The 122,878-nt window shown below is 41.4% G+C and overlaps 2 protein-coding genes across 2 annotated transcripts; one reads left to right on the forward strand and one right to left on the reverse strand.

The window, feature by feature from the left end:
- Positions 1 to 6,249: 6,249 nt before the first annotated feature.
- On the forward strand, positions 6,250 to 53,571 carry LOC139405994 (ly6/PLAUR domain-containing protein 1-like). Its single transcript, XM_071148450.1, has 3 exons — positions 6,250 to 6,320; positions 16,260 to 16,394; positions 53,315 to 53,571. The coding sequence occupies exons 1-3, from the start codon at positions 6,272 to 6,274 to the stop codon at positions 53,569 to 53,571; spliced, it is 441 nt and encodes a 146-aa protein (XP_071004551.1). The 5' UTR covers positions 6,250 to 6,271.
- A 4,062-nt stretch (positions 53,572 to 57,633) lies between these two features.
- LOC139396494 (G-protein coupled receptor 39-like) lies at positions 57,634 to 112,404 on the reverse strand. The gene is made up of 3 exons (XM_071143519.1): positions 112,240 to 112,404; positions 111,199 to 112,053; positions 57,634 to 58,844 (listed from the first exon to the last, which is right to left on the reverse strand). The coding sequence occupies exons 2-3, from the start codon at positions 111,986 to 111,988 to the stop codon at positions 58,342 to 58,344; spliced, it is 1,293 nt and encodes a 430-aa protein (XP_070999620.1). The 5' UTR covers positions 111,989 to 112,053; positions 112,240 to 112,404; the 3' UTR covers positions 57,634 to 58,341.
- Positions 112,405 to 122,878: the final 10,474 nt, after the last annotated feature.

Raw genomic sequence — 122,878 nt, forward strand, 5'->3', positions numbered from 1 at the left:
TTCATGACAGGTATAATAAGACAAGAAAACTTCACAATTCACAAACATTTCACAAAATCTGCAATGTTCTAACCCTAAAGAGAGAGATCAAGCTTACTTGATAACAAACTGGTGAATTACAGTCAATGTGAGCCTTATGGCTATAATCAATTGGCATCGCCAGAGTTCAGTGGTATGTATAGCATGCTTGAAATATTAAGGTCATTTCCGATTGAGCCGACATATGCAGAGTTTGCCGGGAACGCAGTCTCTGCTAACATGGGAACATTGTCTTTAAATGCCAATCGAGTACAATGTGGAACTTTGGCAATAGAGATAGAATCCAGCCCTTAGTAACAATGAGTTAGATGTTATTTTCAACTAAATACAAAGATCTTGTTTCAGTTAACCCCCAAGGGGGTTTATTTTTAAAAAGTCATAATTAAAGTATTCGTAATCCCCCACTTACTGGGCTTACTGGGGCCAATTAACAGATTTTGAGCTCTAATGAAGCAGGGTATTCTTAACAATTAACAGTCTCTTGATGGGCAATTATGGAGGAATAAATAAAGCTAATTAACTTAACTCAGTAGCCTAGGTCAAAAGCAACTCCTCAATAGCCCTCTGATCCTGTCAAGAGGGTATGATGGAGGGAGAAAAAAAGTCTGTCTATTTCTTGAAAGGTCATCATTAATAATAAAAATATGTTCTTAATTGACTTACGTGTGTAAATAAAGGTTTGATAAATAAACTACAAACCATTTTGAAAAGAAAGGAACAGGGCAATAAACAATGTTGGACTGGTCAGCAATGGTTATAGGCTTGACAAATAGGCTACTATACGGTATATACCTCTTCTTGATTAAAGTCTTAGTCATTCTGGTGGAACATTTGAAGGTTGACATAGAGTATACATTCACAGTGTCGCTAACCTTCACACAGGAACATGTGGGCAGGTGTAGACAGCCATCTAGTGAAAATTAGTTTGGAGCCTGGAAAAAGTAAATCGACGTGGAGCGCAATTCAGCAGCACGAGACAGGGTGTTAGATGGTTTTCTAGAGGAAATTGCAGCTCAGTTTGAAACTCTTCTTTGGAAAGAGCACCATGCTGTACTATTTCTGATTTCTCTTAGCAGAAAAAGGTACTGTATCTTATCTACTATGACCCTTTCTACATACACAGTACATTTTGCAGTGATAAATCAACACTTAATATTTCATTTTAGCACTACCTCAGATAACATATGGTCTCACTATATAGAGTGTAAAAAGTACACAGTGTTACATTTTGAGTGTTAATGTAGTGTAAAAAAATCAACACTGCTTTCATTACACTTGACGGTGTTAGTTAAATCTAACACTATAGGGTAATTAACTATCACAGTGTTATTTCAATTCAACACTAGTGTTAATCTAAACGTAACTCCTATTAGTGTTCAACAAAAGCACTGTTACAGTAAATCATTTTGGGTGTTGTTTTAACACTGTGTGGTGTAAAGCCTCATTTACATATTTCCCGTGGGCCTTTTCTTTTTCGAGGGACGTATAGAGTCACCACACATGACATTATTTGTTGGTGACAGAGACATGATTGTTGAATTCTTTGCTTTCAAAGGCCTGTGGCTTTTACCAAATGAGCACATAGGTGAAAGTTATCCTAAAAACTTTTTGAAAATACATTACATACAGTATATCATAAGGCCTTACTTTGATGGCCTAGTTTAACCTAAGACAGTGATGTTAGGAAATTCCAAGTTCTTTCCTGTGAAACAAGCAAGAAATAAGACAAAAAAACTGAAAACTTGAACGTGCATAACTATTCACCTCCCTAAAGTTAATACATTGTAGACCCACCTTTTTCATCAATTACAGCTGCAAGTATCTTGGGGTATGTCTCTATAAGCTTGGCACATCTAACCACTGGGATTTTTGCCCATTCTTCAAGGCAAAACTGCTCCAGCTCCTTCAAGTTTGGCTGGTGTACAGCAATCTTTAAATCATGCCACAGATTCTCAATTGGATTGAGGTTTGGGCTTTGACTAGGCCATTATAAGACATTTAAATGTTTCCCGTTAAACTACTTGATTGTTGCTTTAGCAGTATGATTAGGGTCATTGTCCTGATGGAAGGTCTTAAATCTCTGGAAGACAGGTCTCCCTCAAGAATTTCCCTGAATTTAGCACCATCCATCATTCCTTCAATTCTGACCAGTTTCCCAGTCTCTGACGATGAAAAACATCCCCACAGCATGATGCTGCCACCACCATGCTTCACTGGTGATGTAATTCTCGGGGTGATGAGAGATGTTAGGTTTGCGCCAGATATAGCATTGTCGTTGATGGCCAAAATACTCAATTTTAGTCTCATCTGACCAGAGTACCTTCTTCCATATGTTTGGGGAGTCTCCCACATGTCTTTTGGCGAACACCAAACGTGTCTGCTTATTTTTTTCTTTAAGCAATGGCTTTTTTTTCTGGCCACTCTTATGTAATGCCCAGCTCTGTGGAGTGTAGGTCTTAAAGTGGTCCTATGGACAGATACTCCAATCTCCGCTGTGGAGCTTTGCAACTCCTTCAGGGTTATCTTTGGTCTCTTTGTTGCCTCTCTGATTAATGCCCTCCTTGCTTGGTCCATGAGTTTTGGTGGGCAATTGTCACTTGGCAGGTTTGTTGTGGTGCCATATTCTTTCCATGTTTTAATAATGGATTTAATGGTGCTCTGTGGGATGTTCAGAGTTTTGGATGTGATTTTTTTTTAACCCAACCCTGATCTGCACTTCTCCACAACTTTGGTGTCCCTTGCTTATTGGTGTTGCAGACTCTGGGGGCCTTTCAGAACAGGTGTATATATACTGAAAATATGTGACAGATCATGTGACACTTAGATTGCTCACAGGTGAACTTTACTTAACTAATTATGTGACTTCTGAAGGTAATTGGTTGCATCAGATCTTATTTAGGCGCTTCATAGCAAATGGGGGTGAATCCTTATGCACACACCACTTTCTTGTTTAAAATGTATTTTTGAATTTATTGAAAGAAGTTATTTTTTCATTTCACTTCACCAATTTGGACTATTTTGTGTATGTCTATTCCAAATAAAGATCCATTCAAATTACAGGTTGAAATGCAACAAAATAGGAAAAACACCATGGGGGATGAATACTTTTGCAAGGCACTGTATGATAATGAAGGGTGTGGTTTTGGCTGGGACTGTTTACTCTCCATAGTGTAAAACAATAACTCTGGTTATCAACACCAACACTGGGGTGTTTTTTACACCACTCTTACAGAGTGAATTTAACTCCTGAATCAACATTAGAAATGTTACACAAAAAAATCAACACAACCATGCAATCATAACGGAAAAACATATCTCATTGTGTTCATATGCATGAATACTGATAAGGCATACAAAATAGCTATAGACATGGGCAGACTGGCTATTTGGCAAATCTAGATAATACCAGAAGTGCCGGACCATCTTCTATTGGGGTGGGCTCGTTAAAAAAAAGAATCTGGAAAATAAATCAAAATTAAAGATATGTCCGGCGGCCCATGGGCGGCCCATTACTTTTGCGCAATTACTCTGTTGTCATAATAATCTATATTGAGAATTTTGCTGACCTGAGGTCAACAACCGGCCCCCCTACCAAGATTAGCAGGTCCGGTTTTCTGATTGGCTGAGCTGAGGAGGCGCAAATTCACATTCAAAGTCAAATTCATGTTTTAATCAAAATGCCTTCTCTAACGTGACCTTTCATGTGCCTTAATAACAAACTTGTGCACCATCTGTAAATATAAATAACATTGTTACATTACGAGCCTTCTTGGTTAATAACCTCGCTGGGATAGGGGGACGCAAATGTCCCACTTGGCCAATTGCAAGGGAAAATGCAGAGCGCCAGATTCAAATAAAATACTATAAAATTCAAACTTTCATTAAATCACACATGCAAGAAAACAAATTAAAGCTACACTCTTTGTGAATCCAGCCAACATGTCAGATTTCAAAAAGGCTTTTGGGCGAAAGCATAAGAAGCTATTATCTGATGATAGCACAGCAGTAAACAAAGAGAGAAATAATATTTCAACCTTGCAGGCGCTACACAAAATGCAGAAATAAAATAAAATAGAAATAAATAAATATAAATCATGCCTTACCTTTGACGAGCTTCTTTTGTTCTTTCGTTGGCACTCCAATATTATTTTACGTGTTTGATCCAGAAAAAAACAGCTTCCAGTTTGCGCAAAGTCACTACAAAATATCTCAAAAGTTACCTGTAAACTTTGCCAAAACATTTCAAAATACTTTTGTAATACAACTTTAGGTATTTTTAAACGTTAATAATCGATCAAATTGAAGACGGGTCTATTTGTTTTCAAAAGAGGACGAGAGGAAACTAACGCTACTTTTCAAGTCTTGCCCAACTCTCAACAGCGTTACCCTTTTCCAAGATGGCCGTACTTCTTCATTGCACAAAGGAATAAAATCAACCAAAGACTGGTGACATCCAGTCCAAAACAAATTCCAAAGACTGGTGACATCCAGTGGAAGCGGTAGGAACTGAAAACAAGTGCCTAAGAAATATCATTGCCTCATGAGAATTTATTGAACAGACAGGGACCTCAAAAATAAATAATTCTGAATGGTTAGTCCTCTGGGTTTTGCCTGCTACATAAGTTCTGTTATACTCACAGACATGATTGAAACAGTTTTAGAAACTTTAGAGTGTTTTCTACCCAAATCTACTAATAATATGCATATCTTATATTCTTGGCATGAGTAGCAGGAAGTTGAATTTGGGCACGCTATTTATCCAAAAGTGAAAATGCTGCCCCCCTATCCCAAAGCCACAGAAAAAGTGACTGTGTCACTAACCATGATTGGCTGAGATAATGAGTGGGCTGTACATGCTGAGAGAGGAGTTCGACTTGGTCTGCCATATTGAAGAAGTCTGTCTATTTGAGCTCTTCAGTCTGTGTTGGTAATCCTGTTGAACGTTTTTTTTTAATGTATTGTGTAGTGGAGCTGCATAAGTGTTGCTCTCCATTTTCTGGAGGATCAAGTTTTGAAATCAGTGGAATTAGAGTATGATAGCTAAAGAGATGGAGAAAACACCTGTCTCCGGATTACATCTTCAAACTAAGGACAACCGTGGTATGGCATTCCTGACAGGGACACGCGTCCATGATGCATGTTGATGTACAGTATACAGGTAAGATAGTCTAGCGTTAGCTACGCTAGCTATATTTTAAGATATGTTGTGTTTCTAATTTTGACAGAAAGTGGTTTCGTTTCAAGCTAGTATTGTATTCAAGTGTATTGTTAGCTAGCGAGCTAACGTTATGATTTGTTTCCAAGAGCCATTTTATTTTTTAGTTAGCGCCTTATGTTAGGCAGTGTTGGAACTTTGTTCATTGTTGTTTAACTAGCTAACTTTAGCTGGCTGGCTCGTTAGCTAACATTACTTGACGTGCGTACTGCAAAAATGCAAAAATGCGTAATGAAATTCTTGCCAGCTGAGCTGGTTAGGCTGTTTTCATGTTATCCAGAGGTAAACAAATCATCGGCCAGAGCATCAAGTGTACGCTCCGAGAGCAAAACGAGATGGGTGGGGCTAAAGCTTAAGGTGCTGAATGGGTGTAGACAAAGAAGAGCTTTTCACTAGATACCAAAACATTAAAAGGCGATTTTCTCAATAGTGAGTTTACAAGTTGATCAACTTTCAAAGCGGAATTATTTTCCATTGTTTCTCAAATGCAGTGTATGATATACCATTTTGTAGCTCTGGGTCTCTACTTTAATCCAATGTAAAAAAATATAAAAAAACACAATTTCACATTTTGCTACATAAGACCAAATCCAGGTTGTGAGTCACAAATGCAATCATCAAAGAGAGTGATACCTGTTCTGACTTTCTGTCAGTCACTCAGTCAGAATAGATCAATTGAAATGTGTCACGCTGATGTGACTAAAATGCCAGGGCTGAATTTTTGTCCCTGTCCGCCCCTGGTTATAGATTACTTTTTTAGCACTGGAAATCTGATTAAAATCATAACATTTTGGGATTAAACACATAATCATATCACACTGTACACTTGCGACCGCCACTCCCCTCCCAGTTATCTCTGGCAAGTGCCGTGGCTGGTCTCACTGTCGAATCAGAGGTACGCAGCACTGAACGTTTGGGAGGCTACCATGGACGTTCGTCGGATCCATAAATGGACTGTGCACTGCTCGCAACATCACCAGGTCTAATGTGTCCTTCCCAAGCGACACCATCGAAAGAATGCGGCTGCTTACTTATACAACTTTGTTCTGGTTTATCCTCAAAGCAGGTATGTTACCCACGGGATTTGTTAACTGTAACGCTGCAAGCCGTTTTGGAATGCAATGGATAGTCTACCTAAATTATGTGTAATACCAGACGATATGCGTCTAAATGGAGTAGGCATAGTAATAATAACGTGTTTTGTTTTACTAATTGTTTTAACGCTCTAACAATATCTGGAGAGGAAGATAAGCTCAAGGTGGGTCATTGATTGCCAGTAGGTTACCCTGGTGCGCAAGCAATTTGGTTCATTTGAAAGGGGGGGAAGTTGATAACATTTTCGGTAGTTTTTACTTCTCTGTGATATCTCCTACTGCGTCTTTACGCACGGTTTGGCACTGTTGACGTGGGAATGCAAAATTATTATCTTTACACCAGTGTGTGGATGTCAAGAGAATGAGACAAGCCTGCTTACAGATGGAAACACTGTTCGAAATAATTTTGACAAAGGAGTGTATGCAACCGGTATCCGTTAGTGCGTATTGATGCTTATATTATATCACCCATTCCTTGTAGCCTACTACACTTACCCGTTTGAGAATACTTAATTTGTGCCAGATGCTGCTGTAACAGGATCCGGCGTCTCTCCTTTTTGGACCGTTTCGTTCCAGGACCTATTTGGCCGGATCCAGTACCTCTCATGGCATGAAAAATAATCATAAAAAATATATACATGTGAATATATAATAAAAGCGAACAAAGTTCATTTGAATTGCCTCTTAATTAGGTATCCTAAAGACCCCGAGTTGATTCGGGTTGAGTCGAATGCTCTTAAGGTTTGCGCAACAATATAACCTACAGTGCATTCGGAAAGTACAGAACTTGAATCTCGTTTTAGTTCTGAGAGACACACGCGCTTCTCACACAGCCACGGCCATGCGTTGGTATCAAACATACTGTGCATTCGGAAAGTATTCAGACCCCTTTACTTTTTCCACATTTTGTTATGTTACAGCCTTATTCTAAAATGTATTAAATATTTTTTCCCCTCATCAGTTTACACACAATACTCCATGACAAAGCAAAAACAGATTTTTCGAAATTCTTGAAGCACCTTTGGCAGCAATTACAGCATTGAGTCTTCTTGGGTATGACGCTACAAGCTTGGCACACCAGTATTTGGGGAGTTTCCTCCCATTCTTCTCTGCAGATCCTCTCAAGCTCTGTGAGGTTGGATGGGGAGCGTCAACGCACAGCTATTTTCAGTTATCTTCAGAGAAGTTCTTATCGGGTTCAAGTATGGGCTTTGGTGGGGCCACTCAAGGATATTCAGAGACTTGTCCCGAAGCCACCCTTGCGTTGTCTTGGCTGTGTACTTAGGGTTGTTGGAAGGTGAACCTTCACCCCAGTCTGAGGTCCTGAATGCTTTTCATCAAGGATCTCTCTGTACTTTGCTCCGTTCATCTTTGCCTCAATCCTGAGTAGTCTCCCAGTGCCTGCCTCTGAAAAACATCCCCACAGCATGATGCTGCCACCACCATGCTTCACCATAGGGATGGTGCCAGCTTTCCTCCAGATGTGACGCTTGGCATTCAGGCCAAAGAGTTCAATCTTGATTTCATCAGACCAGAGAATCTTGTTTCTCATGGTCTGAGAGTCTTTAGATGCCTTTTGGCAAACTCCAAGTGGCTGTCATGTGCCTTTTACTGAGGAGTGGCTTCCGTCTGGCCACTCTACCATAAAGGCCTGATTGGTGGAGTACTGCAGAGATGGTTGTCCTTCTAGAAGGTTCTCCCATCTCCACATAAGTACTCTGGGGGAGCTCTGTCCGAGTGACCATCGGGTTCCTGGTCACCTCCATGACCAAGGCCCTTCTCCCACAATTTCTCAGTTTGACTGGGCGGCCAGCTCTAGGAAGAGTCTTGGTGGTTCTAAAATTCCTCCATTTAAGAATGATGGAGGCCACTGTTTTCTTTTGGGCACTTCAAAGCTGCAGAATTTTTTTGGTACTCTTCCTCAGATCTGTGCCTCGACACAATCCTGTCTCGGAGCTCTGTGGATAATTCCTTCGACCTCATTGCTTGGTTTTTGCTCTGACATGCACTGTCAACTGTGGGACCTTATATAGTCAGGTATGTGCCGTTCCAAATCATGTCCAATTAATTGAATTTACCACAGGTGGACTCCAATCAAGTTGGAGAAACATCTCAAGGATGATCAATTTGAACAGGATGCACCTGAGCTCAATTTCAAGTCTCATTGCAAAGGTCTGAATACTTATGTAAATAAGGTATTTCGGTTATTTATTTGAAATGAATTTGCAAAAATGTATAAAAATCTGTTTTCACTTTGTCATTATGGGGTATTGTGTGTAGATTGAGGAAATACAAAAATTTAATCAATTTTAAAACAAGGCTGTAACGTTACAAAATCTGGAAAAGTCAAGGTGTCTGAATACTTTCCGAATGCACTATATGTTTGAGACCAACGCATGGCCGTGGCCGTATGAGAAGTGCGTCTGTGTCTCTTAGAACTGAAACGAGATTCACGCTCTATGATCTCTCTCCCTCGCTCTGCTCTGATAGACATGAATGAGCCGGCAACTCTCATCTCTCCAGCTTTGCACGTCATTATTTATTTCCTTATAGAACAACACAATCTCACACTCAATTCATTCAAATATGCACAGAAAGTATTTCAGCAGATGTTGTGCCTTTTTATGTGGTTTTGTGTCGCTTAATTCATGTGAAAATACACACATTTTTGTTCAACTTAATTTGTTGGAAAATACACACATTTTTGTGCGACTTCATTCATAGAAAAATGCGTTTTTGGGGGGCAAACTTTGGAAAAAATCTTTTGAAAGTTATTGGAGCAATGCGTTTTGGGCAATGGTGTTCTGCAATGGGTTTTTTGTGTCCCACATTTATTTATATAAAAAAACGTGTTAACAACCCAATATTGTTAACAACCAGGTTGTCATCGAAATACTTAGAATAAAATAGTAGTCTTACATTTTTTTTTATTATTATTCATGCCAATGCTGTTTTCTGTGCTTGTTTTTTCTTAATACTTTTGGAAACTGGTGCTATGTCGGATTTATGAGGGTTGCCAAATTGGGGTTATAGCTGTATTTGTCTTTTTTTTTTTTGTGGTATTGAGGAAGTTATTTGATTGGGGAAATGGGATACATTTCCATTATGGGAAATTAATTAATCATTAAATGTGGGGAAACAGAAGACCTGCAAAAATCTGTTTGGTTTAAATTCCCCTGGTGCAACTGCATGGTATTTGCAATTATCAATTAAGCCATATCAATGCAGTTAAACAGGTTAATGTAAAATAATGAATTATGTTTGCTTACACTAATGGCACTTCCAAGGCTGTTTCATGATGATTTTTACGGTCATGTCAATCATGTTATAGACTTAGGCTATTGTAACAAGGCATATGCCAACATTGTAGGCCTACTGCCTCTGCCCAGAGGCCTACTAGGCTTTCACGTCAATGGCTGTTAGAGCTCACTTTGCTATGTATGAGCCCTGGTTAGAGTCCCTGTTGCAATTTCTTCTGCTATATTGTTGGCAGCGTTGGGCTCACGTCCAGCTCACGTCTAGTTAAATGATCTAGTGGTGGGAAGCATTCTGTTTTTCAACATTGTGTTGGGTGTAATTACATTGATATATCTAGTGAACAATGGATAAGCAACAATGGGAATGACAGAAGTAGTCACTACAGGTAGGATCAAGCCTTACATCAAAGTTGCCTGAAGCGGAATGGAAAGTGCTATGCCATTTATTCAGAAGAAAATCCTCTGTGACTAGACATTTACTATATTTAAAACCAAATACTTTTGAGTTTTACTCAAGTAGTATTTAACTGGGTGACTTTCACGTGTCATTTTCTATTAAAAAGGTATCTTTACTTTTACTCAAGTATCAAAATTGGGTACTTCTTTCACCACTGCACCTGGCACATTTTCTGTCTGGCACCCGCATGACCTTTTATTTATTTTTTAAGGAAAACAAACTCTGCGAATGCACATGTGTGCGTTCCTATCAAAGTAAGTGCCTTATTTTCTGTATATTGTTTTGTTGTTTCTACTGTAGCATACCATATGCATGTATGGAGCGTAACGTATTTGTTTTATTCACATTTTCAAGTATTGGTGAAGAATCTTGCAAAGATTGTAATAGACACGTGTTTAGAATACTTTTTTGAAGGTTGTACTGATTATGATGAGCTAATGCTAAGCCATGTGTGGCGCCATGTTTGTCACGAAAGCATCTGTCAGACCAAAATTTTTATAACGAAACGAGATGAAGTGATAATTTACTCGACTGACTTGTGCTTTCACGACAACTGGGGACTCTGAAAATACGAGGTCAAATCATGATGTCAGTGAGCTTCAGATCGGAAAAGTCAGAGCTCTAACAAGAAGCCAGAGTTCCCCGGATGGAGTTACGAGTTGGATAACCGTTAAACGATTTTTCCCAGTCAATGCTCATTTTTGTACAAGTTCCCAGTTGTCTTGAACACACTAAAGTCAGAAATTGGAGATTTCCCAGTTGCCGTGTTCAAGACATCAGGTTGTTACTATGGTACCTCAGGGTTGCCAGCGCAGAGCCCCCTTTCCAGGGGTTTTATTTAGCATAAACTCCTGGGTTTGCCCCCCTTTTATTGATAAATCCCCTATAGTAATATTTCCTGCATCATATCCCCCCACGACACCTTCCCTCCCATGGACTTGAAAACCCCTACAAATTAAATGAACACCCCCACAAACGGTTCCATCCCTGTTTAGTTTTTGCTCTACTGTTAGGCTAGTATTTAGGGTGATGATCTGTGAGGTGATAACATTTCATTTGCAATGCGATTTGTCTAATACTGTAAATGACTTGTCAAGTCATGTCCTCCGGTTCTTGTATATACAGTAACAAGTACATCGAAGATGTGCATTATGCTGAAAAGTGACCAAAGCTAAATTTTTCAGGCAACGGACACAGCCATCTTTGACCGTAACTTTGTTTATTTGCGTGTTATAGTGAATAGCATTCTGGGATTGAGTTTTTGCTTGTCAAAAATAAACAACCATGGCTGCCATCAAATAATTTAGCTGCTGTTAGCTTAGCTGACAGGCATCTCTTTCTAAACAATATTACATTTCTCCCATCTGCTCACCAGAGATGTTAGGTCGCTAACTTATGTTTTGTTTGTTGTCAGCGCAACCTGTTATTTAGACTGGTTAATGGAATGAATTTGGCTGTGGATGTGTTCCATGTGATGCTTGGATGATGAAATGTGCATTTATCTTTTACAATAAAAAGGTGAAATTTAGGAATTTATGTTGTGAAGACCTTTATTTCCCATCAGTACAAAACATTGTTTAGATGCTTTTCAGACAACTCTTCCAAACACATATTTGCAATGGTATGCTGCAGGGACCACTCAACAATGATCACAAATATGTGATCGTACACAAAAAGGGTTAAAAACATTTAAAACCAATAATGAAAGAAATATACAATGTTGACACTGGTATGTTGAGAATATTGGGCTGAGTAAAAGCTTGTTGAGGGGGTGGTATGTCCCTAGGGGAGCAGCAGGTAGCTGACTAGTGGTGGCTATTTAGCGGTCTGAGGGTAGAAACTATTGGCCAGTCTCCCAGTTTTTGCCATGATGCTCCTGTACTGCCCGTGTCTGAGTGATTGAATCATGGAAAACAGGGCATGGTTTGGGTGGCTGGGGTCCCTGATGATCTTCTTGGCCTTCCTGCGACACCTGGTGTTGTAGGTGCAGAATATATCTGATATGCATCTTGGGGCGGCAGGGTAGCCTAGTGGGAATCCCCGAGCTGACAAGGTACAAATCTGTCGTTCTGACCCTGAACAGGCAGTTAACCCACTGTTCCTAGGCTGTCATTGAAAATAAGAATTTGTTCTTAACTGACTTGCCTCGTTAAATAAAGGTAAAAAAAATAAACAAATATCGTTATCATACCAGTCATCCATTAATCATTATTTCTTCATATCAGTCTCATTCTGAACGTCGCAAAATTCTTGGATATCTGCACGAACCCTGGTCTAAATGATAATTCAGCCAAACACAAATTGGCTTAATTATTTATTTACTAACTAACTAAATAATCACACAGAAATACATAAACACAAACATACATAAGTTGAATTGATTACTAACATAATGCAATGAAAAGTCCCTAGTGGGCTAACCCGATATGACGGCTTGTTACACAATGAAAGGGATGGGAAAAGAAAGAGCGGGAGAGACAGAGAGTGGGCTGCTTGTACATACATGTGGAAAAATCGGCTCATCATAAATATGGATATTTAGCACCCTAACAACCGCTCATTCGGATTTAGAAATGCAACACATATTTACGCTTGTAGGTCTTTGTCGTCTCTCTGTTGAAATCTCCCGTCCGTCTATGGCGAGTAGTTTGATTTAAGTCTCTGGTTGTGTAAGTCTCTGGTTGTCCTCCAGAGGTCACATGTCCCCAGTTGTCGTAGGCTTTTTGTCTTTGAGTGTTCGTTAGACTGGATACATCAGAGAACACATGTGGGGTTCTTTGGGTTGAGTTTACTAGACTAAACTACTTAAACAGCTGCAGACTGAATGTTGCGATGTAGTCTTTATCTTCTTCACTCGAGAGTTTGAGTCTTACCATTTTTTGGTCTTGTGGTTCTAAACCATTTCAATGTGTAGCCACCACTCCATGCTTTCTGGTCTAATGTAAATGTTGATACCATTCATTTATGCACTCGCCTTGGAGGGCGGTTCCATCAGGTTGCAACAATGTCTGTGTTCACTTGAGTGTGGTTACTGACTTGGCAAAAGTTTATATAAAAACAATTATCTAATTTAGAAGGCTAAAATCACATTTCATCTTCTCACAAATAGTTTAATATTTAATCATATAAGTTTTACAACATTCAAATCTGATAAATGGGACGTATACATTTGTAGAGTTACAAAACAATAAACTTTTGAAAGGATGTATTGTTTGGGTCCTCACCAAACATTCCAGACATTTGGATTTGAAAACTAATGTTCCAATGCCCAATCTTTTGATGTTTTGGCAAGATTCTCTCTCTACACACATCAGATGCAATACTGCAGGTCCAGAAGGAGAGTTTATGACCAGTCATTAAAGTCATAAGGCCAGCCCACCGTGCAACCTTGGTTAGCCCACACTGTGCCCGGCCTGCCACAAGAGTCACTGGTGAAACAAGGACTTCCCTACCAGCCAAGCCCTAGTGTAACCCGGACGACGCTAGGCTAATTGTGCGTCGCCCCATGGACCTCCCGGTTGTGGCCGGTTACGATAGAGCCTGGGCGCAAACCCAGAGTCTCTGGTGGCACAGCTGGTGCTGCAGTACAGCACCCTTAACCACTGCGCCACCCAGGAGCCCCCCTAGACTGAGCATTTATTTACGGAGAGCAATTTCCATTTTATAACAGGTAGTGTCCATTTATTTACAGTAATGTGTTGAAAAATGTCGCTCAAAAATGTGTTTCTTTTCACACTAATTAAGCTACACAAAAATGCACAAAAATGCACAAAATCTGCAAAAATACTTTTTGTACATATTTGCACGAATTGAGTGTGAAACTGTTGTGCGTGCGAAGGGTTCTGGAGGAGCTGCAGCACCCCTGATAAATTGAAATACATTTGCCAAATGTATAGAGTTACTGCTGTCTGTTCAGAAATAAATGAAATGATTTATAATAGATTACTACACCACGAGAAAGCATATAATTTAGCCACAGACCATCAGCTTCTTAAAAAAATGTTGGCCTAGCTGTAGAGTGTACCCCAATAACAAGGCATAGTCTACAGTCGAGAACGCGCGGCAAATCTGTTAGTGAACAAACAGCATGCATACAAAACAGGCCTTTAGCAATATTTCAAATACAATTGCTGGAAAACACAGGTTGGAAAGCAAATGGCTCCTGCTGAAAAGAGATGTCTCTAATCTGTCTGCTGTAGGCTACCAAAATATTTGATCAACTTTCAAATAGGCCTATTATTTTTAAAGTAAAAGGAGATAGAGCGAGAGAGAGGCTTTTAGCACGAGCACATCGGCCATCACCAGCGAGTGAGCTGCGCATCATTGAGTGAGTCAGTAAAGATGGAAAGCATTTTCCTCCTGATATTGTAGGCTACATTGTGTGTCTGCACACACCTAGGCCTAGGCTATTGATGGATACAACACAAGGCCAATTTTATTGATGTCAGTGTCAAGTAGCCTGTCATTTCCATCATTTGTGTGGTATTATGGTGCTTTCATGACAACTGGGAACTCTGGAAAAAACGAGGTTGAATCATGACGTCAGTGATCTTCATGTTAGAAAGTCGGAGCTCTAGAAAGAGGCCTGAGCTCCCGACTTGGAATTCCGTGTTGGATGACAGTTCAAAACAACTTTTTTCCCCAGAGTTTTCAGTTGTCTTGAATGCACTAAAGTCAGAAGTCAGAGATTTCCCAGTTAAGAGTTCCCATGTTTTGAACAAGTCATTAAAAAAGATTATGCCAACGTCTCCAGTCATGTAAAATTATGTAGAATTGCATGAAATGCATTTATAAAAAGCCACATTTTCCCCAAACCGTTGACCACTAAAAATGTTCTCCATGTGTGCAACTTTTGCAAGTGCCTCTACTCTACTGCTCTATGCCACTACGCAAATGCAATGATATGCATGCAATGTTTTACTATAAAGGTGATTTTTTTTCTCATGCGTTCCGGTACCTCAGAGCTCCCTATTTCACAACACTACCGTGCTTACATTTTGCTCAGGCACCTCCCGATTTACAAATTATGCACTGGGAATATATTATGTTTGGTAGCCTCATTCTATTGCTTAACATTGAATGACATCAACATAATTTGTTTTGCTCACGTAATAGAGGGAGTTTAATGCTAATAGAGCTCTCCTGTGCTGCATATCAAATGTTTCTCTCTGCCTGCCAAGAATGTCGTTTTTGATGTATCCCTGAAACCTGGTTTGACTGAATTAGTGTAACTTTCCCCTGGGTACCTGGAAAAAAACGCCCATGTACCCTGACATGGCAATTTCCCAACTGTCTGCCCTTATTAACAGTTTAAGATGTATGTTTACCAAAGCAGAACTCCAGAAAATGAGTGACATTTGGATGGGGCATACTGTTGCACACTGGATGATGGAGCAGTGCTCATTGTGCAGTCAACTTGTTCCCTTTACATTTTTATTTTAAACCCAGTCACTACTCAACTGTAGCTGGATGAAGTTGCTTGCTGTGGTCATAGTTGGTAAATAAGGTGAATAAGCTACATTTAGGTGAATAAGCTACATTTAGATTTTTTTTTCAGGTCCATTTTCAAGTTGAATAAGGTCTGACAAGGCTTTCTGATGCTCGTGTGATTTGTTGGGCGACACAATGGCCTGTTAAGAAAAAATGTCCGATATCTGATGTTCTGTCAGGGGAGCACACTCTCCAACATGCACAATGCATCAGGTGAATGTTTCACTTCTGCTGATGTCAAGTTATAGGATTTTGTTGAATTACAATACATCTTTTATGATTATACTGTATGACTTAGCCACATTAATTGCAGCTGAAGTTGTAACAGGAATCTTGTCATATTAGCCGATATCAAAATATTTTCAGAGGAAAAAAACGTCAAATGTGCCAAAGTGCAGGATTGGACTATAGTTGGAGAAGTAGTGAAAAAATAAGGCTGAGATCCACATGAGTTATATAGTTTGGACATGTCTGCACATGTCTGATATTTGTGAACTGTTTCATAGTTTGACCATACCATGCCATACTGTATGTGTTCTTTGCACAGTATATTTTGTTGTCTATGGGTATACTAATGTCTCACTTTATACCTTTGTATTGAATTGTAATGGATTTTGAGTTCTTTCCAAAAAAACTTGATTCATACAGGTATGTCAATTAGGAACAGATTTGCAATGGAAAACCTGTGTTTCTCACGTATGTTGCAGGGCTGGCACTGCAGATCCAGTGTTATCAGTGTGAAGAGGTCACTCACAATGACTGCTCCACACCCGAGTTCATCGTCAACTGCACTGTCAACGTGCAGGACATGTGTCAGAAGGAGGTACTGGTGAAGGAAGACGGTAAGCCACATATGATATGAACTTACTTGACTTCAACCCTTCTACTCTGCGAGAAGCATACAGTAGGCCAATCGAGCCAAGAAGGTGTGTTTTGGGTTGTTTGGTCTTGACGATTGCGTCAAAATCTTTCCGCAAGGTGCCTTCTATCTGTAACGTGTACAAACATAATACATAAATGGTTGGAGATCCGCTCTGTGAGTTTGAAAAAGACCTGAATGCATTCAAATAAACATGAAGGACTTTACCCCACTTGGCAAAGACATCAGTTAAACGTCTAGTTTTGAGTTACATTGGTTGAGATGTCAACTAACATGAATTCAACCAAAAATGTCACCCTGTCAATGAATATAGGTAAACAATTGGGTGAAAAATGACTAAATTCCCTTCTGTTGATTACTTATAGAAAATCCAGTCAGTTTTCCACATTCATTGAACTTAATCACATTGAATTCTTTGGAAATTATGTGGAAACAACAATGATTCAACAAATTTGGACTCTGTGGGTCTGGCATCAATCTATCCACCTGAGCTCCTAGATAGCCTGCTAAACTTCTATAGTTTGCTGACTTCACAGATCTTGGATCAGCACAGCTTGAATTAGCCCATGTTTAGTCAATGGTTCTGATGACAGGCAAAATTCCTGCAGTGCACCCCCCTTCGTTAGAGGACAAAAGTAACTTCGTTTTTACATTTTTGTTGTTACTGTTTTATTGTTACACATACAGCACCAGTGAAAAGTTTGGTCACCCCTATTCACTCAATGGTTTTTCTTTATTTTGACTATTTTCTACATTGTTAGAATAATAGTGAAGACATAAAAACAATTAAATTACACATACCGAATCATGTAGTAACCTAAACAAATCAAAATATATGTTACATTTTAGATTCTTCAAAGTAGCAACCCTTTGCTTTGATGACACCTTTGGACACTCTTGGCATTCAATCAACCAGCTTCACCTGGAATGTTTTTTCAACAGTCTTGAAGGAGTTCCCACATATGCTGAGCACTTGTTGGCTGCTTTTCCTTCACTCTGCGGTCCAACTCATCCCAAACCATCTCAATGGGGTTGAGGTCGGGTGATTTTGGAGGCCAGGTCATCTGATGCAGCACTCCATCACTCTCCTTCTTGGTCAAGTACCCCTTACACAGCCTGGAGGTGTGTTGGGTCATTGTCCTGTTGAAAAACATATTATAGTTCCACTAAGCGCAAACCAGATGGGATGGCGTATCACTGCAGAATACTGTAGTAGGCATGCTGGTTAACTGTAACTTGAATTCTAAATAAATCACAGACAGTGTCACACGCAAAGCATCCCCACACCATCACACCTCCTCCATGCTTCATGTTGGGAACCACACATGCGGCGATCATCCATTCACCTACTCTGCATTTCACCAATTTTGGTTGGAACCAAAATCTCAAATTTGGACTCATCAGACCAAAGGACAGATTTCCAGCAGTCTAATGTCGATTGCTGATGTTTCTTGGACCAAGCAAGTCTATTCTTCTTATTGGTGTCCTTTAGTAGTGGTTTCTTTGCAGCAATTCGACCATGAAGGCCTGATTCACGCAGTCTCTTCTAAACAGTTGATGTTGAGTTGTGTCTGTTACTTGAACTCTGTGAGAAGCATTTCTTTGGGCTGCAATTTCCGAGGCTGGGAACTCTAATGAACTTATCCTCTGCAGCAGAGGTAACTCTGGGTCTTCCTTTCCTGTGGCAGTCCTCATGAGAGCCAGCTGTATCATAGCGCTTGATGGTTATTGCGACTGCACTTGAAGAAACTTTCAAAGTTCTCGAAATGTTCCATATTGACTGACCTTCTTGTCTTAAGGTAATGATGGACTGTAATTTTTCTTTTTCTTTGCTAATTTGAGCTGTTCTTGCCATAATATGGACTTGGTCTTTTACCAAATAGGGCTATTTTCTGTATACCACCCCTAACTTGTCACAACACAACTGATTGGCTCAAACGCATCAAAAAGGAAATAAATTCAAAAAATTAACTTTTATCTAGGCACACCTGTTATTTGAAATGCATTCCAGGTGACTACCTCATGAGGATGGTTGAGAGAATGCCAAGACTGTGCAAAGCTGTCATCAAGGCAAAAGGTGGCTACTTTGAAGATATAAAATACATTTAGATTTGTTTAACACTTTTTTGGTTACTACTTGTCCTCTCGCTCAGTTGTGCACCGGGGCCGCTCCACAAATTTTTTTCTTCTGGTTTGAGCCACTCCTCTTTCTATTTTGGTTAGAGCCAGTTGTGCGTATGGAACATTTCTGGGATGCTTTATTTCAGCTCATGAAACATGGGACCAACACTTTACTTGTTGTGTTTATATTTTTGATAAGTACAGTGCCTTGCGAAAGTATTCGGCCCCCTTGAACTTTGCAACCTTTTGCCACATTTCAGGCTTCAAACATAAAGATATAAAACTGTATTTTTTTGTGAAGAATCAACAACAAGTGGGACACAATCATGAAGTGGAACGACATTTATTGGATATTTCAAACTTTTTTAACAAATCAAAAACTGAAAAATTGGGCGTGCAAAATTATTCAGCCCCCTTAAGTTAATACTTTGTAGCGCCACCTTTTGCTGCGATTACAGCTGTAAGTCGCTTGGGGTATGTCTCTATCAGTTTTGCACATCGAGAGACTGACATTTTTTCCCATTCCTCCTTGCAAAACAGCTCGAGCTCAGTGAGGTTGGATGGAGAGCATTTGTGAACAGCAGTTTTCAGTTCTTTCCACAGATTCTCGATTGGATTCAGGTCTGGACTTTGACTTGGCCATTCTAATACCTGGATATGTTTATTTTTTAACCATTCCATTGTAGATTTTGCTTTATGTTTTGGATCATTGTCTTGTTGGAAGACAAATCTCCGTCCCAGTCTCAGGTCTTTTGCAGACTCCATCAGGTTTTCTTCCAGAATGGTCCTGTATTTGGCTCCATCCATCTTCCCATCAATTTTAACCATCTTCCCTGTCCCTGCTGAAGAAAAGCAGGCCCAAACCATGATGCTGCCACCACCATGTTTGACAGTGGGGATGGGGTGTTCAGGGTGTTGCTTTCACGCCAAACATAACATTTTGCATTGTTGCCAAAAAGTTACATTTTGGTTTCATCTGACCAGAGCACCTTCTTCCACATGTTTGGTGTGTCTCCCAGGTGGCTTGTGGCAAACTTTAAACAACACTTTTTATGGATATCTTTAAGAAATGGCTTTCTTGCCACTCTTCCATAAAGGCCAGATTTGTGCAAAATACGACTGATTGTTGTCCTATGGACAGAGTCTCCCACCTCAGCTGTAGATCTCTGCAGTTCATCCAGAGTGGTCATGGGCCTCTTGGCTGCATCTCTGATCAGTCTTCTCCTTGTATGAGCTGAAAGTTTAGAGGGACGGCCAGGTCTTGGTAGATTTGCAGTGGTCTGATACTCCTTCCATTTCAATATTATCGCTTGCACAGTGCTCCTTGGGATGTTTAAAGCTTGGGAAATATTTTTGTATCCAAATCCGGCTTTAAACTTCTTCACAACAGTATCTCGGACCTGCCTGGTGTGTTCCTTGTTCTTCATGATGCTCTCTGCACTTTTAACGGACCTCTGAGACTATCACAGTGCAGGTGCATTTATACGGAGACTTGATTACACACAGGTGGATTTTATTTATCATCATTAGTCATTTAGGTCAACATTGGATCATTCAGAGATACTCACTGAACTTCTGGAGAGAGTTTGCTGCATTGAAAGTAAAGGGGCTGAATAATTTTGCACGCCCAATTTTTCAGTTTTTGATTTGTTAAAAAAGTTTGAAATATCCAATAAATGTCGTTCCACTTCATGATTGTGTCCCACTTGTTGTTGATTCTTCACAAAAAAATACAGTTTTATATCTTTATGTTTGAAGCCTGAAATGTGGCAAAAGGTCGCAAAGTTCAAGGGGGCCGAATACTTTCGCAAGGCACTGTATATATTACATGTACTAACAATAGTCTAGTCTAAACAATCAACCATCATATTGGCTGCCTCATACCATAACTGGTTTACAGGAGTAGCTTGTATTTCAAAGAATTTCCCCTAAGCTGTCGGCCGAGTGCGGTGCGACTGAATACCATAGTGACAATTACTGCCAGTAATTCATTTTATCACATGGCTGCAGCTGTAATGGGCTATATTTTCAACTCATTATGCACAATGTATAAGCCTGATTGTCCATAATCAATGAACCATAACTTTGAAATCCTACATTGGGCTTTACACATAACCACCTAAATGGAAGAGAAGAATTCACAGACAAAGAAGAGAAGATGGGCCCAAGGCTGATGTGCATCAAAAACAGTAGGCCTGCGTATTTCTGTTGTTGTTCATATAGGTCCTAGCCTGTCATTTCTTCATGAAGGCCTACTGAAAACGTGGGTGAGCTGAAGTGCACTTATATTTGCCCTTACATAAGGACTCTACTTCCAATCCATCAGTGTCCCATTTGCCTATTCATTCGATGAACATCTGTTGTGAGTTGCAGACATAAGCAATCACTTATAGTAGTAGCCTAATCAATAACTTCTAACACAATATCACAACTAAAGATACAATTCTCTTTCATTACACAACATATGCCAAATAGCTGACTGGCCCCATACAGTTGAAGTCGGAAGTTTACATACACCTTAGCCAAATACATTTAAACTCGGCGTGTATGTAAACTTCCGACTTCAACTGTATATCAATAGACTATACAGACAATGACTATATTTGCTGTATTGTCATCCGCATCAATAGCCAGCCTACTGATTTGCCCCTTCTGATAGCGCCCATAATGAAGTGTTATTCAGTCCTATATCATTTAAGTGCATTTTCATCCAGACAAAAACATTTTGTAATAATTATAATAATAATTGTCACTCGTGGACGATTATGGTTTCACATATCCACAATTACTGGCTCGGCATGGTTACTCACATCCAGGTCGTGATATTGGAATCCCTGAAGAGTTGGTTGTTAATGTACCGCTTGTCCAACACCAGGCGCACTTTCTGGCCCTGTGCCCTGTGGTGTTTAAGTTTAGGCTATAGTAAGCGCATCCTATCCATGATCTCGCCAGAATATTGCTCATTGATAAAGAATGTTGTTCCTTCAGTTCCCTTCCTCTTTTCAGAATTCATTTTGTAATGGGTCAACCTGGCCACAATAGGTCTCGGTTGTTGGGAACTTTCCTTCCAAAGCGGTGTGCCAATTTTTTTATCCACCTTAGCAACCTGTTCCTCCATCATCCTGAGTTGTTCCACCTACCACGTCATATCCCTTGTGTATTCACCAGTGCAGTATTAATCAGCATTCAAAATCATAGTCAGTTAGCCAGAATAACTGTGATGAAGGTGAAAATATAACATTAAATCATTCAGCGGAGCTATTGTGTCCAAGTCAGAATTGGAAACCCAACTAATTTACATAAAACCCTTTCAATATTTAATAACAACAAGTAGTGGGGAGAAGGTAAAGCATGTTAAACAGTGATAATAAATAATTTGCCTAACTGTTGCAAGTAGAACATCTCATTTGTGTATCACGTGGCTCCAATACTCTGACTGAGCATTATAAACCTCGGGTAAAAATAGTTGTTGAAAATCCTTGCATGTAAAAATATCTGAAGTTGTAGACTTACGTAACATGAGCCATTTTAACATGGATTCTCTTCAGAAATTAAACCACAGAGACAAATGAACTGGTTATAGTGCATTCAATGTGTTTTGTGAACATTATCTTCTTCAGGCAAGGCAAACCAGATAGTGTTTTAAATATTTATTATTTGACCCCTTCAAATCCAAATCATATCAAATTGTTGTGGTCACATACATGTGATTAGCAGATGTTATTGCGGGTGTAGCGAAATGCTTGTGCTTCTAGCTCCGACAGTGCAATAATATTGGTTATTATACTAGTTATTATATAATATATATATATATATATATAATTATATAATACTGTGGCGGGCATGGGCGCAGTGCGTGCTAACCAAGATTGCCGGGTGCACGGTGTTTCCTCCGACACATTGGTGCGGCTGGCTTCCGGGTTGGATGCGCTTGGTTGGGTTGTGTATCGGAGGACGCATGACTTTCAACCTTCGTCTCTCCTGAGCCCATACGGGAGTTGTAGCGATGAGACAAGATAGTAGCTTCTAAAAACAATTGGATACCACAACTTTGGGGAGAAAAAGGGGTAAAATAAAATAAAAAATAAAAATTTAGAACCAGGAGCCCTTGGTTCTCTCCAGACCTGAATGCCCTTTACCAATACAAAAACATCCTGTGGGGTTCTGCATTAGCGTCGACCAGCCCCCGTGAAATGCAACTTTTTTAGGGAAGTTAGAAACCAATATACACAGTCAGTTAGAAAAGCCAAGGCTTGCTTTTTCAAGCAGAAATTTGCTTCCTGCAACACAAACTCAAAAAAGTTCTGGGACATTGTAAAGTCCATGGAGAATAAGAACACCTCCTCCCAGCTGCCCACTGCATTGAAGATAGGAAACACTGTCACCACCGATAAATCCACTATAATTGAGAATTTCAATAAGCATTTTTCTATGGCTGGCCATGCTTTCCACCTGGCTACCCCTACCCTGGTCAACAGCACTACACCCCCCACAGCAACTCGCCCAAGCCTTCCCCATTTCTCCTTCTCCCAAATCCAGTCAGCTGATGTTCTGAAAGAGCTGCAAAATCTGGACCCCTACAAATCAGCCGGGCTAGCCGGACCCTTTCTTTCTAAAATTATCTGCCGAAATTGTTGCCACCCCTATTACTAGTTTGTTCAAACTCTCTTTCGTGTCGTCTGATATTCCCAAAGATTGGAGAGCAGCTGCGGTCAACCCCCTCTACAAAGGGTGGAACACTCTTGACCCTAACTGCTACAGACCTATATCTATCCTACCCTTTTTAAGGTCTTCAAAAGCCAAGTCAACCAACAGATTACCGACCATTTTGAATCCCACCATACCTTCTCCGCTATGCAATCTGGTTTCCGAGCTGGTCATGGGTGCACCTCAGGCACGCTCAAAGTCCTAAATTATATCTTAACTGCCATCGATAAGAAACAATACTGTGCAGCCGTATTCATTGACCTGGCCAAGGCTTTCGACTCTGTCAATCACCACATCCTCATCGGCAGACTCAACAGCCTTGGTTTCTCAAATGATTGCCTCGCCTGGTCCACCAACTACTTCTCTGATACAGTTCAGTGTGTCATATTGGAGGGCCTGTTGTCCGGGACTCTGGCAGTTTCTATGGGGGTGCCACAGGGTTCAATTCTTGGACCATCTCTCTTCCCTGTATACATCAAAGATGTCGCTCTTGCTGCTGGTGAGTCTCTGATCCACCTCTACGCAGACGACACCATTCTGTATACTTCTGGCCCTTCTTTGGACACTGTGTTAAAACCTGTTTAAGATGCTGCGAATTTTCACAGTTTTTTGTTAAAAATCGTGCAAAATTTCAACGTCCTGCTACTCATGGCAGGAATATAGTATATGCATATGATTAGTATGTGTGGATAGAAAACACTCTGAAGTCTCTGAAACTGGTTAAATCATGTCTGTGGCTTTAACAGAACGTGTTTAGGAGTAAAAACCAGAGGAAAAGTGTTCACAAAAAACACAAAAAAAATATCTGTCCGCCAGTCTATGTATTGTCTATGGCAAGGGAAAATAGATAGATACCCGTTTACAATGCCTACAGCTTCCACACGATGTCGCCAGTACTGGCATTTTAGTAGTTTATCCTTGGTGTGATGACGAATAGGCACTTCCTGTCTTGGGGTCCACTGAAGGAAGTTATGAAAGGGAAAATATGGACGATGATTTCAAGACTTGCTGCTATCGAATACAGATAGCCCCATGATCAATTTTATAGATTATTAACGTTTATTAATACCTAAAGTTGGTTTACAAAAGTAGTTTGAAGTGATTTGTAAAAGTTTATAGGCAACTTTTAGTAATTTTAAACAATGACGTTGCGTTTTGGAAAGGAGCTTTTTCCTGGATCAGACGGGCTTCATAAATCGTCATTTTGGGTATACTTTGACGGATTTAATCGGGAAAAAGACCCAATTGTGATGTTTATATTGTTGTTTACATATAGGAGTGCCAACAAAGAAGCTCGTCAAAGATAATGAATGTTTTATATTTTATTTCTGTGTTTTGTGTAGCGCCGGCTGCGCTAATTCTTTTGTTTGCGTCTCGTTCAGGTATTTCGGGGGGTGCATGCAATCAGATAATAGCTTCTCATGCTTTCGCCGAAAAGCATTTTACAAATCTGAGATGTTGGCTAGATTCACAACGAGTGTAGCTTTAATTGAGTACCCTGCATGTGTGTTTTAATGAAAGTTTGAGTTTTATCGAGTACTACAGTTGGCACTATGAAATTTCTGCTGATTTTGGTCCCTGCACCTGCCTGCCCGTCCAACTTCACTACTCTGGACGGTTCTGACTTAGAATATGTGGACAACTACAAATACCTAGTTGTCTGGTTAGACTGTAAACTCCCCTTCCAGACTCACATCAAACATCTCCAATCCAAAGTTATATCTAGAATTGGCTTCCTATTTTGCAACAAAGCATCCTTCACTCATGCTGCCAAACATACCCTTGTAAAACATATTATTATTTATCCGTTATTTTACCAGGTAAATTGACTGAGAACACGTTCTCATTTGCAGCAACGACCTGGGGAATAGTTACAGGGGAGAGGGATGAATGAGCCAATTGTAAACTGGGAATTATTAGGTGACTGTGATGGTTTGAGGGCCAGATTAGGAATTTATTAAGGACACCGGGGTTAACACCCATACTCTTACAATCACAATCACTGCCCTGGGGCATTGGGATATTATTTTTAGACCAGAGGAAAGAGTGCTTCCTACTGGCCCTCCAACACCACTTCCAGAAGCATCTGGTCTCCCATCCAGGAACTGACCAGGACCAACCCTGCTTAGCTTCAGAAGCAAGCCAGCAGTGGTATGCAGGGTGGTATGCTGCTGGCTAAACCATCCTACCGATCCTCGACTTCGGCGATGTAATTTACAAAATAGCCTCCAATACCCTACTCAATAAATTGGATGCAGTCTATCACAGTGCCATCCGTTTTGTCACCAAAGCCCCATATACAGTACTACCCACCACTGTGACCTGTACGCTCTCGTTGGCTGGCCCTCGCTTCATACTCGTCGCCAAACACACTGGCACCAGGTCATCTACAAGACCCTGCTAGGTAAAGTCCCCCCTTATCTCAGCTTGCTGGTCACCATAGCAGCACCCACCTGTAGCACGCGCCCCAGCAGGTATTTGATTTGATTTGATTTGATTTACTGTATTATTGACTGTATGTTTTTCTTTTTTTTATATATATGTGTCGAACTGCTTTGCTTTATCTTGGCCAGGTCGCAGTTGTAAATGAGAACTTGTTCTCAACTTGCCTACCTGGTTAAATAAAGGTGAAATAAAACAATTTAATAAATACAAATATCTAACAAGTAATATCTAACAAATTACACAACAAATATCCAATACACACAAATCTAAGTAGGAATGAATTAAGACTATATACATATTGATGAGCGATGTCAGAGCAGAACGGACTAAGATACAGTATATACATATGAGATTAGTAATGAGTAATGCAAGATATGTTAACATTATTAAGTGACTAAGATACCGTAGAATAGTATAGAATACAGTACATACATATGATATGAGTATTGCCAGTATTGCCAACCTTATTAGTGTATCATTCCTTAAAGTGGCCTGTGATTTCTAGTCTATGCCTATAGGCAGCAGCCTCTAATGTGCTAGTGATGGCTGTTTAACAGTCTGATGGCCTTTAGATAGAAGCTGTTTTTCAGTTTCTTTGGCCTTCCTGTGACATCGGCGGCAGGTAGCGTTGGACTAGTAACCGGAAGTTTGCAAGATCGCATGCATGAGCTGACAAGGTCAAATCGGTCGTTCTGCCTCTGAACAAGGCAGTTAACCCACTGTTCCTAAGCTGTCATTGAAAATATGAATTTGTTCTTAACTGACTTGCCTAGTTAAATATAGGAAAAAAATAAAAATAATTGGGTGCTGTAGGTGTCCTGGAGGGCTGGTAGTTTGCCCCTGGTAATGCGTTGGGCAGATCGCATCGTGCGGTGCAGTTGCTGTACCAGGTGGTGATACAGGATGCTTTCAATTGTGCATCTGTAAAAGTTGGTGAGGGTTTTAGGTGATAAGCCAAATTTCTTTAGCCCTCTGAGATTGAAGAGATTGAATGTTGCGTCATTCTTCACCACACTGTCTGTGTGGGTGGTCCATTTCAGTTTGTAAGTGATGTGTACGCCATGGAACTTGAAGCTTTCCATAATCTCCACTGCAGTCCTGCCGATGTAGATAGGGGGGGGGTGCACCTTCTGCTGTTTCTTGAAGTCCACAAACCCATTTAGCCACTTCACCTATCTGTATACAAAGTAATTTACTGTACAACATAAATATCTGGTCATGGTCTCAGTCTTATGATCCACCTTTGATAGTGTTGGAGTCATCTTTCCTATGGGTCTATTGTCCTTGTAGGTTGTTTGTTTATTCCTGGTGTTTGGATTATCTTCATAACGGGTCCAGTTTCTTAGCACTGGGTCTGCTTCGTTATCACACTTCTTGAAATTGGGGATTTCTGTTTGGGGGCCATTTTTCCTTCCAGATGAACAAACACAATAAGCCCCGGTCTTTCAAAGCATTACATGTGATTCAAGATCCAAAGGGCATGGACATTGTACTGTGGAGTCGAAAGCACATTATGAAAATGTCCACATGAATGCACATGTACATTTATGCTTTTATCTCACTGCTTTGTCATTATCGACTCCGCTGTGCCAACGAGGCTCGGGGAATTCCTTTGACCTGCTTAAGTCTTATCAGTGTTTGAAATGTAACTGATACTTTTCCATTTTGTTTGACTCTGTGTGGCCACATTCATTAAAAACCACAATGAGAGTCTATTTGATTGAGGTAAGTACACTGCTCTGCTTCCTAGAAAGATAGAGGTGTCTGACGTGCGCGTTCTAACTGAGAGATTAAGGCCTAGATCCCAAGCCATGTACACCATGTCTGCTTCCATCAAACTATACAACTTATTTCCAGCCAAGTGGCTGGTGGCAGAACAATTGAGTTTCTGTGAACATCACCCAAAAGAGCCATCTACGAAGAAAATCCATCTGAGAAAAAAAATCTACACTTCACATTTAAATGATGGCCATTATTCAGCCATGCTCTGAGGGACAGAATCGCCTACTCCCTCCCTCCCTCCCTCATCATCATCCCCCTCAGATTATTTCTTGAGAAATGACAGGGTGTGTTGCGGTTTCACTTGGCTAGAGTGCTCTGCTTTCCCACACTCCCCTGGCTGGGATGATGATGATTGCTTGTCTCTGCTTGGTTGCAGTTCATTTCAATGGCTGCTTGTTCTTTTGTGGAGTGCTTCAGCCAAACCAGCGTGGCCTACTTGAGGACTCCAGTTGCTGAGAAATTGCCTCTCCCTTGTGTAGAGGCTGTCATTAAGAATATATAATCGCTACCAGTCATTATGTTGGCAGCCATCTTACAATAGATGGTAAATAATTCAGTGTAATAATACAAACAAAAATACAGTGGCTTAGAATTGGAAATCATGCAATGAACATAATATTGATGGATGCTGCTCTGTCAGAATGGGCATATTGTTAGTTGTGGTTCCACACAGAATGCTCATCTAGTGGGACATTTATAGATTTTTTGGACAGGCACCAGGTACCCTAGCAGTTAAGAGCGTTGGGCCAGTAACCGAAAGGTCGCTGGTTCAAATCCAAGAGCAGACTAGGTGAAAAATATGTTGATGTGCCCTTGAGCAAAGCACTTAACCCTAATTGCTCATCTAAGTTGCTTTGGGTAAGAGCATCTGCCAAATGGCATAAAAATGTACATGTTAATGAAGTGTACAACAATACTAAATATAGTTACATGACAACCATTCAGAGCTGCAGGCTCCTGTTTTATTTATGTGGTCCATGAATGAATTTGATATGGTCAATTTAACCATGGCCTCATCCACATACAGTTAAAGTAACATGACATGACACATGAGCATGTCAACACCTTCATAATTATTCAATCTACATGGTAAACAGCACTAACATAAATTACGACTGTTTCATATAAATGTTTTATGGTGTGCCTTACCTGGTGTGTGTCTGTGTCTGTCACTTATCTATTTTAAGGGATCTGTGCATTTTTCAGGGGTGCGTAACTGGTGTCATGGAAGTCAAACGCAGGAGAGCAGAACTTGGTAAATAGCCGGAGCCGTTTAATGTACACAACTACCGGCATACAAAAATAACAAAACACATGGGCACAAAAACCCGTATCGCACAAGTCACATAAAGCACACATACTTACAATAAACAATTCCCGACAAGGAATTGAACCGACTCTGGCAGTAGTCGTGACAGTACCCCCCTCCCTTGACACTCGGCTCCAGCAGCGTGCTGACACCGGCCTCGGGGACGACCCGGAGGATGAGGCGCATGGCGATCCGGACGGAGACGGTGGAAATCCCGCAGCATAGAAGGGTCCAACACGTCCTCCTCCGGAACCCAGCATCTCTCCTCCAGACCATACCCCTCCCAGTCCACGGGGTATTGCAGGCCCCTCGCCCGACGTCTCGAATCCAGGATGGATTGAACGGAGACATCGAGGGGGCGGAGGAACCTCCCACACCTCAGCTTCCTGGAGCGGACCAGCCACCACCAGCCAGAGAAGAGACACATGGAACGAGGGGTTAATGCGGTAATCAGGAGGAAGCTGTAACCTATAACATACCTCGTTCACTCTCCTCAGGACTTTCAATGGCCCCACAAACCGCAGACCCAGCTTCCGACAGGGCAGGCGGAGGGGCAGGTTCCGGGTCGAGAGCCAGACCCGGTGCAAACACCGGAGCCTCACTGTGGTGACGGTCTGCGCCCAGTTTCTGGAACAGCACGGCGTGCTGAAGATGGACACGGGCGATGACCCATGTCTCCTCCGCGCGCCGGAACCAGTCATCCACCGCAGGAGCTTCGGTCTGACTCTGATGCCACGGAGCCAGAACCGGCTGATACCCTAACACACACTGAAAGGGAGAGAGGTTAGTGGAGGAGTGGCGGAGCGAGTTCTGGGCCATCTCTGCCTAAGGCACGAACGCTGCCCACTCCCCCGGCCGGGCCTGGCAATAAGACCTCAGAAACATACCCACATCCTGTTTAACTCTCCACCTGCCCGTTACTCTCGGGGTGAAAACCTGAGGTAAGGCTGACCGAGACCCCCAGACGTTCCATGAACGCCCTCCAGACCCTCGAAGTGAACTGGGGACCCAGATCAGACACTATATCCTCAGGCACCCCAATGTTGCCGGAAGATGTGCGTAAACAGGGCCTCCGCCGTCTGTAGGGCTGTAGGGTGGCCGGGCAAAGGGAGGTGACAGGACTTAGAAAAACAATCCACAATGGCCAGGATCGTGGTGTTACCCTGTGAAGGTGGAAGATCAGTTAGGAAATCAACCGTCAGGTGCGACCACGGACGTTGTGGAACGGGTAAGGGTTGTAACTTACCTCTGGGCCTAGGAGCCTTACACTGGGTGCACACCGTACAGGAGGAAACATAAACCCTCACATCCTTAGCCAAGGTGGGCCACCAGTACTTCCCGCTAAGACAGCGCACTCTCCGATCAATCCCAGGATGACCAGAGGAGGGTGACGTGTGGGGCCAATAGCTCAACCGGTCACGGACAGCAGATGTAACGTACAGACGCCCAGCTGGACACAGAGGGGGAGTGAGCTCTGCATGTCCGCGTCCAGCTCTCACACTTCTGGCGCCACCAAATAAGAGGCGGGGAGTATGGGAGTGGGATCCATGGACCGCTCCTCTGTGTCATACTGCCAGGAAAGTGCGTCTGCCTTAACGTTCTGGGAACCTGGTCTGTACGAAAGGGTGAAAACAAAACGGGTGAAAAACATGACCCACCTTGCCTGGCGAGGGTTCAGTCTCCTCGCTGACCGGATGTACTCCAGATTGCGGTGGTCTGTCCAGATGAGAAAAGGGTGTTTAGCCCCCACAAGCCAAGGTCTCCATGCCTTCAAGGCCTTGACTACAACTCCTGGTCCCCCACGTCATAGTTTGCTCCGCTGGGCTGAGCTTCTTCGAGAAGAAAGCACAGGGGCGGAGCTTCGGTGGCGTACCCGAGCGCTGAGAGAGCACGGCTCCTATCCCAGCCTCGGACGCGTCCACCTCCACTATGAACGCCAAAGAGGGATCCGGATGGGCCGACACGGACGCCGAGGTAAACAGAACCCTTAGTTGCCCAAAAGCCCTGTCCGCCTAAACTGAAGGCCCTAAAAATTGTCAAAGACTCCAGCCACCTTAGTCATAGACTGTTCTCTCTGCTACCGCACGACAAGCAGTACCGGAGCGCCAAGTCTAGGTCTAAGAGGCTTCTAAACAGCTTCTACCCCCAAGCCATAAGACTCCTGAACATCTAATCAATTGGCTACCCAAACTATTTGCATTGCCCCTCCCCCTCTTTTACACCGCTGCTGCTCTCTGTTGTTATCATCTATGCATAGTCACTTTAATAACTATACTTACATGTACATTAACCGGTGCCCCTGCACATTGACTCTGTACCGGTACCCCCCTGTATATAGTCTCGCTATTATTTTACTGCTGCTCTTTAATTGCTTGATACTTTTATTTCTTATTCTTATCCATATTTTTTTAAACTGCGTTGTTGGTTAGGTGCTCGTAAGTAAGCATTTCACTGTAAGGTTGTATTCGGCGCATGTGACTAATGAAATTTGATTTGAAGTGTAATTACCTATTTTGCAGCTTATCTAAATTTGGCGTTACTATTCATACGAGTTAATTTACTGTATGTCAGAAAGGAATTCAAATGCAGTCAGTCACGGGGCGTTATGTCCACACTTCCTTTATATCGTAAAGATTTTAAATGATTTTTGAAGTTATCCCTGTGGTAATGTAAGCACAGTGCATGTGTCATTTGGTCAGGTTGAGATTTGGAATAACGTGCCCTTGTGAAGGTTGTCGATAGAGTTATTTGATCATTCCATTGAATCACTGGGATACTAGCCAATGGAGAGTCCTTATATTGCCAAGCCTTTTTAAATTGTTATTGAAGTTATCCCTGTGGTAATGTGATCACAGTACATTTGTAATTTGGTTAGGTTGAGATTTGTAATCGTGTGATTGACAGTTACGGGGTACCACTGTTGGAATGTTTTTGTCGGTTTTGGATTTGATCAACTACTACTTTCATTTGATGTGAAGTTGGCTTTTATGTTATTGTACTGTTTACAGCCTCGAAATATATTTTATATTCAACTGCATACATATTTATGACTTGCGTGTTGGATGATTGAAGTAAACATACTGTTTAGTAAGTGAAATATTAGATTTTCAGCACATGAATATGTTCCCAAAATGGCTTTTAAGACTTCCATATTAGTTACATTGTAACAGGTAGGCTCAGTCATATTCAGCTAAAATATTATTATTTGAACCCAGCTCTGGGATCATGAAGGACATGAGAATAACAAAGGAAGATTATCAGGACACCAATAACGTAGTCCACCAATTTGTTTCCACCATTCCACCAAGTTATGATATTGTCATGCCTACTCCCGCTCCCATTCTCAACGGCGCCAGGCGGCCAATCATTATGCACACCTGTCACCATTTTTACGCACATCCTCGCTTCATTGGACTCACCTGGACTCCATTACTTATTGAGGGCGCCAGGAGGCCCAATATTACGCACACCTGCGCTTCATTGGACTCACCTGGACTCCATCACTTATTGATTGCCTCCCCTATGTCTGTCTATTCCTCAGTTTCATCCCCGTGTCAGCATCAATGTAGTTTCGTTCCCCCTGTCCAGACGTTGTCCTTGTTTGTTTCATGTCAGTTATTTATAAAAATGTTGAGGCAGTTTGGAAAAGTCTGTATAGCTTAAGCGGAGGGCGCATCGATGGTACTGTACACCCAGGGATAAAGTCAGTCTGTCAGACAGGCCAGGAGCTCTTCATCAAGGCCCATCGCTTAGTCAGACATTCCAAATTCCTCCATAGTAGCCTCTCCTTCGTAGTTAGCTGATCTTCCATTGCCTACAGCATAGCACCCACCTTGGTGATGCTTCGGCTGCAGTAAAGCGCAAGAAATCAACCACCCATCAGCAGTGGTCAGGAAGAGTCCCTCAGCCTCTCTGACACCTTAGACACCATAGTCTCCACCTTCCAATCGGCAGGTGAACCAAAATGCCGGAGCAGCTGCTGGATTATTTAAATGCTAATATTAACCATCCAGCTAGACAAATCCTCTAACTTTGAGATTGAAGACCACCATGTTTATGTGATCAAAACTGATTTTTTTTTAAATGTTACAAAACATTCTTAAAAAGTGTTAAAATATTTACAAAATGTACAGGAGCTCTCTGGCTAGGCGACCTCACGTTGTCATGGCAAACATGGAAAGCACCATAAAATGTATCATGTTGATGAAATGTACTAAATTATGTATTTTCAGTCTATCCTTACCACCCCCTCAAGCCAGGCTTCTAGGTGAGAATATGTCTATGTCTGGCTACATAAGACTAAGCCAACTCAAAGTGACTTGTATACACCTTCCACTGTCCAACAATGGACACTGTACTTACAGGATGTGAACCTGCAAAACTCAGCAGTGCACTCTGAAGATGGTTGTTCTCCCCTCAAGGCTTAAAGCTGGAATCCTTAATGGTGAAACTGCCATGTCCATTTGGGATATTATATCAGCATAGAAATTACTTCAAAAATAACACATAGTTTTTTTTTCCCTCGGACATCATTTCACCTGCGATAGAACAGCAGAATATGTACTGCATTTTTTTTTACCACATTTCTTGACGCACCACCTGTAATGGCATTCCTCCTCCTCTTCTGAGGAGGAGAAGCGAGAAGGATAGGAGGACCAATGCGCTGCGAGGTAAGTGTCTTTAACATTTATTTAAAGACATAAACTGAACACTACAAAACAATAAACGTGAAACGAACGAAACAGTACCGTGTGGCAACAAACACATACACGGAAAACAAACACCCACAACTCAAAAGTGAAACCCAGGCTACCTAAGTATGATTCTCAATCAGAGACAACTAATGACACCTGCCTCTGACTGAGAACCATACTAGGTTGAACTCAAACCCCAACATAGAAAAACACATAGACTGCCCACCCCAACTCACGCCCCAACCATACTAAATAAAGACAAATCAAAGGAAATAAAGGTCAGAACGTGACACCACCTCCGTTTCGTCCACACAACAACAACAATAACAAAGGTGCAGGGACAGACAGCGTCGCTGTTTCCCGTAATGCGGATTAAATATTTAATAGCCAGCCATTTGCCCAGAGGGTAAATATCTGTCTTCAGGGTGATGGAGAGGTAACTGCAGTAGTGCTCATCAGTGAACATTGCTATTTCAACACCTGCTCAAACTTTTGTCCATTTTTGTTAATTACATAAATTGATGATTTATTTGAAAGTTTGAGTTGGATATTGTGCTTGCTGATTTTTGCAGCCTTGTCCATTATAATTGGCGGATCAATGTGTGGTTTGGTTCAGTGAAGTGTCTGGTCCAAGAGATGATGAAGCATTATAAGCCATAGTTGTGAACACAACTGCATTTGGTTTAACTACAGAATGTGCCCTCCTCTCTTATTCATTCCTATACAGACTGTATATTTAGCCAGTTTACTGGCTAACTTTAGTATTCAGCTGACCACGGTTTGTGGTCATCAGCTATCCTTTAGCTCGAAAAGCTATCGCCAGTTTTGTACAACGTGACATACCGGACCTATTTTTCTCTCCATATCCCCGGATTTCAACCGCAAGCTCTGGACATTTACACCTGGATCTCGCAGCTAGCTAGCTGCTATCCGTGTGACTATTGGCTTACGTCGATCCCGGAGCAAACATCAATTATTTCGGAGCTAGCCAGCTGAAGAGTTCCATCAGCCACTCCTGGGCTACAATCACCTATCCGGACCCGTTTTACTGCCGATGCGGAGCCCCACCGGGGCTTCACGACTGGACTACCGACGTTATCCAACTGGCCCCTCTGTTTTGCGACGTTACCTGAACGCCCATCTTATGATCACTCGACTAAGCATGCCTCTCCTTAATGTCAATATGCCTTGTCCATTGCTGTTCTGGTTAGTGTTTATTGGCTTATTTCACTGTAGAGCCTCTAGCCCTGCTCATTATACCTTATCCAACCTTTCAGTTACACCACCCACACATGCAATGACATCACCTGGTTTCAATGATGTTTCTAGATACAATATCCCTCTCATCATCACTCAATACCTCCACTGTGTTCACATCCTACCATACCTTTGTCTGTACATTATACCTTGAAGCTATTTTATTGCCACCAGAAACCTCCTTTTACTCTCTGTTCCGGACGTTCTAGATGACCAATTCTCATAGCTTTTAGCCGTACCCTTATCCCACTCCTCCTCTGTTCCTCTGATGATGTAGAGGTGAATCCAGGCCCTGCAGTGCCTAGCTCCACTCCTATTCCCCAGGCGCTCTCTTTTGATTACTTCTGTAACCGTAATAGCCTTGGTTTCATGCATGTTAACATTAGAAGCCTCCTCCCTAAGTTTGTTCTATTCACTGCTTTAGCACACTCTGCCAACCCGGATATTCTAGCCGTGTCTGAATCCTTACTTAGGAAGACCGAAATTCTCAAATCTTCATCAACTACAACATTTTCAAACAAGACAGAACGGCCAAAGGGGGCAGAGTTGCAATCTACTGCAAAGATTTCATAGAGTTCTGTCCTACTATCCAGGTCTGTACCCAAACAATTTGAACTTCTACTTTTAAAAATCCACCTCTCTAAAAACAAGTCTCTCACCTTTGCCACCTGCTATAGACCACCCTCTGCCCCCAGCTGTGCTCTGGACACCATATGTGAACTGATTGCCCACCATCTATCTTCAGAGCTCGTGCTGCTAGGCGACCTAAACTGGAACATGCTTAACACCACAGCCATCCTAAAATCTAAGCTTGATGCCCTCAATCTCACACAAATTATCAATGAACCTACCAGGTATCACCCCAAAGCCGTAAACAAGGGCACCCTCATAGATATCATCCTAACCAACTTGCCCTCTATATACACCTCTTCTGTTTTCAACCAAGATCTCAGCGATCACTGCCTCATTACCGGCATCCGCAATGGGTCCACGGTCAAACGACCTCCACTCATCACTGTCAAACGCTCCCTGAAACACTTCAGCGAGCAGAACTTTCTAATCGACCTGGCCGGGGTATCCTGGAAGGATATTGATCTCATCCCGTCAGTAGAGGATGCCTGTTTTTTTTTAAATACCTTCCTCGCCATCTTAAATAAGCATGCCCCATTCAAGAAATGTAGAACCAGGAACAGATATAGCCCTTGGTTCTCTCCAGACCTGACTGCCCTTAACCAACACAAAAACATCCTATGGCGTTCTGCATTAGCATCGAACAGCCCCCGTGATATGCATTTTTCTACAGCTGGCCATGCTTTCCACCTGGCTACCCCTACCCTGGTCAACAGCACTGCACCCCCCACAGCAACTCGCCCAAGCCTTCCCCATTTCTCATTCTCCCAAATCCAGTCAGCTGATGTTCCAAAAGAGCTGAAAAATCTGGACCCCTACAAATCAGCCGGGCCAGACAAACTGGACCCTTTCTTTCTAAAATTATCTGCCGAAATTGTTGCCAACCTTATTACTAGGTTTGTTCAACCTCTCTTTCGTGTCATCTGAGATTCCCAAAGATTGGAGAGCAACTGTGATCATCCCCCTCTTCAAAGGGGGGGACACTCTTGACCCAAACTGCTACAGGCCAAGTCAACAAACAGATTACCGACCATTTTGAATCCCATCATACCTTCTCCGCTATGCAATCTGGTTTCAGAGCTGGTCATGTGTGCACCTCAGCAACGCTCAAGGTCCTAAACGATATCTTAAACAATACTGTGCAGCCATATTCATTGACCTGGCCAAGGCTTTCAATCACCACATCCTCATTGGCAGACTCAACAGCCTGCTGCGCTCCAGCAGGTATATCTCTCTGGTCACCCCCGAAACCAATTCTTCCTTTGTCCGTATCTCCTTCCAGTTCTCTGCTGCCAATGACTGGAACTAACTACAACAATCTCTGAAACTGGAAACACATATCTCCCTCACTAGCTTTAAGCACCAGCTGTCAGAGCAGCTCACAGATTACTGCACCTGTACATAGCCCATCTATAATTTAGCCCAAACAACTACCTCTCCCCCTACTGTATTTATTTATTTTGCTCCTTTGCACCCCATTATTTCTATCTCTACCTTGCACATTCTTCCACTGTAAATCTACCATTCCAGTGTTTTACTTGCTATATTGTATTTACTTCGCCACCATGGCCTTTTTTTGCCTTTACCTCCCTTATCTCACCTCATTTGCTCACATTGTATATAGACTTATTTTCCTACTGTATTATTGACTGTATGCTTGTTTTACTCCATGTGTAACTTTGTGTTGTTGTATGTGTCGAACTGCTTTGCTTTATCTTGGCCAGGTCGCAATTGTAAATGAGAACTTGTTCTCAACTTGCCAACCTGGTTAAATAAAGGTGAAATATATATTTATTTTAAATAAATATCTTGATGACAGATTTATATTGATAATATAATATAATTAATGGCATTTAATTTCAATGCTTTGTTGTGTTTGATACATTATAAAACTGATAGTAAACTGTTGAAAGTGTAAAATATAGCCTTCATCAGAAGATAAGTATTTACACAGAGTGGTCCTTCAAGGATATCTCTCAAAGGATGTCTCAGTTGGGACGTCAAACGTTCAGGATGCTGCACATACACTATGGAGGCTCTTGTCTTAAAGCACCCGGTTAAATATTGTTTGACAGCTATTTTTACTCTCTAAATGGTAAATTAGTTCAAAACAGTTGCAATATTTTTTGAGTGGGCAACATTTACTATCATCTTAAATTTACATGTTGAATACTTTTCCCATATAAAAGTATTGTATATTGTGATCATTTCCTGAATGTGGACAGTTTGTGTTACTAACTTACACAACCTTGCATTTTCACCCCATAAAATGTAATGGAATTACACATCCTTCTTTACCGCAGATTGGTGACGTTAGTATAAAAGTTTATAGTCATCACGATGGCATAAGCTTGATTGCTTAAAACAGAACAATACATTTGGTTTTGTACCCTTGATTTTGTTACATGCTGGGATGAGCAGGTCTTAGAACTCTGAGTTAATGAAATTGCATGAAAATACAGGGCTGTCTCTATAGTAGTTAGCTGGCCACACACCAATACATGGATTTTACAGTCAAACTATCACTTAAATAGCAGCCAACTGTTGTCACTGTTGATATCCTATGCAGCATCCTGATTAATGTACGCTAACTAACAGAAAAGGTGGTCTGTTCCCCTTTCCGTGATGGCGGCCTCCCGAAATCAACATCTGACATTCCAAAATATATACTGTAGATATAAGCTACAAGTACTCGTCTAACCAACCATGTATAGGTTATTCCAAGTTTCTATGTGGCCTTTGAATAGTGTTGGTTTAAACAGCTCTTCACCCCAGACGTTTGCCCCCTGTTCTATTCAGCGTGATATCATTCCCCGAAAGGGTGAATATTTTGTTTTTTGCCCTAGCACTACACAACTGATTCAAATAATCAACAAATCATCAAGGTATGATCATTTGAGTCATCGGTGTAGTGTTAGGGCAAAAACCAAAACATGCACCCATTGGGGTCTGACGAGTTTGAGAAATGCTGAGCTAGCCGTTTCTACAAATTGTCATCTAACCAGTGATGTACACATTATTCCCAGATTCCGTGTGGTTTTTGAGCTGTGTTACATTTAACAGGACGTGCAACCTCATCTCCCCCTCTCGCGCAATGGATTTCAACGTGATATCGATATGAGTGATTGACAAATAAGTGTTGTGTTTCTCTTTCCGTTTTGGCGACCCCCAAATCACAATGCCTCACTCCAAAATGTAGCTGACTGTCTTCTGCAGGTTGTTCTCTAACCATTATTTTGTTTCAACAGCACACCAGCTGATTTCCCCCTAAACGATATCAGTGATGTATTGCCACTTGTCAAAACACCAGGGTTTTTGGTGCGTGTGCAGATTAAAGGTGCTTGTTTAAAAAAATAAAAGTAATATGATTAGTATTGTTGCACATGTATGTGTAGATAGTACATTTTATGGTTAGGTTTTCAATATGTCACAAACTGTTTCTGCATATTGGTTATTAATTTGGAAATGTTAAAGCTGTGCTTTGACATTGGGCTATTTATCAACAGGAAGCAATAACAGCATAATTTTACACTTAAGTTTTAGGTATATAAATTAAACTTTCAACACTAATTTCCAATGGTATTGTACTTGATTGGATTAAAAAGTGCTGAATGAGTCCAATAACGTCTCAGCCACCCAGAGATTACAACTATTGTAACTATGACATTATTGTTTGTGTTGAATTACACCGCAGTGCCGTTATTAAAACCACAGTAGAGGTTCTAACCACATGATTCTTTGTCTGTCCAGTTTGCCAAGGCCACTCGGTAGGTTTGTCTGCGTTTCTGCCTGCATGGCACAGAAAAACCCACATTTAAATCCCACCGATCCACATGAGGGTCCACTCCCTGCTGTCCGTGCAGCCAACCATATCATTTCTCATTAGTGTTTGGGAGTACATGGTACATTTTTTTACTCTCTTTTCCCACAAAATACCTCAACACCATAATTTAGACCGGGTAGTGCTGCAGACTTTTTGGAGTTCCACTCTGAAATTGAAATTAAATCCCTCTAGCGGAAAACTGGTCAAAAACACGATTGTGTCTGGAAATTTTATGGTCGTTCATGCAATATGAATGAGTGTTTCACCATTGCCTGGTGATCTAAGATTTGTTATAATGATATTGGCAAGACTTACTCGGCTCACGCTTTTTAAATTACAGCACCATTGTTGCTGGTATGGAATACAATCATACTGCCTAATACATAAAGGCATAGTGGCACTGTCACTTTAATCTAAATGACGGCAGAGTGCCTCAGGAATCGCATGCAAATTTCAAGATAATGCATGCAGTCATCCATATTAGCGAATTAGCTTAAAATTATGTCATTATGCATATTTCTATGATCTCACATGAGGTACCAATTATGGAACATTAGGTACAGAACGTCATACACAAAACAAGGTGAAAGTTTGAATGGTTATTGAATGTTTCACTTTCGTTGCCTGACAATAGAAAACAAACTACAGTTTGATACTTCTCTGTTTGCTATGCTGTCATGGACTACTCATCCGAGGCTTTCTTATCCCCCCCCCCCCCCCCCCCCGAGCTTTTCAAACACTGTCATGTTTACCAGCTTAGGATGCCACTGTGATGACAAATTTGTGTACAAAGAATTTTAAATGGAATGACATATGTCACCACCTCAGTTTCCACTTTTATATTGGAGAGCCACAGTGACAGTGTCAACTCCATGGTTGAAATGGTACACTAATAGGGATGCTGGAGGGGCCTTCTGAGACAAGGTGTCAGCTGAGCACTAACTCAGCGCCAACATCTGTTTGACACTAGGCTCAAAGGTTCGCTAGCACCAGTAGTATTTATACTTTGACTTTCAGTCATAAATTAAGTCTATTGGGCTTTACTTACACAAATGTGAAGACGTTTTTGTAGGTGCACATTTTGTTGTTTTCTGAATGGTTGTGTACAAAATTAGATTTGAGTTATGATGACTGTATTTTGAGTCATGACTGTTTTGCCTTGAATTAGATTAGGAACAACTCAAAGCTAATTTTGTGCAAATCACCAGTTCCTAACTCAAATCAAATCAAATCAAATGTATTTATATAGCCCTTCGTACATCAGCTGATATCTCAAAGTGCTGTACAGAAACCCAGCCTAAAACCCAAACAGCAAGCAATGCAGGTGTAGAAGCACAGTGGCTAGGAAAAACTCCCTAGAAAGGCCAAAACCTAGGAAGAAACCTAGAGAGGAACCAGGCTATGTGGGGTGGCCAGTCCTCTTCTGGCTGTGCCGGGTGGAGATTATAACAGAACATGGCCAAGATGTTCATGTTCATAAATGACCAGCATGGTCCAATAATAATAAGGCAGAACAGTTGAAACTGGAGCAGCAGCACGGCCAGGTGGACTGGGGACAGCCAGGAGTCATCATGTCAGGTAGTCCTGAGGTATGGTCCTAGGGCTCAGGTCCTCCGAGAGACAGAAAGAAAGATAGAAAGCGAGAATTACAGAGAGCACAATTAAATTCACACAGGACACCAAATAGGACAGGAGAAGTACTCCGGATATAACAAACTGAACCTAGCCCCCCGACACATAAACTACTGCAGCATAAATACTAACCACTTACTTTCAATTTGAAGCAATTGCCTATACATTGAAATCCTTACATAAGACAGACACTGTACATGTTGATGACACACAATACTAAATGTTAGTTAAACCACAAGAAAGAAAAATTATTTAATTAAATACCATTCATTTTCAATTAGATGTCATTGTAGCGATAGTTCCAAGTCTCAATATAATATTTGTGACTTTGACAGAAGCAGTGTTTATTGTGAATGTCTGTCTTTTCTAATGTATTGTAATGTGGAAAATGGAGTCTGTGTGTATGACAGAATTAACTGTGATTCATCAATAGATGGTGTAGGAGTGACAATCAAATCGACAAGGGCTTCAGAGTTTAATTGAAAATAAATGTTAGAAATTCACGCACTCGGTACTGCTTTTGGCAGCTGTCCAGTGACACGAGCCTTCCAGACGAGCTAAATCACTTATATGCTCACTTCGGGGCAAGCAACACTGAGGCATGCATCAGAGCATCAGCTGTTCCGGACGACTGTGATCACGCTCTCCGTAGCCGACGTGAGTAAGACCTTTAAACAGGTCAACATACACAAAGCTGCGGGGCCAGACGGATTACTAGGACGTGTGCTCCGGGCATGTGCTAACCGACTGGCAGGTGTCTTCACTGACATTTTCAAAATGTCCCTGATTGAGTCTGTAATACCAACATGCTTCAAGCAGACCACCATAGTCCCTGTGCCCAAGAACACAAAGGCAAAATTCCTAAATGACTAGAGACCCATAGCACTCACATCCGTAGCCGTGCAGTTCTTTGAAAGGCTGGTAATGGCTCACATCAACACCATTATCCAAAAAACAATTTCCATACCGCACAACCAGATCCATAGATGATGCAATCTCTATTGCACTCCACACTGCCCTTTCCCACCTGGACAAAAGGAACACCTATGTGAGAATGCTGTTCATTGACTACAGCTCAGCATTCAACACATAGTACCCTCAAAGCTCATCACCAAGCTAAGGATCCTGGGACTAAACACCTCTCTCTGCAACTGGATCCTGGACTTCCTGACAGGCCACCCCCAGATAGTGAGGGAAGGTAGCAACACATCTGCCACGCTGATCCTCAACACTGGAGCTCCCCAGGGGTGCGTGCTCAGTCCCCTCCTGTACTCCCTGTTCACCCACGACTGCATGGCCAGGTATGACTCCAACACCATCATTAAGTTTGCTGACGACACAACAGTGTGTGTCTTCACTGTTGAACACCTGATCGAGGACAAGACAGCCTATATATAGGGAGGAGGTCAGAGACCTGGGCGGGTGGTGCCAGAATAACAACCTATCCCTCAACGTAACCAAGACTAAGGAGATGATTGTGGACGACAGGAAAAGTATCACCGAGCACGTCCCCATTCTCATCGACGGGGCTGAAGTGGAGCAGGTTGAGAGCTTCAAATTCCTTGGTGTCCACATCAACAACAAACTAGATTGGTCCAAACACACCAAGACAGTCGTGAAGAGGGCACGACAAAGCCTATTCCCCCTCAGGAAACTAAAAAGTTTTGGCATGTGTGCTAAGATCCTCAAAAGGTTTTACAGCTGCAACATCGAGAGCATCCTGACCGGTTGCATCACTGCCTGGTACGGCAATGGCTCGGCCTCCGACCACAAGGCAATTCAGAGGGTAGTGCGTACGGCCCAGTACATCACTGGGGCAAAGCTGCCTGCCATCCAGGACCTCTACACCAGGCGGTGTCAGAGGAAGACCCTAAAAATGGTCAAAGACCCCAGCCACCCCAGTCATGGACTGTTCTCTCTATTACTGCATGGCAAGCGGTACCGGAGTGCCAAGTCTAGGACAAAAAGGCTTCTCAACAGTTTTTACCCTCAAGCCATAAGACTCCTGAACAGGTAACCAAATGGTTACACAGACTATTTGCATTGTGTGCCCCCCCAACCCCTCCTTTACGCTGCTGCTACTCTCTGTTTATCTTATATGCATAGTCACTTTAACTATACATTCATGTACATGCTACCTAAAATGGACCGACCAACCAGTGCTCCGGCACATTGGCTAACCGGGCTATCTGCATTGTGTCCCACCACCCGCCAACCCCTCTTTTTACACTACTGCTACTCTCTGTTCATCATATACAGTGGGGAGAACAAGTATTTGATACACTGCCGATTTTGCAGGTTTTCCCACTTACAAAGCATGTAGAGGTCTGTAATTTTTTATCATAGGTACACTTCAACTGTGAGAGACGGAATCTAAAACAAAAATCCAGAAAATCACTGTGTGATTTTTAAGTAATTAATTGGCATTTTATTGCATGACATAAGTATTTGATACATCAGAAAAGCAACACTTTATATTTGGTACAGAAACCTTTGTATGCAATTACAGAAATCATACATTTCCTGTAGTTTTTGACCAGGTTTGCACACACTGCAGCAGGGATTTTGTCCCACTCCTCCATACAGACCTTCTCCAGATCCTTCAGGTTTCGGGGATGTCGTTGGGCAATACTGACTTTCAGCTCCCTCCAAAGATTTTCTATTGGGTTCAGGTCTGGAGACTGGCTAGGCCACTCCAGGACCTTGAGATGCTTCTTACGGAGCCACTCCTTAGTTGCCCTGGCTGTGTGTTTCGGGTCGTTGTCATGCTGGAAGACCCAGCCACGACCCATTTTCAATGCTCTTACTGAGGGAAGGAGGTTGTTGGCCAAGATCTCGCGGTACATGGCCCAATCCATCCTCCCCTCTATACGCTGCAGTCATCCTGTCCCCTTTGCAGAAAAGCATTACCCAAAGAATTATGTTTACACCTCCATGCTTCACGGTTGGGATGGTGTTCTTGGGGTTGTACTCATCCTTCTTCTTCCTCCAAACACGGCGAGAGGAGTTTAGACCAAAAAGCTCTATTTTTGTCTCATCAGACCACACAACCTTCTCCCAATCCTCCTGTGGATCATCCAGATGGTCATTGGCAAACTTCATACGGGCCTGGACATGTGCTGGCTTGAGCAGGGGGACCTTGCGTGCGCTGCAGGATTTTAATCCATGACTGCGTAGTGTGTTACTAATGGTTTTCTTTGAGACTGTGGTCCCAGCTCTGTTCAGGGCATTAACCAGGTCCTGCCATGTAGTTCTGGGCTGATCCCTCACCTTCCTCATGATCATTGATGCCCCACGAGGTGAGATCTTGCATGGAGCCCCAGACCGAGGGTGATTGACCGTCATCTTGAACTTCTTTAATTTTCGAATAATTGCACCAACAGTTGTTGCCTTCTCACCAAGCTGCTTGTCTATTGTCCTGTCGCTCATCCCAGCCTTGTGCAGGTCTACAATTTATCTCTGATGTCCTTACACAGCTCTCTGGTCTTGGACATTGTGGAGAGGCTGTTTGTTTGAGTGTGTGTGCAGGTGTCATTTATACAGGTAACGAGTTCAAACAGGTGCAGTTAATACAGGTAATGAGTGGAGAACAGCAGGGCTGCTTAAAGAAAAACTAACAGGTCTGTGAGAGCCGGAATTCTTACTGGTTGGTAGGTGATCAAATACTTAAGTCATGCAATAAAATGCTAATTAATTACTTAAAAATCATGCAATGTGATTTTCTGGATTTTTTGTTTTAGATTCCGTCTCTCACAGTTGAAGTGTACCTATGATAAAAATTACAGACCTCTACATGCTTTGTAAGTAGGAAAACCTGCAAAATCGGCAGTGTATCAAATACTAGTTCTCCCCACTGTATGCATAGTCACTTTAACGATACCTACATGTACATACTACCTCAATAAGCCTGACTAACAGGTGTCTGTAGCCTTGCTCCTCTTTTTTCAAATGTCTTTTTACTGTTGTTTTATTTCTTGGCTTACCTACACACACACACATACCTTCTTTTTTTTGCACCATTGGTTAGAGCCTGTAAGTAAGCATTTCACTGTAAGGTTTACGCCTGTTGTATTCGGCGCACATGACAGATAAACTTTGATTTGATTTGGTTTGGTTTTAACTTTGAAGTATGATGGGACTGCCATGCACCTAAATAATACCATGGCATTGCCTCGTGGAAATACCATGGTTTTAATCTCTATTATACATTCTACCACGGTAACACACAATTATAATAAATGGTAACAAAAATTATCATAATGTGCCATCTTTATTAATTGTGCGTTACCATAGTACAATGGCAGTATAATAAATAAACCCGCACAAGGTCAAAAGCGGTTGGTTGGTATTATTTTGAATTTATATACCTGTATGGGCAAGTTTCTGATAAAGTCACAGGCAGGCTACTATTGTTGGTCCTAGTTTGTCTGTAACATCATAGAAAAGGGAAATACTTGCTATGAAAAAAAGGTCATACTTTCCATTTTTGCTCCAGTTTGGGTTTCCTGTGTTGCCAATATAAAATGTGGGAGAATGTGAGATGTAATCAAATCCAATCAAATATTATTTGTCATATACACATTTTTAGCAGATGTTCTTGCGGGTGTAGCGAAATGCTTGTGTTCCTAATCTTCCTAATCTTCCTAATGTAATGTAGCCTAATCTTTGGCATATTGTAATCATTTACAGTATTTATAGTCAAGGGGTGCTGTGTTTGTTTCGACCCCCGAGAGGCAGCCGCTCGCTCTAGTGGTTGATTCACGTGCTTTCACTCTACTGAAGAGTGGCTCTCGCACTAGCCTGCCTAGTCAGTGAGTCAGAGTCAGTTGAATGAGAGCCCGAGCCTGTTGGCAAGTTGCAGCGATGAGACAAGATCATAATTGGATGTGACTAAATTGCGGAGAAAAGGGTAAATTAAATATTTTATCATCACGTTGACTGAGTTATAAAGCATAGGATTTGAAACACCAAGGTAAGCGAAGTGTATTGATATACTTTTTATATTAAAAAAAAGTCCATTAGCATAGAAGCTAACGTTGGCTAAAGTTATCATTAGAGAGTCATATTTACTGCCACTGTTTACCCGCTCTTCATTGAATTTCTTCACTTTGACATGAGGAGCCCCGGTTAAAACGGGACTTGTCTCTTTTGAATGTCAGCCATTACATTCGGTTGAGCCGCATGGCAGAGTTGACTCTTTTCTGGCTTACAGACTGGCTGTCATTCGACAAGTTATCGTTGTGCTACGCACTGTCCATTTATTTGATGCTGAGCTTCTTCTCATCCAGAAACTTGTTCCCCTTGGCCATTTTCCAGATGATGTCCCTATAGTGGCGATTAGTGAAGCGTAGGATGACTTTGCGAGGGGCTCCATCAGATCTTCGTTTCCCAAGTTGATGTACCACGTCAATCACGCCTCTTAGCTTGTCTTTGATGCACGGAGCCACCTTTCCCAGGATATTGATGACTGATTCCCTAATGTCCTCTCCCTCTACCTCTCTTACACCTTGGATTTTCAGATTCCACCTGCGAGAGTACTGTTGAAGTTCATCTACATTCTCACGCAGCTCATTATTTTGGGATTGCAGTTTCTTCAGCTCGTTCTCTAGGAATGCTATATTTTCCTTGTTCTCACTCACAACTGTGTGAAGCTGACAGACAGTCTCTGACAAATTATCAATCTTCTTTGATGTTGCTTCGGTAGCCACCTCTATGATGGACACTTTGGGGAATGTAGCGTCTTGTTTTGTAGTCAGTGTCTGGATTGCAAAGAAAAGTTCAGACATGGAAATGTCCTCTTTCACTTTTTTCTCCACAATATTTTTAATTGGGGTTCGAGGTAAAGAGGTTGCAAGGATCTCATCCTGGTCCGTCTTGTTATTTCTCTTGCTTGCGCTAGTGGCATCTTGTGTATCCATGCTGCTCTGGCTCTCGTCATAACTGGCATGCCTGCCGTGTTCTGTGAGGCTTGGATATTCCATCTTCTGTTGTCTTTCTGTCGTGTTCTTCCCATTCAATTTGACAAAACAATGTACTCTAAACTTGCTATATGTAGCTAAAACAAGTTATTGTTAGTTTCTTGCTACATTGAGAGTGTTAGGTTCTAAATAAAGAGAGTAAAAACTTGCGGACGACTAGTAAAGCTCAAACCAAGTTTATTCACCCAATGGGTCAGACAGTTGAACAGAGTAAGACATATTCACACAAGCACTGGTATTTAAACCTTCTTCCCATGTTAAGTCTCCTCCTTGCACATTTGGACAGCCAATACAGCTCTGTTACTGGACAGGACTTTAGTGATGCATGTTCTTTCTCACTTCATCTGACCTGACCTCGGCTAAAATTCCTCACTCCTCCCCAACTCACGGCTATCCTGATGTGTGTACCATGGTAGCTAGTACATTGAAATAAATATGTTTTTTTGGTCACTACCAGCCATGGTAGTGATAAAAAAACATGCTATTTTTTTATTGTACTAGCTACCATGTTACATCTTTGTAAGGGAGGGTGGTAAAAGCTAGCTAGTGTTAACCTATGGATGACAAATCTAGATAGCTAAGCCCTGGCACAATCTCAACATGTTTTCCAATTCGGTCAATAAACGTTACAAAATCGTCAAACTCATGACACATTTAATTAACAATATTTCACTATTTGAGACTTACATTGCACTTTTACACAATACAAACCTTTAGGTTTGTTGGGTTGGGTTGTTGGCTAGGTTAGGTTGTGTTTTGGAGGACGCATGGCTCTCGACCTTCGCCTCTCCCGAGTCCATACGGGAGTTGCAGCGATGAGACAAGACTGTAACTACTACCAATTGGATACCACGAAATCGGGGGGTAAAATATATATCTTTTTTTTTAAAAGAGCGTCTGCTAAATGACAAAAATGTAAATGTAAATATCTATTGTTGCCTCTTACAAGCCAAATTGTAAACATCAGATGTGATAATTAAGTTTACTTGGTACTCAGAATGGCGCTGCAATGGGATAGCTGCCGTTTTACAGGCTCCTGACCAATTCTGCTATTTTTTTCTGATCTTAACTTATTTTGTACATAATGTTTCCGGCCATCGTTTTCTATGACCGAAAAGAGTTTCTGGACATCAGAACAGAGATCACTAACCTCGATTTGGATGAAGATTTATACTTCAATGAGTTGGCGGTGCTGGACATACTTCTCACCCCGGACCAGGCCTAAATCCCAAAGACTTGGAAAAGGAAAAGACAACGTAAGAGATGCCTACATACTGGCACCCTGATGAAACTACTTTGCAGAGTAAATAGTCCTCTCTCTACCCTGCGTTCTATTGGCAAACATAAAATCACTGGAGATTAAACTGGATGAGCTCCCTTCAATAGTATCCAATCAATAGGACCTATGTTTCTCAGAGTCGTGGCTGAACAAGGACATGGATAATATACATCTAGCTGATTTTTCTATTCATCATCAAGACCATACAGCAGCTTGGGGAGAGGGGTATGTCTGTTAACAACAGCTGGTGCTCGCTCTGTAATATTATAAGGAAGTCTTGAAGTTCTGTTCTCTGGATTTAGAATATCGCATGATAAGCTGTAGACCATACTATTTACCAAGAGGGTTTTCATTTATATTTTTCATAGCAGTCTATTTATCCCCACAAACTGATGCTGGCATTAAGATCGCACTCAACGAACTGTATAGGGCCATAAGCAAACAAACAAAAAATGCTCATCCATTTCTACCAGCATGTCAACTGTGCAACTAGAGGAGACAAAATGTAGATCACCTTTACTCCACACACAGAAATGCATACAAAGCTCTCCCTCACCCTCCATTTCTCCAAAACTCTATCCCCCTGATTCCTGCATTCAAGCAAATACTCAAACAGGAAGTGCCATTAACGCCCTCAATACAGAAGTGGTCAGATGAAGAAGATGCTAAGCTACAGGACTGTTTCGTTGGCACAGACTGGAATATGTTTCGACATTCATCCAATGGCATTGAGGAGTTTACCACATCAGTCATCAGTAATAGGTGCATGGACAACGTCATTCCCACAGTGACCGTACGTACATATTGTCACGCCCTAACCATAGAGAGCTGTTTATTCTCTGTTGGTTGGGGCGTGATAGTGACTAGGGTGGGTCATCTAGGTGATGAATGGTTTATGTTAACCTGGTATGGTTCCCAATCAGAGACAGTTGTTTATCATTGTCTCTGATTGGGGATCATATTTAGGTAGCCATTTCCCCATTGTGATTTGTGGGATCTTGAATGTGTATAGTTGCCTAGTAGCACTGTTAGCGTCACATTTCGTTTGTGCTTTATTGTTTTGTTTGGTGAGTTTCGATTTATTAAAATATGTGGAACTCTACGCACGCTGTGCCTTGGTCCGATCATTATGACGAACGTGACACATATCCCAACCCGAAGCCATGGATTATAGGAAACACTGAGCTAAAGGCTAGAGCTGCCACTTTCAAGGAGCGGAACACTAATCTGGACGTTTATAAAAATCATGCTACGACCTCAGACGAGCCATCAAGCAGGCAAAGAAAGCATCAATACTGGACTAAGATTAAATCCAACTACACCGGCTCTGATGCTCATCGGATGTGTCAGGGCTTGCAAATTATCACAGATTACAAAGGGAAACCCAGCCACAAGCTGCCCAGTGACGCAAACCTACCAGACGACCTAAATGCCTTCTATGCTCGCTTCGCACAGACGACTGTATGATCACGCTCTCCATAGCTGATTTGAGTAAGCTTTAAACAGGATGCGTACTCAGAGCATGCTCTGACCAATTGGCAAGTCTCTTTTCAACCTCTCCCTGACCCCGTCTGTAATACCTACATGTTTCAAGCAAAGCACCATAGCATGCCCAAGCACGCCAAGGTAACCTGTCTAAATGACTTTGAAATGCTTTGAAACAGCCTAGACCCACTCCAATTCGTATACCGCCCAAACAGATCCACAGATGACACAATCTCTAATGCACTCCACAATGCCCTCTCCCACCTGGACAAGAGGAACACCTATGCGAGAATGCTGTTCATTGACTACAGTTCAGCACCAGTGTGTCCTCCAAGCTCATCACTAAGCTAAGGAAAACACATCCGCAACACTGACCCTCAATACGGGGGGCCCTCAGAGGTGCATGCTTAGTCCCCTCCTGTACTTCCTGTTCACACATGACCGCGTGGCCAGGCATGACTCCAACACCATCAGCCTATAGGGAGGAGGTCAGAGACCTGGCAATGTGGTGCCAGGAAAACAACCTCTCCCTCAACGTCAGCAAGACAAAGGAACTGATCGTGGACTACAGGGAATGGTGGGCTGACCACGACCCCGTTTACATTAACTGGGCTGTGGTGGAGTGGGTCGAGAGCTTCAAGTTCCTCAGTGTCCACATCACTAAAGATCTAGCATGGTCACATACACCAACACAGTTGTGAAGAGGGCACAACAACGCCTATTCCCCCTCAGGAGGCTAAAAAGATTTGGTATGGGCTCTCAGATCCTCAAAAAAGTTTTTACAACTGCATCACTGTGAGCATCTTAACAGGCTGCATCACCACTTGGTATGGCAACTGCTTGGCATCCGACTGCAAGGCGCTACAGAGGGTAATGTGTCCAGCCCAGTACATCGCTGGGACCGAGCTCCCTGCCATCCAAGAAGGCCCTAGAAATTGTCAAAGACTCCAGCCATCCAAGTCATAGACTGTTCTCTCTGCTACCGCATGGCAAGCGGTACCGATGCACCAAGTCTGGAACCAACAGGACCCTGAACAGCTTCTACCCCCAAAGCCATGAGACTGATAAATAGTTAAATAGTTAAACAAATAGCTATTCGGACTGCATTGACCCTTTTTTGCACTACATTTTTTGACTCTTCACATATGCTGCTGCTACTGTTTATTATACTATATATCCTATTGGCTAGTCACTTTATTCCTAGTTATATTTACATATTTACCTCAATTACCTCATACCGCTGCACATTGACATGGTACTTGTACCTTGTGCCAAGTTATCATTACTCATTGTGTATTTATTATTCATTTTATTATTACATGTTATTCATTTTCTATTATTTCTCTATTTTCTTTCTCTGCATTGTTGGGAAGGGCCAGTAAGTCTACACCTGTTTATGAAGCATAAGTTACATTTCATTTAAGCTATTGTCTTTCATTTAAGTACAGTGTTCCACGACCTGAAAGCTCTTTGTGGCGTGCCAGGATATCCATCCCCTCGCATTTAGCCCACAAAGCCATAATGTTGTAGCCTTACTCTGTTCACAATTGATAGTTTGATACCAGTTGGGAAGAGATAAGTGGAATTACAATATTGTCTTCTCAACTGTAAACAATTTCTTTATGACACTGTTCTCCGTGTTGAGTTAAGCCTCTCCCTAAAACTGCATTTCATGCTTTGCTTTGCATGTCCTGTTGACACTGGTTATTCACATACACTATACTGTATATACAAAAGTATGTGGACACCCCTTCAAATTAGTGGATTTGGCTATTTCAGCCACACCTGTTGCTGACAAGTGTATAAAATCGAGCACAAAGCCATGAAATCTCCGTAGACAAACATTGGCAGTAAAATGGCATTACTGAAGTGCTCAGTAACTTACAACGTGGCCCGTCATAGGATACCACCTTTCCAACAAGTCAGTTCATCAAATGTCTTCCCTGTTAGAGCTGCCCTGGTCAACTGTAAGTGCTGTTATTGTGAAGTGGAAACGTCTAGGAGCAACAATGGCTCAGCTGTGAAGTGCTAGGCTACACAAGCTCACAGAACGGGACCGCCGAGTGCTGAAGCGCACAGCGCGTAAAAAATAGTCTGTCCTCAGTTGCAACTCTTACTACCGAGTTCCAAACTGCCTCTGGAAGTAAGGCCAGCACAAGAACTGTTCATTGTGAGCTTCATGAAATGGGTCTCCATGGCCAAGCAGCAGCACACAAGCCTACGATCACCATGTGCAATGCTAAGTGTCGGCTGGAGTTGCTTAAAGCTCGCCACCATTGGACTCTGAAGCAGTGGAAATGCGCTGTTTTTCATCATTTGGGCTAGGCCCCTTAGTTCCAGTGAAGGGAAATCTTAATGCTACGATTCTGTGCTTCCAACTTTGTGGCAACAGTTTGTTGAAGGACTTTTCCTGTTTCAGCATGACAATGCCCCCCATGTACAAAGAAGGGGCCATACAGAAATGGTTTATCGAGAACAGTGTGGAAGAACTTGACAGGCCTGCACAGAGCCCTGACCTCAACCCCGTCGAACACCTTTGGGATGAATTGGTACGCTGACTGCGAGCCAGGCTTAATCGGCCAACATCAGAGCCCGAACTCACTAATGCTCTTGTGGCTGAATGGAAGCAAGTCCCCACAGCAATGTTACAACATCTAGTGGAAAGCCTTCCCAACTCCATATTAATGACCATGATTTTGGAATGAGATGTTCGACGAGCAGGTGTCCACATACTTTTGGTCATTTAGTGTAAGTATCACTCTCAGACTCAGCTAATTTTTGTCTTCCCTGTATTGTATGCCACAGGTCTACATGTACATTGCACTCTAAATGATAAGCACTGCCACACCCAATGTCCACTCACAATATGATTACACTACAGCAGACTATCTGTAGAAAATTCATACTCTGGAAAATTCTTAACATAATCATTCTCAAGAGCCCAATATCTTGAACAAATTCGGTGGCCTTGAGAACCTTCATGCAAAACCAATGGACACGGCCACGGGTAATAATCTTCAAGAGAATCAACTCGAATGCATACGAATACATAGCCATCCAGGTGATTATTGGTGCATACCTTGTAATTGTAATTTTCATAGACTGACTTTTATCTCAGAATAATGACTAATGCATCTTCTGTGACTCAGGAGGACCTCCTTCTGCTATTGTGCGTTTGGTAACATGGAAGAGGGCATACATTACCTGACTCCATTACTTGGTAATTGGTTTTCTTTGTGAAGACACAGCTTGTAGATTCACTATGGGATCACTGAATTAGTAAAGAAGCTCTCTCAAGAGTCTCACCTTGACCACGCTGTCTAGTTGGAGTGCCCGAACCCTGGATACATGTTTTAGTTATGCCACACACTGTAAATAGAGATCGGGAAATCGATCGATGGACGATTTTCCAAATGTTCATTAATGTCTAACAACAGATCTAATAACTTGTCTGTGCACTGTATGGCTGTATTACAATGTATTAATTATTAGAACTCCTCTAATAAACCACACATTTTAGGTGTAGATTTGCTTTCCATAAACAATCACACAGACATACACAGACTGCCTGATTCAAACTGTATTTTATTTTCACGTCGTCCTGACCAGCCCGGTTCCAGCAACTATGGTGGATGGCTTACCAAGCCCACAGTGGAGTACAGCTCAGCTTACCTCAGAGGTGTGTTATACGTATCTTGGCATACAGTATCTAATGGCGATGTTTCTGTCCTTTTTTTCAGGAAAACACTACCGCAAGTCCTGCGCCTCGTCTGGTGCCTGCCTCATCGCCTCCTCTGGCTACCAGCAGTTCTGCACGGGGAAACTCAACTCAGTGTGCATCAGCTGCTGCAACACACCCCTCTGTAATGGACCGCGTCAGAAGAAACAAAGTTCCAGAAAAAGAGTTCCCTCTGCTGCCTCGTCTCTAATCCCACCACATAGCCTCGCCCTCATTTTTATTTCCTTCCTCCTGCACCCATCCTCCATATTCTGCTGACAGAGCCTATGATTGGCTGGTTTTGTCTCATCAAGACTGTGGTCCAGCTTTTGGACTCAGCCTGTGTTTCAGTGAAAGGTTTCCCAGCCTGTACGGTGTCCATATCTTTAATGGATGTGTGACACTGTCCGAACATGGACACCGTATTTAGAAAATGTCCTAATATGGACAGTAACTTGAGGTCTAAAGACAATGACTGAAATGAGGTATTGATCCTGACAAATATGTTTATCGAGTGAGTCAGGTGCACCACATGTTTGATAGACAATGGGCAGGTTAACCAATGACCCAAGTTTATTTGACAAAAGCAAGCTACGTGTAATGGAAATGGAAGATATAGATCGACAACATTTTTATCCATTTGACAGGGGTGTATTTAACTTTTGCTGAACTTTCCTTATTGCTACAATGATGATGGAAACAGTGTTTTTTTGAATAAATGCTGATTGCCACCAGTCAAAAGTTTGGACAGACCTATTCATTCCAGGATTTTTCTTTATTTTTACTATTTTCTACATTTTAGAATAATAGTGGACACATCAAAACTATGAAATAACACATAGAATCATGTAGTAACCAAAAAAGTGTTAAACAAATCAACATATATCTTCAATTTGAGATTCTTGAAAGTAGCCACCATTTGCCCTGATGACAGCTTTTTGCACCCTCTTGGCATTCTCTCAACCAGCTTAATGAGGTAGTTACCTGGAATGCATTTCAATTTTAACAGGTGTGCCTTGTTAAAAGTTAATTTGTGGAATTTCTTTCCTTCTTAATGCATTTGAGCCAATCGGTTGTGTTGTGACAAGGTAGAGTTGGTATACAGAAGATAACCCTATTTGGTAAAAGCCCACGTCCATATTATGGCAAGAACATCTCAAATAATCAAAGAGAAACAACAGCCCATTGTTACTTTAAGACATGAAGGTCAGTCGATGCGGAGCATTTCAAGAACTTTGAATGTTTCTTCAAGTGCAGTCGCAGAAACCATCAAGCGCTATGATGAAACTGGCTCTCATGAGGACCGCACAGGAATGGAAGACTCAGAGTTACATCTGCTACAAAGGATAAGTTCATTAGAGTTACGAGCCTCAGAAATTGCAGCCCAAATAAATGCTTCATAGAGTTAAAGTAACAGACACATCTCAACATCAACTGTTCAGAGGAAACTGTGTGAATCAGGCCTTCATGGTTGAATTGCTGCAAAGAAACCACTACTAAAGGACACCAATAAGAAGAAGAGACTTGCTTGAGCCAAGAAACATGAGCAATGGACATTAGACCGGTGGAAATCTGTCCTTCGGATTTTTGGACTCATCCACTCTGTCTCTGTGAGACACCGTGTTCCCACCGTGAAGCATGGAGGAGGAGGTGTGATGGCGTGGTGGTGTGGAGGTGCTTTGCTGGTTACACTGTCAGTGATTTATTTAGAATTCAAGGCAAACTTAACCATGGCTACCACAGCATTCTGCAGCGATACGCCATCCCATCTGGTTTGAGCTTAGTGGATTGAGCTTATCATTTATTTTTCAACAGGACAATGACCAACACACTTCCAGGCTGTGTAAGGGCTATTTGACCAAGAAGGAGAGTGATGGAGTGCTGCATCAGATGACCAGGCCTCCACAATCCCCCGACCTCAACCCAATTGAGATGGTTTGGGATGAGTTGGACTGTGGAGTGAAGGAAAAGCAGCCAACAGGGGCTCAGCATATGTGGGAACTCCTTCAAGACTTAAAGACTGTTGGAAAAGCATTCCAGGTGAAGCTGGTTGAGAGAATACCAAGCGTGTGCAAAGCTGTCATAAAGGCAAATGGTGGCTACTTTGAGGAATCTGTTTAACACTTTTTTGGTTAGAACATGATTCCATATGTGTTATTTCATAGTTTTGATGTATTCACTATTATTCTGCCATGTGTAAAATAGTAAAAATAAAGAAAAATCCTTGAACTAATAGCTGTGTCCAAACTTTTGACTAGTACTGTATGCTGGGCACATGATGTCATCGCATTACTTTAAAGCTCCACTCCACGTTTAGTTCTAAATGCCAACTGCTTGGAACAACAACAAAAAATACTATAAAATCAATGTTTCTTTGCAGGACAAGGATTGTCCTGACTTTCACAAAGAGGCCTGAATTGCTTTGCCTTGCTTTTCTTGCCCTGCTGGCAAGATTTACCATCCAATTATTTCAGATCTACATTAGTGTAAGTTTCACCATGGCATGGACGGTGGCAGTACGTTGGCACATGATAGTTATTATAATATGGCAAATATTAGTAAATGATTTCATTTGATCAATGTTGCTGGCTTTTGCAAGCCTACCTGAGAAATTAAACAGATAGGTGGGAGGGTATACTGGCTGTCGCCAAATTATTAATGCGCTATTTGCCTAAATGTGTAATAGAATCACATAAACCACATTTTATTCGACACTGTAGGTTTTTGCTAAAAAAAAAAGTTTTTTAGGTGTGACATCACTATGTACAGCTGTTTTTATCTCGACTAAGGAGAGGGAACGGAGAATCACCAACCGCCTCTGTCTCTATTGCGGTTCCGCTGGTCATTTTGTCACTTCATGTCCAGTAAAAGGCCAGAGCTCATCAGTAAGCGGAGGGCTACTGGTGAGCGCTACTACTCCTGTCTCTCCTTCAAGATCCTGCACTACCTTGTCGGTCCATCTACGCTGGACTGGTTCGTCAGCTTCCTGCAGTGCCTTAATAGACTCTGGGGCGGAGGGCTGTTTTATGGACGAGACCTGGGCTCGGGAACATGACATTCCTCTCAGACAGTTAAAGGAGCCCACGGCCTTGTTCGCCCTGGATGGTAGTCCTCTCCCCAGGATTCAGCGTGAGACGCTACCTTTAACCCTCACTGTTTCTGGTAATCATAGTGAAACCATTTCTTTTTTAATTTTTCGTTCACCTTTTACACCTGTTGTTTTGGGCCATCCCTGGCTAGTTTGTCATAATCCTTCCATTAATTGGTCTAGTAATTCTATCCTCTCCTGGAACGTCTCTTGTCATGTGAAATGTTTAATGTCTGCTATCCCTCCTGTTTCCTCTGTCTCTTCTTCACAGGAGGAGCCTGGTGATTTGACAGGGGTGCCGGAGGAATATCACGATCTGCGCACGGTGTTCAGTCGGTCCAGGGCCACCTCTCTTCCTCCACACCGGTCGTATGATTGTAGTATTGATCTCCTTCCGGGAACCACCCCCCCCCCCGGGGTAGACTATACTCTCTGTCGGCTCCCGAACGTAAGGCTCTCGAAGATTATTTGTCTGTAGCTCTTGACGCCGGTACCATAGTCCCCTCCTCCTCTCCCGCCGGAGCGGGGTTTTTTTTTGTCAAGAAGAAGGACGGGTCTCTGCGCCCCTGCATAGATTATCGAGGGCTGAATGACATAACAGTGAAGAATCGTTATCCGCTTCCTCTTATGTCTTCAGCCTTCGAGATCCTGCAGGGAGCCAGGTTTTTCACTAAGTTGGACCTTCGTAACGCTTACCATCTCGTGCGCATCAGGGAGGGGGACGAGTGGAAGACGGCGTTTAACACTCCGTTAGGGCACTTTGAATACCGGGTTCTTCCTTTCGGCCTCGCTAACGCTCCAGCTGTCTTTCAGGCATTAGTCAATGATGTCCTGAGAGACATGCTGAACATCTTTGTTTTCGTTTACCTTGACGATATCCTGATTTTTTCACCGTCACTCCAGATTCATGTTCAGCACGTTCGACGTGTCCTCCAGCGCCTTTTAGAGAATTGTCTTTTTGTGAAGGCTTGACACAAGATAGTTAATTGGAAACGCACCGTAACAGGCAATTGTCACATGTATTTTCTATGCAAACTTTCTAAATGTCAACAAAAAAATCACTGGACAAGTTAATCGAAACATAGCTGTTGACTGGCCAACTGAGGGCACTAGAAGGTAATATGTACATTTATAGATGAACTGGATGAGGTATGAAATAGTAGATGAAATGTAGTAGATAAATAGTAGATGAACAGTAGATGAAATGGAGTACAGAGACAAAAGATGAAAAAAACCCACAAATAACACAACAGAGGAAGTGACCATTTTTAATGTTAAAATAATGATGCTGATACTGTAGTGATGAAACATAAATTACATTTGTCTTGAGATCAAATCATATGCACTGGGTCCAATTTAGGAAGTGGTCAACTCCGTCAGTGGATGCCATACAAATGAATAGAAAAGTATACTTTGGACACAATGTACAATGCAGACACCATGTCATGATGAATAATGTTGAGCTTAGTTTTCAGTCGCATCTTAAGTGACTGTGAAAATATGAGTTACAGTAGGGCCAAGAGAAGTGTCATCTCATGTAATGGAAACAAATCACTGTAATTAACACTGTTCAAATACCAAGCTTTTCCAGTGTTCCAGGTATTACAATGTACAGTATGAGATGAAATTGGTAAAAATGTCCTGACTGTTCTTTGACTGGATGTATTACTGTATGTTAGACTCCTCACATATTATGTCTGTAGAGGCACCTCTCTGACAAATCAGCTTGTGGCAGATTGTTGAAATCTGAGTTGGATGACACCCTGTATCCCTCTCCGATGAATTGAATACTGTATTACTGAACACAGCTAAGTGTCTCTCTTTTGGTTCATCTTTCAAAGTCACCTAGAAGTCTTTCTGGACTGTATTGACCCACAACGTCAATTCTACTTCATAACCTCAGCCAAGAAGCATGTTAGAGCACAAGTCAAAACAACTGTCATACGTGTATTTTAATAAACTTATATTTCAGTCTCTTCGGGGATGTTTCCCTTTCCGACTGAATTTGAAAGTGATTCATCGGTTGTGGGGAGGGCCTCCTCAGGGCTACGAGGGGGAGTGTCCTTAGGACTATGGAAGGTAGTGAATGTAGGCATCTTGAACTCCTTGCTCTGAGTCTGAGTAGACCTGTTGCCACCACCACGACGCAGTGACTTTAGCAGGGGCCGCAGTGAGCGGGCCGAGTTGGCCTCGAAGCTCCTTAGAGTCCGTTTGTTTACGTGCTCGATGGTGAGGCGGCAGCGTAGCACCTGGACGAAGACCTGTCGGAACTGGCGGGAAGAGAGGTTGTACAGGAAGGGGTTGAGCACGGAACTAAGGTAGAAGAAGGTGTCGGCCACAGGGTGCAGCACCACATAGTTGCGGAAGTAGGACATGGTCCAGCTGGACTTGGGCACGGCGGCAGTCATCAGGCGACGCACCTGGTTGGGCAGCCAGCACACGGTAAGGGAGCCCACGATTAAACCTGAGAAAGAGGGAGGGGGAGCGAGAGAGAGAGAGAGAGAGAGAGGGAAGGAAGGAAAGAGAAAAAGTAATTAAGAATATTCGATAATGGTAGTAGGGGGCAGTGGACCACACCTGGGTTAAAATATATGCATATTAAGTATTTGTTATTTAAATACTTGTTTTCTGTGTATTTTCAAATAAAGTGGCTAAATCAGCTACTTCTATTTGAAGTGTTTGAAAGTATTTTCAAATAACATCCTATAAATAGCAAGAATTATTTTCAAATACTTATTTACAAATATATTATTTCAAATACCACCTAGAAGACCTGGGTTCAAATGCATGGGGTGTTTAAATATTTCATATTTTAAAATACACTGAGTGTGGCAAATAAACCTGATAGATATCTTGCAGCTCCCACAAAACAAGTAATAATTTTTCATTTTTTAAAGATAAAGATACAAAGCGGTAATTAGAAACAACAACACAATGACAATTTTAAAAGCTAGGAAAATGTATATAAATCAGAATTAAACAACAGTTGGACTGTTCCTATCGCCTTCTTAGACTCAACAACTCTGAAGCAATTATCAGCAGACAAAAAATAATGACTAAAAACAGAGATCACCCAAGAATAAATATTAGATGCTGTTAAAACAGTTGCATGGAGAAAAGCACCAAGAATTAATGGCTTTCCCATAGAATTCTATTAAGTTATTTGGGTCAAAGTAGCCCCCCTACTGACATATGACAACACGTCACTCAATTCAGTACTACCTAGTTCCATGTATCAAACAGTTAATTCAGTCAAATTAAAACCAGGAAAATCTGGAGAGTCCTCTGCTGATTAAAGACCCACAAGTTTAATAAATTGTGACAAAATAATAACAAAGATTAAAAGCAATAGAATTGCAAACGTCACACCAGACTTCATATACACTACCGTTCAAAGTTTGGGGCCACTTAGACATTTTTTGTACGTTAAAATAACATCAAATTGATCAGAAATACAGTGTAAACATTGTTAATGTTGTAAATGACTATTGTAGCTGGGAACAGCAGAATGTTTATGGATGATCTGCACACAGAGGCCCATTATCAGCAATCATGTTAGCTAATCCAGGTTTATCTTTTTAAAAGGCTAATTGATCATTAGAAAACCCTTTTGCAATTATGTTAGAACAAGCTGAAAACTGTTGTTCTGATTAAAGAAGCAATAAAACTGGCCTTCTTTAGACTAGTTGAGTATCTGGAGCATCAGCATTTGTGGGTTCGATTACAGGCTCTAAATGGCCAGACACAAATAATTTACTTCTGAAACTCGTCAGTCTATTGTTGTTCTGAGAAATGAAGGCTATTTCATGCGAGAAATTTTGTACAACGCTGTGTAGTACTCCCTTCACAGAACAGCACAATCTGGCTCTAACCAGAATAGAAAGAGGAGTGGGAGGCCCCAGTGCACAACTGAGCAAGATGACAAGTACATTATAGTGTCTAGTTTGAGAAACAGAAGCCTCACAAGTCCTCAACTGGCAGCTTGATTTAATAGTACCCACAAAACACCAGTCTCAACGTCAACAGTGAAGAGGCGACACCGGGATGCTGGCCTTCTAGGCAGAGTTCCTCTGTCCAGTGTCTGTGTTATTTTGCCCATCTTAATATTTTCTTTTTATTGGCCAGTCTGAGATATGGCTTTTTCTTTGCAACTCTGCCTAGAAGGCACGCATCCCAGAGTCGCCTCTTCACTGTTGACGTTGAAACTGGTGTTTTGCGGGTACTATTTAATGAAGCTGCCAGTTGAGGACTTGTGAGGCGTCTGTTTCTCAAACTAGACACTCAGTTGACTAACTGTAGCCCGTCTGTTGCTCTGCACAACTCATGTCAGCCTCCTTTGACTTCTTTCATCAATGACCCATTTTCGACCACTGGCCTGCCGTTGGCTGGATGTCCTTTGACCATTCTAGATACACACAGGAATCAGTTGAGCGAGAAAACCGTACCCCGTTCAAGGGCACTTAAATATTTTGTCTTGCCCATTCACCCTCTGAATATCACACATAACAATCCATGGCTCAATTGATTGATGTGGATTTAACAGGTGACATCAATAAGGGATCATAGTTTTAACCTGGATTCACCTGGTTAGTCTGCCATGGAAACATCAGGTGTTCCTAACGTTTTATACACTCAGTGTACATGCCTATACTTTCCAAATGTATTTCCAAATACATTAAAATACTCAACTACTTGTATTCTAAATGAAATATCCAAATACTGTACTTACTCTGAAATGTCATTGAAATACCCAAAATAGTATTTCAACCCAGGTCAGTGGACTACTGAATAATGCAAATATTTTTGTGTAGATTGGGTTTGCTTTGCCATCTAAACCAGCGTTGATGCAATGATGTGCTTTCAAGAATACTCAGAAACAATGCCTTTTGTTGGTGTTTTTGGAAATTTTTGTGCTGTCTCTTTACATTAACTGATTTAGTTTCCCCTAGTGATTTATCATGCTAATTATACTAAGACAAAAACAGCCCTTTGAGATTAAGTGCACTGATAAAAAAATACAGGTCTGTGCTGTTGTAAAAAAAAAAAACACTGCCAGTCCTTAGGGCAAGGTGATTTCAAATTGCATTTAAATAATGTGTATTTATTTATATTCATATCAGCATTCTACTATTATGAATTGAGGACTGAAATTGAAATGCTGTGAAATTCAAAAAAAGGGAAAACAGAAATGATGGGGTGTGGAGTTATTTTCTTCAGCCCTGTCTCACAGTAAAGTGGAGCTGAGAGTGTAAGAGGTGCAGTATGGGTCGACACTGTGAGGGGTCCATTAGAGAAATTCCCTAAAGGGTAATTAAACTTTCTTACTGTCTCCTTGCTCATTTTATTGAATGTCAGACTACAACAGTACCCATTCTAATGAAAAACATTATACAACAAATGAAGAAAAAACCTAAACAGGGATATATTTATTTTTATCCGATTTATGTTTTCATTAATGGGGCTTTCTTAGCTGGGTGTAACTGAAGTGTAACTGTGCCAGGCAATTATTTTTAAAAGAAAATCCCAGAATAAAGGCAACTGCTGAAAAACATTGTTATGACTAAACATTATCCTTGCCAAAATAAATTAAATGGGATTTTAATAAGGCCAAAACATTTTCTTGGTAGGTCTCAGACTGTAGAAATCCTCTGTGATGATGAGGCACAGGTTTTTGATACATTCCTACCTGGCTAATGTTGTATGTACCTCTTTGGGGGAAACACTGCTAAATAGGTTCTACACTGCAGGACAAAGTGGCAACAATTTGCTTGATTGTAAAATAATAACTCACACACACATAGTTATGATCCTCATTCATTTATTTGAACACTTTTAAGTATTAAAACAAATAAGTATTAAACAGTCTAACACCTTAAGTGTTGAAATAAATAGTTGAACAATTTAGTTTAACAATTTGCTGACAAACACTTACATGAAGTTGTAGATTCTACAAGACATAACTATTTACACTATTTTTACTACCAGTACATACTCAGCTGCTTATCTAACTGCAAATGACAGTTCCTGTTGGCTTTGGCTCATACAAGTTCTTTGTGCAGACTTGAGTCTATTTGAAAGACGTCATTCAGCAGGTTGATCTTCCATTTACAAACAGAATTCTTCCACAGTGTGAATGCACAATGAGGCAAAGTCATACAGTAATCATGGCTGTGAAGCAGCAAGCTAACCTTCACTTTATTCCTGGGGGAACTATGAAGTAAAGGTTTAGTTTGAATCTACCAACTGTCAGGAATGGGTCTTCAAAAACTCAAGACAGAGAAACTTTAATGTCAAACATACAGTATAGGCTTAGATAATTGGCATCAGCCTGGTGTGTTATGTTTATGCTATAATTGGTGCACAAACCATGAGTTATGGTCTCAGCACATCTATCATATGCTTTAAGCGTCATACTAAAGTAGACTAAGCTGACAGTTTAGCATGTGGAGGTTATGTGGAGTGGAACAGGGAAACCTAAGAGCAGAATCAGACGAGGGGACTGGGATGAAGTAACCAAGGTATTTATTGAAACACAGGGGGAAGATGGAGTGCAGGCCAGGGGAAGCTCGGGCGGGTTGCAGGAAACTAGGTGCGGAGGCTGAGGCTGGAGCGAGAGGGGTTGAGACAGGGTAAGCAGGTCCTGAGGGGAATCCAAGGGAGCAGTAGAGTGGGGAATCCAGGGCAAAGTAGCAGGATGAGGAGACATGGAACTGGAGACATGGACCAGGAGTCAGAGCGGGCAGAACAGTAACGGAGAGGAAAACTGTGTCAGGCAAGGAAAACAGGCACAACAGGATCTAAATAGTAACAAACGGATAGAACCGTAGACTGACTGAGCAGAGATTACGATCTGGCAGTGTTGAAGTAGAAGGGCTGAATATTTGTAGAGGTCTTGATTATGGAACGGATTGCAGCTTGTGGGGATCTGCTGACTCCAGCACACCTGTCACTGCCCACACAATCACACACAGAGGGAGAGAGAGAGAGCACTGGGGTGGTGGCAGTTCAAGGAACTGCTGCAGGAGGAAACAGGGGACTGGAGCAGACAGGTTTAATCAGGGATACATGGAAGGTAGGATGGATCCTGAGAGAGGCTGGGAGTTTCAGGTGCACAGCAGAGGGGTTAATGACGTCAACTTCAAAGGGACCAATGAATCGGGATGGAACGTTTATTCGATGCCACCTTCAATGGCAGGTCCTTTGATGAGAGCCATGTCTTTTGAGCTGGGGTGTAGACTGGGGCTGAGACCCGGCGATGGTTGGCTTGGGACTGGGTCCTGTCTGGGCACGAAGAAGGGCAGCCTGAGCCTTCCTCCAGGTACGAAGACAACTGCGCAGATGGTCCTGGACAGAGAGAACCGCAACCTCTTGGGCGGGGAACAAGTGGGGTTGGTAACCCAGAACACACTCAAAAGGTGACATACCTGATGAGGAGTTGGTGAGGTTGTTGTGGACATATTTAACCCAGGGTAGCTGAGTGCTCCAGGAGGAAGGGTTAGCAGATGTCATGCAGTGTAGGGCATTCTCGATCTCTTAGTTGGCCTGTTTGGTCTGGCAGTTGGTCTGTGGATGATATCCAGAAGAAAGACTGACATTGATACCAAGAGCTGAACAGAAGGATCTCCATACCTAGGAGGTAAACTGGAGTCCCCTGTCGGAAACAATGTCAATGGTAATGCCATCCAGACGAAATACATGGGGTACTAGCAGGTCCGCAGTCTCCCTGGAGAACAGGAGCTTGGAGAGCGGAATGAAGTGAGCCATTTCAGAAAACCTGTCAATAATGGTGAGGATAACAGAGTTACTGTTAGATGGGGGAAGGCCAGTGATGAAGTCCAGAGCTATGTGTGACCAGGGGCGACTGGGTATGGGAAGATGGCGCAGCAGCCCGGAAGTGGGTTTAGTGGAGGTTTTGTTCCGGGCACAAACTGAGCAGGACAGGGCCCTCCAGTCAGTGACGTCATTCCTCAAGAGCCAGCTTAACTGCCAGGAGTTCCTGGTTTCCAATGTCAAAATTCCTCTCTGCAGGTGAGAGTTTACGGGAAAATAATGCACATGGGTGGAACGTCTGATCAGAAGGATAACGTTGAGACAGAACAGCACCTACCCCGGTGTCAGAGGCGTCCGCCTCCACGATGAAATGGAGTCCTGGGTCAGGCTAAGGACCGGAGGTGAAGCAACGCTTGAGTTTCAGGAATGTTGCCTCTGCCTCAGGAGTCCAGTTGAATGGGGTGGAGGTGAGAGGGGTGAGAGCTGCAGCCAGACGGCTGTAGTTGGAGAGGAAATGTCTGTAAAAATGTGCAAACCCCAGGAAACGCTGTAGCTGCTTCAGGTTGGAGGGCGCAGGCCACTCTGTGACTAACATGACCTTGGCGGGGTCCATACATAACTGTCCCTGTCCAATAATATAACCCAGGAAAGACACTGAGGCAGCATGGAACTCGCATCTTTCAGCTTTAACAAAAAGCTTATTCTCCAACAGCCGTTGAAGAACTTGGCGAATGTGTTGCTGGCGAGCCCCAGGGTCCTTGGAAATAATCACAATGTCATCTAAATAGACAAAAACGAAGTATCCAATCACATCCCTCAGCACACTAGGTTCTGGAAAACAGCCGGGGCGTTAGTAAGACCAAAAGGCATGACCAAATACTCAAAGTGACCCAGTGGTTTGTTGAACACAGTCTTCCACTCGTCCCCCTCTCTTATGCGGACAAGGTGATAGTCATTCCGGAGGTCGAGTTTGGTAAACACCATGGCACCATGGAGGGGGGCAAAAGCAGAGCTGATGAGTGGCAAATGGTACTTGATCTTTACTGTGATATTATTCAGCCCACGGAAGTCTATGCACGGCCTCAGTGACCCATTCTTCCTTTTCACAAAGAAAAACCCAGCACCCACCGGGGAGGAAGATGGCTTGATGAGTCCTGCAGCCAGAGAATCCTGGATGTACCTCACCATAGCCTCTTCCTTGGGGAAAGAGAGGTTAAATAACCCGCTACTGGGAAGAGGAGCTCCAGGCTGGATGTAAATGGGACAGTTGTACGGCCGATGAGGCAGCAATGACAGGGCATGGTGCTTGCTGAACACAGGAGCTTGATCGTGATACTCTGGAGGAACTGATGACTGGTCCGGAGGTTCTAGAATGAACTGGGACACAGACAAGGCAGGGAGGGGGAGGGGCAGAATGTAGACAATTAGAGTGACAAAATTAACTCAAAGTGGTTACTTTTCCGGCGGTCCTGTCAATCTTTGGGTTGTGTAGCTTTAAACATGGATGGCAAAGAACCAGGGGGGAGTAAGGACAGTCGATTATGTGGAAAGGAATCTTTTCCTGGTGGTGTCCAGAGAGACCCGGGATGACAAGGATGGTTCTCTCAGACACGGGCGAGGAGCTGTCCGTTGAGAGCATTGGTATCAAGGGGTGATTTGAGTGGGACAGTGTCCAGGCCCAACACCTCGGTCCAGGAAGCTCCCGTCGGCGCTCGAGTTGATGAGAGCAGATAGAAAAAAAGCCTGGCTCTGACAGACAAGGTTGCCTTCAAGCAAGGGTCTGCGGGAAGATGGGCAGGCGATTTGGCTCAACAGTACATCCCCCACTACTGCCGAGCCCCCTTTTTTGCTGGACGCAGGGGACAAGTGGAGACAAAGTGACCAACCTGGCCACAGTATAGGCAGCTCCTAGCGCCAATTCGCCTCTGCCTCTCCTCTGGAGAGAGACGGGTCCGGCCGAACTGCATGGATTCAGGATCAGGAAGAGCCTTGGAAAGGGATGCAGTTGAAGAAGGAGAACAAGGCACTGAACAGATGTTATGGTGCATGCAACCCTACCTACTCTCTCCCTCCAATGCTCACTGAAATGGTTGTCGAAGCCGATAGCGAGAGAGATGAGTTCATCGAGTCTATCAGGCTCATACCTGGACACCAACTCGTCCTTGATGGTTTCAGTGAGCGCGTTCTGGAATGCTCCCTGAAAGGGCTACCATTTCTGCAGCTCTCAGCGGCGAGGGTGCGGAACTCACATACCATCTCAGCAACACTATGGGGGCCTTGATGGAGGGACAGGAGTCGGTTAGAAGCATCCTTACTGATCGTACTGTTACGCGGAGTGGAACAGAGAAACCCAAGAGCAGTCTCAGATGAGGGGACTGGGATGAAGTAACCAAGGTATTTATTGAAACACAGGGGGAAGATGGAGTGCAGGCCAGGGGAAGCTCAGGCGGGTTGCAGGAAACTAGGTGCGGAGGCTGAGGCTGGAGCAAGAGGGGTTGGGACAGGGTAAGCAGGTCAGGAGGGGAATCCAAGGGAGCAGTACAGTGGGGAATCCAGGGCAGAGTAGCAGGATGAGGAGACGTGGGACTGGAGACATGGACCAGAGTCAGAGCGGGCAGAACTGTAGCGGAGAGGAAAACCGTGTCAGGCAAGGAAAACAGGCACAACAGGATAACAGGATCAAAATAGTAACAAACGGATAGAACCGTTGACTGACTGAGCAGAGATTACGATCTGGCAGTGTGGAAGTGGCAGGGCTGACTATTTGTAGAAGTCTTGATTATGGAACAGGTTGCAGCTGTGGGGGTTTGCTCTGACTCAGCACACCTATCTCTGCCCACACAATCACACATACACAGAGAGAGGGAGAGGGAGAGAGCACTGGGGGAGTGGTGGCAGGTTAATGAGACACGGGATGAGCAGTAGAGGGCGTCGCAGGAGTAGATGTAACAGTGGAGGTTAAACTCCAACCCTGGGTGGTAGTGAGTTTGGACTATTATAGTCTAACTATTCTCTTACCTATGCACATGCTAGTACTGTGTTGAAGATACATTATGTCCAATATCCACACTCAACCATATTTCTAAATCTAAATTAATAATGCTTAGTTACACACCAACAAATGCATCCTGAAGATACAACTTCCTGAAAGTGTTTACTGAATGCATCAAGAACTCAAACTTAACGTGTCGATGGGCACCGATTTCCCAATTGACATCAATTCAAGGAAATTGAAATTGACAAGATCCACAGCTCGAGTTACAGACATCGGAGAGGCAAAAAAAGTATGTATATTTTATTCATTACAAACATGTCTCTAGACAATACATGCCTAAAGGGGTAAACAGAAAACTGATAGGGTAAGTCAAATGGAAACCTCTCAAAGAATATTGAGGACGAATACATGAATAACAAAGCTATTAAATCTGTATTTGCTCCAGTGGTGTTCAAACCTTTTTTACATCTGGACAAATTTTCACCAGTCCAAATGTTAGAAAATGTTGTGTGTATGACTGTGCATGAAATATCTCACCATATTACATTACTATAACCAAGGGGTTTGTGATAATTTGACCATCAATAATAGATCTGCTTCTCTGGCCATTTGTATTGTGCAGACCAAGTTGTTCTTGTGCATGTTGGCCTTTAATTGAAAATGAGCATAATAATCCAGGGAGGAATTTCTCATTCAACTGTCACGGTTTGGGCCATATCATTTCTATAGACAAATAATGAAATTACTTTTTAGGCCAGTCATTAGTACTCCATAGCAGCTATTTGTTAGCTACGTAAACTTGATTTGTAATTATTTTCTTGTCAAATGTCAATTTTATCTATAACGATAGATAGGTATGTCAGAGACGCATACTACTCAAAATTGGAGCACGGAAAGGTCGGAGTATGAGTCCATATCAAAGTATGCGAAGAGCACGGAGGGCACTTCTCGAATGCGTACTCTGTTTGTTCATGTTTACCTGCCTACGTACCGTAGATGGCAAGCCCATAATAAGTCAATAAGGCTAACTGGCTAGCTACTAGTGCTAGTAGTAGAATTGACATCTATCCTGCATAATATTCGTTTTAGGTCATTTTTGCCTGGTAAACTATCTGGTTAGCTACATTATTACGATTCACATATAGCTTGCTGATAGTTATGAAGTAATACGGTTGCTTTGTGTATATCTTGTTTAGTTTAGTGTTGCCATTCTCCTGGCTGGAAGAAGGTCCAATGAATGAGGAGGCGAAGAGTGAGGAAGTAGGGGGAGTGCGAGTGCTTCTCAAATGTATTGCTTTATGCGTGCTCCACACTCTCGTCCTCACAAGAACAAAATCAAGTGAACGTGGTTGGAAAACGCACTCAGAGCATGAGAGTGTGGAGCGCAGTAGTATGCATATTGATCTATGTGAAGTATCAATACCCTAAGCCATAATACCTCACAGACCAGTGAAACAATACAATTTCCATTAACAAGCTCCAATCTGTGCTACCAGCTTCAACTTAGATTTTTCCCAAGCAGAACGAGGAACCATGACGGCCACAGGCCCACTTCCACCGGTCACCGTAAGCCACATTAGCTTGTCTCCAGGCAGAGGCCAATCCATTAGCAGGCCGCTGTGACCATAGCATGTTAGCCATAGCAGAGGTCAACCCAATACAGGCTGGACAGGCCACTGCACTCAGCGTCAGCTGATTACCAGCAGGGTCAGTGGCAACAGGGCCAATTGCCTGTCTCAGTCAACGCACAACATGCAGACAGCTAACAAATGCCTTCAGTGGCCTCCCTTCCAAACAATGCAGCAGTGCAACAATGCAGCATTTTAAAATGGAAAGCCTGCACACGGTACTGTATACGCTGCTCTTGTGCTTCATTCCTGCACACGCACATTACTCTCCATACATATGATACTGGAGCATAGCATATGTCTCAGTTAGACTGCTGAAGGGGTTGTGGGACATGGGAATGCACTACTCTGTGTATGCTTTTGATGGAGCATAATAAATTAAGTTAATTTATATGATTGTGGAGACATTTTTGAATACCAAAAGAAGCCTGAGAACCGATTATTTTTTTCATGGCAAAAACCTTTAACCACTTTGTGTGGAAAATCAACCAGGGGCCTGTCACAATAACCCTTAACAAGACAAGTGCATGACTTGAGGCTTATGAGAAGGACAGAGGGAGAGCTAAAGAAAGAAGGGAGGGAGGGAGGGAGAGAGCAGAGAGAGGCTGCAAGAAAGAAAAAGAGGTAGACGGGACGAGATAGAGTGAGAGGAAGAGTGGGAAGGACAGAGATAAAGAGGAGAAACAGGATAACAAGAGAGAAGGAGAATAAAGCCAGTGGAGAGATAATAAAGAGCCAGAGCAAAACACACCACACACTAAGAGCTCTCTATCGGATAGACACGGACAAAAGAGGCCGTGCTTACACTTTTCAGTGGATGATCATTATTGGCGCTATCCACAGGTCCACTGGTTCACATTAGACTAATACAGTCCCGCAGGTGCAGTATACATACAAAGGTGATGAGAACACGGCTCTCTGATCTGCTACTCACAAACCAAGCCAAGAGTTCATGGTCCACACAACACAAAAGTCTTCACTACCCTACTGCTTTTGAGGAAAGGGTACTAAATGCCAGTTTTATTCAATTCAAAACAACTGGGGACTTGTGTTAGGCTATAATATATTCAAAATAACCCAGTGCAACCAATTGGTTCATTTCTTCCTTGTCAAATGGAAGATTCATGACTAGGATCATAAGCAGTTACACACAAATTACTAAAGTGTGGAGTTTGTTGCCCTTGAGCATAATGACCCACTTTTAAATACATTTCTTTACACACACCTTATTACATTTCTGTCAGTTTAATAAAAATCAATGACAATAGCAAGGCTGAGTGAGCTTTCTTTGATAATCGATTAAGACTATCTTCCGCGTGACCTTTTAGCTGATACCATGTCCAAATGTTACATTTAGCAGAGAGCCATGAAGACCATGCTGACTGCTATTCTATTTGCTCCAAATTCCTGTGGAGGCAATCGATCCCCGGGTTTGGCTCTTCCTATCCCATGACTTCCTCATTCTAATGTGGCCAGTCACCTGGAACATTGGCATTTGGCCAGCATGGATTGGTGCCCGTGAAACAGCAATAGAATACAACTGTAAAACGTTCAAATGTTATAGCCTGGTAGTTGTCAATGAATGTTGATTGGTGTTTTTTTGTTGTTCTGCTGTGGGTCTTTGATTGAATACAGTATTTAGTATCTATCTAATGCCATAAACACACACCACACACATACAAGTCAAAATATTTGTAGTCATACCTTGTTGTCAAGGCACACAAAAGGTACACAAACTGTACACACCCGCATATACATATCCCCCCTTCCCTCCCAACACACACACACTGTATATCACCAGCATTCACCGTTATCATACATGCTTGGCGAAACACACTTATGTTCTGGCTCTGGGTCTGTTTGTTTTTCTGCTATCCTGCTGGGCGCTTCTGCTTCCTCACACTGTATATTATGAAAGAACCGTCTGGACAGCCTGGTCCCATGCCACACACACATACACAGACAATACCACAGAGCCCCCTTAATAAAGTATGACTTTCTCCTGTACAGGTCCAGTTAGTAATTTGAAAGCAATTAAAGCTGATTATTCAACCAATTCATTCCCTGTCTCGTCTATAACTGGAGTCTATCTGATTGAACCTCTCGTATTGTGTGGCTAGATATCGCTCCGTGGTAGTTACACCACTATTGTTACGTAGTACAAACAGGTTATAGAACCTGTAAGCAAATGTGTGGTTAAAAACGCCCTAGAGTTGATTGACGCACCTGTGCGTCACACAGTGAAGTCATTGTGAATATATAGCTTCCGTGTGTTTAGGCCAGGCCCCCAGTGTCAAGTCAAGAGCTCTGCTGGTCGGCTACTGCGTGGCAACCTAGCAGTACCAAAAGCCCTGGTCTGTCCTAGAAAGCCTATGTAAATTACGATTTCCAGAACGTACGCAATTATGGGGGGGGGGGGGATGCCCATTTTGGGCTCTAACATTAGTTTATTATGATCAAGTTCGATCTCCATGATTAATTATTTAAAAGTTTGCTACAAGTCAAGATATGTAAAAATAGTGATCCATTCTGACTAAAACATTTGTCGTCACACAGGACCACGTGCTGACAGAGACCAATCACAGGCCGGCAGGCTACAAGGAGGCTCGTTTGATCTTTGCATGTGTCTGAGGCAAGATGAAAATGACTACATCGGCCATGATCCTTTGCAAGTTACGGCCCCTTTCACAAGGATACTTAGCAATATTTTGGTGCCCTTCAGTCCCATTCGGCAATTCAAATACTTCCTGCTTCATGCGCCATTGTGAGTTTTCCATAGGAATATGTGAATAACGTCGGGGCTATCACTACCTACTGATTTGAATGTCTATGGTTTATGCTAGAGAATTATCGTTTCTTGTAGTGGCTGCAGCTCAATCCCCTATTTCTTCCGCCAATATAAAGTTTGCGCCTATTCCATAACATGGGGCTTGTGAAAGCCGCCTTTTCGTACACATGAGAGGATCCGGAAAATAAAATAGTCCAGAACCGTGTGAGCTACAAACTAATGTCACCACCATCGAAAATTGAGTATCACAAACATGACAGTGCCGGTTGTTTGGCTCTACGACATACACAAGCTATACAGCAGTCGTCTGAACTCTCTGTCACGGATGTCCTCATTTCAAAAAGGTCTTCTCACAAAACCGACTGGAGTGACAAACAAACACTAAGGTGTCGGTTGTTCTGCTTCAGGGGAGTAGTCTGAAGGTAACGCAGCAAGTACTGGGATGTAAAAATCACAAAAAGTGCATAGGGGTATAATGTGCCACAGTAACATGACCAAATAAGTGTCAAATTTTTAGATTTTTTCCTGGGTTTTCTTATATCTCTCAGATAGACACTTTATGTTTTTCCATGTACCAATGTGTTATTCAATGCATTTCTATGGGCTATAGCGGTAAAGGCCAATTCAATGTTTCAAATACGTGTTTCTATATTTTTTTTATACGTACAGAGGTCCTAAAATTCTAAATCAAATGGCAAAATTATACATTTTACGATCATCTTTCATACAGTGGCTTCCGAAACTATTCACGCCCCTTGGCATTTTTCCTATTTTGTTGCCTTACAACCTGGAATTAAAATTGATTTCTGGGGAGTTTGTATCATTTGACTTACACAACATGCCTACCACTTTGAACATGCTAAATATTTTTTATTGTGAAACAAACAAGAAATAAGACAACAAAACTGGAAAACTTGAGCATGCATTACTATTCCCCCCCGTGACCAGAGTACCTTCTTCCATATGTTTGTGGAGTCTCCCACATTCCTTTTGGCGAACACCAAACGTTTTTGCCTAGTTTTTCTTGAAGAAATTGCTTTTTTCTGGCCACTCTTCCATAATGCCCAGCTCTGTGGAGTGTATGACTTAAAGTGGTCCTATGGACAGATACTCCAATCTCCGCTGTGGAGCTTTGCAGCTCCTTCAGGGTTATGTTTGGTCTCTTTGTTGCCTCTCTGATTAATGCCCTCCTTGCCTGCTATGTGAGTTTTGGTGGACAGCCCTCTCTTGACAGGTTTGTTGTGGTGCCATGTTCTGTCCATATTTTAATAATGGATTTAATGGTGCTCAGTGGGATGTTCAAAGTTTCTGATATGTTTTTATAACCCAACCCTGATCTGTACTTCTCCACAACTTTGTCCCTGACCTGTTCGGAGAGCTCCTTGGTCTTCATGGTGCAGCTTGCTTGGTGGTGCCACTTGCTTAGTGGTGTTGCAGACTCTAGGGCCTTTCAGAATAGGTGTATATATACTGAGATCATGTGACACTTAAATAAAGTCCAAATGTGTGCAATCTATAATTGGTTGCACCAGATCTTATTTAGGGGCTTCATAGCAAAGGGGTGAATACATATGCACGCACAACTTTTCTGTTTTAAATTTTCTATAATTTTTTGAAACGTGTTATTTTTTTCACTTTAACAATTTTGACTATTTTGTGTATGTCCATTACATGAAATCAAAATCAAAATCCATTCAAATTACAGGTTGTAATGCAACAAAATAGGAACAATTACAAGGGGGATTGTCACGCCCTGAACTTAGAGAGCCATTTTATTTCTCTATTTGGTTAGGTCAGGGTGTGATTTGGGGTGGGCATTCTATGTTGCCTATTTCTTTGTTTTTGGCCGAGTATGGTTCCCAATCAGAGGCAGCTGTCTATTGTTGTCTCTGATTGGGGATCATACTTAGGCAGCCCTTTTTCCCACTTTCTGTTGTGGGATCTTGTCTTTTTGTTTTGCATGTGTTTGCACTACTAGCTTTACGTTTGTTGAGTTGTTTATTGTTTTTTGGTGGAACATTTATTATTAAAGAAAATATACGCCTACCACGCTGCACCTTGGTTAATTTATGACAGGGATGTCAGGACAGCGAGCGTAACAGGGATGAATACTTTTGCAAGGCACTGTACTCACAACATGGGAAGTTCTTATCGCCTTAGAGAAAATGTTAGTCCATCCGTGATGATCAACTGCCACCATGCGGAACTTCCATAACCTACCACGCTACTCAATTTGTTCGGCCTCATTGACGTCCATGACACACTTCTTTGCCTCTTTTGGGTCTGTGAAACGACATAATGATCATCCTCCCAGAACACGGCAGGATATTGCAACGAGTATTTCATTCCCCGTTTCAGGCACTTATGCCTCACCTCCATGAACGCATTTCTCTTGTCTTTAATCTCTGGAAAAGTCATGGAAAAACTCCACCGCTGTGGTATTGAAGTCGTTCTTCGAGTTTTTTGATCATAGTCTCCATTTTTTCAACAGTGTTAATTAGGCGGTTGTCCTTGTTCTCCAAGGTTGATATCCTTTCTTCTGTATGTGTAACTTGGTTGTCGAGTGTGTCCACTTTTCTTTTCAGTGCACCCACTATATGTTTTATTTCAGCCACATCTTCGCCCACTTTTGCAATTTTCTCTTCAAGATTTTTGTTCATTTTGCATATGTCATTTAGAACTGGGTCATCAGGTTGCTCTCTCTGCCATTTTACTTGCTAGCTGCAGGTAGAGACAACATTTTCGTGTTTTTTGTCAAAAGCGTCTGCTTTTGTGCATTTCTAAGTAATTTTTCCATGTAACAAGTGAAATCGCAAAAAAAGTGTCTGGACCCTTCTTTAAGGGTCACTTTTGCAGAGTCCTATTTGCCATCTCTTCAATCTAAGCCTACAGGAAAGTTTGCCTGGAAGTTTGCCTGAAAAATAGCTAAGCACCCTTTACTGGCTCAAAATTCCGACCAATCAGCCTGTTACCAACTCTTAGTAAAAAAAATATAATAATTGTGTATGACCAGATACAATACTATTTCACAGTAGACAAATTCAAGACAGATTTTCAGCATCCTTTTAGGGAAGGGCATTCAACGGCACAATGTAAGGCACTTACACAAATGAATGATAATTGGCTGAGAGAAATTTACAATAAAAAGATTGTGGCAGCTGTTTTGTTAGATTTCAGTGTAGCTTTTTACATTATTGATCATAATCTGCTGCTGGAAAAATATCCCTTGCAATATTGTGGATCGAGAATTACCAACAACATCTGTTAAATACGTGTATGTGACCAATAAAATGTGATTTGCCTAACAGAACACAGAGGGTGTTCTTTAATTAATGGAAGCCCCTCCAACACAATCCAGGCTCCAAGTCCAAGTCATCTATAAGTGTTTGCTAGGTATAGCTCCGCCTTATCTCAGCTCACTGGTCACCATAGCAACACCTACCCGTAGCACACGCTCCAGCATATTTCACTGATCATCCCCAAAGCCAACACTTCCTTTGGCCGTCTCTCCTTCCAGTTCTCTGCTGCCAATGACTGGAACAAATTGCATAATTCACTGAAGTTGGAGACTTATATCTCCCTCACTAACTTTAAGCGTCAGCTGCCAGAGCAGCTTACCGATCGCTGCAGCTGTACACAGCTCATCTGTGAATAGCCCATCCAACCAACTACATACCTCATCCCCATATTGGGTTTTTGTTTTTCTGCTCTTTTGCACACCAGTATTTCTACTTGCACATCCTCATCTGCACATATATCACTCCAGTGTAAATTGCTAAATTGTAATTACTTCGCCACTGTTGGCCTATTTATTGCCTTACCTCCTTACTTCATTTGCACACACTGTATACAGATTTTTCTATTGTGTTATTGACTGTACGTTTGTTTATCCCACGTGTAACTCTGTGTTGTTGTTTTTGTTGCACAGCTTTGCTTTATCTTGGACAGGTAAAATCAAATCAAAGTTTATTTGTCACGTGCGCCAAATACAATAGGAAAACAACCTTACAGTGAAATGCTTACTTACAGGCTCTAACCAACCGTGCAAAAAAAGGTATTAGGTGAACAATAGGTAAGTAAAGAAATAAAAACAACAGTAAAAAGACAGTGAAAAATAACAGTAGCGAGGCTATATACAGTAGTGAGCCTACATACAGACACCGGTTAGTTGGGCTGATTGAGGTAGTATGTACATGTAGATTAAAGTGACTATGCAAAAGTGAAATGCAAATATAATTAACAGAGAGTAGCAGTAGCGTAAAAGACGGGTTGGCAGGTGGTGGGTGGTGGGACACAATGCAGAGAGCCAATGTGTGAAAGCACTGGTTGGTCGGGCCAATTGAGGTAGTATGTACATGAATGTATAGTTAAAATGACAATGCATATATGATAAACTGAGAGTAGCAGCAGCGTAAAAGAGGGCTTGGGGGGTGGGGGCACACAGTGAAAATAGTCCAGGTAGACATTTGATTACCTGTTCAGGTTTCTTATGGCTTGGGGGTAAAAACTGTTGAGAAGCCTTTTTGTTCTAGACTTGGCACTCCGGTACCGCTTTCCATGCAGTAGTAGAGAGAACAGTCTATGACTGGGGTGGCTGGGGTCTTTGACAATTTTTTTTAAAAGGTGAAAATAAATAAATAAATAGCAGTCTTTTCAGATCATATTCTGAACTTTTCCAATGCCTAGTGATTCTTCCAAAGAAATCACAAAGCATATGGAACAAATGTAGAAACTCTGTTGCCTCTGTATGTTGCAGTACAGAGACAACATAGAGAGAACAGTAAGTGTTGATCTATCTAAATAAACAGCTACGGTTCTGTGAGAAAATCACTTAGATTAGTGCAATATGAATCATATCCTCTTCGGAATGAATGAAGTTGCTTGAGTGGTTTAACGACGGACGATTATCTATTAGTTAGCTAATTAATTTGATCATCCACAGTGGCTGAACCCATTTGCTATGCGAGGGCAGCAAGTACATTTGTGCCCGACAGACAAGCAAACAACTGGAGATTTTTCCAGGTTTAAAAGTTCCCTTACTGGATCCATGGACTTAGATATAATGAAGAAATATTGACAGGGGAGGTGGGGGTCCTGATCTTCCTCCTCCTCTTCCTTCTCCTCATCATCCTTCTCCTTCACTTCTTCCTCCTCATCCTCCTTCTCATCATCATCATCCTCCTCCTCATCTTCCTCATCCTCCTTCACTTTCTCCTCTTCATTCTCCTCCTTTGTAACCTCCTTTTTGCCTAAAATGTCATAACCAATTTTAACTCATGTAGCTCAGGCCCTGAAGCAAGGATGTGCATATTCTTGGTACCATTTGAAAGGAAACACGTTGAAGTTTGTGGAAATGTGAAAGGAATATAGGAGATTATAACACATTAGATCTGGTAAAAGATAATACAAAGAAAAAACAAACATTTTTTTGTATCATCATGTATGAAATGCAAGAGAAAGGCCATAATGTATTATTCCAGCCCGGGTGCAATTTAAATTTTGGCCACTAGATGGCAGCAGTGCATGTGCAAAGTTTATCACTGATCCAATGGACCATTGCATTTCTGTTCAAAATGTTGTATCAGGGCTGCCCAAATGTGCCTAATATGTTTATTAATAACTTTTCATGTTCAAAACTGTGCACTCTCCTCAAACAATAGCATGGTATTCATTCACTGTATTAGCTACTGTAAATTGGACAGTGCAGTTAGATTAACAAGAATTTCAGCTTTCTGCCATATGTCTATGTCCTGGGAAATGTTCTTGTTACTTACAACCTCATGCTAATCGCATTAGCCTACGTTAGCTCAACCATCCTTCAGAGGACCTACCAATTCTGAAAATATGACTTCTTAGGGCTAGGCCCCTTTTATCTCAATTTCCGCCTGAATGTAAAAAGTAAACTGCCTGTAGCTCAGGCCTTGAAGCCAGGTTATGCATATAATTGGTACCATTGGAAAGAAAACACGGAAGCTTGTAGAAATGTTAAAATAATGTAGGAGAATATAACACAATAGATATGGTAGGAGAAAATCCAAAGAAAAACCAACCATTTTTTGTTGTTGCGAGACCATCCTCTTAGAAATGCAAGAAAAAGGTCATATTGTAAATTAGCTCCCTCGATGCAATTCCTATGGCCTCCACAGGGTGTCCGCAGTCTATGTTCAAGGTTTCAGGTTTAACTTCCAAAAACAAATAAGTAATAACAGTTTTAGTAGATGACACAGTCTTGGAAATCTGTGTTTGTGCGCGCCATGAAGAAATTTTTCCTAAATAAATATTATAGTTTGATTTAATTTTAGGGTATCTAAGGAGTAAATAGAAATGTATTTTGACTTGTTGAAATAAAGTTTAGGGGTAGATTTTCGGATTCCTTTCTCTGCAATTAGAACGAGTGGATTACTCAAATCAATGGCGCCAACTAAACTGACTTTTTGGGATATAAATAAGGATTTTATCTAACAAAACGACACTACATGTTATAGCTGGTTCCCTTTGATGACAAATCAGAGGAAGATTTTCAAAAAGTAAGTGAATATTTAATCTTTATATGTGAATGTATGAAACCTGTGCCGGTGTAAAAATACTTTGATGTGGGGCCCTGTCCTCAAACAATTGCATGGCATGTTTTCGCTGTAATAGCTACTGTAAATCGGACAGTGCAGTTAGATTAACAAGAATGTAAGCTTTCAGCCAATATAAGACACATATATGTACCAAAATGTTTAAAAACCATAATATTTATTTGAATTACGCGCACTCCAGTTTCACCGGAAGTTGTCCCGCTAGCGGGACCCTGATCCTTATTTAAGCATATCCCAATTCAGGTCACCTAGCAGTACAAACTCTGATGATAGATGGGGGAAATCAATTCACATATGGTGTGCAGGGCACAGCTGGGAGCTAAGGGGGGTCTATAACAACCGACAACAGTGAGGGACTTATTTCTGGAGAGATGGATCTTTAAAAGTAGAAGCTCGAACTGTTTGGGAATAGACCTAAATAGTATGACAGATCTCTGCAGGCTATCTCTACAGTAGATTGAAATTCCGCCCCCTTTTGCAGTTCTGTCTTGACGGAAAATGTTGTAATTGGGGATGGAAATTAAGTGAAGTGAATAAAGCAAACTTAGGGAGGAGGCTTCTGATGTTAACATGCATGAACCCAAGGCTTTTACGGTTGCAGAAGTCAGCAAATGAGAGCGCATCGGGACACACAGAGCTTGGGTTAACCTCTACATCATCAGAAGAACAGAGGAGGAGTAGGATGAGGGTATGGCTAAAGGCTATAAGAACTGGTCGTCTAGTACTTTGGAAACAGAGAATACAAGGAGCAGACTTCTGGGCGTGGTAGGATAGATTCAGGGCATAGTGTACAGACAAGGGTATGGTAGGGTGCGAGTACAGTGGGGGTAAACCTAGGCATTGAGTGACGATGAGAGAGGTTGCATCTCTGGAGGCGCCAGTTAAGCTAGGTGCGGTCTCTGCATGTGTAGGGGAGGGACAAGGGGGCTATCTGAGGCATGTTGAGCAGGACTAGGGGCTCCGCAGTAAAATAAAACAATGAGAACTAGCCCTAAACAACAATATACAAGGCTTATTGACATTTGAGAGAGGCATAAAGCAATCACAGGTGTTGATTGGGAGAGCTAAGACAACAACGGGTAAACTGTTAAGACAACAACAATGTGTAAATGGCAATAAATGGGCAGAGAGGGTCAGTTAGCTACATACAGGGCATGAGTTTGAGGCTGGGGCCGACAGATAAACAAAATGAAGTACCGTGTTAATGAACAGTCCAGCAGGCATCAGCTGTGTAGCCGAGTGATCATAGGGTCCAATGAGCAGCGATAGATGAAACAGGGAGCTGTTCGGTAGTCAATTACTACGCTAAGCGAGCGGGAGACACAGTGTTCAGGAAGCAAGCAGGTCGGGGCTAGCAGATGGATCGTCACCACATCCACGATGCAGAGGCCGGTAAAAGAGCACATTGGCCAAATTACGTCAGCAGATCAGCAGACCAGTCGTGATGGATCGGTGGGGCTCTGTGTCAACAAAGGATTCAGGCCAAATTGGCAAGAGAGGTATTGAAGTGCCATGACATAACAGATAACTCCACGTTAAATTGTAACTGGCATAGTCGGTAGGATGAATAAAAGTAAAAGGTATAATGACAATACTGTTCCGTTACAACACCACAAAGGTGGTATGTCAAGATGCCTCAAACCAATGGAAGAGTTCTGTTTTGGGTTCGACAAGGAACACAAAAGGGTTCTACCTGAATCCAAATGGGGACAAAGACCCTTTTGGAATATTTTTTTCTAAGAATGTACAGACTTGACACTAAAACGAACTACCTCACACCAGAGAGGAGTAGAGCTCTGTATTAATCCCACTAATGCTGTAGAGGGAACCTGGGCTCCAGCATCCATTGGTTTTACTCTGATTAATACAGGAGGCCCATAACAATGCTTTATGGAAAACGATGACTGTGGGAGCCGGGAGCCAGGGCCAAAAGAAGAATGCCTCCCTTGCTCCATCCATTCATCTCTCAATTTGACCACTGCTGGTCCTCAAGGCTTTCTACAGCTGAGTGCCAATTAGGAACAGGCATATTCTTATTTTCTGGTCATGTCACAGTCCCAACCTGAAGGTGGAAGGGATGGAGGGAGTGAGAGAAGGAAAGAAAGAGGAAGTGGAGAAAAGTTGTTGGTAAGTTGGTTAAGCAATTCACCTTCAACATCTTTGTGTGTGTGGGGAGTGCAACTAACGTGACTTGTGTGGTGAGCATTTCCATACATCTTACAAGGCACTTCTGATGCCAACTGGTAGGCTATAAAACACACATTTTGTCTGTTTATAGCTTTGACTTCCAGAAGTGCTCTGGTAGCCATGATCAATCTCATCAATGATGACTGACTGAACATGCCAACAGAAAATGTGCAAACACTGCTCAATGCTAAGCTGATAATATTGTGGACTGTTTCATGATACTGCAGATAAGACTATGCACCAAGTCTGTAACCAACAGGACTCTGAACTGCTTCTACACCAAGCCATAAGACTGCTAAATAGTTAACCAAATAGCTACCAGGACTATCTTCATTGACCCTTTTTGCAATTTTCATTGACCCTTTTCAAATCAAATCAAATGGAGGGGCGAGGGAGAGCTTTGTACACGTCTCTGTGTGTGGAGTACAGGTAATCTAGATTTTTTTCCCTCTGGTTGCACATTTAACATGTTGATGGAAATTAGGTAGAACTGATTTAAGTTTCCCTGCATTAAAGTCTCCGGCCACTAGGAACGCCGCCTCTGGGTGAGTGGTTTCCTGTTTGCTTATTTCCTTATAAAGCTGACTGAGTGCGGTCTTAGTGCCATAGTATGTCTGTGGTGGTAAATAAACAGCCACGAAAGTATAGCTGAAAATTATCTAGGCAAGTAGTGTGGTCTGCAATTTATTACAATATACTCTACCTCAGGCGAGAAAAATCTAGAGACTTCCTGAGATATTGTGCACCAGCTGTTGTTTACAAATATGCACAGACTGCCTCCCTTCGTCTTACCGGAGTGTGCTGTTCTATCTTGCCGGTGCAGCGTATAGCCCGCTAGCTGAATATTAATGTCATCATTCAGCCATGATTCCATGAAACATAAGATATTACAGTTTTTTGATGTCCCGTTGGTAGGATATTTGTGATCGTACCTCGTCTAATTTATTTTCCAATGATTGCACGTGGAAGAGTAATATTGACAGTAACGGCAGATTTCCTTGCCTTCTGCGGATCCTTACGAGGCATCCCGCTCTGTGTCCTCTGCACCTGCGTCTCATCCTCGACTCATAACATACACTGTTGCTACTGTTTATTATCTATCCTGTTGCCTAGTCAATTTACACCTACCAAAATGCAGACTTGAAGTCGGAAGTTTACATACACTTTAGCCAAGTACATTTAAACTCAGTTTTTCACAATTCCTGACATTTAATCCTAGTAAAAAAATTCCCTGTCTTAAGTCAGTTAGGATCACCAGTTTATTTTAAGAATGTGAAATGTCAGAATAATAGTAGAGAGAATGATTTATTTCAGCTTTTATTTCTTTCATCACATTCCCAGTGGGTCAGAAGTTTACATACACTCAATTAGTATTTGGTAGCATTGCCGTTAAATTGTTTAACTTGGGTCAAACGTTTCGGGTAGCCTTCCACAAGCTTCCACAAGCTTCCCACCCATAAGTTGGGTGAATTTTGGCCCATTCCTCCTGACAGAGCTGATGTAACCGAGTCAGGTTTGTAGGCCTCCTTGCTCGCACATGCTTTTTCAGTTCTGCCCACAAATGTTCTATAGGATTGAGGTCAGGGCTTTGCGATGGCCACTCCAATACCTTGACTTTGTTGTCCTTAAGCCATTTTGCCACAACTTTGGAAGTATGCTTGGGGTCGTTGTCCATTTGGAAGACCCATTTGCGACCAAGCTTTAACTTCCTGACTGATGTATTGAGATGTTACTTCAATATATCCACATAATTTGCCTGCCTCATTATGGCATCTATTTTGTGAAGTGCACCAGTCCCTCCTGCAGCAAAGCACCACCACAACATGATGCTTCCACCCCCGTGCTTCACGGTTAGGATGGTGTTCTTCGGCTTGCAAGCCTCCCCCTTTTTCCTCCAAACATAACGATGGTCATTATGGCCAAACAGTTCTATTTTTGTTTCAACAGACCAGAGGACATTTCTCCAAAAAGTACAATCATTGTCCCCATGTGCAGTTGCAAACCATATTCTGGCTTCTTTATGGCGGTTTTGGAGCAGTGGTTTCTTCCTTGCTGAGCAGGCTTTCAGGTTATGTCAATATAGGACTCGTTTCACTGTGGATATAGATACTTTTGTACCAGTTTCCTCCAGCATCTTCACAATATCCTTTGCTGTTGTTCTGGGATTGATTTGCACTTTTCGCACCAAAGTACTTTCATCTCTAGGAGACAGAACGCGTCTCCTTCCTGAGCGGTATGACGGCCACGTGGTCCCATGGTGTTGATACTTGCATACTATTGTTTGTACAGATGAACGTGGTACCATCAGGCGTTACTCCCAAGGATGAACCAGACTTGTGGAGGTCTAACTGATTTCTGTTGATTTTCCCATGCTGTCAAGCAAAGAGGCACTGAGTTTGAAGGTAGGCCTTGAAATACAACCACAGGTACACCCCCAAGTGACTCAAATGATGTCAATTAGCCTATCAGAAGTTTCTAAAGCAATGACATCCTTTTCTGGAATTTTCCGAGCTGTTTAAAGGCACAGTCAACTTATTGTATGTAAACTTTTGACCCACTGGAATTGTGATACAGTGAATTATAAGTGAAATAATCTGTCTGTAAACAATTGTTGAAAAAATTACTTGTGTCATGCACAAAGTAGTCCTAACCGAATTGTCAAAACTATAGTTTGTTAACAAGAAAATTGTGGAGTGGTTGAAAAACTAGTTTTAATGACTCGTTTAATGACCTAAGTGTATGTAAACTTCCGACTTCAACTTTACATACACAACATGGCCAAAAGTATATGGACACACCTTCAATTTAGTAGATTTGCCTATTTCAGCCACTCCCGTTGCTGACAGGTGGATTCAATTGAGCACACAGCCATGCGATCTCCATAGACAAACAGTGTCAGTAGAATGGCCCGTACCTAAGAGCTCAGTGACTTTCAAAGTTATAAGATGCCACCTTTCCAACAAGTCAGTTCATCAAATTTCTGCCCTGGTAGAGCTGCCCCGGTCAACTGTAAGTGCTATTTTTGTGACGTGGAAACGTTTAGTAGCAACAACGGCTCAGCCGCAAAGTGGTAGGCTACACAAGCTCACAGAACGGGACTGCCGAGTGTTGAAGTACATAGCTTGTAAAAATCGTCTGACCTCGGTTGCAACACTTACTACCGAGTTCCAAACTGCCTCTGGATGTAACGTCAGCACAAGAACTGTTCGTCGGGAACTTCATGAAATGTGTTTCCATGGCCAAGCAGCCACACACCAGCCTAAAATGATAATGCGCAATGCCAAGCGTCGGCTGGAGTGGTGTAATGCTCGCTGCCATCGGACTCTGGACCAGGCTTCACCATCTGGCAGACCGACAGACAAATCTGGGTTTGGCGGATACCAGGAGAACGATACCTGCCAGAATGCATAGTGCCAACTGTAAAGTTTGGTGGAGGAGGAATGATGGTCTGGGTCTGTTTTTCTTGGTTCGGGCAAGCCCCTTAGTTCCAATGAAGGGAAATCTTAACGCTACAGCATACAATGACATTCTAGACAATTCTGGTCGACCATATCGATGTGTGGTCTCTGTGATATTAGACTAGGTTGTAGTTTGACTTTTGAGAATATCAAAGGAAAAGCACTGAATCGTCTCTTGGAAAAACACTGCAGGTATTCAGGAAAGTTCATGACCAACCCTTAAAAGAGAATATAATACTAAATAAGTCTATCCTCCGCTTTTAAGAGAAAGGTTTAAAAGCACCTGCTCTGAAAAATAATGACTAACCTTAATATACCTCAACACATCCTGAAGGGCATGTTTTGTCTCCCTTTCTGAATTACTTTTTAATTGCTTTTTAAGAGCATATCAAAGTCAAGATTGTACACACCAGGCCACTGTATTGTTTGTTTCCATCGAGTGAAAATGCCTTGAAGCGAATTCCTGGCATTTGCTTATCCTCGAGGAGCTACAGAACGGAAAACTTGTCCTCCCCCATATTTGTCCTTGTATGCCTGTAGCCCTACCCTCAACAGGGCATCTCAAAGAACCATCAACCATTTTGGAAAAAATAAAGAAAAAGTGTGTCACATATTTATACACAACATTACAGTCTTTAGACCAAACATGGGCCTACAGGAAAATATGTTAGCCTACCCATACCATTGATGTAGGCTACCGCTGTGCAGTAGCACAACGATAATAAGCCTATACCTGTCACCGCACAATGGCACTGTAGAGATAGGGCCTAGCTTTCAGTGTCTCTGAGGGGTTAGGTATGGGCAAGATACTACTGCTAGAAGGTAGCACACAAGAAACTCATCTCATTTTACCTGAGGCCTCTCAGTGCTACACACTGTGCAAAAGATCACCACAACCCTGAAGCATTTCCATCGAAAGAGGAAGGCCAGGTCGAAGCTTTCTTATAAACATTGAAATATTGACATTTTAAAGATCCAATGCAGAAGTTTTTTTTATCTCACTATCAAATCATTTCTGGCTAACAATTAAGTACCCTACTGTGATTGTTTTGAATTAAAATGGTCAAAAATTGCAAAATGCAATTTCTCATGCATGGATTTTGCTAGGACTGTCTGGGAATGGTCTGAGAAAGGGGTCTAATTGGAGGACACTAATGAGTGGGATGTGTAACCTGAAAACTAGCTGTTATTGGCAGAGGAGAGCAAACTCTCTTTGTTATTCGTCTATTACTATACCTTATACCGCCTGGTGATGTCACCAGGAGGTCCAAAAAAAAAAACACCCAGGCAAACGAGCTGAAATTTAAGGTGGTCTTTTCAAACAGCTCTTACACAAAAAGCACTATCATAAATTTCACAATATTATTCCAACCTCATAGTATGGTTTGTTTTTGCTCTGTACTCCAGCACTTTAGATTTGAAATGATGCAATGACTATGAGGTAAAGTGCAGACTATCGCGTGAACCGTTTGGAAATTACAGCACTTTTTAAGGAGCCAAAAGTATTGGGCCAAATTCTCTTATATGTATTAAAGTTTAGTATTTGGTCCCATATTCCTAGTACACAATGATTACATCAAGCTTGTGACTCCACAAACTTGTATGCATTTGCTGTTTTTTTTGTTTTTGTTTAAGATTATGTTGTGCCCAATAGAAATGAATGGTAAATACTGTAGTGTGTCATTTTGGAGTCACTTTAATTGTAAATAAAAATAGAATACGTTTTTAAACACTTCTACATTAATGTGGATGCTACCATGATTACTGATAATCCTGACTGATTCATGAATAATGATGAGTGAGAAAGTTACAGACGTACAAATATAATACCCCCAAGACATGCTAACCTCTCACCATTACAATAACAGGGGTAGGTTAGCATTTTTGGAGGGGTATGATATTTGTGCATCTAACTTTCTCAAAAATAATCTGAAACACAAGCAAAACAAACAGCAAATGCATCCAACAAGTGTGTCAAGTCGCAAGCTTGATGTACTCATTGCGTGCTAGGAATATGGGACCGAATACTACACTTTTGACTACTTTTATACACATAAGTGAATTTGTCCCAATACTTTGGGTACCCTAAAAACGGAAGGACTAAGTACAAAAATACATTTCTTGTCACGTTCTGACCTTAGTTCCTTTTTTATGTCTTTATTTTAGTTGGTCAAGGTGTGAGTTGGGGTGGGCATTCTATGTTTTGTTCTGTTGTTATATTTCTATGTGTTTGGCCTAGTATGGTTCTCAATCAGAGGCAGGTGTCAGTCGTTGTCTCTGATTGGGAGTCATATTTAGGTAGCCTGTTTTCTATTGTGTTTTGTGGGTGGTTGTATCCTGTGTTAGTACCTTGACCATACGGGACTGTTTCGGTTGTTTGTTTGTACTGTTGTTATTTTGTTCAGTTGATTTATTAAATATATCATTATGGACAATTACCGCGCTGCACATTGGTCTGATCCTTGCAACTCCTCCTCTGAAGAAGAGGAATTCCGTTACATTTCTAAGCGATTCACCTGATATGGATGAAAATACCGTCAAATTAAAGCTGACAGTCTGAATGTTAATAGTCAATGTACTGTATAATTTCAAATCCAAAGTGCTGGAGTATAAGCCAAAACAACGAGAAATATGTCACTGTCCCTATCCTTTTGGAACTCATTATATATAAAACACAAAGAAATCACATTTTTGACTGCACTGGACATTTAACAAGGTAACAGTTTAACGAGTGCTACTGAAAGGTATTACAGAAAAATACAGTGACAAATTCTCAAATTTCTCACAAACTACTCAGTGATGTTAGTATCCTCAAAGACCAAAATGTGAGAACAATTACAGAAAATTGCATGTGCTTCTAGCATCCAATATTGAGTATGTCATGTAAAATGAATCAGTCAACAATGTCAAATTATGGCAACTTGATTCTTATTTGTATCCCACCACCATCACATCAAGCCCTACATATTGTAAGACAAGTAAACACACCCACACAATTATTCTGTCATTGCCCTCTGTGCCGTCACACTATGAAGCCATGCTATTCTCCCCTGTCAGCCATTGTCTCCTGTGTGTGAGTTAGTGAGTCGAGCTGTCACTCTGAGGTAGGATTGCCGATAGCAACACCACTAAGGCAGGGAGCGCATCATTAAAAGTATGTGGCTGTCATTCTGCGGGAGGGAGGGAAAAAAGGATGGAGGGAGGGAGGAGAGGAAAGAGGGTGTTAAATCGACCTGCCTGGAGGGAATCATACATCTCTTGTCACAAATCCTTCCCTGGGGTTTGTTTTACTTCACCATCCGGCAGGTAAAAAGGGGACCATCGTCTGTGGTGCAGTCATACACAATAAATAAACAACATCGATCCAATGGACTGCGGTTTAAGAGTTGTGTAGGTGGCAATAGGGTTGTCACCATGTTTATGAAATATGGATGCATTCTGGCTGACTGGGGATGAGAGAGAGTTGATAGAGGGGAACGGGTCTTTAAAGGACTGAGAGGTTTAAAGGATGTAGTCTAAGACTGATTCAGTGAGTAGGAAGTCCTTACAAAGGGGCATAGTCAACAGATAGGTGGTGCAGGCCTCATGCACTGTAACTTGATGACAAGCAGACTTGTTTTGAAAAAGTTGTGAAGTCTAGGAGTATTGAGTCTGTGTTCACATTAAGAAACTGACGAGAAGCAATGCCTCCATTGAATAAGAGGAGACAGGAAAATGTGAATAAATTGACTGCTCATGCACAAAACGTAACAGTGTAGACTAATTACCAATTGTTAAACAATAATTACACCATTGTGACAAGAGAAGATCGAAATCCCATGTAGCTGTGAGTGCTATTCAACACGGGGTGTGTCAAGTACTTTCACACAACATCCTCAACAAGTCTGATTTACTCTAATAGAAAAATAGCCATGGCAAAGCCACCAACCAATAAGTGAAAGGAAGCAAACAAACCACTCTGTATGTTTATGCCTCAAAGCACTTTTATATTTAACCCTTATTTTAGCAGGTAAATTGACTGAGAACACATTCCCATTTACAGCAACGACCTGGGGAATAGTTACAGGGGAGAGGAAGGGGGATGAAGAGGCCAATTGGAAGCTTACAGCTTTTACCACACCACATATCTATCTTGTCGGTGTGGAATAATACACGCTACACAGACCATGTTCACACCACACGTTGGCTGAAAAGGGCGCGTGTCAAAGGCTGAAGGCGGCAAAACAAAAATGAATATTAGTTTCGCAAATGCGAGCTGCCATGACCGACCAAAAATATCTAAAGCAATTAACCTTATGTTCTATTTGTGATGTGTGGGCAACTGAACGAGTTGGCACACTGCTTTTAATTACTCTCCAAAGTCACAGAGTCCGCCCAAGATTAAAAAGTTATTTTCAAGGTAAAGTGGCAAGGTGACAGTGGCGTAACTGACTCTTCAGAGGTAACTGACAGCGGTGATTAACACAGTCCAGAATGTTTTTAATGAGCACTTCTAACAACCCCATACAGATACATTTTGACTAGTCTCACTGAACTCTCTCAGTATAGTATAGGTATAACAGGCACGTTACTATCTACCCCAAGCCACTTAACCATATTGGAGCAGTGGTAAGCAAGTTTGCCTAAGAGCCAGGAGAACTGCGTTCGAAACCCGCATGGAGCATTGCTACAATATTGTCATGTCAGCTTGATTAACTTTAGTTGAAATCTCAGCACAGAAATACAGTATGATACGCAAAGCAAATATATGCAAATGTATAGACCTCCTGAATAAGGATGTCGCTTTGAGACAAAAAACTGTCAGCGCAAGCACAAATTTGACCCTAAACTCAATAAGACCTCTATAGGAAAATGAATCAATGCATTTCTGAATGTATTGCTCCTGCACTTCCTGTCTCTCAATATTGGGCAGTTATGAATTTTAGAGTAGCTGAGAGTGATATGATAATGTTATGACCCTAAGGGGAGTGAGGTAGAGCCAGGTGAAGTGGATTGATTAAAATAAGCCGTCGGCAATGACGCACATTTTTATAAACATCATTTGCACTGCGGGTCTATGCAGTGGTACACGTAGGGCTGTGCCGGTCATGGAATTTTGGATTACAGTAATTGGCCAGTCAAATGATGATGGTTCCGTGGATGCCATGGCACCATAAGGTAACCTAGGCAGAGAACTCTGTAAATATTGAACATATTTTGTATTCTTTTTTTACATTTTGGGGGGCTTTGGCTACTCTAGGGTTTGATCACTATATCCTGTGGTCTTGACTCTCAGCGTTGCTGAGTAGTAAAGTACAGATACCCCCACTGTCACGCCCTGACCTGAGTATTCTTTGTTTTCTTTATATATTTTGGTTAGGTCAGGGTGTGATGAGGGTGGTATGTGTGTTTTCGTCTCATCTAGGGTGTTTGTACTGTCTAGTTTTTTTTTTGCAGATTTATGGGGTTGTATCCATCTAGGTGTTTATTTAGGTCAATGGTTGCCTAGATTGGTTCTCAATTAGAGGCAGGTGTTTATCGTTGTCTCTGATTGGGAACCATATTTAGGCAGCCATCTTCTTTGGGTATTTCGTGGGTTATTGTCTATGTCTAGTTGCATGTTAGCACTATGTTTCATTAGCAGTCACGGTTGTTGTTTTACTTCGTGTTTTTCGTCATCCATTAAAATTATGCATTCACACCACGCTGCGCTTTGGTCCACTCCATACGACGATCGTGACACCCCCAAAATACTTAAGTAGTACTTTAAAGTATTTTTACTTAAGTAGTACTTTAAAGTATTTTTACTTAAGTACTTTACACCACTAGTTCTATCCATTCTATTTATATGTTTGCAGCTGTGGCATTGTGGAGGGTGTTACCTAGGCAACCAAAGACTCGTTTGCTTGTTTCAGCAAAGAGCAACAAAGTTTCATCACGTTGATAAGAGTCCATGTTATGGCCGAATCGCACAAATGCCCGGCTGCCCTGTCTCGTCAGCTGTTCATTCCACACAAAAATAAGAATAAATGTTAAACAGTTATGAAGGTTACATGGTAATTGTGCCAGCCCATGCAGTGGCTCTTGTACTATTCACATTTCTGAATATTGCTTTGCTGCACTTACATTCATTTTCAATCAACATGAGTGTCAGCAAAACTTGTTGGATTCAGTATCTTTCTGATTAGCTATCCAAATAATTAGATAATTTTTACTTTTCCCCTTGGCCACTGTAGGTTTTTGAGTAATGGGCAAGAAATGTACAGATTAAGGCTATTGTAAAGCCTATGAGTCAATCATTGAAAATGGAGTATATTGTTATATATTGTTAACAGCTGATATACAGTACATGTTGGACTGCATACTTCAAATATGCATACAACTTAGTAGAGTAGGCCTACACAGTCACTAATAAAGACTTAACAATAACAGTAATTCAATCAAATAAAAAGGCCTAAACATGCATAGCCAATTTAAATATTTATATTGAAAAGGGAGTGTATTGCCATCTTCTGGTTAAAAGCAATAGATACTGACTTATGTTAGTTTATAGGACCTGAGAGTAAAGCAAGTCTCAACCTGTCAAAACTAAACACATTGTCATACAGAACATTAACCATTCTGAATGATTGTCTGTTTACAATGAAAGAGACAGAGACTAACATCTTTGCACACAAGGCAAATTGACATGCAAATAAGTCAAACAAGTGCTACGTGTAACTGCAAACACATACAGTATGCTTTTGTACAAAATCCAAATCAGTGAAATACTAATGTAAAACTGTTTTCACTCTGCCGCGGTGCTGTAAACCTTTATAGAATATACAAAAAACATATTTTAGGGGGAATACACAGTCATGACTTTGCACGATTACAAATACAGTATAGCCTATGTTATGGGATAGGATAGGTCGTTTAGTTTAGTTCTTATGAGCACAATAAAAAAGGGCCCCGATTTTTGGTGCCGAAAAAGAGGGAACATGCTTTTACCCCTCATTTCATCATCCCTGCATACCAGAATCATCTAACGTAATTATCCAATTCGTCCAAAATAAAATCCCAATCATGTGGATTGACTTCAAATTAAATATCTGCACCCACTACTAAAGCCTCCTCAAGGATATTATGAACATCAATATTTCACTACTTATTATTTGTGTTTTAGGACGCAACATTTTTCAGGCAATATGCCTACTTTTTTCTGGATGAGTTGGGTAGAGTCTAATCTGCACCTTTTATAGCCTACCCGTTGATATGCTTTGCACGAGCACCATCTTTGAGAATCCCTTCCTCTGTGCATTAATAAATAGGTGAAAATAAATTAAACAAAAATTATTACATTACATCTCACAAGCTAATTAACACAAAATGTGGCCTACACTAGCCTAACAGTTGTGTAAATCATTCAATCCCTGTTTTCCTTTGCCTGGTGCCATGTATTGATCCAGTTCTGCATAACATACTCTGATGAAACCAGGCCAGGGATCAGCCTGATCTCTTAGACTAGACATAACATACTAAATGAAAATCCGAGACACTCAAATTAGTGTGATATGTTACATTTGGTATGGTTAATAACCCAAACGGCTAGCAACCCAAAGCTTGCTTGTTCGAATCTCATCATGTACAACTTCAGCATTTTTAGCTAGTTGCAAATCTACACCTACTTACTACGTTATAGCTACTTTGCAACTACTTAGCATGTTAGCTAACCCTTCCCCTAACCTTAATCCTTTAACCCAACTCCAAACCGTAACTTTAACAACTAGCCTAGCTAACGTTAGCCACCTAGCTAACGTTAGCATTAGCCACCTAATTAAATTTAGAATAGAATTGGAATTTGTAATATACACTGCTCAAAAAAATAAAGGGAACACTAAAATAACACATCCTAGATCTGAATTAATGAAATATTCTTATTAAATCGTTTTTTATTTACATAGTTGAATGTGCTGACAACAAAATCACACAAAAATTATCAATGGAAATCAAATTTATCAACCCATGGAGGTCTGGATTTGGAGTCACACTCAAAATTAAAGTGGAAAACCACACTACAGGCTGATCCAACTTTGATGTAATGTCCTTAAAACAAGTCAAAATGAGGCTCAGTAGTGTGTGTGGCCTCCACGTGCCTGTATGACCTCCCTACAATGCCTGGGCATGCTCCTGATGAGGTGGCGGATGGTCTCCTGAGGGATCTCCTCCCAGACCTGGACTAAAGCATCCGCCAACTCCTGGACAGTCTGTGGTGCAACGTGGCGTTGGTGGATGGAGCGAGACATGATGTCCCAGATGTGCTCAATTGGATTCAGGTCTGGGGAATGGGCGGGCCAGTCCATAGCATCAATGCCTTCCTCTTGCAGGAACTGCTGACACACACCAGCCACATGAAGTCTAGCATTGTCCTGCATTAGGAGGAACCCACGGCCAACCGCACCAGCATATGGTCTCACAAGGGGTCTGAGGATCTCATCTCGGTACCTAATGGCAGTCAGGCTACCTCTGGCGAGCACATGGAGGGCTGTGCGGCCCCCAAAAGAAATGCCACCCCACACCATGACTGACCCATCGCCAAACCGGTCAGTCATGAACCGGCAGAACGTTCTCCACGGCGTCTCCAGACTGTCACGTCTGTCACATGTGCTCAGTGTGAACCTGCTTTCATCTGTGAAGAGCACAGGGCGCCAGTGGCGAATTTGCCAATCTTGGTGTTCTCTGGCAAATCCCAAACGTCCTGCACGGTGTTGGGCTGTAAGCACAACCCCCATCTGTGGACGTCGGGCCCTCATACCACCCTCATGGGTCTGTTTCTGACCGTTTGAGCAGACACATGCACATTTGTGGCCTGCTGGAGGTCATTTTGCAGGGCTCTGGCAGTGCTCCTCCTGCTCCTCCTTGCACAAAGGCAGAGGTAGCGGTCCTGCTGCTGGGTTGTTGCCCTCCTACGGTCTCCTCCACGTCTCCTGATGTACTGGCCTGTCTCCTGGTAGCGCCTCCATGCTCTGGACACTACGCTGACAGACACAGCAAACCTTCTTGCCACAGCTCGCATTGATGTCCCATCCTGGATGAGCTGCACTACCTGAGCCACTTGTGTGGGTTGTAGACTCGATCTCATGCTACCACTAGAGTGAAAGCACCGCCAGCATTCAAAAGTGACCAAAATATCAGCCAGGAAGCATAGGAACTGAGAAGTGGTCTGTGGTCATCACCTGCAGAACCACTCCTTTATTGGGGGGGTCTTGCTAATTGCCTATAATTTCCACCTGTTGTCTATTCCATTTGCACAACAGCATGTGACATTTATTGTCAATCAGTGTTGCTTCCTAAGTGGACAGTTGGATTTCACAGAAGTGTGATTGACTTGGAGTTACATTGTGTTGTTTAAGTGTTCCCTTTATTTTTTTGAGCAGTGTATAATACATATTGCAAAATCTTAAGATATTGTACAAATTGCAATTCGTACAATATCATATGAATTGTAATTCACAAGACATAATTTGAATTGTAATGCGTAACATATGAAACGGAATGGATGATGGACATCCACAATTTTTTAAATTGTATTTATTTCACCTTTATTTAACCAGGTAGGCCAGTTGAGAACAAGTTTACAACTGCGACCTGGCCAAGACAAAGCAAAGCAGTGCAAAAAAACAACAACACAGAGTTACACATAGGATAAACAAGTGTACAGTCAATAACACAATAGAAAAATCTGTATATCAGGAAAATAACCTCACACTCAACGTCAACAAATCAAAGGAGATGATCGTGGAAAGAGGGCGCACCCCCCTATCCACATCGACGGGACAGTAGTGGAGAAGGTGGAATTGGTCCACCCACACAGACAGCATGGTGAAGAAGGCGCAGCTACGCCTCTTCAACCTCAGGAGGCTGAAGAAATTTGGCTTGTCACCAAAAACACTCACAAACTTTTACAAATGCACAATCGAGAGCATCCTGTTGGGCTGTATCACCGCCTGGTACAGCAACTGCTCCGCCCACAATCGTAGGCTATCCAGAGGGTAGTGTGGTCTGCAAAACGCATCACCGGGGGAAAACTACCTGGCCTCCAGGACACCAACACCACCTGATGTCATAGGAAGGCCAAAAAGATCATCAAGGACAACAACCACCCGAGCCACTGCCTGTTCACTCCGCTATCATCCAGAAGGCGAGGTCAGTACAGGTGCATCAAAGCTGGGACCGAGAGACTGAAAAACAGCTTCTATCTCAAGGCCATCAGACTGTTAAACAGCCATCACTAACATTGAGTGGCTGCTGCCAACATACTGACTCAAATCTCTAGCCACTTTAATAATAAAAGATTGGATTGAATAAATGTATCACTAGTCACTTTAAACAATGCCACTTTATTTCATGTTTACATACCCTACTCATCTCATCTCATACTTATACTGTACTCTACACCATCTATTGCATCTTGCCTATGCCGTTCGGCCATCGCTCATCCATATATTTATATGTACATATTCCTATTCATTCCTTTACCTTTGTGTGTAAAAGGTAGTTGTTGTGAAATTATTAGATAACTTGTTAGATATTACTGCATGGTCGGAACTAGAAGCACAAGCATTTCGCTACACTCGCATTAACATCTGCTAGCCATGTGTATGGGCAGTCATTAGAGAAACCAAGGCTGTTGAGTCTGCCGATAAGAATACGGTGATTGACAGAGCTGAAAGCCTTGGCCAGGTTGATGAAGACGGCTGCACAGTACTCTTTTATCGATGGCGGTTACCATATAGTTTAGGACCTTGAGCGTGGCTGAGGTGCACTCGTGTCCAGCTAGGAAACCAGATTGCATAGCGGAGAAGGTACGGTGGGATTTGAAATGGTAGGTGATCTGTTTGTTCACTTGGCTTTCGAAGACTTTAGAAAGGCAGGGAAGGATGAATATAGGTCTGTTAACAGTTTGGGTCTAGAGTGTCTCCCCCTTTGAAGACTGGGATGACCGCGGCCGCCTTCCAATCTTTAGGAATCTCAGACGATACGAAAGAGAGGTTCAACAGACTAGTAATAGCGGTTGCAACAATGGCGGCAGATAATTTTAGGAAGAGAGGGTCCAGATTGTCTTGCCCAGCTGATTTGTAGGGATCCAGATTTTGCAGCTCTATCAGAACATCAGCTGTCTGGATTTGGGTGAAGGAGAAGCAGGGGGGGCTTGGGCCAGTTGCTGCGGGGGGTGCAGAGCTGTGGCAGGGGTTGGAGTAGCCCGGTGGAAAGCATGGCCAGTCGTAGAGAAATGCTTGATTATCGTGGATTTATCGGTGGTGACAGTGTTTCCTAGCCTCAGTGCAGTGGGCAGCTGGGAGGAGGTGCTCTTATTCTCCATGGACTTTGCAGTGTCCCAAAACCTTTTGGAATTAGTGCTGCATGATGCAAATTTCTGTATGAAAAGGCTTTCCTAGCTGACCGAGTATATTGGTTCCTGACTTCCCTGAAAAGTTGCATATCGCGGGGACTATTCGATGCTAGTGCAGTACGCCACAGGATGTTTTTGTGCTGGTCAAGGGCAGTCAAGTCTGAAGTGAACCAAGGGCTATATCTGTTCTTAGTTCAAAATGTTTTGAAAGGGGTGGTCGTTTGACCGCGGACATAGCATACCAAACATAACATTTCAGACTAATGAGTTTCCCTGATTTTCGTTTACTATGTTACGTCTACCCCTATTGTCAGGGTGCTTTCTTCAAATCAAATTGTATTGGTCACATACACATATTTAGCAGATGTTATTGCGGGTGTAGTGAAATGCTTCTTTTGAAACAACTTTGATTGAAACAAACTTTTTTTGGGGACTGACTGGTTGTAATATGAGTTGAGTTTAAATGACCTGATTAAATGTATCCACACATTTACAGTTAACTGTCTGGTCTGTATTGTTGCTTACTTTTTCGACACTGTTGAATTGTTAACTGCCTGCAAATACACTGAATCAACCAGAACAACTTCTTCACCTTGCTCACCTTTGCAAGACAAAGTCAATATGAAGAACATATTGGCCGTGTGTGTCAGATGATTATGGAGATGCTTTTGTATTTCTTGATTTCAGACGTGGTCTATTGTGCATTTTCATTTGTAGTAAAGTAGCCTAATTTTGCAGGTTTTGCAGAATATATTATTGTCATTTTCTGTGAGGGTCACAGTGGGGTACTGACACACTTTTTTTCCAGAAATATTAATATATTGGATTCACTATTATTTTCTATATATTCTCCTAGAAAAAAGGTTTCCAAAGGGAGAACCCTTTGTGGTTCGAGGTAGAACCAGGTTTCGGTGGCCAGCTATATCTTGTCCTTTTTGTATGTACTATTATTTGTTGGTCACCACTTACTAGCATTGACTTTGCTGATAGCTACTTTATTGAGGAAAAATGTACTTACTATGACTAAGATGTGGTTGTCTCACTTAGCTATCTTAAAATGAATGCACTAAAAGTAAGTCACTCTTGATAAGAGAGTCTTCTAAATTACTAAAATGCAAACATCAATAACTCGTTTGAGCTAGTCGACCAAGGAGTCAAGACTGAGCTGGCCCTGGATCCAGGTAAGTTTGCTGTCTCCTGGGGAACATGCATACAACACGGTCTGCATACTCCAACTTCTCACGCAAATGCACACATTAAATAAGGTTACAGACCATTTAGCTAGGCCTAGGATCCCTAGACTTAGCGAGTGTTGCAATATTAGTATGCTAGCTAGCTGGTTTCGTAACACCTATGACTACGCCCAGCAGTGGGGTAGTGTTCATATTATTGCTGGTTTTTATAGTTATCTGTGGAAGAGCTGGCCGTTACTCTTCTTTAAAAGGCTTACAAAGGGACTTAGACTAAAGCTGTTCCAACATTTTTTCAGTTATGCTCAGTCATCCTGCTCCTATTCAGGTTAAGGGGAGGGTGAAGGATGTTGCATGTTCTTGGCTCAATTTGTTTGTCACACAAAGCTGTGATTTGCCTGCTGTTCCCTCTCAACTGGTGGAAGACGACAGTCTGATTGAGTGTCTGTCGCAATCTGAATGAGAACAAAGCACTGCATCCCAAATGGCACCCTATTCACAATGTAGTGCACTACTTTTGACAAGGGTCTTTTTGTCTCTGGTCAAAAGTAGTGCACTACATTGGGAATAGGGTGTCATTTTGGACGTATCTTATATGATTCATCTCTAATCTCCACTTGAGACACTAGTGCTGCTTTTCAAATAATTTCAGAATACACAATTCTTAACAAACACTAAGGTGTGGTTCAAAGTTTCCATTAGTTTAGATAGAACTGGCTTTCAATGTGAAGTTGACCAGACAAGAATTCATGCAACATAGGCTACAGTACTTGAGTGCATTAAATACTACTGCAATGAAAGTATAATTAAGCAATAATGCCCGAGGAGGTGTGGTATACTGGCAATATATCACGGCTAAGGGCTGTTCTTAGGCACGACGCAACTGTGGTATATTGGCCATATATCACAAACCCGAGGTGCCTTATTGCTATTATACAGTGTATTCGAAAAGTATTCAGACCAATTCCTTTTTCACACATTTTGTTATGTTACAGCCTCATTCTAAAATGGATTGAAAAATAAATACATCTCACAATACCCCATAGCCCAAAGCCAAAACAGTTTTTTAGAAATGTTTGCAAATGTATTACAAATAAAAAACTGAAATACCATATTTACATACGTATTCAGACCCTTTATTATGAGACTCAAAATTGAGCTCAGGTACAGGACAACCATCTCTACAGCACTCCACCAATCAGGCCTTTATGGTAGTGGCCAGACGGAAGCAGCTCCTCAGTAAAAGGCACATGATTGCCCGCTTGGAGTTTGCCAAAAGGCACCTAAAGGACTCTCAGACCATGAGAAACAAGATTGTCTGGTCTGATGAAACCAAGATTGAACTCTTTGGCTTTGAATGCCAAGCGTCACGTCTGGAGGAAACTTGGCAGCATCCCTATGGTGAAGCATGGTGGTGGAAGGATCGTGCTTTGGGGATGTTTTTCAGTGGCAGGGACTGGTCTGGGGTAGGGTACCGGACTGTTGTGTTCTCAGGATTGAGGGAAAGATGAACAGAGCAGTACAGTACAGGTACAGAGAGATCCTTGATGAAAACCTGCTCCAGAGCGCTTAGGACCTCATACTGGGGTGAAGGTTCACCTTCCAACAGGACAACAACCTTAAACACACAGCCAAGACAATACAGGAGTGGCTTCGGGACAAGTCTCTGAATGCCCTTGAGTGTCCCAATCAGAGCCCGGACTTGAACCCGATCAAGCATCTCTGGAGAGACCTGACAATAGCTGTGCAGCAAAAATCCACATCCAACCTGACAGAGCTTGAGAGGACTTGCAGAGAAGAATGGGAGAAACTCCCCAAATACAGGTGTGCCAAGCTTGTACCCAAGAGGACTCGAGGCTCTAATCACTGCCAAAGGTGCTTCAACAAAATACTTATGTAAATGTGATTAATTTAAAAAAAAATGTTTTACAAGAATTTTAAAAACCTGTTTTTGCTTTGGGGTATTTCATTACAGAGATTAGCACTTCATGTAGTGCAACAAAACGGCCATATATTTACCTATTAACTTGTTATTGGGGTATTAATTAAAGTTGGTGTCCATATTATTTTCATCCTCGTCTGTGTAGTAGTTACACACAATATTATCTCTTTCCTCGTTACTGGTACTGTCACCGATAATAGTAAGATTTGTCCAGGACTCAATTGGTCCACCATTCACCATTGTCAATTACTCGAATAACTTCTAATAGTAACTGTATCCACTGGCGAATTGGGGGAAAGAGTGAGGTGGTTGCCATCTTAGTCAAGAGATGTTTTTGTAGCAGTTCTGCCTGCCAGCAGTAATCTTTTCTCATTTTTATTTTAGTAGGCAAGTCAGTTAAGTCTTATTTTCAATGATGGCCTAGGAACAGTGGGTTAACTGCCTTGTTCAGAATGACAGATTTATACCTTGTCAGTTGAGGGATTTGAACTCTCTAACTCTAACCGCTAGGCTACGCTGCCGCCCTAGATTGTGGGGTTGTCATCATTAAGTAACATAATAGATGCAAAGCATTAAATATTTCAATTCATTCACTATGAAATTAACTTGCCCCAGAAGCATTTAACTGCAGGGCACTCCCACATCATATGAAGTAACATGCCTACCTGATTTAGGGGACACAGTGAACAACAGTTGGGCGATGAGGCCAATTTAATTGTAAAATGTTTCCTTGGTGTTAAAGACATATATCAGTGAAGACCAGTGGTTGAAAAAGTACTCAAATGTCATACTTGAGTAAAAGTAAAAACACCTTAACAGAAAATGACTCAAGTAAAAGTGAAAGTTACCCAGTAAAACACTACTTGAGTAAAAGCCTGAAAGTATCTGGTATTAAATACACTCAAGTACAGTGGTAGAACAAGTACTCAATCGTCATACTTGAGTAAAAGTACAAAGTAAAAGTAAATGCTATACATCAAATTCCTTATATTAAGCAAACCAAGCGGCAAGATGTTCTTATTATTTTTACACTCCAACACTCAGAGATCATTTACAAACACAGTATTTGTGTTTCATGAGTCCGCCAGATCAGAGGCAGTAGGGCTGACAAAGTGTTATATTGATAGGTGCTCTAATTCTGTCTTGGTTGAACATTCTGAATGTAATGAGTACTTTTAGGTGTCAGGGAATATGTATGGAGTAAAAAGTACCATGTTTTCTTTAGTAATATAGTGGGGTAAAAGTAAAAGTTGTAAAACATATAAATAGTAAATTAAAGTACAGACACCCCAGTACTTTAAAATAGTTTTACTTACACTACCATTCAAAAGTTTGGGGTCACTTAGAAATGCCCTTGTTTTTGAAAGAAACGCACATTTTTTGTCCATTAAAATAACATCAAATTGATCAGAAATACAGTGTAGACATTGTTAATGTTGTAAATGACTATTGTAGCTGGAAACTGAATATTTGTTATGGAATATCTACACTGGCGTACAGAGGCCCATTTTCAGCAACCATCACTCCTGTGTTCCAATAGCATGTTGTGTTAGCTAATCCAAGTTTATCATTTTAAAAGGCTAATTGATCATTAGAAAACCCTTTTGCAATTATGTTAGAACAGCTGAACACACCCACCTTCAGGGAAGTCAACTGATGTTCAACATCTGTACCCATTCAACATAGGCTAAATGTACATAGTTATTACTTCTAAACAAAAACATTTTAGGGGGTTCTCATAGGCTTACAATGTTGTCTTTGTATTATTTCTTGAAGTTGTCAAAGACTCCAGTCACCAAAGTCATAGACTTTTCTCTCTGCTACCGCACGGCAAGCGGTACCGGAGCGCCAAGTCTAGGTCCAAAAGGCTCCTTAACAGCTTCTACCCCCAAGTTAGAAGACTGCTGGACAATTAATCAAATGGCCACCCAGATTATTTCCATTGATTTGAACAGTCGCTAAGATTAAATTTAGTTGTGATTGTTGCAAAATACCTATTTTGAATGATTACCATGGAAGTAATGGTTGAGTCTTACTCGATGGATGGCAAATGTTGCTATTTAAAAAAAAAATCTAAACATTAAATTCTGTCTTGACTTTGGAAAGAGTAATAGCTACCGGGTCTGAAAAGAGTGTTTGTTGAGAACGCTGTAACACAGTTAACAAATGTCCAAATCTGATGTCTTCTTTTATTGTGATTTATTCAGCAAAGATGCAAATGCAGTTGCATTATTTTTATAAAACCTTTGGTGGCATCCCAAAGAATCCGGGGGTCATTGACAAAATTTTAATTGATCATTATGAATTAATTTAGTGAAATTTCCAAATGATCACAGAATGTATGATTTTGCAGTAATGAAATGTTGAAACAGCATCTTGTGGCTTTTTTAGGAGATTCATAAATTTGAAATAGGCAGTTGTAAGCATAGTGGTCAGACAAGCTCATATGTGAAATTTCTATTTTCTTAATTAAAGAAAATATAGGTGTAGAAAATAGTATTAAATCAGTTGGTAAGAATAATTTATGCCTGTTTGAGTAGAAAGTGTACTCTTTTGCTTCAAGATTATCATCATCATATTAATCATCAGAGGATAACTACCTCAAAACAATGTCATTTAACTTTTAATTTCCATTGGCTCAGTATGACATGATTGAGGTGCCAGTGTCCATGCTGCTTGACAAGCTGAATTATGCCTGCTCCAGTGCACAATGAGTAGGGGCTAATGGATGAAACCCCATTTCACGCCTTCATCACTGTAATATGGCCAGCCATCCCCCTGTTCTGTCAGAACCAGAACCCGTAGGGAGGTCACCGGAGCACATACTGTACACTCAATCTGATTCTCACTCTATCCAATTTCAAAGACACAATTAAACCAGTGAAGATGTACGGGCCGACATGTAATTGAGTCCGACCCATGAAAATGGCATCTTGTTTTTACACTCCAGGCAATGAGATCATTACACCATAGGGTCAATCAGTTATTACTATGTTTGAGTGTGTTCACTTACTTTAAAATATAACACGAATAAAATAATAATATTGTATAAAATATACTATTCTATGATTTCACCTTTATTTAACCAGGTAGGCCAGTTGAGAACAAGGTCTCATTTACAACTGCATCCTGGCCAAGATAAAGCAAAGCAGTGCAACAAAAACAACAACAGAGTTACACATGGGATAAGCAAACGTACAGTCAATAACACAATAGAAAAATCTATGTACAGCGTGTGCAAATGTAGTAAAATGATCGACGTAAGGCAATAAATAGGCCATAGTGGAGAAATAATTACAATTTAGCATTAACACTGGATTGATAGATGTGCAGATAATGATGTGCAAGTAGAGATACTGGGGTGCAAAAGAGCAACGTTTACAAAGTTTAGGATAAGGTTTCAAAAGGGCATGCAAGTCTTAAAATCAATGTGCTACTTTACATCAATGTGTCTTGTGTTAATACAGTAAAAGCATGATGAATGTTGATGGGTCAAAGACGTATAAGGTTTTCAAAGTAAAAAAAAAAAAAAAAACAGCAATTACAATTCTCTAAAATGCTGGTTTTATGTTTAACGGAGTGTCACCTATGCCCTTATATAGTTATATTCAAAAATAAAGCCAATCATACATTTTTACTGTGATTCATATGAATGTAACCTATTAAAATGTAATTCAGTATAACACTAAGTGTTGTTTTTTTTATCGTAATTTTATGCCCATTTTTCATAATCACAAGGTTATATATCCATGCTTGGACTGGCAGAAATATAACTACCCAGAAAAAAAATGACATTTTATTTTGAATATCACATTTGACGTGTCATGGGTACAACTCAATTTTGTTTTACAAAAACTATCTGAAAAAAATCTATGAAAATATCTTTCACTTCATCCTTTGAGATTTGTTTTTGTCTCTGAGTCAACACAAAATTATTGTATTTTAATATAAAATACTGGTGTTATACTGGTATGACACTATGTTGTTACCCTGAATGACACATATCACAACAGCCCACTAATATTGATTAAATGTGATTCCTTCAGCAATAACAATCATAATAGTATTTTTCTTTTAGCTATTTTTTAAAGATATAAAACTGTGAAATAAACATAAGATGTTTAAAATGTGCAGGCTAGAGAGAGAGAGAGAGAGAGAGATAGTAAAGTAAAGAGTAAAGAACACGGGTTTTACTATGCAACATAGTTTAACTGACACATGAGGTACAATTTAATTCACATAGGATTAAATGATCATCAACATTTCAAACAAAGCATCAATTAAAAAACATTCCATAAACATTGTGCAAAAAAACTGTAGTTTTGCTTAAAATCATCACAAAACAGTGGATATCTTTCTCAAAGTAATATCATGAAATTACGTCACATCAGGCATTTGAAAGAAAATACATAAAAAAATGATCCCACCAAAATCAAAACAAAACATTTCTGTGATGTCCTTAACTTGGGGCCATGCAAATTAATTATTTACTTCAGCTGCTTGTTGCATTGCAACTGATTTCCATCTCCTCTCCCACAACCTTCAAAACTTGGCCGACAAATGGCTGGTAATCGTAATTGACTATTACGAACTTTCCGTTTAAGTCCTCTGGTGGTTTCACCATTGTGGATAGGCTGACTTCTGTTTCTGCATTTTGCTTCTGAAAGTCCACCTCTGTTGGAGCATTGCACTCACAGGAGATGCATGCTCGGGAGCAGCAGGACACCTCCCGATGGTGGATCTTTCCAGGTTCCTTTGCAATGATCTGGAGGATTTTTAAGGTTCCTTTGACAGCTGGCAACTCATTTGGAACGGCTTTATCAAATCGGTTAATCTCATCTTTAGCAATCCAGAAGTACTTTACACATGACTGCGTTTTCTCCAACATGGTGTAAGAGCTCCTTTGGGCTCTGGAGGTCACCACTGTTTTTTGACAAACTCACCTGCACAACGTTTCACGGAACCAACAAACCCAACGGGTGCACCTTTTCCGTGGGACTTTTCAGAAAAATTCCACGTTACCTTTTTGAAACCCATGAGAAATGGCACCGTGCTCAGTAGGTAGAAATTATTTGCATTTCTATATTGTGTGACGGGGCCTTCACTCATGCAGTATAGTGTGGTCAGGGATGTTTTTTTCCCTTCATATTATTGAAGACGGGCTTCAGAACAGCCCACACGGCACGCTCGTCATGCCGAAGGGAATCTGAAATGGAGACATAGGATTGGCATTCCTGTGATGTGTACACAACACTTGTGTGTACAGTTGCCTGCTTACGGCTGCCCCCAAAATGAAAAGCCTGAACCTCTGTATGCAGCTTACACGCATAATTTTCTTAAAAAGTCCATGTGGATTACAACCTCGTGTTCTTTAAGTGTGTCTTTTAAGTTTCGGCACTGCTCAACTTGGTGCAGCCAGTTAAACTGCAGGTACACACATGCAATTTCACCTACACAAAATAGCTACATAAAATGCCCATCAAACTACTTCAATTCAAACTTGTAGTCTCAATTTTTCATAAAGTTCCCCAAATGTGAAGCAGCTATTAACTAATATAATTCAAAATAAAAAAATGTATCCATAATTGTGTGTGTGTGTGTGTGTGTAATACAATATTAACAATCCATCAGTTATACCTTAACTGCAGTTCAATAAAACATGAACTACAGTGTAATAGTGCAACTTAATGTTAAGTGTTATCCACCCAGCTTTATATCCTATTATATCATGTTCTGTTGCTGACAGTAGCATGAAACCATGAAAACAATACCTTGCTTTTCTTCTGGCTAGTCTTTCCTCCCTAACAATTGGATCTGCGTTTAATATTTTGTCTGTGCCGTGCAGCCCTCTCCTTATTAGACAACGGCATCTACAATATAAAGATAATGTGCCTTGAAATACGTTAAAATGCCATAAAATAGTTTGAAATGCTAACATTCAGTATTCATTCAACAAGTAACTATGAATTGCATGATTAAATGTTGTAAACTAGTGAAAACATGGGATAACAAAGCTACTGTCATTCAGCATAATGGGTGACATTGTGGTATAACATTTTTAATTGTATTTTTTTTATTTATCTGTAATTTTACCAGGTAAGTTGACTGAGAACACATTCTCATTTGCAGCATCGACCTGGGGAATAGTTACAGGGGAGAGGAGGGGGATGAATGAGCCAATTGTAACAATTGAAACTTTTGTTGTGCTGAAGGACAAAAGTGTGATACTGAACAACGGATTTCAAACATAAACATATTTAACAGGAAGTTCCTTGGTCACCTATATAAAGTAATGACCTATAATGATTATCCTTACTTTTCATATTTAATATAGCTTTTTATCAAATAATAACATTAAAAGTATGTTTTCTGTGTTGTTCTGAAGGACATGTGGATGTTACTAGAGGGTGAAAAGGTGAAATCATCAAATATTTCAGAGAGATTTACTCACCTCATCACTTTGATAGAGGGTCTTCAATGGGTATTATTTGTGATGTCACATGATTACCATCATGTGACGTGCATGAAAATGGCATTTTACCTTTGCTATATTGATTGACATTGATGAAGTGCAGAAGTCTGGGTGCAAAGGCTATTCAAGTTTTTAAATATTTTTTAGATGCAGTATGTCACCTATTATTCTATGTATTGTTGCAAACACTAGCACAATTATGCCATAGGTGTTCATTTATATTTTTAGGATGAATTTCTACCTTTTAAAAACACTTCTGTCATTAGAATTTTAACCCAAAATGACATTTTGACACTTTAGAGGTCAATAACTCCCTTAATGTAATAGTTTGCAACACAAACATTTCTGGGTCAAAAGAAGGGTAAGTGTTGAGTGATTTAATATTATATTTCTACATATTTATCTCTTTATGTTAAATGAATGGCCTTGGGACACCAAATTTAAACGTCTCGTCTTTGACCCTGATACTACAGCGCCTTGTTACAGGTAAGTAGCTAGAAATGGTAACACTGTGCCCTCTGAGACTCAAATCATCAGGCTGATGGCATTAGTTAATCTCTCAGATTAGTTAGTGAAAAAAACACTGTTCTAGACCTGCTGATGAATTCTTCCTGCCCCACCTTACCGGGAGGCTGATAAATTACTGAAGATACTGGCTAAATTACAGTCATGCTAATGGAACCTTACGTAGTCAAGCCCTTTGTCATGAAAAGGGGTTAGCAGATGGTACAAAGCATGACACAGGATAAATCATCTCACACAATGAACACTAGACTGGAAAATGAGGGTTTGACGAACATCTACATAATTTATATTGCAGCAAATTCGGGAGGTAGCCCAGACTAGGACTTGAACCCAGGACCAGCAATTGTCAACCAGGGACTGCTTTACAGTTTTTCCCAAAATTGCACTTTCTCCATGACACTGTTAATTTATTTTGACACTAGACATGTACTTAACCTTACTATACTCGAGCAACTCACCAATGCTTCAAGTCCCCAAGACATGTCTCCGTACTATGGGGGACCAAGCCTTCTGCCCCCTTGCCCTCTCGCCTATGGAATGCTCTCCCTGAACATCTGAGAGCTGCTCCATCAATCAGAACTTTTAAAATGGGCCTTACAACATATTTATATAGACTGTCTTTCTTATAGTCCTACTCCTAAGTCCTAAGTCCTTTTAGCACCTATTCTACTACTGTACTTCTATTTCCTGTCTTGATTCTAAACGTTTTTACACTGAACAAAAATATACAAGCAACATACAACAATTTCACAATTTTACTGAGATACAGTTCATATAAGGAAATCAGTTAATTGAAATAAATTCATTAGACCCTAATCTATGGATCTCACATGACTGGGAATACAGATATGCATCTGTTGGTCACGGACACATGCCCCTACTTTTTTTTAAGGTATCAGAAAAACAGTATCTTATGTGACCAGCATTTGCCCCATGCAGCGTGACACATCTCCTTCGCATAGAGTTGATCAGGCTGTTGATTGTGGCCTGTGGAATGTTGTCCCACTCCTCTTCAATGGCTGTGCAAATTTGCTGGATATTGACGGGAACTGGAACAGGCTGTCGTAAACGTCGATCCAGAGCATTCCAAACATACTCAATGGGTGACATGTCTGATGAGTATGCAGGCCATGGAAGAACTGGGACATTTTCAGCTTCCAGGAATTGTGTACAGATCCTTGCGACATTATCATGCTGAAAAATGATTTCATGGCAGCGGATGAATGGCATGACAATGGGTCTCAGGATCTCGTCACGGTATCTCTGTGCATTCAAAATGCCATTGATAAAATGTTATTGTGTTCATTGTCCTTAGCTTATGCCTGCCCATACCATAACCCCACCGCCACCATGGGGCACTCTGTTTACAATGTTGACATCAGCAAACCACTCGCCCACACAACGCCATAGATGCTGTCTGCCATCTGCCTGGTACAGTTGACAACGGGATTGATCTGTGAGGAGTACACTTTTCCAGTGTGCCAGTGGCCATAAACGGTGAGAATTTGCCCACTAAAGTTGATTACGACGCCAAACTGCAGTCAGGTCAAGACCATGGTGAGGACGATGAGCACGCTGATGAGCTTCCCTGAGATGGTTTCTGACAGTTTGTGCAGAAAAAACTTGGTTGTGCAAACCAGTTTCATCCGCTTTCTGGGTGACTGGTCTCAGATGATCCCGCAGGTGAAGAAGCCGGATGTGGATGTCCTGGGCTGGCGTGGTTATACATGGTCTGCAGTTGCGAGACCGGTTGGACATACTGCCAATTTCTTGTGTTGTGTGACAAAATGGCACATTTTAGAGTGACCTTTTATTGTCCCCAGCACAAGTTGCACCTGTGTAATGGTCATCCTGTTTAATCAGCTTCTTGATATGCCACGCCCGTCAGGTGGATGGATTATCTTGGCAAAGGAGAAATGTTCACTAACAGGGATGTAAACAAATTTGTGCACAACATCTGGGAGAAATAAGCTCTGTGTGTATGGAACATTTCTGTGATCTTTTATTTCAGCTCATGACATGTTGCATTTATATTTTTGTTCTGTGTATTTTATGTCATTTCTTTAAATCATTACTTACATTTTTGTCTATGTAGAGCATTGAGATATCACTGTAATGAAGTGTTATACAAATTAAATGTATTATTATTATTTCATTCTGATTGCAACACAAACTCAAGGATGCTATGTTGCAACACTAGCTGTTGAATACAACCACACCGCTCTGAAAACAAATACACATAATTACATATGAATCCCTTTCAAAGTGCCACTTGCCAAGTGGCAGCAGACCAGCCAGGCACTGATATTCCTACCTTGCAATCAGTTGAAGGACAGCTCTTTAAGCACTGCTCAGTGAGCTGTTGTACCTTCAAGTAGTGATCACTGGTCTAGTAGTGAAATGGAAGCCACGATGGCATAACCAATTGTGGAGATTGTTGTTGTCTGAAAGGGCTGTGATGGTATTTAGGAATGGAGAAGCCTTAGGATGTACATGAACAAAGTAACTAAAGAAGCTACACATTTCTAAGGCGAATCCAATGATGATTTAGCATATGCCTGGGTTCTAAGCGTACATGATATGGTTAGCGTATATGCTACTGTAGGCCTATATTTTACAACTGGACATTTTGCAAATTTATATCACTTATATAACTGTTGATTTAGATGAATAATATATCATATATATGATATAATTATATTTAATATATAATAGATGACACACAGAAATGTAAAAGTGCAAGGGTATGTCTGTGTCCTAAATATTAATATGTATACAGTGAAAGGTTCAAGTAGGTGGTTGAGAGGAGCAGAGTGCAGTATTGAGGAGAGATGAGGTTACACATTCTCTCAGTTTACATTATCAAGTGCCAAATTGAAGTAAATCTGCCCATTTTCAATTTGATAACACAAGTACCCCCAGTGAGATCTACTGTACCATTAATAGGGTCATTTTAATCTTAATATATCATACTGTTGGGTTCTGAAAATCTGAAATATACTTATTCAGCTCACTGAGAGAGAGGGGAATGTATAACGTTTACATTCTGTCCGGATATATTATTGTTAGCCATCAAGGATCCTATAGGAGGAGAAGAGACACTCTGGTACAAGTCAACATGACAACCGTAAGTTGGGGAGGAGTGAGTCAGGTCAGATGAGGTGAGGAAGAACAGATATCACTAAAGTTCTGTCGAGCAAAAGAGATGCATTGTCTTTTCAGATGTGTAGGAGGAGACTCAGTATAGGAGAAAGGATAAAATATCAGTGCTTGTGTGAATATGTCTTATGCCGCTGTATGACCCAATGGGTGAATAAACTTGGTTTAAGCTTTACTAATTGTCTGTGAAATTCTACAAGGTTCATTTAGAACCTAACAATACATTATATTCACGTTGACTTCCGATACTCTTTGCCATGTAGTATTATTTGCTGTTGGGATAAACTATTGCCAGGAAACCCTGTAACCAATTTAGAGCAAACACTTCACATGTGCATGTTGACTTGTCTGCACGCAGCTACACAAAATAATCATTATAGTCAATGTCAAGATGGATTACAGGCCTCCAATTCTAGACCAATGTCTCTGTCAACAAATGTATAGTAAACAAGGCTTCCTGCTTCCAGCACACGAGGACTTTACATTCATTCGAGACATGAGAAAATACAATAATACGGTCCAGAACTAATGAAGAAATAACTCTGCATACTTAATGTGTATACACACTTAAATGTTGTGTGGTATTTCTTTCTATCCACGTGACATCAATATAACATGGCCAACAACAGGCGTGTTCTTCATGTGAGTTCCCTTGAGATTCTCTGTGGACAGTAATGGCACAGACCACCCCAAACAGAAGACGTATGTGTCAAATCAATCCTTTGAAGGGTCATAACATTTAAAAATGGTGTCGTGGAGTCAATCAGAGCAAGGGGCCGAGAGCGGCATTTCCACTGTTAAGTAATTTTTTATTTTATTTTTTTATTTCACCTTTATTTAACCAGGTAGGCTAGTTGAGAACAAGTTCTCAATTACAACTGCGACCTGGCCAAGATAAAGCATAGCAGTGTGAACAGACAACAACACAGAGTTACACATGGAGTAAACAATAAACAAGTCAATAACACAGTAGAAAGAAAAAAATAGTCTATATACATTGTGTGCAAAAGGCATGAGGAGGTAGACAGACTCAACACAGAGGTGGCATCACAGGTCCCAGAGTGGTGTTGTGAAAAAAAAACAGTCTGGGGCCCATCGTTTTTCCTGATCTGGTGACCTACGCAGGTAAAACTATGGACATTATATAGTATGGCGTGACTAATCTGTTGTAAAAAGGTTTAAAATGGGCTATGATAGAACCAGAGTTTTTCTTATCAGGTTACATGGATTTGAGAAAACTCCTGGCCTTGGAGAGGATGAAAAACCTGTCAAACTGCAGCAACAGTGCTTATATATTTTTTTAAAAGGACTAGGGGGTTTCCTATACAGACACAGAGAAAGCAACATGATTGGACAATAGAACTAACAGAGCTTGCTTTATGCAGATTGGCATAGTGTAGTCCTGACATATGCAACTGTAGGCCTAAAAAGAAATTGACTTACAGTCTATGTCAGCTATTGTTTTTATAGATTAATTCCAGTTAATACTTTTAGATTGAAAAAGGTAGGTAGCCTAGTCAGCCCAAGTTTGAATGTAAACCAAATGCAAACTTGTGCTGACAAAATGTTTCTTCATTGCGTTGATGCAGAGGTTCCATCTACTTTTATAGTACTCTAATTCTATAGGGTTGGTCTTTACCTCCTTGTTGTCTTTCAGGAGCAATGAGGCCTTCTTTTCCAGGTAAGCACTTTTCGTTTTGCTTTCTTTTATCTCAGCAGCATTGAATTCAAACGCCTTAGATGCTTTCGTGATCATGAGATTGTTCTGTTTGATTTGAGAGTTAATGTCCTCAAGTGTTTTGTCTTGCTTATCGAACCTGTCTTTGAGCATGTTATCTCCAAGTAGTGTTGCATTTGAAATCTTGTCTACTTTTGGTTCATTTTCATCTCCTTCCCCGGGTTTGCCTTTATCTTTGGGTTGTGGTCTTTAATGGGGGAAACGTGAGAGGAATCCCTGCATCTGTCTTTTGGTCCTGATGAGGAGGGGGTAGCCAGGACATAGTAGTGGTCAGATGCTTTTGCTCTGTAGCCTTAGTGTTGTTGCACTGGTTGTTGCTAGCTCCTTTGACACTAGCTTTCAGAGGACCGGATCCTGAGGAAAATGTTGACATTGACATTCTCTTCTAGGTCAATAACCAACAGTATAGTGACTAATACATATTTTATATTTACAGTATTTTGAATTGAGTGAAGTTCAAGTTGTAAAAATAAATTGAGAGACTTCGCTAACTAGCTCTTTGAAGTTTGCATGCTTAGGTCGTCATCTTGACGAAATACCCAATGCCGGAGGAAAGTGAAGAGAGCGCCTTGAGATTTGTGCGTTGCGTCCAGCATGCACGACCTGTGATTTCCGTGAATCTGATTGGTCAAGACACAGCAAAGAGCTTGCAGCAGCACTTCGATGTGAAGCACTCCAATGTGAAGGACAGAGAAATTGCGCTCGAGTTGTGAGTTGACAAATCATGAGGCAAATAGAATAAAAAAACAACACTTTGGCCATCTTTTTAACTCTTTGCGACAATATATTTTATTAACCTAAATCAAAATCGCCACACATTTTCCGGCGGCCCTGTCACAAGAGCTACACTGTCTACCAGTTGGAATGCAATGGTGTAAACGCCCTGTGTAACACAAACATGCACACGGACACACAAACATTGTGGCCACCAGTTGGATAAACACAATGTATCATCATCCTTTCAAAATTGCAATTAGATATTTTAGGTAGAATGTAAAAGTGTCAACTTACCTAGAAAAAGGATGGTTTGCTTCTTGGCGGCTTTGACCCTGGCACTCTCGTGTTTTGGCTTGTCCTCAACTCCGTTGACCCCTCTTCCTATGGGCCCCATGGTTTTCTGAAGGACCAGGATCATGGCCCGACACATGATCCCCACGCTGACCAGCACCACCATGTACACAATGAACGCCACAAAGATACTGGCCCTGTACATTCCCCACTGGTTTCTCAGGTTGGTGCAGAACGTCAGGTTCTGGACGGGCATGATGGCTCGCTCTGGGACATAGCCCTCCATTCCTGTGACGAACAGCAGCGGGAGGGCTACGAACACAGACGTGACCCAGGCGAGAGCGATGAGACTTCCCGTTGTTCGCTCTCTGCCCAGGGCCTTGAAGCGGAACGGGTGGCAAATGGCAATGTAGCGTTCAAAGCTGAGCGTCGCCACGTTCAAGATGGTGGCGTAACTGCAGGCCTCGAACAGGAAGTTGTAGATCTTGCAGGAAGCGTCACCCGAGGCTGAGGTGAAGGGGAACCACGTGGCACTGTAGAGCTCTACGGGCATTCCTATGAGGAGGACCAAAAGGTCGGAACATGCCAGGCTCACCATGTGGTCCGTCACATACTTTTGCAGGTAGCCATTCTGCCGCAGCACCTGTGTCACCCGAATGGTGATTCCATTACCCACGATGCCTGTGAGCAGGATGAGGCTGTACAGAATAGTGAGGAAGACTTTGATGGCATAGTTGGGCTCCAGCTCCTTCCAGTCTTTCTCCTCGGCTATCTCGGCCTCCCCCTCATTCATGGTTACTGAGTTTCGATTTCCAGATATAGATTTTTTCCTAGCGTATCAGTTCAGCAGGGCAGAGTCTCTAATAGAGCCCAGAGGAAATCCAAACAGCCAGGGAGAGATATATTTTTTCAGAGATAAAATAATATATTTCTGACACCCTCGTCCAAAACCGTGGTTAACTCTAAAAGTAGATTAACTTAACACCTCTTTGTTGCCCAGATAAGCCATATCACAGAAGAATATTAGGATCCTATTAGACATACCAGAAATTTTCTTCCTTGTTTTAGCTTCTTTGAAACACACGGCTCAGCGTGGCAGGACTATCCATTACTGGCCTGAAGTCTGAGTTTTGTACCATCGACCGTCCGTACAGTTCTTCATCCAGAAAGTATTGGATTTACTCCTTTGCTTGTGCCATGCTTCAAGCTGCACCCTGACAGCAGGCACTGATTTTCTCCTATCTCCTCTCTCCTACGAGTTAAAAATTAAACTTCAGAGCAAGGGAGAGAGAGAGCACGGCCCTGTTCTGTTATCACTACTCAAGTGCAGTATGAACTCTGGCTAAACTTCAGGGACAAGGGTGATTGTGTGTAGGCGGGACCAAGGGTTACTACACATCACTTTAGTCTTACAGAGGTGTGGCCCTTCCCGAATATTATCAACTCCCATTTGGATTAATATAATACTTGCCAGAACAAAAAAATGTAACTTTGCTACATGGCACATTTATTCAAACACTATTCTTAGGCTTATTTACACAAATTAAAACTATGTCAAAGTAATTTGTATACTCTGAAACTCTTCCACATGCTTTCTAAGAAAACAGAAGTGGTGAAATAACTTCACTGTGTAGGATGAATGTAACAAAAGACATACCGGTACACGGAAGTTAGAATGGAGGAAGTTGTATTGAAATTAGCCAGACATGACTGAATTAAAGTGCACACATTTTCTATTGAGGCCGTATCAAGTGCATATCATTTGACATTAACAATGAGCTGGCTCCAGACAGGAAGTAAATCAAACAAATACTAACACTTTGATTTAAGACAGGAAAAGTGACTGTATCCATTCTATGAAAACTTGGCCTGCAAATTCGCTCTGATTTCACATAAGCATATTCCACAACAATTTGAGGTGGGTAAAGTTATAAAGCAGGTTTTACAAATCTGATTAGAGCAGACTTGATTGATTGAGTGCCAATCTCGGTATCCTCAAAAGCTCTCAGGCAGATAAAGCATGATAACCCAGGCCTATCTGCATGACAAAGCGTTGTCAGACAGGTGCACTCTCAACAGCGAAGCTAGCTAAATCAATTTGGTTTGTTTACAATAATTACCCTACCTCTTCATTTTCATCCCTTTTATATTTTCCTAATGATCTATCATTATGTTCTGTAATTGCCCTGATTGTAAATGTCTCTGTAAAACTGATATTTGAATGTTGTATAAGACGAGATGCTGACGTGCGTTTGACAAAACAGCTGAACTGAGTGCACGATGAATCACGAAATGAAATGTATCTCTGCAAGTAATGTACAATAGTACAATGGGCAGAACACAGAGAGACAGGTATGACATTTCCCAATGGCAGCTTATGAGGATAGGTGAGAGCTTTATCCTCTCATGAGCCTTTCACAATTATGGTGCAATTCCATTACTACAATTCATGCCAGCTGAATTTGGGTATGGAATTTGTCCATGTAACTGCAATTATCTTCAATGACTAGACAGATTGGATCCAAACCAGAAATGTATTTGGAAGCCATATATTCAAGACAATCTGCTGACGTAATTTCACTGCTACCTTGTGTTCATCTTTTTTTGTAGCTAGTAGAAATATACATTCTATAAACAGGAATGTGGTTTCTAATTAGTGTTGTCATAAACACCAAATATCATACAATACAAGAGTTGATCTATTGTTTTTCCTCTGTACCAGTTTCTGACTCGTAAGTTGGTCTTAAAAGGTCTCTCAAATGTTTTTGGCAGGATTTCTTGGACATAAATTGATAATAGCTTATTGTGGGTCAATGCAATGATGTACAGTAGATTACACTGTACATACTATACTAAAAACAACACTCATACTATCACTATTATTTGGGGAGGCAGGTAGCCTAGTGGTTAGAGCGTTGGACTAGTAGACGGAAGGTTGCAAGATCAAATCCCCAATCTGACAAGGTAAAAATCTGCTGTTCTGCCCCTGAACAAAGCAGTTAACCCACTGTTCCAAGGCCATAATTGAAAATAAGAATTTGTTCTTAACTGACTTGCCTAGTTAAATATAGAAACAATTATATTAGTCTTTCAGGATGGAAAACCATTGTACAATTCAATTGTGTAGGCCATAGAGAAGTCTGAAAAATGTATTCAACTGTTAAGAGATGGTGTTAGGTGGAGATCTGCTCCCCTGATTTGGCCTTTGGCCTTCTCAGGCTGAATTAAAAACACTATCTGGCCAAATGAACGACCATGAACATACTGCTATCTTCCAACCTAATCAGGGAGCGGAGCGGAAGAGGATTCACTGAATACAACACAACGTCTGAACTGTAAACCAGAAGTCGTTTAGCCTTGGGTCTTTTGTAGGTAGTTCTTTGACCAATAACAGAGATACAGAACAACATTATAAAGTGTGAGCCAACCTTAGCTAACAAATCCTAGGTAACCTGAGCCCTACACTATAAATCATGTTTGAGGAGAACTTTGGTCAACTCTGAGTTCAACTCAGGATAACCAGTACCACAAAAGTGGCTCACCTTTAAGCCAGGTACATTTCTATGGTAACAAATCCTTCAGAACGATCCTGAATGAAGTGTCTGAGCCTAGAATTGAGGAAAAATTAAATCAGACTCCCTCCCTCTCGCAAAGATTGCGTCATCATCCCCTTCATTTGAGGAAGACGACTGATAAAATATTTTCTTGAATGTTTTTGTGTTAAAAAATAGTCACATTACAAACATTGTAATCACATTACAAATGTAGTAATGACAGAATACATTTGAAACTTCACACACAGTTAAACTTTTGGATAACTAAATACAATGATTGCATATAGTTCGGAGTGGGAAAAAAGCTGCTTGTGTATTGATAAGCACACCAAAGACGACATTAACGATAAATAATCAAATAAAGACGGCACTTCTAAAAGCCTATTTCGCATCAAAGCCCGCTGAACTCCCAAAATAACTTTTATTTTGACTTCAGCACAAATTAAAATGTGACACTGACCCGCCTCTGGATTGATGTTCCAGCATTGTCTCAAAGAAGAGTTTGGCGTTTGACTCGCCATGTGCGAGAAGCACGTGCAGGTACAAGCTTGCTAGGGTTACCGGCAGGCAGACGAGCAATATCCACCTGCGTAGTATGGATGAGGCCTGAGCTGGAATGTTTAGCTAACTGAAGCTGGTTAGCTTTATAAGTAAATCTAGCTTGCTTCGTAGTGTACCACTCGGCCCTGTGGTGAGTACATGTTGTTTGAAGCACAGTAGACCAACATAGCTACAGAAAAGTGGTAGGTTTTGAACCTGTGTGCTGGAAAGTCTTGGTAGTGCACAGTTAGGTCTGTGGTGCTCATTTGAATTTCATGGCTTTTTCAGCTTTTAACCAGCTTTAACTTTTTTTGTGATGTTATTGAAATAGGTTTAGATTTTAAGATAAAAATAGTAAAGTAGATGGCAAAAAAAAGGTATCTTAAAAAAGCACTATAGCATTCCTATAATACCCTATAGTTAGCTTATAGTATGCTATGATATTATTTTGCTATGAAAATAATGTAGAATGATTATAGGAGTCTCTATAGTATGTATTTTTGACCTATAATGACTTCAAAATATCCAATAAGATTTCAATAGTATAAATATTATGCAGCATCTCTATAGTATTCTTAATTTAAATAGCGTTCCTGTATTTTTTTCCATATAATTCCACTGAAGTTATTGAAAGAATTCCTACAGGCTATTCCTGTCGGGTTTGTTATAGTATTCTAATTGAAGTGATGAATATTATCCAAGAAAAAACATTTCCTGCAACCAAAAAAAGAAAGCCAACCAATATTTATTTTATATTCCAACATGGGTATAGCCAGGTTACTTTTTTTAACGAGATGCCTAGAATGCTGTTGAACAAACGGTCTGCTTGAATTACATGTGGTTGAACCACAACAATGGGAATAGGTTTGTTTGACAAAGCAGTTTGTTTGACAAATGCATAACAAAGAAAAAGAACAGCAGTTGTGCACAACATCCATTTTTTTTAACACGACTGAGGTATTATCCAATTTTTTCTGAAATTTTGTAGTTAGTAGGGTCATAAACAATCTGTTCATAAATTAATCAACCGTATGACTCCACGGGTTGAGACGGGACAGATCCTGTAATTAGTTATTCCACAGCAAGTTTTACAAAAGCTGATCACTTATATGCAGTGATTGCGGTATTCTTGTCATTTCCTTTGGCGGCTTGAGATTTAGCAGTTGAGAGTCTAATTCTGTAATTTGTCGACCTATGTACCATGGATTCAAACAGTTGCACGGTGTCCAACCAAAGAGACAGAAGTTGTTGAGTTATGCCGAGAACAGAATGCATGTAGTCAAGCACAAAACCTAACACAATGTTGAACAATGGAAGCAAAAACAGTGTTGACAACCCCTTTACAGAATGTCAGTGTGAGCAGCGTGATATGCCTATCCTTAAATTGATTGTGTGATCGTTCAATTTGCAGTTGTTGACAGTAAGGATATGATCTTACATATCCTCTGCCTTTGGGGACAACTTTACCAGGGTGCAAGCATCAATCACAACTATATTTTATTTTACCTTTATTTAACTAGGCAAGACAGTTAAGAACAAATTCTTATTTTCAATGACGGCCTAGGAACAGTGGGTTAACTGCCTGTTCAGGGGCAGAACGACAGATTTGTACCATGTCAGCTCGGGGATTTGAACTTGCAACCTTCTGGTTACTGCCACCCCAATATTCTGCATTGAATTGCTTACAGTAATGAAGGATTGGCCTGGCTATTGCATCTGAGGAACAAATCAAGAAGACCTTTGTACTCTTCAGAATCCCACTGTTATCTCTCTAAAGTAATGAGTTTTGGGCTAAATCGCAACATTCACAATAAAAGGTTTTAAAAAGGTTATCCATTCTTGGTTTTTCTGGGCCAAACCAAGTCCTGCAACCATCACATTTTCTTTCCGATATATGTAAGGCAGTTCATTTATGGTCAATTGAAGGGGCCAAACTGAGTAATTTGAGGAGTTAAAAATGGGTACTCCATCACAGCTCCAGGTTCATGTTAAATCATCAGCAGATAGCCTCTTGTCTTTCGGTAATGTCTAGTACATCTTGCCATCCATGATATCCTCGATTTCATATTCCTCTTCCTTCACTGTTTTCCTCAAAATATCTATTCCATGGTTCTACAGTGTATCTCGCAGAAGGTCCCTCAAAGGTATTGACAAAAATAAACGTTTCGTTTCTCTGATGAAAGACGTTCCACAGTGTGAGCAATTTGTGTCTTCGGGTTGTTTTTCTAAGTAGTTTTGGCATTCAACACAAAATAAACAAGACAGCTGTCAGGGATGGATTACCCCAAAACTTTTTGAAGAGATATTTAGATGTTGGAACCATGTTGGGGACAAGCAAATTCAGCAAGACAGTAGGTCTATCTGGGCAGTTCCAGTCAGGTGATGATGCAGAACAAAGAGCATTATTGCCATAAGGCATTGCCCCTTTGTTACTGATGCCCCAGGGAATTTTTTTTATTTATCTGTTATTTTACCAGGTAAGTTGACTGAGAACACGTTCTCATTTACAGCAACGACCTGGGGAATAGTTACAGGGGAGAGAAGGGGGATAAATAAGCCAATTGTAAACTGGGGATTATTAGGTGACTGTGATGGTTTGAGGGCCGGATAGGAAATTTAGCCAGGACACAGGGGTTAACACCCCTACTCTTACGATAAGTGCCATGGGATCTTTAATGACCTATGAGAGTCAGGACACCCGTTTAACGTCCCATCCGAAAGACGGCACCCTACACAGGGCAGTGTCGCCAAAGTACCTGACACGCGACAAAATCCTCATTAAACTCTAAATAATCAGAGCCATGTTGATTGGGGTTTGTAAGTAGCTAACGTTAGCTGGAAACTAGACACTGAATACAAACACTGACAATGTACCATCTAGCTAACAAGTTAACTAGTTACTGTATCTAGCTAGCAGATATACAGCTAGTGTATACATACTGTACCAGTAACAGCATAGCTAAGCAATTGAACACCCCAAGCAGTAATATGGTTGTAGCTACATTAAAAAATTAATCTAGTTTTCTAGAGCTCACACCTAGCTAAGGCAATATAACAACAACAATACCTTAATATTCCTGCTTGACCTGGTCTGTCAAGGAAAAGGGAAAGTTTTCATCAAGCATCCATTTTTTATATGGTCCCCTTATCACTCGGACTGGAGGCATTTCTTACAAGGGTAAGCAAATTAACTAATTGTTGAAAACTGCTTGCATTATGTCAACTGCTAATGAAACGGATTCCGTAGCTAGCAATAAAAAGAACGTGCCGGCAGAGCATAAAAGGCGCCAAGCTCTACATAACTAAATCGTGCGCATGGGCTAAATAAAAAAAACTAGGCGCGAGCAAAAAAAAACAACGGTTTACTCACAGTTTGCACTTTGCAGCAGAAGCAAAATGTCACCAAAAATGTATGCACTTGTGGATTTAAAAAAAAAGATGGGACATCAGAAATTGTTCCAGTGGAAAATATTGAAGAGTTTGATGGGGCGTGCGACAATCGTCGTGGAAATATTCAGTCAATAATATTTTTCAAATACCGGAGCCTGTGAGTTCAAATGGACTGTTATTACAGAGTAATATAAGCCAAGCTGGTTCATGAAAACAACTGCCTTTCTAGCCTTGGCACACACTTTTTATACAGGTTTCATCCTTATGTCACACACATAGTAACTCCTCTTTATGTTAATGATTCATCCCCTCTGACATTTAGCCACCGTTATCTTTTAGCCTTGCGCTAATTTTAGTTTGGTTTCACATTAGGGCATGGAAGCTTTAGAGCCATAGCAATTAAACAAAAAATAAATAGACATGTTCACTCCCAAGACAGGTGCAAATCTAATGGTGCCTAATGACCTATTTACACATACAGAGTGCACTTATTCTGCTGACCACACATGTTCTGGAAAGTTCCCAATAGGTGTAACCACAGCAACAGTAAATATTAGGCCATAACACTGGTACAGAAATAAACAGTCATGTCCAGTCCCCAGACAGGTGCATGTCTAATGGTGTCTAATAACCCAGACACACATATGGAGTGCACTCATCCTGCTGACTCCTCTGAAATGTATAATGGACACATATGTACTGGAAAATTTCCAATACAATTTGAAAGAATGTATTGTTAATTGGCAGCGTGCGGGGAAGAGATATCCCGCGTTTGTCATGGCTCTGGATGGTAAGCTAACTAGCTAGCTAACATTACCCAGATAATGACACAGTATAACGTAGCTAGCTAACAATTTATGGTTAATGTTATCAATTAATATACATTAATATATGGTTAATGTTATTAATCGTTAATGTTATCAAAAGTTATACTGCCAAGACATTGGTTATAACAATAACAACTAATGTAGCTAACATTAGCTAGCTAAGGAGCTAGTTATCACTTAAGTACACTAGTATGTGTAGGTAGCATGCTAACCACTGGCTAGTTAGCTGTTCGGCAGGCCGATCCACCGGCTTACTAGCTGCTAGCTTACTAGCTGCTGATGCATAAAGTTGATGCATTAAAGGTGAATTTAACCCTGTCTCATCTACTTAATACTAATCACTAATATTAGCATAACACTTTGTGTCATAAAAATCTGATTTCTCTTCAACACAACCAAATACATTTAAAAAATATATTTCTGTGGTTAATAATTATGTCTGAAACATCTCCAATCATTGAGACTAAAAAACACCACAAATAGTGTAAATTGCTGGTCTTTAAAATATCTATATGTTGCCTATTCATGTCTAAATTTGTAAGCTTTACAAAGAATCTTTGTCCTTCCAGGCCAGACATCAAAGTGACACAGAGAGTGAGGACCTCACCTTAGTTGCAAAACAGAATATGCAAATATAGCTAACTATGAAAACTTTCAAATAAGTGAGCTAAAAAGAGAAAATGCAGCACTCAGACAATCTCTCTCTGTGATTGAAGGTAAGCATTCCTGTGGATGCTCCCACAGAATATTCTCACCCTGCATGCAAGTCCAGGTTTAGTTTGGTATATATCCATAGATGTCAAATCAAAGTTTATTTGTCATGTGCGCTGAATACAACAGGTGTACAGTGAAATGCTTACTTACAGGCTCTAACCAATAGTGCAAAAAAGGTATTTGGTGAAAAATAGGCAGGTAAAAATAAAAAAAAATAAAAAAATAAAAAGGCAAGCTATATACAGTAGTGAGGCTATAAAAGTAGCGAGGCTACCTACAGACACCGGTTAGTCAGGCTGATTGATGTAGTATGTACATATGGTTAAAGTGACTATGCATATATGATGAACAGAGAGTAGCAGCAGCGTAAAAAGAGGGTTGGGGGGTGGGGGCACACAATGCAAATAGTACGGGTAGCCATTTGATTACCTGTTCAGGATGATTACCTGTCTCATTTGATTACCTGTCTTATGGCTTGGGGGTAAAGACTGTTGAGAAGCCTTTTTGTCCTACACTTGGCACTCCGGTACCGCTTGCCATGCGGTAGTAGAGAGAACAGTCTATGACTGGGGTGGCTGGGGTCTTTGACAATTTTTAGGGCCTTCCTCTGAAACCGCCTGGTGTAGAGGTCCTGGATGGCAGGCAGCTTAGCCCCAGTGACGTACTGGGCCGTACACACTGCCCTCTGAAGTGCCTTGTGGTCGGAGGCCGAGCCATTGCCGTACCAGGCAGTGATGCAACATGCTCTCGATGTTGCAGCTGTAAAACCTTTTGAGGATCTCAGGACACATGCCAAATCTTTTTAGTTTCCTGAGGGGGAATAGGCTTTGTCGTGCCCTCTTCACGACTGTCTTGGTGTGTTTGGACCAATCTAGTTTGTTGTTGATGTGGACACCAAGGAATTTGAAGCTCTCAACCTACTCCACTACAGCCCAGTCGATGAGAATGGGGACGTGCTCGGTGCTCCTTTTCCTGTCGTCCACAATCATCTCCTTAGTCTTGGTTACGTTGAGGGATAGGTTGTTATTCTGGCACCACCCGGCCAGGTCTCTGACTTCCGCCTTATAGGCTGTCTCGTCGTTGATCAGGCCTACCACTGTTGTGTCGTTTGCAAACTGTGATACTGTGATTAGGTTCAGTTGTAGGTGTATCTGTGAGTAGGTGCAGTTGTAGTGTCTACCAATTGATAGTTGAATGCATATTACATGCAAGTGTAATGATAGCACATTATGTTCTATATTTTCAGAGTTGCCAGGTTTGCTCCACGAGGTGAAAAACCTAAAGAGGGAGAGAATGAGGCACACAACTTCAAAGGGTGTCTGTGTGTTTGGTTTATGCATGATGACCAGAATGAGGAGTAGAGATTGGGAGTAGGAAAGATGAAAGGAGGTGGTTGAATGAATCCCTATTCACTTTCTCGAACTGTCTGTCATATTGTGTGTTCCCAGACATCATGGCTAGTGGATCCACACCCATCTCCAAAAATCACATTGGTGAGAGAAGAAACACAGTTTCTAACCGTGAGTGTGTTTGGTTTAAGCATGATGATCAGAAATATGAGGAGTAGAGATTGAGAGTAAAAAATATGATTAGAAGTTGGAAGGTGGTGGTTGAATGAATCTGTATTAAATCTCTTTAACTGTCTGTCATACTGTGTATTCCCAGACATCATGGCTGGTGGATCTACACCCTTCATCCAAACCCCAAAAGCAGCACTCCAAGACATAGCCGTCACAACCCTACGAGACAGCATGGTAGGGTGACTTGAGCTGTACAGCGGGGATGCAAAATAGTCACAATTTGAATACAAAAGCAGGTGTATTAACATTGTAACAATACAGCAAGCAGAAAAATATTGTATGCATGTGCAGTTTTGCTTAATTTAATGTAAATGTTTAATGCATATTATAGTGCAATCATTATTTTTCTTATAAGTGGTTTAATTTATAGAGTGCCATATAGGATTATGCAAAACATATTCACGAAACTATTTCTTGTTAACTACTAAAACTATCTAACGGAGTACAGCAAGCAAACAACTTGAGTCATGGCAGAAAGGACAACGAGAATGGTTTTATAATTCAAATACATTTACTTAAAGGGGTGGTTCATCGAAAAATACTTTTAACCTCCTTAGAACATTTGCTTAGGCATTAGCCTCTACCAGAGACCGTTTTTAGGAAAGTAATCTTATTCCTTTAAGAATACTATAGTATGTTCGAATTTACCATCAGAATATTTCTATAATAATCTTATAGGATCACTATAACATTGCTATAGTTATTGCTATATTTCTACTATAAGAATGCTATATTCTATAGTATGTCCGAGTTAACCACAAGAGTTTTTGTACGTTTTTTTTTAGTTATATACAGTGGGGCAAAAAAGTATTTAGTCAGCCACCAATTGTGCAAGTTCTCCCACTTAAAAAGATGAGGCCTGTAACTTTCATCATAGGTACACTTCAACTATGACAGACAAAATTAGGGAAAAAAATCCAGAAAATCATATTGTAGGATTTTAAATGAGTTTATTTGCAAATTATGGTGGAAAATAAGTATTTGGTCAATAACAAAAGTTTTTCTCAATACTTTGTTATATACCCTTTGTTGGCAATGACAGAGGTGAAACGTTTTCTGTAAGTTTTCACAAGGTTTT

This window comes from Oncorhynchus clarkii, chromosome 3 (assembly GCF_045791955.1).
Source record: "Oncorhynchus clarkii lewisi isolate Uvic-CL-2024 chromosome 3, UVic_Ocla_1.0, whole genome shotgun sequence".
Classification (NCBI taxonomy): Eukaryota; Metazoa; Chordata; class Actinopteri; order Salmoniformes; family Salmonidae; genus Oncorhynchus; species Oncorhynchus clarkii.

Coding starts and splice junctions, on each gene's coding strand:
- LOC139405994 (XM_071148450.1), top strand. CDS start 6,272: ATGCGGCTGCTTACTTATACAACTTTGTTCTGGTTTATCCTCAAAGCA. Junction 6,321..16,259: donor CTGGTTTATCCTCAAAGCAG/GTATGTTACCCA, acceptor CGTATGTTGCAG/GGCTGGCACTGCAGATCCAG. Junction 16,395..53,314: donor GGTACTGGTGAAGGAAGACG/GTAAGCCACATA, acceptor CCTTTTTTTCAG/GAAAACACTACCGCAAGTCC.
- LOC139396494 (XM_071143519.1), bottom strand. CDS start 111,988: ATGAATGAGGGGGAGGCCGAGATAGCCGAGGAGAAAGACTGGAAGGAG. Junction 58,845..111,198: donor GCAAACCATCCTTTTTCTAG/GTAAGTTGACAC, acceptor CCTCTTTCTCAG/GTTTAATCGTGGGCTCCCTT.